Source organism: Neophocaena asiaeorientalis, unplaced genomic scaffold (genome assembly GCF_003031525.2).
Source record: "Neophocaena asiaeorientalis asiaeorientalis breed wild unplaced genomic scaffold, Neophocaena_asiaeorientalis_V1.1 scaffold115, whole genome shotgun sequence".
Classification (NCBI taxonomy): domain Eukaryota; kingdom Metazoa; phylum Chordata; class Mammalia; order Artiodactyla; family Phocoenidae; genus Neophocaena; species Neophocaena asiaeorientalis.
Window position 1 is genome coordinate 446,876 of NW_020173132.1, and position 144,179 is coordinate 591,054.

A 144,179-nucleotide genomic window follows, 5' to 3' on the forward strand; every position below is an offset into this window, starting at 1 on the left:
TACTCTTAACTTTGTTCTTTCTTTCTCTTGGAGTTGCTTTTACATTCCCCCGACCAGCCTCTTAAATTGAAACCTTAAGTCAAGACCTTTCTTCTTTATGATTTTGAACATTTAAACTTTCTTTGTAATCACTGCTTTAGCTATACATCACAAATTTGCATCTATTGGTTTTTTCTTTTCCATTGAACTGGACATACTTTGAAAATACCTTGTGATTCTTCTTTGACAATGGATTAGTTAGAAGTGTGCTATTTTAATTTATAAATACTTGTTTTTTTCTAGATATGTTATTGATATGTAATGTAATTCCATTGTGTTCAGAGAAGTCATTTCTGTATAATTTAAGTCTTTTTTAAGATGTTGGGGCTTGTTTTATGACCCAACATATGGCCTATTTGGGTGAATGTACCGTGTGTTCTAGAAGAAAATATATCTTCTGCAGTTTCTGAATATACTGTTCTGGAAATGTCATTAGGTCAAAGTGGCTGAGAGCTGAAATTCATTTTCATTTGGGTTGATGGATCTCTATTTTAAGGACAGCCAGAAACATGAGGAAGGAGAAGAAATTTCATCAGCAGACTTTTTCCTGTCTAGATGCCCATCTTTAAATTCTAGGAAGCACTTTAGACTTCAAAACTCAGCAGGAATTTTATTTACAGAACACTAGAATGGCACCTTCAACAGAGGCACTATGCTTCTCATAATTTGCTTTATATTAAATAACCCCAACAAAGTAATTTTCTGCCTTTTAAAAATTACAAATCGAATGGGTTTCAATTTTAACAAATCTCAATCCAAATACAGAATTTCTCCTATCCTACTCCCCGGAAGCAATTATTGCCTTACTCTCAAGCATTCTGCTATATATCTGTTCAAACTTTATTAACACGTTCTCTTGTTTGGATTGGTTTGTTTTAACATTACTAAAGGTGTAAGTGGTATTCTTTTTGATATGTACAGAAAAGTCGGAGTTCTGACAATCTAGACTGACAATCTAGACTACTTCACTTAAAAATGGAAATTTTGATCTGCTGATTAAAGACTTGTGTTTTTTAAGGAGGAGATACATTACCTGAAATACTACGTTTTATCTACCGATAGTGACCCACATCAGCTTCCCAATTCAGGTAAAACATATCCATCCACTTGCTACTTTCACCCCTGTTTGAACTTGGAGCATAAAAGAATTGGAAGTTGAGAAGTGAAATTGATAGGTGCTCTAAGTAGTGTATGTCTGCTTAAATATAGAAGACAAATCTATTTAATCCGCATTTTGACCTATGGCCTACACTTGTTAAATGACAGTTGGGGATTAATTATATCCTTGGCTATATTTCAGAGCAAAACAATTGGGCCCCACTGATTCTGATCCTATAAACCTTTGTTCTCAAACTAATAAAATTAACAGCCTCGAACTGAAGATTTCAAAATCGTGTACTTTTTTTCCTCACTGAAAGAAGCTGAATGTTTATATTTTGATCTCTTGAACTTCTTTCACTGAGGACTGCTTCAACTCTCTGTCTTCAATATAGTGCTAACACTGGTGTTCAAACGGGGTTTTCTGGATGCCTCTCATGAGAGCAGAGATCATTCTTGGAACAGCATTGCCCATATTTTCTGATAGTTTCAAAGGAAGCCTGGATGACCTCAAACACCCCTTTTTAACTTCTTAATCATACTCCCCTGGGGGTAATGTGTTTTCACCAGGGCAAGAAATGGATAGCCTTAGACGTTATGCATATATTATGCAGCGCACAGAAAGAAACAAAAAGTTTTTAAGAGGTAATGTACATGAACGGTTCTCATTGTTTTGTCCTGATTTTTTATTTTATTTCTCACAATGACAACTCAATACTCCTTCCATCTTTTTTTTTTTTTTTTTTTTTTTTGGGGATCCGCGGCATGTGGGATCTTCCCGGACCGGGGCATGAACCCGTGTCCCCTGCATCGGCAGGCGGACTCTCAACGACTGCGCCACCAGGGAAGCCCTCCTTCCATCTTTTTAATGAGACTTACCATAGATAGTCTCAGAAGAGGTAATAAATTCAGTAATAGTAACAATTATTTATGATAGTTCCTTTCCATGAATAATCTCTTTTAATTCTCAGAATAATCCTATGAGCTACATGATACTATCATATCTATTTACTTATTCATATCTGTTTATGGTATTATCACATCACCTGTAAAAGGGTACTTGGAGTATGGAAATAATTTTCTCAAGTTAAATACCTAATGAAAGGTGGACAATGGATTTAAAAAAATTTTTTTTAATTTATTTATTTCATTTTTGGCTGTGTCGGGTCTTCATTGCTGCATGTGGGCTTTCTCTAGTTGCAGAGAGTGGGGGCTACTCTTGACTGCATTTTGCAGGCATCTCATTGCGGTGGCTTCTCTTGTTGCAGAGCATGGGCTCTAGGCACGTGAGCTTCAGTAGTTGTGGCACGTGGGCTCAGTAGTTGTGACTTGCAGGTTCCAGAGCGCAGGCTCGGTAGTTGTGGCACATAGGCTTAGTTGCTCCATGGCATGTGGGATCTTCCTGGACCAGGGCTTGAACCCGTGTCCCCTCCATTGGCAGGTAGACTCTCAACCACTGCGTCACCAGGAAAGCTCTGGAGTTTTTTCTTTTTTAACTTTTACTTTATATTGGAGTGTAGCTGATTGACAATGTTGTGTTAGTTTCAGGTGTGCAGCCAAGGGACTCAGTCACACACACATGTGTATCTGTTCTTAACAAAGGGTTTCAGCAGAGAAGTGCGACTCCAACCTCTGTACATTTAGCCACCTGGGTACCCTGCCTCCCAGGCAGTGGAAAGCTAGAAAGTCAACTGGAGGTCCATGGGTTTAGAGGTTCATGTATTTAAGACAGGCATTAAAATGATGGTGAGCATGGAGGGCCTTTAATGAGACAGAAATGAAAAGGTTGACGAAGAAGGAAGTGATGAGATGATTTCACTTCTTGACATTGTCATCAAGTCTGCAGAATTTTCAAATTATGATTCCATGATATCTTTGTTATTTTGATATATCTTGTATAGGTTTATACAGCAATTACTGTAGAACACTTTGGAGTTAAAAATGCACTAATAGATGGCTATAGCCAAGAGAGTGGAGTCAGAAGGCTCTGAGCTCACCTCCTCCCATGAGCAAACCAAAATTATAATTATTTACAGAGCAACTACCTATAAGATTGTCCAGAAGACCAGCAGAAAATATCTGCCACAACTAAAGATAGAAAGAAGGAACCATAACGAGACAGGTAGGAGGGGTGGACACACAGTAGAGTCAAGACCCACGGGATGGTCGGTGACCCACGATGGAAGGATAATCACAGTTGTAGAGGTTCTCACCAAGGAGCAGGGAGTCTGAGCCCCACATGGGGCTCCCCAGCCCAGGAGTCCTGCACTGGGCAGATGAGCCCCCAGAAAGTTTGGCTTTGAAGACCAGTAAGGGGTTGCATATGTGAGAGCTGGAAGGCTGTAGAAAACAAAGACTTAGCTCTTAAAGGGTGCACACAAAATCTCATATGCTCTGAGTCCCAACACAGACACAGTAATTTGAAAAGAGTTTGAGTCATGGGACTTCCCTGGTGGTCCAGTGGTTAAGAATCTGCCTTCAATGCAGGGGACGTGGGTTCGATCCCTGGTTGGAGAACTAAGATCCCACTCGCCATGGGGCAACTAAGACCACGTGTCACAACTAGAGATCCCGCGTGCCACAGCTACAGAGGCCACGCACCACAACGAAAGATCCCGTATGCCGCAACTAAGACCCGACACAGCCAAAAATAAAAATCATAAATAAATAAATATTTGAAAAGAGCCTGGGTCAGGCCCACCTGCTGATCTTGGAGAGCCTCCTGGAGAGGCAGGATGGAATGGGGACTCCCACTGGGGAAACAGATGTGAACAGCAGTCATTTTTGGAAGCACCATATTAGAGTCTTCCTTCCAGCCTGTTAGCACTGGGGGCTTACCTGCTTGCCAGAAGGCAAGCACCACCCCAAGACCCCCAGGGACCAGCAGCCAGCCCTCTGGGGACCAGGTCCCACCCACCAGCAGGCCAGCACCAGCCTCAGGCCCATCCTGGGCCACACAGGAAGTCATGCCAGGACTTAGTGGCACGTTCTTTGACATTGGTCTTAGCAGTAATTTTTTGGATATGTCTCCTCAGGCGAGGGAAACAAAAGCAGAAATGAACAAATCGGACTACTTCACACTAAAAGGCTTTTGCACACTGAAGGAAGTCATAAAGAAAACAAAAAGGCAACCTACTGAATGAGAGAAGGTATTTGCAATGATGTGTCTGATTAGGGGTTATATCCAAAATGCATGAAGAACTCATACAACTCAATATCAAAAAAACAAACAATCCAATTAAAAATGGGTAGAGTAACTAAATAGACATTTTCCAAAAGAAGACACACAGATGGCAAAAAGGCACGTGGAAAGATGCTCAACATCACGAATCATCAGGAAAACGCAAATCAAAACCTCAGTGAGATATCAACTCACACCTGTCAGAATGGAGTTCATCAAAAAGACCAGAGATGACAAGTGCTGGTGAGGATGTGGTTAAAAGGAAACACTTGTGCATCATCAGTAAATCTCCATCGGCCACTGTGGAGAACAGTATGGATATTCCTCAAAAAATTAAAAGTAGAACAGCATAAGACCCAGCAATTCCACTTCTGGGTATTTGTCTGAAGAAAACAAAAACACTAATTTGAAAAGATATATGCATGCCGATTGTATGATTTACCATAGCCAAGATATGGAAGCAGCATAAGAGTTTATAAGTAAATGGATAAAGAAGATGTGGGGTGTGTGTGTGTAGGGCTGAGTATTATATATTCTATATGTTAATATAATGGAATATTAGTCATAAAAAATGAAAGCTTGCCATTTGGAACAACATGGGTGTACCTAGATGGTATTATACTAAGTGAGATAAGTCAGAGAAAGAAAAATACCTTATTATTTCACTTATATGTGTAACCTTAAAAACAAAACAAACAGACAAACAAAACAAAACAGAAACAGACTCATAGATACAGAGAACAAACTGGTGGCTGCCGGAGGAGGGAGGGGGATGGGGAATCAGTGAAATAGGTGAAGGGGATTAAGAGGTACAAACTTCCAGTTATAAAATAAATGTCACAGGGGTGTAATGTAGAGCAGAGGTAGTGTAGTCAATAATATTGTAGTAAGTTTGGTGACAGATGGTAACTAGACAGCTGGTCATCATTTTGTAATGCATAAAAATATTGAGTCACTATGTTGTATATGCAAAACTAACATAATATTGTGAGCCAACTATACTTTTTTTTTAAGGGGCTCAGCTTTTTATTTGGCCCCGCCTGTGCGTGTAGGTCGCCGGAGGGCGTCTGTTCTTTGCTCAGACAGGACGGGGTTAAAGGAGCCGCTGATTCGGAGGCTCTGGCTCACTCAAAACTAACATAGTATTGTGAGCCAACTATACTTTTTTTTGAAATATTTATTTATTTATCCATTTGGCAGTGTCGGGTGTTAGTTGCGGCTCACTGGATCTTCATGACGGCATGCAGGATCTTTCATTGTGGTGTGCAGGCTTCTCTCGAGTTGCGGCACACGGGATCTTTCATTGTGGCGTGTGGGCTCTGTAGTTGCGGTGCGCAGGCTCTCTAGTTGCCCCGCGGCATGCAGGCTCTTAGTCCTCCGACCAGGATCGAACCCGCGACCCCTGCATTGGAAGGCGAATTCTTAACCACTGGACCGCCAGGGAAGTCCCAAGCCAATTACAGTTAAAAAAAAGACTTCCCCGGGGCTTCCCTGGTGGTGCAGTGGTTGAGAGTCTGCCTGCCGATGCCGGGGACATGGGTTCGGGCCCCTGTCAGGGAAGATCCCAATAGGGAAGTCCCAAGCCAATTACAGTTAAAGAAAAGACTTCCCCGGGGCTTCCCTGGTGGTGCAGTGGATGAGAGTCTGCCTGCCGATGCCGGGGACATAGGTTCGGGCCCCTGTCAGGGAAGATCCCACATGCCGCGGAGCAGCTGGGCCCGTGAGCCGTGGCCGCTGAAAAAAAAGACTTCCCCAAAATACAAGCTGAGAAAAAAACCATGGAAAAAACTTCATTACCTTTTCTAGTTAAAGGAGAAAAAAAATCTAATATAAAATGAAAAGAAAATATGACCTACTCCCATCATATTGAGTCACTTTTATTTTTTGTTTGGCTTTTATTTCTTTTTAATCTGTCTTTCTCTTTTTAAATAGAATGCGGATTCAGAAAACTGGAAGAGTGGCAGAGACACTGAGCACACAGAACTGCTACAGGACTTCTAAGAACAGAGCTCACTGGTGAGGCTACTTCCTGTCTTTTGATAAAGTGCCAATAGGTGACTCATGGTCCTACGACAATGGTAATTAAAGGTAACTAAAAAAATGCATTCACGGTCTTATGAGTCAATCTAGTTTTCTTTAAATTTCACATTTTAAAGTAAATTTTGATATGGAGGACAGTCAATATTTCATCAAAAGTTATCTTTTAATATAATTCATATTTTTTCCTTAATTGCAGCAAATCTCTACCTTCTTGGAATTGTGACCCCATATTTTTTAAAAATTTATTTTATTGAAGTCTAATTGATTTACAATGTTGTGTCAATTTCTGCTGTACAGCAGAGTGGTTCAGTTATGTATATATATATTATTTTTCATATTCTTTTCCATTATGGTTTATCCCTGGGTATTGAATATAGTTCCCTGTGCTCTGCAGTAAGACCTCGTTGTTTATCTGTCCTATGTATACTAGTTTACATCTGCTAATCCCAAACTCCCAGTCCATCCCTCTCCCTGCTTCCCCTTGGTAACCACAAGTCTGTTCTCTGTGTCCCTGAGTCTATTTCTGTTTTGTAAATAAGTTCATTTGTATCATATTTTAGATTCCACATACAAGTGATATCATATGGTATTTGTCTTTCTCTTTCTGATTTACTTTGCATACTATGATAATCTCTAGGTCCATCAATGCTGCTGAAAATGGCACTTTTTCTTTTTTATGGCTGCATAGTACTCCACTGTATATATGTATCACATCTTCCTTATCCATTCACCTCTCAGTAGACATTGAGTTTGCTTCCATGTCTTGGCTATTGTAAATAGGGCTGCAGTGGATATTGGGGTGCGTGTGTCTTTTTGAATCATAGTTTTGTCTGGATATATACCCAGGAGTGGGATTGCTGGTAACTCTATTTTTACTTTTTTGAGGAACCTCATACTGTTTGCCATAGTGGCTGCACCAATTTACATTCCCAGCCCCACACTGTTTTTTGTTTCAGTTTGAAAGCCACCTTCTAAATGTATAATATGGTAAAAAAAAAAATCAATTAAAATTCACTGTGTTTTGTGAGACATCCTTCATGACAATTGGTGACATGCATAATGTCCTGCTTTTAGATTCGTTGTTTGCTTTAGTGTTATCTCTGTCATTAAAAAATTTCTCAGGTTTTAAAAAACTTTAGAATTTATTTTCGTGTTGGGAGAAGGTACAGCCATCAGTAAATCTTTATTTTGTCTGAGAAATACCAGACTCGGACTCTTAAAAATGCAGTATTATTACCCTGTTTGGTCTCTCTTTAAGAATGACTGTTTTTTTTAATTGAGGGTTTTATTTTCTATAAAATTATATCCAATCCATTGACTATAGCCACTTCCCTAAAAGAAGTTATTTTATTCATCACCTTTGGACTGTTAGTATATGAATGAACATTACAATTGTGTTATATGTTGATAATTGAGGCTGGATGATGGGTATATGGATGGAGGTCATGCTATTTTCTATACTTTTGAAAACTTCATAATCAAAACAACCCATTGTATTTTTAAATAAAGATTAATTTGGCAAAGAGGAAATATGCATCTTTGTCAGAGCTTAAACAGTATTGTCCCAAAGACACATGGAGGTGACTTTACTTAGTATACATTGTAACACATACAGAATTTAAATATCTCATTTTTTTGTAGTTGGAAAACTGAACTATTCAAAACCATCATTTTAGAGAACTCTACATAGCTAAGATCTCTACTGGATATTACACACTAATTAAAAATATTGCAGGGCTCTGTTTCCTCATTTAAAAAGCCTGTTGCATAATATTGATAATTCAGAATCTGGGCTCTGGAAATAGGACTGGCTGCAAATCTAGGTTTCCCTTTGTTACTGCGTAACTTCAGCTAAGACATTTGAAGAGTCAATTCTCTTCCGTGTAAACACCGGGAGAGTAACCGTGTGCTTCCTCACAGGGTTTTTGTAAAAACTAAATGTGATCATCGCTGTAATGTAGCTAGACTCTGCTCAGCGTATCGTAAGCCCTTGATAAGTGTGACCTGTTATGAGCTATTTCTTTATACTATCCCAGCTGTGTGTATTGAAAGCTGCTTGTGAGCACATGCTAGACATTCAATAATTAGCTGATTCGATGAATAAATATTCATTTTCAGTCAGCAAAACGATGAAACTGCAACTCAGTCAAATCTAAACAAAGGAAAGAATCAAGAAGGAAGAAGCACAAAGAGCTCGCTTGTGTTTCTCTTCTTCTCCACTGTCCACGGTGCCCCAGCTTTTGCGTGTGTTTGCGTCCTTGCTTGCTTCCTTGAGCGGTTAGAAGGATGCTGCTGCCCTTTCCTGGGACTGGGGAGAGCCAGGAAGCCCCAAGTTTGAGGCCTTTAGTTCCAGGCGTCTTAAATTTGAGATGCCCACTACACATCCAAGTGGAAATATTGGTAGGCAATCGGATATGTGTCTGGAGTTCTTCTACTAATTTCAGAGACACGAACACTGCCTCCTGAGGTGTGTGCTGTCAATTGGGTGGACATCGTGTCTATGTCTTCTCTGTCCCCAAACTGTGTATCATGTCACCAAGAGCGAAGGAAATGCCTCATGAAAACATGCTGATAGATTTTGAAAACTAACAACACTCAGGATTCCCTGGTGGCTCAGTGGTTGTGGCACATGGGCTCAGTAGTTGTGGCTCGTGGGCTCTAGAGCGCAGGCTCTGAATTTAAATCATCTTTCTGACTTATGTGATGAGCATTCGTTAAAGAATACTGCCTTTTACTTTGAAATTGAAGATACTCAAGGTAACAGCTTAATATGTATTAAAATGATATCATCCAATAAAAAATGAACAGAAATTATTTAAATCCTTCTGAACATTCCAATACATACCACAGCAACATTTTTGCTTCTTGCAAAACTCTGCATGTGTACATACTTATTACATTTTCTGCCTTTTCTTCACTTAGTATTATTCCAAAAATTGAGTTTGATGCCTCTATATATTCTGTAAAGTCTCCAGAAAGCTATGTTTTAATTATTTAGTAAAAGAAATTGTAAGCTTCACCTGTGGTGGTAATTCCGCCACGATATGGCAAATGGAGCTGCATCCCATCTGCCTGTATTAGTTTCCTGTGGCTGCTGAAACAGATCGCTACACGTCCAGGGGCTTAAAACCACAGACGTTTATTTTCTCACAGTTTGGAGGTCAGAAATCCAAAATCACTACCACTGGGCTGGAATCAGTGTGGCAGGCCCCTGCTCGTGTCTGATGGCTCCCGGGGGACGTTGACATTCCTTGACTTACGGCCCCATAACTCTCGTCTCGGCCCCCTCTTCTGTGTCCCAGATCTCCTCTGCCTCTCCCTCATTACAGCCGCCCTGGATATCCAAAAATAATCTCCCCACGTAAAGATCTTTAATCACATCGGCAAAGTTTAAAAATGTTAAAAAAATTTACGTTCCAGGGATTAAGGCCTGATACCTTTGGGGGCCACTGTTCAGCCTGCTACACTGCTCTCTTCCCAATGAGTTTGTCATTAAATTTGATACATGACCTACTAATTACTCCTTGATGAACAGATTGTTAATGGGATCGAAATGTTTCAGCCTCAGTATTACTTTAAAATTTAATTGGCATCATTAATATTTTCTCTGTCGATTTCTTAAGTCTAGACCTGTGCTGTCCAGTACAACTGCCACTGGAAGCCTGGCTCTGGGGCACCTGAAATGTGGCTGGTTTGAATCGAGATGTGCTTTGAGTGTAAGATACACACCAGAATTTGAAGAGTTAGTACAACAAAAGAATGTAAAAAGTATCATTAGTTACTTTATATTGATTACATGGAAATGAGAATATTTTGGACATACTTGGGTTAAATAAAATATGCTATTTAATTTTTAAAAATTGTGAGCTTATGTGTGGCATACAGTCCTTCATTGTTTTAGGGAATAATTTACTTATGGCAGGGAACTGGCTTACAAGGTCTTACGGTCTTGCTAGGCAAGTCCAAAATCCGTAGGGCAGGCCTTGAGGAAGGGTGAGCTGCAACTTTCAGGCAAGAGCTGCAATTGAAGTTCATGAAGTTAATTCTTCTTCAGGGAAACTTCAGTCCTGCTCTTAAGGACCTGGAACTGATTGGATGAGGTCCACCAGCTTATCCAGGGTAGTATTCCTTAAACTAATGGATTACTGGCTTTAATTGCAACTGCAAAATGCCTCCACAACACCCAACTTAAGTCTGATGGAATAACTGGGTCTGGGGGGCAGCCATACACAGTTTCTTAAATGGCTCTTAATCTCCAAGTAAAGGCGATAAGAAAGCCACACTTCGCCCACATGGTACAAGCATCCCGCATACAACCAAAGACATGCTAACTCTTCTCAGATGAGGACGCAGCGTTCGTAGCTGGTATTCAGCCTTCTACTTTGATATCCTGCAACTTAATGACCTTGATGCAAAGTTTACCACTGTTAACATGTCTTATGTAAACTGATAAGGGAAGAAAGTGATGAAAATATTTACTTAAAGTATACACATAGTCATAGCCAAATAAGGAGGAGATACCTGTAACTATTCCAAACCCCATTTCTGTAACAGTCACGTGTAACAGCTGGTGTTTAACTGCCTTCCCCTCTGCCTGTTCCGTACACCCTTTGCTCTCAGCAAGCACCTCAGCCGGTCACGGTTCTTTACCAGGTGGGGTGTATTCGTCTCCTACCGCCACGATAACAAAATACCACAGACTTGGTGGCTTAAAACAACGGAAGTTTATTCCCTCACAGCCCTGAAATCAAGGCACCTACGGGGTCAGTTCACAGCCACGCATGCCTCCGTATCAGCTGCTGCTGGCTGCTGGCAATCCTTGTGTTCGCTGGGCCAGTGGGTGCATCCTTCCCATCTCTGTCTCCAGTTCCCGTGCTATTCTTTCCTCTGTGTCTGTGCCCGTGTCCAAATTTCTTCTGGAGACAAGAGTCACTGGGCTAGGGTCCACTCAAATCCAGACTGACCTCATCTCACTTGATGACACCGGCAGAGACTTTACTTCAAAACGGTCATGTTCACAGGTGCTGGGGCTTAGGACTTGATCATGTCTTTTGGAGGAAGGCAGTTCAACCTACAACATGGGGTAACCCAAACCTTTTTTCCTGAAGGATCTGGACCATTAGAGCCCTGTCTGAATGGAGTTGTTGTAGCCTTCTGTTGACTTTAACCGTCCAGTTCCCCCATGGTCAGGACCAGTCACGGCATCCAGCACAGTGACTCCCTTCTTTGTTGTCGATTCAGAGGCACGAGGGGCTGTAAGTGGTGGGATGGTCGTCTCAACTTCCCGGTCAATGGAATCACTGTTGTGTTTCCTGGTGGCAACATTCCTCCCTGGGAACTAAGACCTCTAGACAAGCAGAACACAGGGTTGCCAGAACAGGAAGCAGAAATTTTCCTAGAGCATCCCTGGTGGCAACGGTGTGTGGACCATCTCCCTTCCCACCCCGTGAAGCTTGATTTGGTGAATCCTGGCTATGAGAGAAGCAGAACCATGTATCGGATGCTGATTCAGGACAAACACAGCCTCCTGGGGAAGTTTGCCCCAGCCCTGCGAGGCATGGCAACCTAGCTGATACTGAACTAAGTCTTCCAAAGGGCATTCGACCATTCTGTTTCAGGATGATGGGGCCACAGTAAGACCAGTGAGTCCCATGAGCAGGGGCCCATCTCATACTTCACTTGCTGTAAAGTGAGTTTCTTGATCGGAAGTAATGCTGTGTCTATTACCATAATGGTGGCAAAGGCATTCTACAAGCCCAAGGATGGTGTTTGGTTTTTTTTTTTTTTGGTTTTGGGGTTTTTTTTTGCGGTACGCGGGCCTCTCACCGTTGTGGCCTCTCCCGTTGCGGAGCACAGGCTCCGGAGGCGCAGGCTGAGCGGCCATGGCTCACGGGCCCAGCCGCTCCACGGCACGTGGGATCTTCCCGGGCCGGGGCATGAACCCGTGGCCCCTGCATCGACAGGCGGACTCTCAACCACTGCGCCACCAGGGCAGCCCAGGATGGTGGTTTTGGTTGAAGCATTGTGTGCAGGGAAGGTAAGTCTTTACCCAGAGTAAGTGTCTGTTCCAGTACGAACAGAGAATTCCCCTCCCATGACGGAAACACTGCAATGTAATCAGCTACCGGCCATCAGGCAGTTCGCCGGCCACCTGGGGAGTGGTACCCTATCACAGACCCGGTGTTGGCCTCCCTGTTGGCATGTAGGACACTCAGCAATGGCTGTGGCCAAGTGCCCTCGGTGACTGGAAGTCCATGTTGCCGAGTTCACGGATTAGCCTCCATCTCGGGCACCACGGCCGCTCTGTGAACAAGCCCATTGGCTAATGATGGGAGTGGCTGGGAAAGAAGTTGACTGGGATCCATAGGATGGATCATTCCGTCCCCTTGACTTTTAAATTCCCTCTTAGCTGAGATTACCCTTTGGTGAGCATTTCCACAGGGCACTAATATGTTCATGTCTTTGCCCTTTCAGTGAGGACTGTCACAGACCTCTTCACAGACCTCCAGTTTTTTCCAGTCATATTCCTTCCAAGTCCCTGACCATCCAGCCAAACCATCCGTCATAAACACGAGCCAGTAGAGATTACCTCTGGCCATTTCTCTCCCCAAGCACAGTGAATGGCCAGGTGCCCTGCTCAGAGGTCTGTCCACTGGAGAACTTCCCTTCGCCGGGTCCTCGGGAGTGTCCTCCTGAGGGGCTGTAGTGCTGAAGCTGCTCCCTTTCGGGTGGTGCCTGTATACGGTGCAGGACCTTCTCTGAGCCCAGCCTGAATTCCTTCCGCAGTTCACTGGTTGCAGGGAGCTGAGAGGCCGCGGGTGTGGCCTGGGAGGGAGACGGTAATGCGATAGGAGAAGGGGCTAGAGGCACCGCAGCCACTTCTTTACGTGTGTCGCTCACGCCTTCAGGTCCTGTCTGCCTGACTGTGGCCACATCACTTCCGTCTGATGGAGAAGTGCTGCTGTGTAGGCTCTGCTCTGTGGCTGCTGCGTCAGCGAGTTCATGATGGGAAACTCAGGTCACATGATCGTCGGTGGTAAAGCATTTAGTCTCTACTCAGACCCAGTAGCGAATAAGAAGCTACTTCTCAAAAGGAGAGTGATTTTCTGCAGAGGATGCCAGGACCTTGCTTCAAAATCCTAAGGTTCTGTGCTGTGATACATCTATAGGGACCCGCCAGAGGCTTCGGACAACACCTGTATCTTCCGCCGACACTTCGAGCTTCTGCTGGATCACGTGGTCCTCGTGGTTGAGCAGCTCGCACTGCATCCTGGACCTGCTGCAGGGCCCCAACCAACACCAGCAGCTTCTCAGGTCACTCAGTAAAGGGGCCAGAGTAGGACACATAAATAAGGAATATGTTGCCTCCAATATCCAAAGAGGCCCAGTATGCACTGTGCCTCTTTTTTTGCTGAAGGAGACACTTACTCCGGGTAGAGACTTACCTTCCCTGCACACAATGCTTCAACCAAAACCACCATCCTGGGCTGCCCTGGTGGCGCAGTGGTTGAGAGGTGCAGCAACGTGTTCTTCACCTTAGAAAGGATATCTTGCCAGGCCCCACGCCACTGGGGCCTGAGACATTTCACTGAGGTATAAGCTCCCTGAACTTTCGTTGGATCTATTTCCCACTGTCAACATACACACGCCTTATCAATATGTCGACTAATTTCTACTTCTTCCTCACAAGCTCCAGTCAGCATAACATCATCGATGTAATGGACCAGTGCGGTGTCTTAAGGAAGAGAAAGGTGATCGAGGTCCCTGGGTACTGAACTGTGACCCAGGGCTGCAGAGTTGATGTAGCCCTGAGGTAGGACGGTGTGCTGCTGACCTTGCCAGGTGAAAGCAAGCGTCTGCTGGTGGTCCTTATTAACAGGGATTGGGAACAAAGCATTTTCCAGATCAGTAGGTGCATATCAGGTGCCGGGGATGCATTAGTTTGTTCAGTCACGGCTAGAGCAGCAGCTGCAGTTGAAATCACCATCTGGATAAACTTACAATAGGCCACTATCAATCTCCAAGACCCAGCTGTCTTCCGTGCAGGCCAAAGAGTCGAGTTGAGTGGGAAGGTGATGAGAATCACCACCCCTGTATCTTTCAAGTCCTCCTGGTGGCGCTGATCTCTGCTCTCCCTGTAGGACTGTGGGGTTGCTTCTGCTGAACTACTTTTCCAAGTACAGTTACAGTGGCTTCCATGACAGCCCTCAGTCCAGGGGTCAAGGAGCCAGTGGGGTGGGGGGATGCTGTCAGTGGCTGAGGAGGGCTGTTCTAATTTTACATCCTGGAACTGGTGAGACAAGCATGAGATGGGTTCAGGGACCCCCTGTGAGGTTGACACGAGCGAAAACACCATCAGTGACCTGGCTGCCATCAGCCCCTACTCTGACTGATGGTCACAGTGACAGCCTGAATCTCCTGCAATTGACATCAGTTCAGAACCAGTGTCCAACAATGCCCTGAAAAGTCTGATTAGTTCCCTTTCTCCAGGACACAGTTACCTTGGTTAATGGCTGTGGGTTCCTTTGGGGAAAACAGAGAGAAAGATGAACGCTATACGTTTGGCAGCGTTTTTCCTCAAGAGGGTTCAGCCTCTTCTTCAATCAAGGGGTTCTGGGTCTCTAAAGTGGCTCAAGTCTGGGAACTCACGGAGGACGCGTGATTCTGTTTTGTTGATTCAAGTTAGACTTCTGTTCGCTCAACCTCAAACTTCCCCTCATACAGATCAACTTGGAATTAGTAGACTGCCTACCTGTTTCAGTTAGTTATACCCACCACGACCAAATGGCCATGCTGCAGGTCTCTGTGACTGAGATCATTCAGATTACTGCTCTGATTCCACTGTCCATCATGGTACCCATGACCGTCGTTGACCCCAGACACCCCTGGATGCAGTTGTCCCCACTGCAGTTAGGGATCCCAGCTTGAGGGTCAGCAGTTTCCACTGGAATTTCTGACCTACAGAGAAGAGTGACCACAGCTCTGCAGAGATGCTGGGGCTCCTGTCACAATTTCTCTCTCACAGTTGTTGTCAAAAGTGTGTCTCCTGCACTGTCATGGGGTGAGTGGGCAGATCTCACGCGACGAATCCATGCTAACATCCCTGTCTCTCTAAGCCTTTGGAGACTTGAGGCCAATCACGTGTCCAGTTGGAGTTTCAGAAGCAGAAGACAGAAACAAGGTTGGGTGGTGATGACTGAAAATTTTCCTGAATGGATGAAAGACACGAATCTTGGATTCAGGATGCACAGTGAATCTCACGTAGGACACCCCACCCTGCTGCCACACACACACACACACAACTAGACACACCACAGTGCCCCTCAGCACACCAAAACCAAAGTTCTCCAAAGAATCAGAGAGAAACAGTAGCCTATAAAAGAGCAGAAATTAAACTGTTAGCAGACTTCCCAACAACAACAATAGAAGCAAGAAAATAATGGAGTAACGAGACAAAGTAACAGTCACTGGAGCATCTTGTACCCAGAAAAAGCACAATTTAAGAAGAGGACACAACACAGGTGCTTTTGGATACACAATAAGTAAGTAGCCTTACACCCTCATTAAGGATATTTGTACAAGATATAATTCAGGGAGAAGGAATGACGTCAAAGGGGCAGGAGGAGTGCAGATGGGAATTTTGGATACATCAACAGAAGAATATTTTCCAGACTTTAGGGCTTGGGGAGGAGAAAGAGTATAATAATTTTTATTCATCGATCATTATGAAAAACACTGAATAAAAAAAATCCATCCGTCCATTATCATATCCAGCATGTGAGCCATATATAGAAACTGTGAAAATAAAAATCCGAGGAGGCCCTGAAGAGTATTCAGTGATAGATAAAGCAATCGCATTATTAATTTTTTTCCTATTTCTTTTGTCTTTTTATTTTCACGCAGGCCTCTGTGTAGGTGAACTCTGAGTTAATCTTCGTTCAAGTGCTGTTATTCCTGTACCGTGACATAGGAGATAATAAAAGAAAGTGCATTCAGAAATAAAAATCCTGTATGTTTATCTATCTATTGATCTATCTGCAACCATCTATACACCCATCTATGTATACGGCTACATACTATTTCTTTATATTCTACCTTGCTACAAAACATTTGGTGTGAGGCATATCACATCGGGAAGAACAAACTTGGAAAACGTTAATGAAACTCGTGCAAAATATTATGTTTGTGGAATTTTGAAAATAACACTCAAAATCCTTATAGAATAGTTGTGCATTTCTTCCCAATTTAATTTTACATTTGTTTTCGAAAATCTCCTTGGAAAAGATGCCTCACTGGGGTTTTATTCCAGTGGCGTCTGCTGTATTTGACACATTTGTCAGAGGTATGGAGAAGGATTTGCCATATTCTGAAGAGGTACAGAGTTAACAGACTGCCCGCTATAGACTCTAAATCACTGTGGAATGAGTGTCCAGGTGTCCGATCCATTGAATCCAGTAGATCAGATGTACTACTGTGACTGTAACCTAAATATATTGGCGTGAATTTAATATCTAATATATCGTCAGTGTGATTTGAGCGTTACTAGATAAAAATCTATATTGTTTTGAACTTACAGTAAGATTACTGCAGCTCTTTAAGGCTTAATAAATAGTGGTTGATGACAATGTTGCTGTTGAAGGAATGGTAGAGATCCACAGTTCTGTGTCCCTTAAAAACCACTGAGATTTCACAACTGACATCATAGGATAGAAATAGAAAAAGGGGGTGTAGGATCTCTACGTTGTCATGGGCTGACATTTATCTTCTATATTGTTATAGGCTGAATTTGTTAAGCTGCATGAGAAGGGCCTAAATTTATTTATACCTATGATAAAATATAAACGTACCTGAAATACATTTTACTGTGATGATCCAGCCCTTACGTCACTAGGTAAACAAAAGGGATGGGATGAACTTTGGCACTGGCCCGCTCAGCTCTCAGACCCTTTGGCAGTGGCCCTGACAAGACCAGGTGTCAGTTTCACTTTGTCTTTTTTTTTTTTTCACTTTCACTTTGATGGTGAGCTCTACGACTAAAATAAAATGGAGCTTATATACAAAGGCCTTTTCGGCTCCTCACTGAACAGTGAAGAAGTATTATATTAGAAAGAAAAATTATATTTTGGATGAGATTAGTACATACGTAACTGGGGAAGCACTTTAGGAGGTAAACTCTCTGGAAAAAAAGAAAAAAACATTCTGTTGCCTGGTGTGCATGTGTAGATGCAGGCAGATGTAGCTGTTATTTCAAATAGAGGCTTATTTGAAGTACACGTACACGGCATTGTCACTAAAAATATCGGATGCTGTTACAAGTGGGAAAGATCATTTATGCTCTTAGGAATCTGTCTGTGCCTAGAAGTAACAATGCTGATATCACCCTAGCCTTCCTAGAAATTTCCGCTCTCTGCACGCACACATTTTCCAGTGTTTACGTGCTGTAAATACCAGCATCACGTACCCACAGCAAGTCAGTACTGAGGAGGAGCTGAGCCTGCAGTGAAGCGAGCCCGTGAAACCATGAAAATTGGGTCCTTGGGGGATCTTTTCTTCTTGGTTCGTTCTCTACCTTTAGTGCGTCTTCCTCCTGCCCCGTGTTCCTTTCCACCTTTCTTAGGACGACAAGACTTCTTTTCAGAAGAATCCAGAAATACATAAAGTAAGCTCAGAATTGCATATATAAAGAAGACTATTTGTATAACTAGCTACCAAGTTTCTGCATGAGGTACCTCTAGAATGGTTTGATTTGTGGTCACATATAAATAGAGACACAGAAAACAAAAATCCAGCAGAACACCAGCTCATCTATGGCTTTTATGTTTGTAAAGAGTGTTCATCAGATTGAGAGAGAGTCTAACCTTGTTTGCTGGAATTTTCTGTGTCATTTGAGTTTCTCAGTGTGAAAGATAATGGGTAGGAGTTTTGCTCAGCTGTAAGCTCCTGAACCTTGGGCTGTGGCCAGACTAGTGGTTTTCCTTTTCAGGAATATTCTAGATCAGGGATCCACAAACTTTCTTCAAGGGCCAGGTAGTTGATATTTTAGGCTTTGGAAGCCAGGAGACAAAATGAGGCTCTGACGTAGGTACTTGTATAGCCATTTAAATGTAAAGAACATGCTTAGCTTGAAAACCAAAACAAACAAACAAACAAAATCCCCCCCCCCCAAACAGGTGCTGGTCAGACTTGCCCTCGTGGGTCTTACTTTGCTGACCTCTGTTCTGAATGAGCCCCTACCTGCCTCTCCTCCGCTGCCCTGTCCCGGGCAGCGTCCAAGTCCTCCTGGAGTGGGCCTTAGCAGAGCTCTTTGCTCAGATAAGGAATTATTTTTGTGTCATGTTCTAATCTGACCTCATTAGCAAAGGTTATCAGACTAAATGACTGTTTCGGAGTTAAAAAAATAACGTGTGGGTGAGAAGGTGCAGAGAAGTAGTGAGGACATCGTATCACTACGTAGCCGTGCTTTTAAATACATTTTTACATTTTAAGTCTTTTTATTTCAGAAAAATCTAGAGATCCAAGGGTTCTTGATGTCAGGAAAAAGAATCAGACTAATGAGCAAGTTTATGGGAAATGATTAGAAACAATCTCTTCAAAAGTCATTGTAACTGAGCTACCCAGTGAAAGGAGGATTGTGAAATATCACAGGTAGATTCCATATATTTTAACTCTTTTTTTTTTTTTTTTTTACATTGTTTCCTTTCCTTAAACCAATGTTTGTCTCTGGAGATTTTTTCCCCCATGCTTTTCTTTCTTACGTTTGCTTACAAATGAGTTATTAGTTTACTTATTTGCTGTTATAAATTCCAATAAGATTACATCTTATCCTCTTTCTGTTATAGAAGATAGACTTATCTGATAAAGAATCTAAGGCATGAAAGCATTCAAAGCCTGGATTTAGAATTGCCGACTTTAAGTTAAAAGAAACATTTATTTATTAGTTTATTAGAATGAAAATCTTTTTACAGGTAGTTGCTCAGAACAGGTCTAACATACTCATCTGCTTTGTTATTTTGTCTGAATTTTGAAAACTGTCTAAACGTTTATAAATTATTCATGTGGTTCATCTCTTGGGGACTTCTGTGTGGGCTGAAGGTGAGAGCAGCTTTCCTGCTGAGAGGGCGGGGCTCCTGCAAACCTATTTCTTTCCTCGGGGGAAATGATCTTCTGCCCTCTGCCCTGGGCTATACTTGGGCACATACATAGACCCCCGGAATTCAACAAACATTTGAAAGAGGTAACGTTATTTTCTACTGAAAAGGAAATGAAAGAGATTTAAACTCTGGAATAAAAAGCCTGGAAGGTTTTTAAAAATCCTAACGCAGTGAAATTTCAAATAGAAATGATCGGGTTAATTGCCGGCTTAAAAGCACGGGAAGAACATTGCCCTCGTGAAGGTATGTGACTTTCTAGTATAAGGTAGAGTAAGAAATGACTCTTTCAGGGCTTCCCTGGTGGCGCAGTGGTTGAGATTCCGCCTGCCGATGCAGGGGACACGGCTTCGTGCCCCGGTCCGCGAAGATCCCCTATGCAGCGGAACGGCTGGGCCCGTGAGCCATGGCCGCTGAGCCTACGCGTCCGGAGCCTGTGCTCCGCAACGGGAGAGGCCACGACAGTGAGAGGCCCGCGTACCGCAAAAACAAAAAAAAAAAACAAAACAGAAAAGACTTCCAGACAGGTGGACGGAATTAAGAGGCCCAGCAGGCAGGCTGAGGCCCCGCAGCGGGAAGGGCCCTCAGAGAAGGGAAGCCACCCCACGGGGGCCTGGACCTTGCCGCTGGAGGGGATTTGCCAGGGGCCTTGCTTTTTCCCCAGACTGTTTTCATGGATGTTTGCAAAGTGAGCAGCCTTGTGGGTGCTCTAAAAATGGTCCACATCAAAAAAAAATCTTCTAAGTATGGAGCGGTTTTATTTTTATTTATTTATTTTTTGGAGCTGTTTTAATTATCACTTAAACCTGGGGCTGCTTTAGTTACCAGATGGTGTCTCCTTCCAGAGAAAAGGCCAGGTTTTTTTTTTTGCTCTTCAGGGTAATAAAGAAAACGTCTCTCTCGGGGCAAAGGGGCAGGCTTGCCTGAGCCCATCAACAGAAAATTTGGCTTTTCCAAGTTCAGGATTCTTAGTGGGGACACAATGCACTGTGCGTGCTGCTCCTTCCTGGGACCAGGGGGGCGACCCCGCGATGCTACTGCCGCTGGCTGAGCCGGGTGACACAGCCCTTCGTCTGTCCCAGGAGTGTCCTGCCTTGGCCAGCGCCCCTGCAACGACGGCAGAGTAAGTGCTTAGCTCGCTAACGCGGTCCATCTCAGCCCCTCGGTCACTCTGGACGGGACAGGGGAAGAGGGATTTCTGGCCAGGAGCTGTGGCTCGGGGCCAGAGTGGACCGGGCGCTTCCAGACTGGCTGGCCGGGAGAGGCCGGGCGGCAGTGGGCGGGCCTGAGCATCCCGCGTGCTCCCGGGAGTTTCCCAGGCTCTCGTGCCTACTTTGCCTCATCTCCGGCTCCTGGTCCGCAGGCATCTTGTGGCATCGCAGAGCTTGTCTCCAGCCGGGCTGCTCGGCCTGAGGACCCTGGCAGGTGTGCGCGGGGAACCGTCTAGAAGGAGAGTGCCGGCATGTGCCCTGGTGCTGTAGGCGCGCGCTACCGTGAGCTCCCAGTGTGGCCTGTTGGATTCTGTTTGCTAGTATTTTGTTGAGGATTTTTGCATCTATATTCATGAGTGATATTGGTCTGTAATTTTCTTTTTTTGTAGTATCTTTGTATGGTTTTGGTATCAAGGTAATGGTGGCCTCGCAAAATGAGTTTGGGAGTGTTCCTTTCTCTGCAATTTTTTGGAAGAGTTTGAGAAGGATGGGTGTTAGCTCTTCTCTAAATTTTTGATGGAATTCACCTGTGAAGCCATCTGGTCCTGGACTTCTGTTTGTTCGAAGTTTTTTTTTGTTGTGTTTTTTTTTTTTTTTCGGTATGCGGGCCTCTCACTGTTGTGGCCTCTCCCATTGTGGAGCACAGTCTCCAGACACGCAGGCTCAGTGGCCATGGCTCATGGGCCCAGCTGCTCCGCGGCATGTGGGATCTTCCCGGACCGGGGCACAAACCCGTGTCCCCTGCATCAGCAGGCGGACTCTCAACCACTGCGCCACCAGAGAAGCCCTGCTGGAAGATTTTTAATCACAGTTTCTATTTCCTTACTTGTGATTGGTCTGTTCATATTTTCTATTTCTTCCTGGTTCAGTCTTGGAAAGGTATACCTTTCTAAGAATTTGTCCATTTCTTCCAGGTTGTCCATTTTATTGGCATAGAGTTGCTTGTAGTAGTCTCTCAGGATGCTTTGTATTTCTGCAGTGTCTGTTGTAACTTCTCCTTTTTCAGTTCTAATTTTAGTGATTTGAGTCCTCTCCCTCTTTTTCTTGATGAGTCTGGCTAATGGTTTAATCAATTTTGTTTATTTTCTCAAAGAAGCAGCTTTTAGTTTTATTGATCTTTGCTATTGTTTTCTTTGTTTCTATTTCATTTATTTCTGCTCTGATCGTTATGATTTCTTTCCTTCTACTAACTTTGGGTTTTGTTTGTTGTCCTTGCTCTAGTTCCTTTCAGTGTAAGGTTAGATTGTTTATTTGAGATTTTTCTTGTTTCTTGAGGTAGGATTGTATTGCTATAAAGTTCCCTCTTAGAACTGCTTTTGCTGCATCGCATAGGTTTTGGATCATAGAGTTTTCATGGTCATTTGTGTCTAGATATTTTTTGATTTCCTCTTTGATTTCTTCGGTGATCTCTTGGTTATTTAGTAATGTATTGCTCAGCCTTCTGCCCCTTTGGCCCTGTGTTCCCCATCTCTGGTGATGAGGATGCCCTCTGTCCTCTGGTCCCGGGGGATGGGGGTGAGGGGTATCCCCTGATTTCAGGGAAGAATGTAAAGGTGGTGGTTGGAGTGACCTTTCTGCTTCTTGCCGTCCAGCTGAGACGCTCCACGTGCTGAGGTGCCATATTTTGGGGAAGCTTCACTGCCTTGACATCCTCGACATCTTTGAGCCTCCTGGGGATCCCTGAGTTCCTCCAGGGGCACATATGCTCCCTGGGGGGCTTGTCAGGTGAGAGCAGATATACCCCCATGCCCGACCCCCCCCAACCCCGGCCAGTTCCTCTGTCCTCCAGATCAGCTGCATTTACCCAGGAGTTGTCACTCCCTGACCACCAGCACGATTATTTCAGCAAGCAATCACGACTTCCCAAGGGAACCAGGGTCACCCCACCCTCTGGTTATGACCAAGTCTGCCTTCTACAGTCCCACCTGGTGACTTTGCTCCTCGTTGCTGGCCTGTGTGCCCTGCCTGGGGGGCTGGCTCCTCCCGGGGCTGTGAGTACATGGAACAAGTCACCTGTCAATCACGTCTGTCCAGGACAGGGGTCCTGCGCTTGGCTGTGGCCCCTGACTCGAGGGCGGGTGGAAGGAGACCTATCAAATGGTTGGAGGCCCCCAAAGAGGAAGGACTAGTAGGCTGCTTTAATCCAGAAGCAATGAGGAAGCATTGGAGTGTGTTCAACAGGGACCGGACAGGCTCCGTTTTCCATGCTCACTGGTGACCCTGGCAGCAGGTGGAAATGGGATGGAGGGACCGACTGCAGTCCGGCAGGGAAGAGCTGTTTCAGCCATCCAGGTAAGAAGTGGTGATGCCCTCACTGGTCTGTGGAAAATGGCAGCACAGAGGTGCCAGATTCCATCCATGTTAGGAGCTCAAGTTCACTGGGATTTGAGTGAAGATTCAACAACAGTCCCCAGGCTCTGATTTGAGCAACTGTTACGTGATCACCCCATTAATCCCAAGAGATGGAAGGGAAAGAAATAGATCTAAAGAATACTGTAACTGAAACCTAGGGAGAAGAGGCTCTTAGGAAAAGAGAGATTGGCTAAAATCTTTCAAAATTTTCAGAGAGAGAAGTCAGTGAATCGTGGACCAGAGGACCATTATCCTGATTTCTCAATCAATGACTCATCGCTGGTCTCTGACAGAGCAGTTTCAAGGCAGATCTGGAATAAAGGGGTTCAAGGACTCGGCGGAGGGGAAGAGGTGTAGACAGTGCATGTAGACCACGAGAGGCCACCATGCCAAAAAGAAGGTGGCTTCCACCTCCCTCTGGTAAGGACCCTCCGAGCCCCCTGGGTAAGTACCAATCATTTCCTCAGCTCCAGAGCCTTACTTCAGTCCATCCTGCCAAGTATTGATACCTTTGCTCTGAGCTCATGGGTGTCAGGAGTCAGGACACTGACCTTTGGGCAGGAGGAGGGAGGGGCATCGCCCAGCTGGTCCCAGGCAAGCGCCTTAGAGAGCTTGGCGAAGGAGGGACACAAACGGAGTGTCACTTTAGACCAGTCAGGTGTCAAGTTCTAGGTTCTCTTGTTTTCTTTCTCACTATCATCACAAGAAACACATCACAAACTTGCAAATAAATAATCAGTAAGTAAAAGCCTGATGGCTGTGAGGAGTGTCCACCTTCTCGGCCCCTGCCCTTTTCTCCAGTCGATGGCCATCTGTCTGTTTTCCCCTGTGGAGCAGTGAGAGCCTGGACCTCTCTTCGTTTCTTGCGGACAGAGCAGCTCCTGGCTTCCCAATGTCGCTAAGATTCCCCCACCCACCACTTCCTGGAATGCCAGCGTATTTCCACCTTCTCGGCGCCTGCCCTTTTCTCCAGTCGATGGCCATCTGTCTGTTTTCCCCTGTGGAGCAGTGAGAGCCTGGACCTCTCTTCGTTTCTTGCGGACAGAGCAGCTCCTGGCTTCCCAATGTCGCTAAGATTCCCCCACCCACCACTTCCTGGAATGCCAGCGTATTTCCACCTTCTCGGCCCCTGCCCTTTTCTCCAGTCGATGGCCATCTGTCTGTTTTCCCCTGTGGAGCAGTGAGAGCCTGGACCTCTCTTCGTTTCTTGCGGACAGAGCAGCTCCTGGCTTCCCAATGTCGCTAAGATTCCCCCACCCACCACTTCCTGGAATTCCAGCGTATTTGCACGTTTATGGCGTTCATGAAGTTCATGAAATTAAGTATGTGAGCACAGTAAGCAACTGCAAACATCAGCAGGCAGAAATTACGTAAAAATAACATCAATTAAAGTGAGAAATAGGGAATTCCCTGGCCGTCCAGCCGTCAGGACTCTGCCTTTCCACTGCCTGGGTTTCAGTCCCCTGGTGGGGGAACTAAGATCCCACAGGCTACCTGGTGCGGCAAAAAAAAACCGTGAGAATGTTGCGCTTTCGATTTCACAGAAAGATGTTTCTCGGTCCATGAAAGCTCCAAATATAGTTGACACAGGACGGTAATTCTCAGCTTCTCATCACAGAAACTCCAAGTTCACGCGTTCTTAACTGGTTTTTTTCTTTTTGCATAAAGGTGGAATTTCAGATTCCACAGTACCTTACATTTGAGAAATGGAATATTTCCTGCCACATCATTAAACAAAGAACGTCACAGTCATCAGCGATTGCAGCCCTCCACAGTGAGCCGGTGAGCCCTGAGGGAACTCAGGAAGGAAAAGAATACCTGCCATCTAGCAGCCGTCAGACTGCAGCCACTCCCTGCGGTGAGCCATGCGGAAACTCAGGATGTGAAAACATTGGCCCCAGAGAGCTGAGGTGCAGATCCAAGGAATGATTTCAGTGAGCCCAGACTCTTGCATCTTCCCATACATATAAAAGCACTAATTTCCTTAACTTGGGATATCTGGTTTTCCTTAATTAACAATAATCTTCTGACGTTCAGACTCCCTGCCCTTTCTTGCAAAAACTATGTAACCTGGCTCCGCCCCCCTCACCTCCTCAGAGCAGTTTCTCAGGGTTTCTTGAGATGCTGCCTCCTGGGCTTGAAGTCCTAAAAATTCCTGCCGAGTAAAACGTAACTCTCAACTTCTAGGTTGTGAACATTTTTTAGGTGGACACATTTCACGTATTTCTAATTCCGCCTCTTCTTGATTTTATCTTGTTTAGATAGATGTCCCGGATTTCTCTGCCTCATTTCCCTCTATTTCATGCCCAAATCCCAAAGTCCTCTCCTGCCTCTTGCTGGATGTTGTGACGGAAGGATGCTCAAACCACCTACCAGCTCACACAACTGAAGCGCGGTGAAACGAAACTTGAAACTGAAGTCCTGGAAACAAGAAAGGAAACCGAAAGTCTCCCAGACCTCTGAGCTTCCGGGGCCCCGCCCCGCCCCGCCCCGTCCGACCCCTACACAGGTTCTACGCTCCGCGCCCTCCTGCTTCTCTGCGGTGCGCTCAGATGCCCTTCAGACGCTGCGGGTCCGGCTCCAGGTTCGGCCCGGGGTAAAGGGTGTGAGGGCGTCTCGCGGGTCCCGGGGCGCTGCGGTCTCGCAGGGGCTCGAGGTCTTTGACCTGATGGGCGGGGAGGTGCCCGGCGCGGGCGCTGGGCGCGGGGGATGCAGGGCGGGGGCGAGGGATGCGCGATGCTGCGGGGGGCGGCGCGTCGCAGAGCTCCGGAGTTGCAAGGGGGAAGTGGGCGCTGAGGTCTGAGGAGGGAGACGAGTGCTCAGGCACTAAGGGTCCTCTTCGGAGAAAGGGTGGGCGTGGGGCTACTGGGGAGACCAAAGCGCGTCAGAGGCGGGCAGGGCCGGTGAGCCCTGGACGGGGCAGCGCCAAGCAGCTTCCTCATCCCTGCGGAGCCTCGGACCCAAACCAAACTTGCAGAATCAGAGTCTGCATTTTCATAAGGTCTCCCAGGTGATTCCTACATTTCAGTGGCTTAGCGCTGTAAGAATTTTTTTTTTTAACGAAGTATTCACGGTCAAGGGGTACGCATTCGTTTGCTATTGCTGTGAAACAAATGATCACCCCTTCAGTGGCTGAAGTCCGTCGAAATTCACCGCGTTAAGAGTTTCAGTGGATGGGAAGTCCAGGCAGGGGGCTGAGCCCCGGACCTGCCCACGCCCAGGGGACAGGTTATGGGGGGCGGGGCACACCGGGGAGGCTGGGGTCTCAGAGGCCACCCTCAAGTCCTGCCCACTGCGGGTCAGCTCCTCTGCAGGCCTTGTTTCAGGAGCGGTCCCCTTGTGTGCTCCACCATCACCTGGACCGTGTTCTCTGGCTTTGGCTGTCACTCCTCCAACGTGTAGTCCACGATTCCTCTTTGTTTTCCCCTTCTTTCGATTTAAGATTTTAAAATCAGAAGCCAAACAACGTTCTGACACTACTGTGTTTGGAAGTTTGTTACCATCTCTTTCATCCTCTTGCAATTTATTTCTTAATAAGCTGGGGGTTTTTGTTTGAAAGTTTATATTGGTGGTGGTTTTTCTTTTGTTTTTTTTTTAATTAATTAATTTATTTTTGTCTGCGTTGCGTCTTTGTTGCTGCTCAAGGGCATTCTCTAGTTGCTGCGAGCAGGGGCTACTCTTCCTTGCGGTGCGCAGGCTTCTCATTGCAGTGGCTTCTCGTTGCGGAGCATGGGCTCTAGGCACGTGGGCTTCAGTAGTTGTGGCACGCAGGCTCAGTAGTTGTGGCGCACGGGCTTACCTGCTCCGCGGCATGTGGGATCTTCCCCGACCAGAGCTCGAACCACTGTCCCCGGCATTGGCAGACGGATTCTTAATCACTGCGCCACCAGGGAAGTCCCTGACTTCTTAAATGCCTAGTAGTACTGTCTTTTCCCCCTCCTGATGAATTGAATGACTGTTTGGATACAGAATTCTTAGTTCAAAACATTTTCCTCTCAGAACTTTGAAAGTATTCTTTTCTTTTATCAAGACATCCAGTAATGCTCTCATTTTGATGTGTTGTATCTGTGTGCCAGATACTGTTTTAATCCATTTGTATGCATCAGCTGATACTTTTAAATGGCTTGCAAACACAACCAGGGGGAGTAATATGATTGTCCGATGAGTGGATGAGTGAAGTGAGACAGAGAACGTAACTTACCTCAACTGTAGTATGTTCACAACTGGGGTAAGAAGCCCGGCGTCCCGCTGGCAGCGCCCATGTTCTCTCTGCTCACATCTGCCTTACACCTCTTTGTGGTGCTTCCGTCTTTCTCTGTATTCCTGGAGCTCTTCGGTTTTCACAAGCTGTGTGTAAGCATGGTTTTCTCATTTGCCATTATTTCTGCTCAGTGCTTGGAAAAACTTTTCAATCTAAAAAAGTGTATTTTTCTTTAACTCTGGCCTAATATTGTTATGTTATGCTAACTATTATATCTTTGATTACTTTTAATTTATCCCCACCCCACTTTGCAATCGTACTTCTCTGTGACTGGAATTACTGTGAAATGGACTTAGAACTTGTTGATCTCTCCTCCACATTTTAGTAATTTTTCTATTTTCCATCTCTTTGATTTTCTCTTCTCTCCTCTAAGAAATTTCCTGGATTTTAACCCCTAGATCCGCTAACTTGAAATTTCAGCATGCCCATTCCGTTGTTCTGTGCATAAATTATTTTTCTGAAATTGTATTTAAAATTTTTATGAGCATTTACTTTTTTTTGCTGTAGCAACCTGTTACTATTTTATTAGTTAATGTCACTGTCATTATTGAGGACTCTAACTGGAGTTTTTTTTTTTAAGGACTGTTCTGTCCTTGAATCACGTTTGTTCTTCTGGTTTCGTATTTTTTTTTTTCTTCCCCCTTAAATGTCGAGCGATTCTAATGTTTTCTACATATTCACTCGTGGTTATTATGATAGGTAGCTGGTTTTGTTTTACTTAGCATGTTTCTCCCTTACATGAGAGAGAACTGAGCGTAATGATTGTGGATTCTGTGTGATGTTTAGGTGAGAACCAGTTTGGGGTAAAGTTTAATATGGAAAGCTTCCTGTGAGGGTTGGGGAACAGGCCGGGAGTCCCTTACCTGTCAGATGAAGGAGGCTTTATTCTGCCAACATAGCTGTGGTTGAAAATCTGCCCAGTGCCCAGCATGCACTCATGTCCCATTAGTCATTGTTAGTTAATTTCAAAACCTATATTATCTCTTTCAGTTTATGTGCATTATATTTTCAAATGAAGGTGTTAGGACTTAATTTGTTTGGAGCTCACTGCTTAATACATGAACTATTAGGAATTCATTTTGTCTTAGGAGTACGATTTAAAAAAAAAAAAGTCCTGAGACGTTAAGGGCACCCGCGAACCTCTGGGATGCTGTGATTGAACCCATCTCGTCTCGTGTGTCTGATACTGTCTTTCCTGATGCTGTGTCTCTCTGTCCGAGCGACTTCATCCACACCGGTGGCCTCACTTAACCATAATACTGAAACTGCTCTCACACTGAGGTCTAGCGCAGACCTCGTGTTTGATCTCTAGACCTGTACATTTAATTACTTACAGGACATATCCCATAGTAAGTCGAACCCAGGCTGACCACAAATGAACTTAGGATCTTTCCCTGACGTTGGCCGCATCCCAAGGTTTCCAGCCCAGGGAGCAGCCTCGCCTTGCATTGCGATTGCATCAGGTGGAATCCGAAGGGGCTCCTCTTCTCTATCAGTAGCTGATCCATGACCTCGTCATGTCAAACTCACCTTCTGAGCATCTGAGATGAACATGTGCCTCAAACTACTGTCCAGCTACACTGCATGCAGCTACTCCCATTGCTCTAGAACAGTGGCTTTCTCTCCGCCTCACTAGCGGGGTCTTTGCTTCACCCCATCTATTCTCTGTACTGGAGCCAGTGTAATCTTCCAAGATGCACAGTCAATCACATTACTCCCTGCGTAAAATCCATCCGTGGATTTTAGGATGACAAACATGCCCTCAGAGGCTCTGCATGACTTTGTGTTTCTGCGCTCCAGCGCGGCTGGCTTCTTCTCAGGACCTAGAACCATCCACACACTTTGCCGCCACAAGGCTTTTTGCGCCAGGTGTTCTGGGTTCTCTCTGCCTGCAGTGCTACCCACCCCACCCCTTTGTTTAATTAATTCTCGTCTTATCCTTCAGAACTCAGCTCAAGCATTGCTTCTTTAGGGAAGTTTCCACTGACCTTTTGACTTTGTCACATTTGCAATGTTCCGTTGTTCGTATGATTATCTGATAGATATTTATCTTTCCTGGTAAATTTTAAGTTTCATGGGAACTGACAGCATTTTGACTTTTGTTCATTCTTGTATTCCCAGTGCCTAAAGTTTTGTTTAACACACAATAGTCATTCAGTACCGTTTGTTGATGGAATAATTCATTTCTAATTTTTCTTTCTTTGTAGGTCTGCCGTTTTCATTAGCATCTACCACTTAGAGGTACCACAGTAAAGGCTATTTGCTGTATTTAATATTTTCCATCAGGTTGCAGGCACGTGGCAAGAATGGGTAATTTTCAATTTAAAATATTTATAAATTGTAAAATAATGACTCTGCGAGCTACACAGATTTAATAGAATTAACTTTATGACTTTTTTCTTTCTCAAATAGTCTGTAAATGATAGCTCTTTTAAAAAGGATTGATTGAAAATAATTCATTCTCTTTCTCTCTCTCTTTTTTTAGGTTTAGAAAAGTACCTGAAGCTTTTGGAGAAAATGTCACAGTTGATTTTGGATCAGATGGCAGAAGCTGAGTGAGTGTTGTAGTAATAAATCAAGAGATATAAAGTTCTACATCTTATTCCCTGTGTATCGGATTGGCCTTAAAGCGATTATCTACCTTTCATCTATCTATCATCTACCGTCTGTTTACTATCTATCTATCCATCCATCCTTCCATCTATCCACATATCTAATCTATTTATCATTTATCTTAGTATATGTATTATAGTATTATATATATATGTATATATATATATATATATATATGAGATTGTTGAACACAGAACTTTTAGAGCTGTTTGATGGTCAGTGGAGACAGTCTTCTCTTGCTTTATTGTCCATGGCTGTCAATGAACCCATCATTTTATGAAAGGATGAGTTTTTTTTTTCCCGTATTTGAGAGCATTTATTCAGTCTTCTCAAAATCATGCTTACAATTTCCATGTATTTTTTTTTTAAACATCTTTATCGGAGTATAATTGCTTTACACTGGTGTGTTAGTTTCTGCTTTATAACAAAGTGAATCAGCTATACATACACATATGTTCGCATGTCTCCTCCCTCTACAGTAATTCTCTTTTTTTTTAAACATCTTTATTGGAGTATAATTGCTTTACAGTGATGTGTTAGTTTCTGCTTTATAACAAAGTGAATCAGCTATACATATACACATGTTCCCATGTCTCCTCCCTCTACAGTAATCTCTTTTTTTTAACATCTTTATTGGCGTATAATTGCTTTACAGTGGTGTGTGAGTTTCTGCTTTATAACAAAGTGAATCAGGTATACATATACATATGTTCCCATATCTCTTCCCTCTTGCATCTCCCTCCCTCCCACCCTCCCTATCCCACCCCTCTAGGTGGTCACAGAGCACCAAGCTGATCTCCCTGTGCTATGCAGCTGCTTCCCACTAGCTATCTGTTTTACGTTTGGTAGTCTATATATGTCCATGCCACTCTCTCACTTTGTCCCAGCTTACCCTTCCCCCTCCCCGTATCCTCAAGTCCATTCTCTAGCAGGTCTGTGTCTTTATTCTTTATTCCGTCTTGTCCCTAGGTTTTTCATGCCTTTTTGTTTTTTTATTTTAGATTCCATATATATGTGTTAGCATACGGTATTTGTTTTTCTCTGACTTACTTCACTCTGTATGACAGGCTCTAGGTCCATCCACCTCACTACAAATAACTCAATTTCATTTCTTTTTATGGCTGAGTAATATTCCATTGTATGTATGTGCCACATCTTCTTTAGAAAGGATGAGATTGATGAAGCAGGAAGGTCTATATTCAGATATAGGTGTTCAGTCCCTGAGTCCGGCCCACATTTTGGCCTTAGATAACGTGCTCTGTCTTCGAGCCTCAGTTTCCTTCCCTGTTGAGCGGAGGTGATGCCGATTCCTCCTGTGAAGAACACTCGTGCGTGCGGGTGTCTTTGGCGAGTCAGTGTAGAGACCAACGTGAAAGAATTACTCAGTAAATCAAGCTATTGATGACAGTGATGGTGAAGATGATAATGATAGTAAAGCTGCTGCCGTCGGGGCCTGATTTCATCTTCGTGTAATTTTTCCTTTTCACTGTTTGTATTTTAGTTATGACAGTCTGTTGAATGATTTTGTTGAGTCTGAGTTTTTCCTGATTGATGGAGACTCACTGCTGATGACATACATCTGTGAGAAATCCTTGCGGCCTGAACAGGGCCTGCACTTCTTTTACCTGGTTGAATGCTACCTTGTGGATCTAATTCATAAAGGAGGACATTTTGCCGTCGTTTTCTTCAAGGTAATGTGACGGTTGGGTTCTTTTCTATGATTTGAGAACTGAGACTACAGTGACATTGTCGTATAAGTAGGTTTTTTTTCTTATTTCAAAGTGAAGTAGATCTATAAAAATTCAGCAAATTTAAAGGGAAGAACAGAAAAAAAAGTGACCCAGGATCCCAGTATTCAGAAATTACTATGTTGAGGATTATTATTTTTTTTTTTATTGGGGTATAGTTGTTTTACAATGTTGTGTTAGTTTCTGGTGTGCAGTGAAGTGAAGTAGGGTTTCTCTCTGCTATATAGTAGGTTCTCATTAGTTATCTATTTTATACATACTGGTGTATATATATCAATCCCAATTACCCAGTTCTTCCCGCTCCCCCCTTTCCCCCCTTGGTGTCCATACGTTTGTTTCTATTTCTTTGTCTCTATTTCTGCCCTGCAAACCGGTTCATCTGTACCATTTTTCTAGGTTCCACATACATGCGTTAATATACGATATTTGTTTTTCTCTTTCTGACTTACTTCACTCTGTATGACAGTCTCTAGGTCCATCCACGTCTCTACAGATGACCCAGTTCAAAAAGAAACATGCACCCCAGTGTTCATTGCAGCACTGTTTACAATAGCCAGGTCAACGTAAATGTCCATCACAGACGAACGGAGAAAGAAGATGTGGTACATATACACAATGGAATATTACTCAGCCATAAAAAGGAATGAAATTGGGTCATTTGTAGAGGATTATTTTTTATTTGCCCTCATGGAGCTTTCCTGTGAGGACACACAGGACCCTGGAGGAGGGGGAGGGGTGTCCTGGAAGCGACTGAGCTGATCTCCGGGTTCTAATCTCCCAACTCCAAGTAGGTCCACCTCTGTCTTCAAAACTCAACAGTTTGTGGGGGCTTCCCTGGTGGCGCAGTGGTTGAGAGTCTGCCTGCTAATGCGGGGGACGTGGGCTCGGGCCCCGGTCTGGGAGGATCCCACGTGCCGCGGAGCAACTAGGCCTGTGAGCCACAGCTACTGAGCCTGTGTGTCTGGAGCCTGTGCTCCGCGACGGGAGAGGACGCGATAGTGAGAGGCCCCCGCGCCGCGATAGTGAGAGGCCCCTGCTTGCCACAACTAGAGAAAGCCCTCGCACAGAAACGAAGACCCCACGCAGCAAAAATAAATTAATAAACTCCTACTCCCAGCAACTAAAAAAAACAAAAAAACCAAAAAAAAAAAAACAGTTTGTTTGAGCCCAGAGGTGGATCAAACTCACCAATGTTGCTTCGTTCTTATTTGCTCTGAAGTAAATACATCCAAGGGAAGATACCTGGTCTTCCTTGATTTGAATGTGCGTATAACTCATGAAATTTTAACAGTTTCAAATACATGTATGTATCATACCACCACCACCTCCTCATTCTATCCCTAAAGGTAACCAGTGTGTTATTCTTGGAGGTTTTAGTGCATGTCTGTTCAGTTCTTTTGTGATCCGTATTATTGTTAGATATTTGAGCCTTGCTGACTGCCTGCGAGCAATGCATGAACTGTGGACTTTTGATAAAAACCGGTGCTACTTCCAGGTGACCTGGGACTGTCCCTGCAGCGCGATCCACCCCAGCTTTCCCCATGGACGCTTTATAGCTACCATTTGCTTTTACATATTTTTCTTTCCTTTTTCTTTTTGAAGTGCGATTGGAGAGGAGAAGGATTAGAATGGGAAGGGAAAGTGTGAGTTAAAGCGGACACATGTATTTAAACCCAAATTGTGATTTGTGGCGTGTATCTGCAAAATGGCAGTCAAGGATCGAGGGTCTATGTTCTGACTATAGAACAGAATAGAACTGTGTTGGAACCTATTCCTTTAATGACTTTCATGGTATGTGTTAACCAGCAAAACTAGTAGACGGCGAAATGATGATTTCAAAATTGTCTACCCCACAGGATGTTGAACACGCATACAACAGCATCCCCGAACTGCTTCCTCTGAGAACGGCGTTAATTCTCCACCTTCAGCATAATACCAGCATTGATGTCCGAACAGACTTTTCTGGGTGCTTCTCACAAGAGTGGAAAAGTTTCTTGGAAGACAGTTACCCATATTTTCTGATCGTTGCCGATGAAAGCCTGAGCCATCTACAAGTACACCTTTTCAACTTTTTAATCATTCAGTCCTGGGCGATGAATGTCAATGCCGTGCTCTTCTCGGGCCAAGCATCCGATGTCCTTCGACTTTACGCGTACTTTATGCCGAGCAAGTACGAACACCAGTTGATTTTCCAGAAGGTAGTTTGCACCTAAAAGACAAACTTTGAGAATTTCACGAAATTTTCTGCATTACTTGACTCAGTTTTATTTCTCCCTCTTTTATGGAAATTATCATAGGTTTAACAGAGAGGTGTAGAAAAATAGAAATGATAATAATAAAACAAAAATGCAGTCACTTATTGGGCAGTTGTTGTCATAACAATAGTGCTTGGTGCTTCCCATGAGTCATTTTATCTAACCTTCACAGTGACCCTGTGAGGGAGGTGTTAGTGTTGTCTGTGTTTTGCAGATGATGAAATAGATACTTGAACAAATAATCTGCCCATTGTCAATTCCAAATCCAGTAATACAGCCTGGATTTTAAAAGAGGCAGCCTGACCCCAGCACTTCGGTGCTTAAGTGTCTCATGCGGTTCCATCTCCACTTAGGAAGGCCAGACACGCGTCCACATACTAGTGAAATGATGGTGAATGTGGTAGCTTTTCGTGAGAAAACAATGGTGAAAGTTGATGAAATACAATTTAAAAAAAAATTAAAAAAATATTTTGGCTGTACTGCATGGCGCATAGGGTCTTGTTTCCCTGACCAGGGATCCAGCCTGTGCCCCCTGCATCGGAAGCATGGAGTCTTAATCACTGGACCGCCAGGGAGGTCCCTGAAATAAAATTATTTCTTAATATTAAATCATTAATAGAATTTTCAAAGTATTTAGAATTTTAATCCTGTGATCTTATTATTTTGCTGTATTGGTATAATTGGTAATGACCGTATTGAACGTTTGGGAGTTCAAAAATGCTCACCAATTTTAGAAATAAGTTTGGTTTCTGTCTAATTTTCACTACTTATAGTGAATTTAGAATGTGAAGACAATTCTATATATCATCAAAATGATCTTTGTGTCAGTTAGCATTTTCACTTTTTGAGTTTAGGGTCACACCCCTCGTGGCACTGGCCACATCTGGATGGTTATCACAAAATCCAATAAGATAGTTTACTTTGCTTTCGTTAGAACTTCAGTCATTAAACTATTTCCAACTCTGGTTGCCTGCTGTGAGTAGGAACAGCCTTGTGTGTGTATTTTTTTTTTTAATTAAAAAATTATTTTTTGTAGTGACAGGAGGTCCTGTAATCCGTTCATTTCATTTTTTATTCTGTTAGAGCAATTTCTGAATCTGTGTTTGAAGAGTCCCTACAAACTTCCTTGCCAGTCTTTTCTCAAGAAAGACATTTTCTAATGGAGGATTTTATTTCTGGTAAAATAATTTATTTCCTAGTTTATGGAACACTCACCTTAAAGAGGTGATTTCATTGACCAATTTGAGGACTGTATGAAATGTGTATAAAGATGCCATGCATGTTGATAATGGCTGTTGCTGGTTGTTCATTACCTGGGGAAGGCGGTTATGCTATTCTCTCTGTGTCTCTTTGAATTTTTTTTCTAATAAAATCTAGTGCGTTAAATGGGTAAATTGTTTCTTTCTGAGATATTGAAAATGTTCTAAAATTAGATTATGGCGATGGTTGCACAACTCTGTAAATTTACCCAAAGCCGTTGAACTGTACCCTTAAAGTGAGGGGATTTTGTGTCATGTTAGTTATACCTTGATGAAGTTGTTAAAAAATAAAATGGACCTTGACAAAAATTAATTTGGTGAAGACAGGCAGGCTTTAAAAGCATTGTTGATGATCTGTAATTACATTAGTGTATTTTTTTTAACTTAGGAATATATTGTAACAATATTGTCTTCAATATATGATTTTCTTTAGTTGGAAAGTAATGTGATATATTATTTATGACGATTTATGTGACTTGCCTTCCTTTTGCAGCATGAAAAGCACTTTGAGAATGCTTATAAAACCCTGATGAAGCAATTGAAGGAATGTAGAGTTTTAGCATTAGGACGTCTTTTTGGAAATTTAAAATGGAAAGATATGATGGAAGAGGTACTGAAACTTTTAAAAATCTTTTTATTTGAACGAATTGTTTAATTACTAAAAAAATGCAAACATAGTTCAGAGTTCTCATATACCTCTCACCCAGCTTCCGCCCCCAGTGTTAAGATCTGATGTAACCAAGGTACGTCTGTCAAACCAGGAAATTAATATCACTATAATAATATTAACAGACAAACATATTAATAACAGACTTTAATACACCACTTTTTCCGATTATCAGAAAAATTATTCACAAATTTTATTTTTACTGGTTGCCTAATATTTCTCTAATGCGGAACATTTAAATTGTTTGAAAATTGGCTTTAACAGATAACTTTGTGATGAACATCTTGGAGCATAAATCTTGGTACACATTTTGTATAACTTACCTAGCCTACATACCTAGAACTTGCATAGTCAATCAGAAAGTATCAACATACATAATGATAACCATATGTATTGCCACATAGCTTTGCAGTAACTCTGTGCCTGTGTATACTCTGATTTGCAAATATAAGAGAAATGACACATCACATGATTTCCAGTGCTATTATCCTTAGAATATACTTTGCTAATTTGAAAGTAAAAATATGCTATCTAATTGTCCTTTTTGTTACTGAAATGATTGAACACTTTTATTAATATTTGTATTTTGTGAATTATCTGCTCATCTCTTATTAAAGGCTTAGATGTTTTATTGATATATAGGAGCTCTTTACATATTTAAACTTGTAATAATTTCATTGAAATACTTATTATGTTCCCATTTTGAATTTTGTTTCTTCCTTTAAACAGAAATGTTTTTGTGTAGTCATACCTATTTTTTTCTTCGGTATGAGTTCTTCTAGTAAGATCATTTATGATTGAAAACACTTTTCTAAATACCACGGCATTTTACAATTTCCTTCTGTGACAGGCATGTGAAACTATTTCTCTGCTTAAGCAACTGTGGCCGGAAGGATCTGACATTCGGCAAGTTCTTTGTGTTACTTCGTGCTCCTTGTCTTTGAGTTTATACCATCACTTTTTAGAAAACAGATCGAAGACCACTGATGCTCAGAAAGCTAACATCCAACAGGTATGATGAGTTTACTGTGAAACACCAGTGAAATTTTATTTATTTGATTTTACTGAAACATCTGTTGTGCTGTTAGATGGGTTGATGTTCTACTCACAGATGTTTCCCTTAGTACATTTTTAGTCAAATGTGTCCAGCCCTCCAGCGGAAGATAAAAAAGTGGCCCTTGGTGAGAGTTTACCCCCTTATGATGTTCTGGGCTCTAACATGCCTTGTGCCGTTAAGTCTTCACGACAGCAGTTTAAGGGAGGTGCTGTGATTCTTACTGAGGTTCAGAGAGTCCAGGGAACATTCGTCAAACCCAAGGATGAAATACAGTGTGGATTGAAACCAGGTCTGTCTGTCTTATCCAAGCTCCACTCTGTCCACTGCCTTGTGCAAGGAGCTTCCTGCTGTCCTGGCTGGACAGATGCTAAAGCCACAACTTCTGTAGGGCTGACAGAGGCCATTGAGACGCTGTAGACTGGTGTGGGTTTGTTCGCCAACCAACTAGCCATCCCTGTGTGTCTGCACACGTGCACGCATGCACTCAGACACACACGTGTACACGTACTGTGTTGTTTACACCCTGAGTGCTGGGGAACTCCTGGTTGAAGATTCTTATGAAAGAGAAACGCAGTTTGGTCTCTTTCTTTCATAGTTTCAGAAACGAACAGGGCTCGTCATCCTTCTCCTCTGTCCTTTAGGTCTGCTTGAATAGTGTCTTTGCCAAATAACGTAGATGGCTAGGCGTGCCATTTTAAATGATCACAAAAGTGATACTAAACCACTTGTCTCTCTGGGGCTTCTCATTGTTCGACCCCCCGTCTGGCCCTGTGGAGGCACACTGAATGAGCCTCAGTCTGGTTCCAGTGACAGCCCTGCAAACATTGTCTCATCAGGTTAAATATGCCCACTGCTTTACCCTGTTTCCACTTGGGTACGTTTTCAGATGGTACCGGTTTCCTCACCCTGGTAGTTTTCAATAGAACCTTTAAAATAGGACGCCTGGGAGAAAAGGGATGGAGCGTTTCATGTGCGGCCTCGCCGTGCAGAATCCTGTGAGCTCCTGACGTCATGCGCTGCTGGGTCAGCTCATGTGAAGTTGGGCTCAACTAAGGACACAGGAAGTTGCTTCCTGTAAACTGCGACTAAGCTGGCGGTTCCCTGTCTCTCTTACCCAACGTGTGTGTTATGTGAAGAAAAGAACTTCTGCAAAAATGCAGAGTGAACAGCGTAAGAGCGTGTGGTTCCTGCCCACGTGGTGCAGGTGCACCTTCTCTGAGGTGCCCAGGCATCAGGTGGTGTCCTGGCCACGGTCCTCTGACCCACCTTCTTTATTTGATGCAGGTGGAGACGAACTGCCCCACCCTGGAGGGGGTGACAGATTGGTGTAGACTGCACTGTCTCAGCGTGGCATTTCTTCTCCACTTACCTCTTTCCCAAAGAGCACGTACCAGATTCATCACTTCCCACTGGATTAAGGACATTCAGACTTTCTTAACAATGGTAAGTATACTCTTGATTAGTTTATTTTTATTTTTGTATTATTATTATTATTTTGCGGTACACGGGCCTCTCACTGCTGTGGCCTCTCCCGTTGTGGAGCACAGGCTCCGGACGCGCAGGCCCAGCGGCCATGGCTCACGGGCCCAGCCGCTCCGCGGCATGTGGCATCTTCCCGGACCGGGGCACGAACCCGTGTCCCCTGCATCGGCAGGCGGACTCTCAACCACTGCGCCACCAGGGAAGCCCTAGTGGATCAATTGAAACGGACATTTTTTAAGGATCTTGATACTTATAGTCAGAAGGTCCAAGGAAAGTGTTTTAGAACCAATCAGTTAGGAAGCCGGTCTGCAAATATTTATTTAATGCACGCGCTTCGTGTGGATCACAGGAAAAGAAGGTGTTCACCCACCCCGCCCAGCACTTTCACAGAGCTACATTTTGCAGGGAGAGAAAGATAAGGAATTTTTAAAACTACTCCTGGACGCTTTCGAATCTGATACTAAAAGGAGTGAACTCAGTCTGAAAAGGATGACTTCTCTTAAGAAATGAAGAGAAGTTAAGTAACCCAAGGCTGTGTGTAGGAGTTAGCAGGTTGGAGGGAGGCTGCACACCAGATTCTAGGAGGTAAAGCAGCCTGTGTGATCGTGCCGAGGATGGTGTGACCGAGCGTCCCTGGATGAGAAAGGACACAGGAAAGGGACAAAGTGGAAGGGACGGGTCGGAGGCAGACCCTGTGGCCCCTTCAGGTGCTGTTAGGAGGGTGGAGACGTAACCTGATGCCAAGCGCAGCGAGAGGCAGCTGGATGGTCTCTAGGTCAGTGGCACTTTCATTCCAAAACAGGTGTCTCAGGTGCAGTGCAGAGGGTGCATCAGAGAGGTGAAACGTGGACTCGGGAAGCCAGTTAGGTGACTGTCACCTCCGTGCCTGGAAGTGGTGCTGATGTTGGGGACAAGGGCATGGGCAGAGGGCTGGACAGCAGTGGGCAGTCGATCATGATTTGAGGTGTGGAGTTGACAGGATTAGTGAGTGAGCGGCGGGGGCAGGGAAGAGTCGGGGGGACAGTCTCCTCTTGAGCCTCCAGGGGGAGGGGAGGGTGCCATGGTCCACGGGACACTGGTGGAGGCCGCCGTGTGTTCAGTTTTGGAAAGAGTGCGTTTGAGGGTCCAAGGACATACCCAGGTGGAGGTGCCAGGTGAGCTGTGTTAAAACTGGTTTGGAGCTCCGCAGAGTGGGATGCGTTGGACGTAAAGATTGGGAGTCATCAGCCCACGGATGTTCATGTAGTGGACGAAATTATGTTGGGAGAGAGATGATAAGAGGGCCCGGGGCAGAGACCCGAGAAAGTCCATCGTGCAGTGGTCCCACATAGGCTGAGGTGCTGGGAAGGAGCTGCTGAAATGGACGGAGAGGAGAGAGGGGAACGGATGGCTCTGAGAGACGGGAACCGTGTCTCCAAATGTGGGCGTGGCTAATAGGATCAGGTGTGTCGAGAGCTGTAGGGGGTTAAGGACTGAGCACAGTCCACTGGGTTTGAGGGCACAGGGCTCACTGCTGCTGGGAATCAAGAGGCAGGGGAGCAGAGTGGTGGGGAGGAAAGTCAGCGTCAGTGATTCAGAGGTGAGTGCGAGGGAAAACATAACGGTGGAGCAAACTTTCTGTGTAAGAGCCTGAGAATAAGGGAACGGCAAAGGGCAGAGCTGGCACCTGGGTCAATGGAGAGCGCTTTGCAGCCAAGACATAGAATCAACGTAAATGTCCATCAACAGAGGAATGGATAAAGAAGATGTGGCACACATGTACAATGGAATATCACTCAGCCCTAAAAGTGAATGAAATAATGTTATTTGCAGCAACGTGGATGGACCTAGAGATTGTCATACTGAGTGAAGTAAGTCAGACAGAGAGAGACAAATACCATGTGATATCACTTATATGTGGAATCTAAAAAGATGATACAAATGAACTTATTTACGAAACAGAAACAGACTCACAGACAGAGAATACAATCCTATGGTTACCAGGGTGTGTAAGGCGGGAGGGATAAATTGGGAGATTGGGATCGACATATCCACACTACTCTATATAAAATAGATAACTAATAAGGACCTCTGTGTGGCACAGAGAACTCTACCCGATATTCTGTAATGACGTATACAGGAAAAGAATCTAAAAATGAGTGGCTACTCTTTTATATGTGTACACTTATATGTATAACTGAATCACTTTGCTGTACACCTGAAACTAACACAACAGAGTAAATAACTATACTCCAGTATAAAATAAAAACTTAAAAAAGAGCGCTTTTAAAATGACAGATGGAGCATGTCTAAATGCTGATCGTGGAAACTAAGAGAGGATGGGATGAAAATACAGGGAGAGTCAGGTGAGGGGGCGGGCATGTGGAGGATGCCCTTTTATGGAGGGAGGGGTATGGCCGTTCTTACAGGAGAGAGAGAAAGAATGGTACAGATCGGCCGTGACGGAGGTTGTGGGGTCTGTTTACGGTTCCCGCTTGCTGGTGTGAATTTCCTCTGTGAAGTAGAGACAAAGTCATGTGCTCAAAGTCATGGCGAGGAAGCAGGCCCGGAAGTGTAAGAACAGTGAAATATGTGGGAGATATTTACTGGAGGTGGGGGAGAGTAAGCTCTACTGAGAGGGACATACCACCCTGTCCTGCCTGGTACTTTGGAGGCTTCCCTTGACATATTTGACAAAAGAATTATAGTGGCACCCGTGTATGTTATCATGTACTTTTCCGTGCCCCGTGGGTCCTAACCACATGGCCGCAGGCACAAGGAAGCCAGCTGATGGCATGATATGTACAGAAAGGAACAAGAGAGTTTAGGCGGGGCGGACGCCCTTGGTGGATTTGTACCATTTTATGGAAAAGAAGACAGGAAAAGAGGTTTCCGTATCTTTGCGAGGGGGTGGTGCAATTGCTGGGCTAGGAAACAAAGCACCAGAGACAAGCTACAAGGACCCTATCGTGCAGGGGGAGAGCAGAGGGGCTGCTGACCTGGGGGACCTGGTGTGATCAGTGAAGGAGTGTGATGGCCATTACACAGGGCTGGAAGGATGGGCCGGCGGTGGGCGTGACGAACCCCTCTTCGGGGCTTGGCAGGCAGACAGACTGTCGTTCCCTGGCCCGTCTCTCCCTCTCCTTTACTTCCCATCTTACTGTAAATGCCTGCCATTCTCTGCCTGAAGGTTTGATCTTCTGGGTCTGAAATGCTGGGGTGTAATGCCCCACCGACGGCAGGTGAGGGCTGGGTGCAGGAGACCCCAGCTTCCTTACACGTCGGGGCAGGTAACCCTGAAACGTGCTCTACGCTCTCAGAATTCCCCAGTGGAATTAAGCTCTGGTTGTTCACAGGGGTCATGGGTTGGACAACATGGTCCTTACTGGTTTTCTTTTCTTTCCCATCTCATTTCTGCATCCCCTCACGGGCGCCTCTTGAGAGCAGTCACAAATTAGTACTTTTCCATAAAGTTGAGGCTCGGAGTCTGCTTCATGGGGGAGCCCAAACCAAGGCAAGGACGGAGAGCAGGTCCTGGTGGTGGCAGGCATGGGTATGTTGGGGAGAATGTGACCTGGGTCAGAGGGGTGAGGGGGATCACTGGATACAAGACATTTGAGAAATGTCGATGGTATCGTCTTTTTGGAGGCTGAAGTTATCTGTGGTGCTGGTGAAGCTGCGCCAGGCAGGAAAGTCATCGTTATTTGGGTACGTGGGGGACCTAGGAGCTTCCAGATGGAGCAGACGGATGGCGGCAGGCTTTTGGGCCGGGGTAGGAGGATAGATCGGAAGTGACGAGAGCACCCCCTCTTCTCCATCCTGTGGTCAAGCCATGCATGGAGCCAGGTGGCAGGGGAGGTGCTTGTTCATCGGGAAAGGCCGCGATCTGCACTGTGGTCCCCTCTTCCTCGCTTTTCCATCCTCAGCAGACAGGTGTGTCAGAACCAGGCAAAAAGGAATTATTCAGGGCTTCTTAGCCTTTTTGTTCTGGGGCCCCTGTGGCTATCTGATGAATGCTATGGCCCCTTCCTCAGAATAATATAAATGCCTCAAATAAGGTTCTTAGGGAAATCAGTTATGGTGAAATACTGTTATAAAATGTTATAACTGTATCGTTTGTGATATAGTAACACATGTGCTTCTTTGTTACTACATTAGATAATCAGATAAATACCGTACTTTCAATGGATGGTGAGTGTCAACAATATCTCGATATGTTTGCAGTGCTTATAATGAAAACATCTGTGATCCCTACTGGTGCCCAATCCCAGCTACTGCCTGGGAGGGACGGTATTTTGTCTGGGTTTGCAACAGAAGAAAATACAAATTTTGCCACAGGTTAGCAAAAATAAAAATGTAATTTTCTGACCCAAGTTCATGGACTCCCCGAATTCTATCAGGTGAAGAACGTCTGTGAAAACCCCTTTTCTGCACTACCTCTCCCTCATAAGCCTGGCCTCCGGCTAGACTGGCAGGTGCCCTTACTTTGGGGATTGGAAAAACAAAAGCCAAATTCCTGGCTTTTAAAAGAATAATACAGTAAGTTCCCTACATACAAACCTTCACGTTTCGAACTTTCAAAGATGTGGACGTGTGTTCGCACGTCCAGTCACGTAAGTTAGTTCACGTGTCTGGCATGCATTGTCCTGTGCGTGGTTCCTCTACAAGTGGTTGTGCGCTTTTGTGCTCTTTACTATCCTGTGTTTGTTTTTTATGTATTCTTTGTGTGAAAAGTATTATAAATCTATGACAGTACATACCATATAGCCGACTGAGTTAGTTGGGTACCTAGGCTAACTTTGTTGGACTTACGAACAAATTGGACTGACGAACAAGCTCTTGGAATAGAACTCGTTCGTATGTAGGGGACTTGCTGTACACTGATGCATGTTTAACAAATATTATTGAAAAGACCACTGTCTTCTTCTGCCCACACTGCGCCTCCCTCCCCCTTCCCATAGAGTGTCCGTGAGTGAGGAGGGGACCCCGTTGGAGAATAAGTGAAGGGTCCCCTGCGTGGGGTGGGCAGCATGATGGAGTCCGCCCTGAGGTTTCGGGCTCTGTGACAGAGAGGACATGTCGGCAGCATGGAGACTGGGAGACGGTGGCCTCACCGAGAGACCTGGGGCCACGTGTGCCAGATGACTGGTCTAGAAAATGCAAGCTGCAGCCCAGGTGCAGACAAGTCCGTCGATGCGTACCTGGGTCATACTTGTGAACATTCACAACTGCTCTGACAGAAGTTTTAAACGGTTTTGTGAGGTGGTGGACACAGTGTCACGGGGGTTGCTGACACTCGAGTGAAAGCATTTTCCTGGGTCCCAGGTCCCCCTGGGGAGCTTTGCTCTAGGCGTTTTTGGCTCTGTCAGGCAGAGGTGGACTGTGGCTAATTAAAAGGTTTATGAAGACTCCATTCCTGGTTCCCATTTAATTCACTTCAGACATTTTAATATAAGTCGTGCCAGTTTAATGCGCTGAGCCTCTGGATACAGCATGTCAGATCCTGAAATAACACATTATAGCATCGACAGTATTGTGCTCTGTGGTAATTTTATTTCTGAGAAATACTTAATTTTTGGTCAACTTTATTGAGGTTGAATTACATGTGCTCAACTATTGAATAGTATGAATGTGTTAACTGTGGTGTTGATTTACAGATTTAAAGGAATGCTCTGAATGTATACTTCTCATTTATAGAGAGTTTTATAAACAATTTCTTATGTACGGTGAGCACAAGTTGAAAAGAACGTTACAAAATCTTTCTGCCTTATGGAATGTTCTAAGATGGCCCTGCAGGACATTCCTTGTGGCTTTGGCTGGTAGAAGACATCACCTTTAATTAGGATGGCGTGGACCGCTGGATGTGGTGGGAGGGTCTACCGTTTATTCTGTGTGTGTCCTTGACCTCTGTTGCCTCACTCAGACACATCACTCATCACTCCTCCTCTGTCCTCATTTTACTAACGAAAACTTGGGCTCAGAAAGGCTGCGGGGCCCATTAGCACAGCTAATAAGTGACCAAGCCGAGGTCCACCTTCATCTCTGCCCAGCTTCCCAGTCTGTGCCCTTCCTCATCTTCTCCTCTCCCGACGTGGGGAGGGCTGACTGTCACCTGGGTGAGCCCCCCCTTGATCTGTCTTCACCCCTCTCCATGCTTCACTTTGGTAGCACCTGGGAGCTAGAAGCCTAAGTTCGTAACCTAATTTCAGCCTCTGAAACGTTCACAGTGAAGGGCATATCCTCAGGCTTCTGGGGAAGGTAGCTCAGGACGTGGAAGAGAGAGTTTCATGTTGGCTCAAATCTTGACACTTGGGGATGACATGGAGGTACCTCTCAGATGAAGTGGCTCCAGCGAGGAAGCTTTGGTGCCCTGTTTTCGCATATTTCTGTTTACTCAGCGGTGTTATGGGAAAGGCTCTGTGGCCCGGGGGTGGGGACAGCCCTTACATGGCAGTGGTACCCAAAGTACAGCCCCCTGACCAATAGCATCCTAAGAACAGGTTAGAAATGCAGTTTCTTGGGCTCCGCCCAGACCTACTGGATCAGCCTCTGGGGATGCTGCCTAGCAAGCTGTCTTCTCTTTTTTTTTTTTCTTTTTTCTTCTTCTTTTTTTTTTTTTGGCTGTACGCGGGCCTCTCACTGTTGCGGCCTCTCCCGTTGCGGAGCACAGGCCCCGGACGCGTAGGCCCAGCGACCATGGCTCACGGGCCCAGCCGCTCCGCGGCATGTGGGATCTTCCCGGACCGGGGCACGAACCCGCGTCCCCCGCATCGTCAGGCGGACTCCCAACCACTGCGCCACCAGGGAAGCCCTGTCTTCTCTTTAATAATCTTTCCAGGGGAGGTTTTGCAGCAGTTTGAGGACCACAGCTTTATGGCCCTGAAGAGAGCTCGTTCGTGTTTTATTTGTAGGTAAAACTCCACCCTAGGTACCGGGTTCCTGATTCTTTGACACCTGTGACCTCATCAGGAACCCTATCCAGCCATCCTCAGTCACCTGGTTAGAGCTGGGCCGTCCAGGGTAGGAGCCAATCGCCACACTTGGGTATTAGGCACTTGAAACATGCCTAAGTCTAAAAGAGACATCAGATTTCATAACCTTTGTGTGAAAAGCATGTAAACTATTCTGTGAATATTTTTATATTGATTACACATTGAAATGACAATATTTTGGGTATGTTGGGTTGAATAAAATAAAATGAATTTCAGCTTTTTTTTTTTTTTAATGTGAGAAAAGTTTAAGAAACATATGGAAGTTTAAGGTAACGTATGCAGCTTGCCTGCGTTCCACTTCTATTGGATAACGCTGTTAAAGTTCCACATCCATATAGATAAAGAGATTATTCACGTTTGGAGAGCCTGGGTGTGTTATCGTGTGTGGAGCAGAGAAGACTCCATTTTTCCCTCTCAACCCAGCTCCCCAAACTCGAACGCTGACTAGAGGGATGACCAGGTTTGTGCGCTGCGGTTGCTTGAGTCGCGGTTGCCCTGTTCTGAGCTCAGTGCTGCCGCTGAAGACATTCTGCCCGTGACAGGCGGGAACACAGCTGCCCAGGGATGTAGGTGGATGGGGATCTTTGTGAAGGATCCCCTAAACAATCAAATGCTCTTTTTTAAAATGCTGTTTTGACCTGAAAGTAACATTGGAAGCATTAAACTCTGAGGAAAGAACAGAGGCACATTTGAAAGCAGAAGTATTTCTCTAGTCCTGTATCTGTGGGAGAAAAGTTGTAAGAGTCAAGTACGGATTTCTGTGACTGGGAATAAGGACTATGCTGAATCATTCTTGGTCAGCCTGATTTTATTTTAACTTTAAATCTTTCAAGGTGTGACGCATTCATTATGACCCAGCCTGGAAGGGCTCACGTCCGTAAGAATGGAAAAGCCCAGCCCCACTTGCCTTTCAGTTGGATTATTGAGATGTTTGAAGTCTTCTAGGGTCTTGCTAATGTAAAAATTGTCACTAACTTGGTATTTATTTCCAATTTCAGAAAAAGTGGTGTGAATACTTCATCCTAAGTAATATAGACGTTTTTGAATTTTGGAATCTGGATTTAACTCACCTTTCCGACTTAAGTGATGAGCTTTTATTGAAGAATATAGCATTTTACTATGAAAATGAAAGTGTTCAAGGTACCACCCTAGTATCTTATATTAATTATGCCTTTACCCAGAGATAAACATTATAAAGGATTTAAAGCTTCAAAATTATTTTCCTGTACTTGCAACATATAGCAGTCATTTTCTTTCAGGTATTTATTTATGCATGTATATAAGTTTTAGTTAGTTGCAATCAGAGTGAATGTTGTATTTAAAAATATTTTTAACTTAATATTACTCCACAAGTATTTTTGGAAAAAATACATCTTTGGGAACTTGGCATTTCTAGATAATTTTAACAGGTGAATTTTTCAGTTGAATATACGCAGAACATTTTTCAGAATATTTACTCTAATTAATGTAATCATGTACTACTATTAGATATTTAGGGAATTTTAAGTTTTTCCAAAGATAAAGCTGATTTATATATTTGTTGTATATAATTAATTTTTCTTTCTTTGAATAATTTTATTAGAAGAAATCTTCTGCTGTTTATTCGTAGTCAAAGAAAAATAAAAGACATTTTAAGAGAACTACAACTGATTGAGCATTATTGAAGCTTCTTTGACCTCTAAGATTTGGTTCCTACATATTGCAATTGTTAGAATGAGTTAGCTACAAATAGATTTAGCAATCCTCTACAAACTTTCTCATTTTTGAAAAATCATAGTTTTATTCTGTTTTATTGATTATAAAGTTATGTGTGACATAACATTTTTTGTTACCTTGAAGAATAGTTAGATATTCACCATCTGTTATTGTTAGTTAAGGCAGTTATAATGTTAATAGTTATCAAATAGGGAAACAGGATAAACTTTAAAGTCTCCAGGCCCACAGTCAACACTAGGGACCGTTTGGCTCTAGGTTCAGTGTGGCAGTCACAGAAAATTTCACTGTTTGACAAGTATTTCAGAGCTCTGTGAATTTAGTTAAAATGTGTGCTTCTGTGTATGTGTGAATGACTTTCAGTGTTTACTACTTTGAACTCATGTAGGGCTACATTTGAATTTGGGAAACGGCATTATGAAAGATTATGAACATCTCTGGGATACTGTATCAAAGTTGGTCACAAAGTTTGATGTTGGAAAGCCATTTCCTCTGAGAACAGAACAATTTCCTTTTCTTAAAAAGGATCCATCACCAATCAGAGGTAATAAATCTCTAAATTAATTTGAAATAAAAGCATCGTTCCTCTGAAAATGTTTTGAAAGCACCAGTAACTAAACGTTGCAAGTATAAGTAATTTTCAGGTACTATGCATTTAAAATGACCTATACTGTCATATCCTTGGGGAGATAATCCTTTGAGTATAATTTTGAACAGTGATGTGTTTTCCTTGTAACTGACGTTGTTGCCAATTTTTAAGAAAGCCGGTGACTTCCATTTCTATCAATCTGAAGTGTAGAGCAAGTGAAAAATCTCCTGTGCGTAATGATGGAAAAGTTAGATAAGAGACACCAAACACCTTTTTACAAAATCGTAAGTAAGCTCAAAACAATAGGAGGGAAATTCCAGGAGCCAAACGTGAAGGGAGAGACTGATCTCTGGGTCACTCTGAGAATTTCTAATTGTCGGTCTGCCCTCCTAAGAATCTGGGTTTCAGTGTACTCAGTCAGCAGAGTCAAGACAACTCTAAGCCGGAAAATAACCTTCAAGCGATCAAAGGAATCTGGCGTGTTCTCTGTAGAGGAACATCCTCACATACCCTGATTTTACAGGGCTTCTCTGCCACATACGAGTGCACATGCAAATTTATAAACAGCAGAGAAATAAGCCCCCGGACAAACTGTAAGCTGCAAAACGAGAACTCTTAAGTATTTCAGATTTTGTAATTATCACAAGTAGAATATACTATATGTGTGTTTAAAAATGCTTGAAGAAATAAAACGTGAAATTTGAAACGTGAAAAACAAAATGATAGAAAACATCTTCACATTTTAAAATATTCAGAGTTGTTGAAATGAAAAGACTGTCAATGGATAGGTTCAAAAGCTGATTGGATTTGGCTAAAGAGAGAACTTGTGAGCTAGAAATAGATCAAAAGAACTACAGGTACAATAGTGATGAACACATTACATACCTTAAATTTACACAGGGTTGTATGTCAGTTCTATCTCAAGCTGGAGAAATTTTAAAAGAACCGGAAAACAAACAAAAGAAATAGAGATAAAAAATGATAAAATACATGTTAAAAGACATGGAAGACAGAATGAAGCTGTCTAATCTTTCATTCATTTGGAGATTTGGAAGGAGAGGCCAAGCCAGTGTAGATTGGGCCATATTTGACGAGACCGTGGCTGGCGTTTGCCTGGACGATGAAAGACAGGGATTTGCGCACTCAGGGCATATGATGAGTCCCGAGCGGGACAAAGCAAACGTATGCACACGCACACGTACAAATACACACACTAGGCACGATGTAGGGGGATTAGAGAATGTAAAAACGAAATATCTTGAAAGGACCAGAGTTACTTACAAAGGAATAAAAATTAGTCTCTAATAATAGACTTTCCCAAATATCATTATAGAAGTCAGAACATAATGAAATCATATGTTATTCTTAAAATACAGTTTTAAGAAATGAGAAGCTTAGACATTTTTCAAAATACAAACGCTGATTTATCCATCATCCTGTCGTCACTGGAGACATTTCTATATCATGAATTTCAGGAAGAATAAAATGACCCCAGATGGAAAGTGACAAAGAAAGCTAAGGGATGTATATGTATAACTGATTCACTTTGTTATAAAGCAAACTAACACACCATTGTAAAGCAGTTATACCCCAATAAAGATGTTAAAATTTTAAAAAAAAGAAGAAGAAGAAAGCTAAGGGGGGTTGGGGATGTATTGATACAAGTGTATTTTTCAGAGTACAGGGGAAGAATATATATCCCCTTTCATTATGTCAGAATGAGTTCCACCAGACAAAGACGCTTGAGAGCAAGGAGTTGATTGTTCCCAGGAGGATCCAATAAGGGAGTGCTTAGGTAATACCAGGAAGAAAACACAGTCGGTGCAGGCTGTGTTAATGCATAGGTTTCCACGTGGGCAACTACAGGTAAGTTTTACTGGGAATCCTAAAACTGTGTGCAAACCACTTTGGAGATGTCTTACCCAAAGAGCAAGGTAGCTGGGGTATTTACCTTGTGAGTTTCGTCAAGTCTCGGGGGGCGTGAAATCCTGAGGACTCTGGCTGCGCCCAAGCCTGTAAGAAGAAAGCGCTCAGGGAGAGTTGTAGGGACTCATAGGAAGGTTTCAGGCAAACGCAGGAACGGTGGACGTCAAGGAAATACCGAGCAGAGCAATTGCAGCTCACCTAGAATTATGAACCAGACACTGGATAAAGGGGCATTTGTTAGCCAGCTGTTGTGTATACGATCAGTATGTGACGTGTGATATCCATCTATCATATGTAGGTGTACATGGGCATAACATCAAGGAGGATGTAAGAGAAGACTAATGATGTAACATAGTTTCATTGACATCTGTATTTTCCCCCTACTTCTTTTTTATTTTTATCAAAGCATATATGAGATTTCTGAGTGAGACCTCCATATTTAAATTCCTTGTTTCATAATAGGAAATAAGAAAAGGAACAAACATTTGAAATAGGAAACATAGGTGTTTTTCTGTCAGTGTATCTGTTCATCCATCCATCCATCCATCCGTCTATCTATCCTTCTATCTACCTACCTACATGCCCAATTGCTGCCTATTTCTTTATATTCTGCCGTGTTCCAGAATGTTTTAATGTGGAAAATAGCTTTATGGGAAGGGCTAGAATTGTTTAACGTAAATAAATAAGATCAATGAAACATGATGTTTTTTTAAACGTGAAATTTTAGAAAATGATATGTAACATTGCTGTATGAAAGTTTCACATTTGACCTTGTCGTACTACTTTTTTACAGATACCTCCAAGGAAAAGATGGCTAATTTGGGTTTTATTCCAGTGTCATGTCAGGTGGTTGATAAGTTTGCCGGGGACATTTTGAAAGATTTGCCTTTCCTAACGAGGTATGGGAGCCCCTGGGTGGAATGGATGAATGACTCATTAGAGCTTTTACAAAGTTGGACAGATTATTTATAAAGAGGTTATATTAGATGTAACCTGTGTTTGTAACACATAATGAGTTTAGTTTCAAGCTTACCAATGTCTTGTGATCCTAATTAGCTTAAAAATCAACATAGTTTTAACCTTAGAGTAAAATCATTCCAGCTGCGTGTTTGTAATTAATGGATGAGTGGATGAATATTTGTTGATGTCGATGGCACGAGATACGGGGTGGATTCTGGGTTCTGAAGCCCCATTAAACTGCTCTTTGGATTCTATCACCCACATTATATCTCGGAAAGAGGAAAAGTGGCTATGATTTTTTTAAAAAAAATTTTTTTAAATGAGATCTATGCTGTGCTATATTTGGAGGCACGCAGTTTAAAACGTGCCTATATTTCTTTTCATCTCATAGCGATGATCCTATTGTAACTTCACTGGTCAAGCAGAAAGAATTTGATGAGCTTGTGCACTGGCATTCCCACAGACCCCTTAGTGATGATTATGACAGGACAAAGGGTCAGTTTGATGGTGAGTTCTGCGATTCTGGTGAAATACCTTAAAATCGATTTCACTTTCTGCCTTTTATGTTACAATGAAAAATTATTCTATTTCTTGGATAACAATAATGTACAAGATATGTAGATATATGTCAGTAAAGAGGGTGAGGAAAGAGCCCCGCTTTGCTGACCGTCATGTGTACAGGGGCACACAGCTGTCTTAGGAGCAAGTGCAGAGAGATGGCATTTGTCCCACAAAAGTTAGAAGCTGGTTTAAGCTAAGACAGTTTATAGTTTAAGACATCTGTGTGCTCCTTGATGGCAGGAATATTGAGGCTATAGGCTTGCAAGCAGTTGCAGCGGCTTTCATGTCACCCATAACAAGGGCAGCAGCTTACCCACCTTCGCGCTCGGGATGGAGGCTGTGGCACCCCTGAGAGCAAGTTAGCCGAGACTGACTTAGGGACCCTTTTCCCCGGCTCATCCCTTGTCTTCTTTGGTCTACCCCATGCTCACCCCCACCCTGCTTCCCGTGGACAGAACTTACCTTCAGAAGAATCTCAGAGTGGACCTAGTAAGCATGTTCCCACGGAACACTTCCCAGCCTGCTGTTAGAAACAGCCACTAATATCCTGAAAAATACAAGGGAGTTTTTAGATCAATCATTAACATCCTTCGGAGCCGTTTGATTTACATATGTAGATACAGATATAGAAAAATCAGCCTGCTTAACAATCCCTTGAAGTGAGTGCTGTAGTTTTCTCTGGGGATGGGAGTAAGTCATACCTTGAGTGTTGGGATTTCCTGTGTCATTGGAGTTTTCCACAGTGAGTCTTTATGAGCTGCCAAGTTCTTGGCTCTGTGGCCATGGTCTGGAGTAAGGATTTTTCTGTCAAGTGATACAAGAAGCATGATACCCTAGATGGACATCTTCCTGATTTGGCCTTAACCTTCCCCCTTCTTTTTTTTAAAATTAATTAATTTATTTATATTTTTGGCTGCATTGGGTCTCAGTTGCTGCGTGCGGGCTTTCTCTCGTTGCGGCGAGCAGGGGCTAGTCTTCGTTGTGGTGCACGGGCTTAGTTGCTCCGCAGCACGTGGGATCTTCCCAGACCAGGGCTTGAACCCATGTCCCCTGCGTTGGCAGTGGACTCTCAACCACTGCGCCACCAGGGAAGCCCTACCTTCCCCCTTCTTAACTTCATTCACAGGGCACAAAACAGAAGTAATGCCCAGAATCTCTCATTCTTTGTAGCATCTTGATATTTGCTTTGAGAGGTGTACAATAAAAGAGTGTTTTGTCCCTTGCATCCTTTAAATAAAGTAAGGAATCATTCTGTGGACAAGATATGGTGTGATTTAAGATTCCTTCTTTAACGAAAGTGATCAGCCTAAGTTACTGTTCCAAACTAAAAAGAAAAGTGCGCGTGTGTGTGGGATGGTGTGAGGGATTAGTGAGAACGCTGTTGAAAATATGTAGTAGTGTTGCATTTTAAGCCTTTTCTTTTCCAGAAAAATCTAGAGATCCTCGTCATCTTAGATCTGTGCAAACGTATCATCGTTTTCAACAATTTTATGGGAAGTCATTAGAATCAGTCACTTCAAAATTTGTTGTACCTCAAGCTATCAAGCCAAGGAAGAATTTCTGTGAACCCAAGAGCAAAAAGATACAGGTAGGTTACGTTCATTCTATCAATTTTTTTTTCTACTTTTCATTGTTCTTTATTGTTATTTGTTCAATCCCTTTGATAGTTGCTTTCCATGCTACGTTTTTAGAAAAGTAAAGGGATGAGAAAGATACTCCATGCAAATGGAAACCAAAAGAAAGCAGGGGTAGCTATACTTATACCATAGAAAATAGACTTTAATACAAAGACTGTGATAAGGGAGATAGAAGGTCATTATATAATGATAAAGCTGAAAACCTGAAAACTTTTTCTCTAAGATCAGGAACAAGACAAGGATGCCCAGTCTCACCAATTGTGTTCAACATAGGACTGGAAATTTTAGCCAGAGCAGTTAGGCAAGTAAAAGAAATAAAAGGCATCTACATTGGAAAGGAAGAAGTAACACTGCCTGTTTGCAGATGACATTATATTATATAAAAACCCCACCAAAAAACTGTCAGAACTAATAAATGAATTCAGTAAAGTCACAGGATACAAAATCAATATACAAAAATCTGTTGTGTTTCTATACACTAATGATGAACTATCAGGAGCAGAAATTAAGAAAACAATCCCGATTACAATTGCATCAAAGAGAATAAAATACCTAGGAATAAATTTAACCAAGGAGGTTACAGTACATTGAAAACTACAAGACAGTGATGAAAGAAATTGAAGAGGATACAAATAAATGGAAAGATATTCTGCGCTCATGGATTGGAAGAAAGAATATTGTTAAAATGTCCTCACTGCCCAGTGCAATCTATAGATTTAATGCAATCCCTATCAAAATTCCAATGGCATTTTCCACAGAAATAGAGCAAACAATCCTAAAATTTGTATGGAGCCATAAAACACCCTGAATAGCCAAAACAATCTTACAGGCATCACACTCCCTGATTTCAAGCTATATTACAAAGTTATAGTAATCAAAACAGTATGGTATTGGCATAAAAACAGGTACATGGGTCAATGGAACTGAATAGAGAGCCCAGAAATAAACTCAAGCATGTATGGTCAATTAATTTATGACAAAGGAGGTAAGAATATACAATGGAGAAAAGACAGCCTCTTCAATAAATGGTGTTGGGAAACCTGGACAGCAACATGCAAAAGAACGAGGCTTGGAACCCTATCTTATACTATACACAAGAATTAACTCAGAATGGATCAAAGACTTCAAGACCTGAAACTGTAAAAGTCCTAGAAGAAAGCATAAGCCGTAAGCTCCTTAACATTGGTCTTGGTGATGATTTTTTGGATTTGACACCAATGGCAAAGGTAACAAAAGCAAAAATAGACAAGTGAGATTGTATCAAACTAAGAAGATTCTTCATAGCAGAGGAAACCATCAAATAAATGAATAGGCAACTAACTACAAAATGGGAGAAAATATTTGCAAATCATATATTTGATAAGGGGTTGCTATCTAAAATAGACAAAAAACTCATACAACTCAATAGCAAAAATTAGAACAATCTGATTAAAAAGTAGGCAGAGTAACTAAATGGATATTTTTCCAAAGAAGACATGCAGATGGCTAACAGGCACATGAGAAGATGCTCAACGTCACTAGTCATAGGGGAAATCAAATCAAAGCCACAATGAGATATCGACTCACACCTGTCAGAATGGCCATCATCAAAAGGGCAAAAAACAACAAGTGTTGGCCAGGATGTGGAGAAAAGGGAGCCCTTGTGCACTGTTGGTGGAAATGTAAATTGGTGCAGCCACTATGGAAAATGGTATATTTCCTCCAAATATTAAAAATAAAACTACTATATAGTCCTGCATTCCCATTTCTGGTATTTATCCCAGAAAAGGAAACAGGATGTAGAAGAGATCTCTGCACTCCCATGTTCATTACAGTATTATTCACAGCAGCCAAGATACGGAAACAATGTAAGCATCCAGCAAGGGATGAATGGATAAAGAAGATGTGGTCTATATATATATTGGAATATTATTCAGTTACAAGGAGGAAATTCTGCCATTTGTGACAGCGTGGTTGAACCTAGAGGTGCTAAGTGATGTAGGTCAGATAGACAAGGCAGGTACTGCGTGGTGTAACTTACACGTGGAATCCAAAAGAAAAAAAAGGTCGAACTCATAGAAACAGAGAGGAGAAACATGGTGACTAGAGTGGATAACCCTACATCATATCATTGAATTTGCTAAGAGAGTAGATTTTAAATATTCTCCCCTCCCCTCCTCCCCCAAAAGATAAATATGTGAGTTGATGAGTGGGTTAATTAACTCAGTGGGGAGAACCCTTCCACAATGTACATGTATATCAAGCCACTGTGATGTACACTTTCAATATCCTACAATTTTTCAATTATACCTAAAGTTAAAAAAATATTTGAGCAGACATGAGGACTTTTGCTTTAATAGTCAACAAGCAGCCACCTCAGGTCCAGCTTGGTGGTCCTTGTTTTTCTCCTCGTGGCGACAACCTCCTTTTTATTTTCACAGCCAATTTGATCTTTAGTGAGACCATCCAATTACAACTATTCCTTTTTTATTTACTGAAAAGCTTCTTTTGTATAGTTATTTTTTTTCGAGAGAGAGGTTATAAAATAGAAGGTTGGCAAAAATTCTAATTACCTAGTGTAAGGTATAAAGACTGAAAAAAGTCTCATGTTTTTTTTATCTTCTACATTATTGGAAATTAAGTAAATTATCTCGTGGAGATTAAACAACCTCAGCACAGTGTAAATGTGCTCTTCCAGCAACACTTCAAGCTAAAACAAACCCACTGTACCTGGCAAAGAGCCAGGGCTTGTTCTTGTCCTAACTGAGACAGAACCACGCCGAGTTATCGCAGGACAGGACAGGACATTTGGGAAGTTGAAACATTGGAGAAGCTCCGGTGATTCGAATTAAATACTGAGAGGGTGATGACAATGAAAATTGACTTCGTTAAAGGCAAAGTTTAGATACGAGTTTCATGACTAAGCAGAATAATGGAAGGTTTGTCAGTGTTCTCTTATGGATACAACAGTTCTCTAATTTTCTTTGCACATTAATAAGTCAAGTAGGTAAAAGGGTAGTAGGAGTGGGTCTATATTGTGTGTGAGTTGGTTGGAAATGCTTGTCTAGACAGAGCAAACCGGTTTATTTACGATGTTCCTTCCTACCTGCCCCTTCCTCATTCACCCGTAAAAGAGGATGAACTTGTGCTGTGCTTGGGACACACCAACAACTCTGGCACGTTCCTGTCTCATGACAAGGAAAATCACAACTGCATTGCATGTGATGAGCATTTGATAGAGAGACGTCCGGGCAGGGGAGGAATACGTACTCAGGCTGGGAGAGTTGAGCAAGGCTTTGTGGAAGAAATATCTAGAAGCACAAGTTGGGGTAGAGAGGTGACCATGGGGAATGAAAGAGGAAAACCAATTCCTGAGAGATCAGGAGACAGAAAAACCAGGGTCCTGGTGTTTCTGATTGTATTACATTTACTCTTCAATTTATAACCTACACCACTTAGAAATCTGGAAAAATTATCTGCACAGAGGCTTTATAGTCATTAAGTTGGATTGTCCAAAGATTTCAATTCACAGAGGCTTCAGCGTTAAGAAACAGACACTGAAATGAAGATTGTGCCTTGTCAAGAATGGGATGCCGTTCAAAATAATCAATATACACTTAAAACTATTGTCTCATTCATGCAATGGCATCTTGGACTATTTCCAACTTGTTTTATGACATGTTTCCTTCTTTTTTGGGGCAGGAGACCAAGGCTGAAAAAATTACTAGAGAGAATAAGGAGAGGCTATTTGCCAAGGAGGAAGAAAAAGAAGAGAAAAAATGGAATGTTCTGTCCTTTTCTATTGAGGAGGAAATGAAAGAGAATTTAAACTCTGGAATAAAGAACCTAGAAGAGTTTTTGAAATCATGTAAAAGTAGCTCAGTGAAATTTCGAGTTGAAATGGTGGGGATTACTGCCTGCTTGAGAGCGTGGAAAGAACATTGCCGTGGTGAAGGTATGTGGCTGTGAGTTCCTGTTGATTTGTTTGTTTGAATACATTGGAAAAGAATAAAAATCTAATGATGATAACTGTTATTTATTAACTGGAAGTCTGTTAGAAGGCTTAGGGAAGCCTTCGATGCATTATCTGATTTTGTCCTTGGAGAAGTCCTCTAAGTACTACTGCCTCTATTTTATCAATGAGCAGTGAAGTCTCAAAGGGGGCCCCAGTAGCAAAGATACAGCACATTCATAAGCAAATTCAAATCAATTCCTTATCACTTACATGTGGGATCTAAAATATGACACTAATGAACTTACCTACGAAACAGAAACAGACATGCAGACATAGAGATCAGACTTGTGGTTGCCAAGGAGAGGGGGAGGGGAGGATTGGGAGTTTGGGATTAGCAGATGCAAACTAGTACATAGAGGATGGATAAACAACAAGGTCCTACTGTAGAGCACAGGGAACTATTGGAAAAGAATATGAAAAAGAATGTGTATGTATAACTGAATCACTTTGCTGTATAGCAGAAATTAACACAACAATGTAAGTCAACTACACTCCGATAAAAATATTCAAATCAATTCCCAGTCAGAGTTTACCAACAACCACTTAGAGAGTTGTGGGCCTCGTTAAGGGGACCCACAGATGGCGAGGTCCCAGGGAGAGTCTGTCGTTCATCTCTGACATCTGAAGCGTGAGCATTTTCTTTCTGGGCAAAACTCGGATCATGTTCACCTGGCATGCTGAGTTCTTCCAGAAGTTGCTGTGGTTTCCATGTGCTCTACTTTACAACTGCTACAATAGATAGTAGAAAAGAAAAGAGGCAGGAAGAGGCAGGTAAGAGAGAAACATGGCTGGATAGAGACGTGTAAGTTGATGGCAGGTGAGATGATGAGGGGCCAGCATGCCTCCAGACAGTACTTCCGAGTACACCTCGTTGACCTGTCTGTCTTGGTCGTCTCCACACTTGAATCCGTTGAACACGGGGTCACTGGGGGTTCTTCTCCCCCTTACCCCGTCATTCTACAAACTTCAGTCTGCCCCTGCAACGACAGACTTCGCTGAGGATTTCATCCCAGTGAGAAGCATAAGACTTGGCCTCTGTGGGTCTCTCTAAGATGTTGTGTCAGGATTTGCCGTTGCCCTGAGAGAGATCAGGATTAACAGTGGCTTACGTTTCTTTTGTAGCCTTTATAGCATCACTATGTGTTTGGTAATATTTGTTAAATAGATAAAATGTAGGTTGATTGGAAGAAAGGGCGAATCAAAACTGCCCTAACGTGTGAAGTATGAAAAGACCAACCGTGAGGGGGACTAGAAAGGATGTAAGTGACTATAAAGAAATGGACAGGGGTTAGCGAGGTTTGGATCTGGTAGGTGTAACAGACTGATTGAATTTAAAGGCTCCAGTGATTACACCAGACTCTTATCTCTGGTCACCATTAGGGTTCAATAAATGTTGCCAAGTTTTTTTTTTTTTTTGCGGTACGCGGGCCTCTCACTGTTGTGGCCTCTCCCGTTGCGGAGCACAGGCTGCGGACGCGCAGGCTCCGCGGCCATGGCTCACGGGCCCAGCCGCTCCGCGGCATGTGGGATCTTCCCGGACCGGGGTGCAAACCCGTGTCCCCTGCATCGGCAGGCGGACTCTCAACCACTGCGCCACCAGGGAAGCCCAGGTTTTTAACCAGATATTTAGACTCATCTGGACATTTTTCTTTGAACATAGTAGAGAAGACATGGAAAGATTTGTATTCCTTAGAACTTAGACCAACTTGGGCTTTAGTGATCTTATTTCTATCATGAGCTACAAGATTGTCCTTTTCCCCCCGACACTTACAGAGCTACATCTCAGTTATCCACAGAGACGTCGGAATGTGTTTAGTTGCACTTTCATTTTATTGAGTTTTCTGTATTCCAAAACCTCCATTAATGCTAAGTAAGACAGTGAATTTCATTGGGTCATGTTAATAGCCTGAGTGAATAATCTTGGACAATCAAACATTTATTATTTTTGATGGCCTTTATAACAGTTTTGCTGTTTATTCTTTACCAAGGTGAAACCACAAAAGATTTAAGTATAGCTGTTCAAATGATGAAAAGGATCTACTCCGTGATGGAAAAATACCCAGAACTTTTGCAAGAGGCAGATCGGCAACTCATAGCCAGATGCCTTAGGTACTTAGGATTTGAGGAGTTGGCAAGTACTTTGCATCCAGCGCAGGTAATGTTTTCAGAATAGCTCCATTCTGGTAGAGTAATTATTAGGTGCACCTCAAGTGTCTTATAAGCACAGTTACCTGGGTTTTTTTTTCACTGAAAATATTTATTACAAGTTCATAATCATTATTAGTAATCCAGCTCCCCCAACTTGAAGTAACCTAGAATTAGAAAATTTTACAAAAGCTTCTCTGGACAAAAATGCCAGGTAGTCTCTGCAGACCCTTAAAACTAATCCTGTGTTTAATTCTAGCAAAACATTTAAAAACTATATTGCGACTGTTCAGTTGTCTTGATATCAGATTGTAGCTCAAGTGCCGTGATGGATATCTGAAGATCTTGATGTGTGCTATTTACTCTTAGTTAAGATAATGATTTGGGTGGTAAGAGATTTCTTCAATAAATATTGCAAACTTTGAAAGATGGTAAAATGCTTTTCTCGTAAAAATTAGTTTTCAGTTATTTTATTTTAAAAAATATTTTTAATCATTTAAAGGATGTTGTGATTTACAATCACTTTCAAAATGGGCTTGTAAACTCCTGTAGGTCACAGAAAATGACGTGAAGGAGAAGAAGAAGAACAAATACTCAGTTGGCATTGGGCCGGCTCGGTTTCAGCTGCAGTACATGGGCCAGTATTTGGTACGAGATGAGAGGAAAGATCCAGACCCCAGAGTCCAGGACTTTATTCCTGACACCTGGCAGGTAATGACTGGATGAAAGAAACATTTTTGTATTTCATTATTAAATCTGATCTCAGGAGCTTCTCATGATTCCACATAGCACATCTGGCATGAAGTTCTTCATGTTGAGTCATCTTATTTAAAATTGTCATGGGAAATGTCAAATGTAGACTTTTTCCCATTTAAAGAAAGTGAATTTTTCATATCATCCATTTTTCATAAATGGACCATTTTCTTGGAGGTACTCTGATGGAGTCACACATATATATTTGAAGTTCTGTCTTTGTCATCCGACTGTATCATTATGGAGGCTTCCCTGTGTCTGCAGGATATCCTATGTAAAATGTGACAGAGACATTCAAGGAGTTTAAACAGTAGAGACAGTTGTTTAGATATTTACAGCCTGTACCCGTGACCATAGTAGCTACTTTTCTATAAATAAGTGTAAAATTAATATTGATGGCTAGAAAATTAGGAATAAAAGGGTGCGTTTCTGCATTGATTCAACCTTATGAAATTGCCTCGAACCTTATCAGTTAAACATGTTTGGCTATGAAAATGCCATTTCAGAGGTTCAGTCTAACAGATGGTCTTATCAGAATCTGACTTTATCGTCCTTGTGTTGATGATGCTGGAGTGCCTCAGAAACTCCCTGCCTGCTGTTCTGGGGCAGGGGGACCAGGTCCTTCCTTCCTGAAGTGCAGAACACGAAGCAGCTAAGGGCCCTCCAGGTATCTACGCCTGCCTCCGCTGCGCTTCTTCTGATGTCGCCTTTGCTCTGAGGTGTGGCCCAGAGTGGACCAGGATTCAGAGAGTGTGCAGGATGGGGCTTTGGGGGGCTTTTCCATCTTCTGCCCATCACACAGGCTAATGATCCTTTCACTAGTCCTCATTTTAATGAATAAAAGCATAGGCTAAATGGATGAGAGTCTGTTTTTGTGTGTGTGTGTGTTACGCGGGCCTCTCACTGTTGTGGCCTCTCCCGTTGCGGAGCACAGGCTCTGGACGCGCAGGCTCAGCGGCCATGGCTCACGGGCCCAGCCGCTCCGCGGCATGTGGGATCTTCCCGGACCGGGGCACGAACCCGTGTCCCCTGCGTCGGCAGGCGGGCTCTCAACCACTGCGCCACCAGGGGAGTCCCGGGAGTCTGTTTTAATGAAGGTCCCACATGCCCTCCAAAGTAGGGGCTGGCATCCTTCTATTTAGAAAGTACAAGATAAGTAGTAAAATGATTAATCCTTGATTTTTTTGTTTTCTGTTCAGCTACTGTTTCACCCTTACAAAAATACATACTCTTAGATCTTCATTTCTCAGAGCCGTCATGCGCTTAGTCAATGACAAGTAATCAGAAAGAATATCTACCCAAAGACAAGATATTTTGTTCAGGCCCTCTCTGCATTTTTCACACACAAACCCACCTCCAGACGCTCAAAAGTGCTGCAATTCTCTCTTCTGGGAGAGGCCGTGAGTTCTTCACAAGTTCCCGTGTATCTTTTGGTGTGTTTTCAACTCGCAGCCACTCCTTTGCAGCTCAGAGAATTATGCTGGAAGTGTCTTAAGGTATTTGTTTTGCTAACGTGCTTCTCGTGGCTCTGACACAACGGTGCTCTGACCCTGCAGCGAGAGCTCTTGGATGTCGTGGACAAGAATGAGTCTGCGGTCATAGTGGCCCCCACGTCCTCAGGGAAGACCTACGCCTCCTACTACTGCATGGAGAAGGTGCTACGGGAGGGCGACGATGGGGTGGTCGTGTACGTGGCCCCCACCAAGGTAGGTCTGGGGGCTGGGGGGTTGTTCAAGTGACTTACATTTTCTCTTTCACTCCCGAACCTCCTCTTTTAGTTTAATGCCTGTAGTCATGTGGTAGATCTAGCTCTCTTTATTTTTTTTCGCAATTTATTTTTTTCCACTTTTATTGAGATAAAATGGATGTGTAACCTGTTAGTTTCGTGTGTACAGCATAATGGTCAATATTTGTATGTATTGTTAAATGATCACCCCTATAATTCTAGTGAACATGAATCGTGAATCACCTCATATAGTTAAACATTTTGTGTTTCCTTGTGATGAGAACTTTTAAGATCTGCTCTCTTAGAAACTGTCAGGTACACAATACCGTATTGTTAACAATAGTCACTGTTACATCCCCAGACTTATTTATCTTATAACTGGAACTTTGTACCTTTTGACCACCCTCACCTGTTCTCCCCGCCCTTAGCCCCACCCTAGCCAACCACCAGCCTGTTCTGTTTCCACGCATCTCACTTTATTTTCTAACCTGCATTTTCTCCTTCCAGTCTGAGAGGCCAAAGTAATACTTCCCTTAGAACACTGTGAGGCAGAGGTCTGGTCCTGTGATCTTGTCATTCAGCTTTTTGCTCGAACTGAGAGAAGCATCCCGACTATGTCGGGCAACGTTGAGTCTTTAGGAACCCCGCGTTGCGTCTGCCCTTGATGGGATGCATCCTGTCTGCTCTTGGGTGTCAGTGCCTGATGTGTTTCTCATGCCAGGTTGTTTTGCCATATTTCTTTTATGGCTGGAACCACCTAATGCCAAGCTTAAATACAGAAAGTGTAACCTGTCATTTAGGAGAAAGGCTGATTTACAGGAAGTATAAGTTTGCATATCCTCATTTACAACCCCTTGTTTTTAATGCGATTACTCTTAAGAAAGGCAGATTTACTTGGGATAACTTTGATTCTACAGATTAAAATGAGATCTCATTCCATTTTAGTTTCTAGGAAAATGTGGCGTTGAGTGACTTGGGATCGGGCTCAGAACCAGACTGACCAACATGATTAGTTGAAATTAGCACTTTAGTTTTGATTGTAACTTTTTCGTTTTTCATGGTTACGAAAGCAGTAAGTGTTCATAGCAGGAAATTAATGAAATATATCAAGAAAAATGAAGCTTACTGGAGGTGGAATTGGTAATTCAACACAATACATATTCCTCTTCTAAAAGTTTTAGAACCCAAAGGTTTTAGAAGCCAAATTACTCTTCTAAAAGTTTAAATCCATTTTTATTCCCTCTGACAGTATATGGAAGTATATATATCCTCTTATTTTTTTCCAACATTCGTATGATCTTTAAACATTTTTTGCCATACTGCTAGGTAAAAATTTCCATCTCATAATAAATCTGCATTTCTGTGATCACTGATTGGGGAGCCTTTCCATATGATTTCTGGGCAGTGATATTTCTTTAATCGTGAACTACTTGTTCATGACATCTGCCCATTTTCTTTTTCTTGTAGTGGAAGGGCATTGCCTTTTTATTGATTGGCCAGAAGTCTGTATAATAAGTATATTACTTTTTCTCTGTAAAGTATAACCGATATACTTTTGTCATTTCATCTTTTTGCTATATTACGGTTATATCAGTGGTACTTTGTTAATATCTTTGTGTAGTCAGATCTATCAGTATTTCCGTTTAGTGTTTCCGAGTGTGCTCAAATATATGAAAGTGTCCACTTTCTAGTATCTTTATGCTTATGTTTTAAAGTTTACATTTTAATCTAGGTGAGACTTTTTTGGGCATAGAGTGTGAAATACGGAGATGTGTATAGGTTTGCACACGCTCAGATTTCGCTGGCTACCACCTGCCTAGTCCGGGGTGTGGGTCCCCTGTACACTCGCAGGTAGAGGTCTGGGGATGCCCCCAAATACGAGAACCACACGTCCATCCCGGCTGCCCTCCTTGGCCGTTCTACATCGACTCACGGTTTCTTTCTAAGCCTTGGTGGCCCAGGTATCAGCTGTTTGTTTGTCACGCGTGGGCAACATTTCCTGCTTTTTCCCTCTGATGAAGCCGGGTTTTCCCATTTTACATTGGGTTGAGGTTATAAGTGTGTTCACGTGTAGTCACAGAGCTCAAAGACAGCCCGTGGGTTAGGCAGATGGTAGGAGAAAGGGGTGATGAAGCTTCCTGCCCTCCCAGCAGTACGTAATTTTAGACAGTGCCTGTCGTTCTCTCTCTGAGGTTTCCCCTGTACTTTATTATGTGATTAATGGATATTTTCCCCTGTCAATCAGGCCCTTGTCAATCAGGTGGCAGCAACTGTTGAGAATCGTTTCAGCAAAAATCTGCCAAAAGGTGGATCTCTGTGCGGTGTTTTTACACGGGAGTATCGTCATGAGGCTCTAAACTCTCAGGTAGGACATACACTAATTAATGCATTTGTTATTGAATTATATGATAGTACTCAGAAGTCTCTTTCAGTAGAAATGCAGTATCTTGACAAGGGCTTGTAGAAGTAATTTTCTTGAATTTATAAAAGATGAAGTGGCTTGGGCTTCCCTGGTGGCGCAGTGGTTGAGAGTCCGCCTGCCGATGCAGGGGACACGGGTTTGTGCCCCGGTCCGGGAAGATCCCACATGCCGTGGAGCGGCTGGGCCCGTGAGCCATGGCCGCTGGGCCTGTGTGTCCGGAGCCTGTGCTCCACGGCGGGAGAGGCCACAACAGTGAGAGGCCCGCGTACTGCAAAAAAAAAAAAAAAAGATGAAGTGGCTTTAGAGAAAATTGAACAGTGTTATATTCCAGAGAGTAAGAAATGGAGCTCATCTTTCTCAAGGACACTTAGCTTTTGATTGCAGATTTCAGTTATATTTCATGGCATCATCTTGGTTTATAAGTGGATCGAAAATGATCTGAAGAACCCCATGTTATAAAAACTGACAAACTGATTTCCATTCAGGATAACTGTTTCTTGACCTTTCTTGATGTGAAGGATATCATCATAGTTTCAGAATGTTGTATTTATGGATGGACTTCATGGTGTTAAGTAAATCAGACAGTTTCCCTCCTTATTAAGCTCACTGAAAACAGTTAGAGCTAAACAGAAAGTGAAAACGTGACTATAGCACATTGCATGGTGGATGTGAGATGTGACGCCCACATCGCCATTTGTAAGAGCACCGCTGCCCAGGGGCGGGGCGTGAGGTCCGGCAGAGGCCTGCTGTCGGGCCCTGTGCTGCCCCGCTTTCGGCACCCTGGGACTGAGCGGGGCTGGGGCAGAGACACTGGCCATTTCGGCTGCGTGTGGAGTAGCACTGATGGCCGCCATGCGCTCCAGACTCCAAGCTAGATGGGCCAGCGCGTCACCAGGTGTGTTCTGAAGTTCACCTTCTCACTCTGCCCCATCCTCTCCCAACTTCCATAGTTGTTCATTTTGAATAAATGGTGTTCAACCTAAACTGAACCTCGGGGTCAGATTTTGAAGGAATAAACCTGCGACAATGAACTCTTCCTATTATTACCGTGAATGCTTATGAGTAAGAATTTAAACTTCAAATCTGATATCTTACCATTTTGACCTATAAAAATTGCAGTGTCACAAGATTCAAACGAATATATCATATTCTACTTAATCAGCAGGTCCATTCAGGAGTTTTAACTCTCTCTTTTATATTCTTAGAACTACATCTTGGTGTAGCAAGTGCTCAAAAGTGTTTGCACAATGCTCTTGTTTTTAGGTACTTGTCACAGTGCCTGCCTGCTTTGAAATTCTGCTGCTAGCTCCGCATCGCCAGGCGTGGGTGAAAAGGATCAGATATGTTATATTTGATGAGGTAGGTTTGGTATTATTTCTCTGGGTTGAGTTCCTGGTTGCGTAAGCGCCACACTGAAGACATTTGCTGCTTCGGGGCATTCATCGTCTGCGTGGAGTTTCGGTTGCGGAGGACATTGTCTTTCCCCTGTGAATCACGCCCGTCTTTGGGCTCCGTTTTCCTGTTCTGGCTCAGGACAGGGTATCTGTGTCTGCGGACCTCTGGATGGCAGAGGAGCTGTCTTTGGTGACCACCGTTTCAGAGGAGTAGAACTCACCACTAGGGCATAAGTTTTCCTGGACAGAGATTCCGAAAATCTGATCTTTGATCTCCAGAGCAAGGAGTTTGGGGCTATAACAATGATGTCAGTTATGTACAGTATCTTGTCAGTCATGGTCCCAGCAGGAAACAGACGACACACACAAAATGGAAGAATTCAAGAAGAGCTTTTTGCAAAGGTGTGTGGGCGGGGGGGAACTGTGCCGTTAGTGCAGTAGCCCAGGGCGAGGAGGTTACCCCTCAGCCTAAAGGGACAAGGAAAGATATGGTCAATGAGACCCACAGGAAGATTGAGTGTGCTGGCCACTTTGCAAGGGGCAGCTGCCTTAGCCGAGGAGCACACCTGGCTCAGGGTAACCTGCCAGGAAGGCAGCCAGTGGCACAAAGACCTCACCCTCATTCCCTTCAGGTCTCTTGCCCAGGCTCTCCTTTGGCCAAAGCCAGTGGAACCAGAGAGCATTGGAGCTCTTTTGAAGTAGCCTCTGTGGGTCAGTTTCCCTGGGCAGAGAGAGCAGGTTGGAAAATGATGGACATTTATAGAGCAAATGAAGGATATTGAGAAAGTTTTTACAGCAGAATTAAGAATATTTATTCAAAGAGACTTAAAGCATTATAAAAGAATTCTTTTGCTCCAAGGGGCTTTCAGTTTAAAGGGGAAAATGATGTTAAGCCTGTATTTCACTTAATTTTTCCTGTTGTAAGCTTGAAGCTACCAAGAGAGCTGTGCTTTTGATTGGTTTGAACCTGACTTACTGTGTTTTATTTTTTGCTCATTCTGTATATGCTACATCCTGAAGGCCTTGAATATTCATATTGAAAAAAAAAATCCAACAGCTTTGTCTTGGCTGTCTAGAACCTTGAATTGTACTCTGGTCTCAAAGCTTTGAAATGCTGTGACATGGGGTACCTCAGTTTCCCCAATTTTATGTCAGGGTAACGCTGACGGGCTGGTGTATTATCTGACTAGGGCAAAGCCAAATGGGCAGGGGAAGTTTTTTCTTTTTTTTAATTGTCTGGCTCTGATGGTACGTTCTTTCCAGTTGATTGCCAGGTGTCATAGTTTAATCTGTTTAAAGGAGACCATATTTGAGAATCTTCCCTAAATCTAGTTCCATTTGCTTTATTTGGTCAAAGGACATTTGTTAATTCAGCAAATATATAAGGAGTATCTCCACAATTCCAGGCACTGTTGGTGCTGGGAATGCCCAGGGTAAGTCACAGAATCATTGGAAAAAAGGGGGTAGACAGCTACGCCTACCCATGACGGTGGCAGCCCGCATCAGTGTGTATGGTGAAGAGATGGATCAGTGTGACCCCACTGTGGTGATGGCAGGGAGACAGCAGGGGGACGGCTCTGCGGTGGCTGGTCAGAAAGTCTTCCCATGGGGCGACATTGAACCGAACTCTGCAAGTTCAAAAGGGGGTAAGAGCAGAAGGAACAATATATGTGGAAGCTCCGGGGTAGGAAAGATGTGGTCAGGGAACAAAGCAAAGTTCAGTGTGTCTGGAGGAAAGTGAGGGCAGGATGGGAGAGAGGCTTGAATGAAGCTGGAGAGGTAGGTGGGGGGCGGTTACTCCCAGCACAACATATACGCCCTGTTCAGGAGTTTGTATTTTGTTCCACATGCAATGGGAAGATATTGAAGAAATTTAATTGTGGACATGGCCTGATGGAATTCATCCTTGAGACGTATCTGTTGGCTGTGATGTGAAGTGTTCAGGGGATGGCCTGGGAAGCTAGGAGGGTGGCCAGGAGGGTATCGTGATTGACTTGGGGGCCGTGGACATGGAGAAAATACTTAGATCTGAAAGACATTTTGGAAAGTAAGATAAAGAGGAATTATTGATGGATCGGTTATGGGAATTAAAAGAATTTGTGTCAAGATTTTCTCTTGCCTGAATTTGCCAATATTTACGTAAACTTGGCATGGTTGATTAAAGGTAATTGGAGACCATGTATGATGATTCAGGTTTCCCTGTCTTATTTTCATTCGCTGATTTTAAATCAACTGAAAAATTATTTAATTTATTTAAACTAGACTAAAACAAACAAAAGCAGTCCACCCGTTTCTCCCATGCCCACCTGTTGCAAATGCCTATTTGTTCTCTATGTCTTTGAGCTTGTTTTTTTGTGTGTGTGGGTTTTTTTTAAGATTTCACATGTGAGATCATTATTTGTCTTTTTATGTCTGATTTGTTGATTTATTTCACTTAGCATAATGCCCTTGAGGTCCTTCCATGTTGTCACAAATGGGAAGATTTCATTCTTTTTTATGGCTGAATAATATTCCATTCTGCATATACATACCACAGTTTCTTTATCCACTCATCCTTCAGTGGACACTTAGATTGCTTCATATCTTGGCTGTTATACATAGTGCTGCAATTAACATGGGGGATGCTTATATCTTTTGGTATTCTTCGGATAAATACCCCGAAGTGGAATTGCTGGGTCATATGGTAACTCTATTTTTAGGTTTTTGAGGAACCTCCATACTGTTTCCTGCAGTGGCTGCACCAATTTACATTCCCACCAACAGTACACAAGCGTTCTCTTTTCTCCACATTCTTGCCAACACTTGTTATTTGTGTTCTTTTTGATGGTGGCCGTTCTGACAGATGCGAGTGATATCTCATGTGGTTTTGATTTTCATTTCTCGATGACTGGTGATGTTGAGCATCTTGCCATGTGCCTGTTGGCCATCTGTTTGTTTTCTTTGGAAAAGTATCTCTTCAGACCTTCTGCTCATTTTTAATGGAGAAGTTTTGTCTTTAATAGGTCCACTGTCTTGGTGGAGAAATTGGAGCAGAAGTCTGGGAGCATCTCCTTGTCATGATCCGCTGTCCCTTCCTGGCCCTTTCTGCTACCATCAGCAACCCGGAGCATCTCACCGAGTAGGCATTAGCTTCTAGTCCGGATACAATGCTTATCTATTTTGAATGTTTGAATGTCATGCTTTCTATCTGGGTTCTGGAGAGTTTCATAACTTTCTGGTGAATTTATTACCTTATCTCTGGATATTCAAGGAACAGAGTCACCCCTCCTGGCAGGTGCTGAGCAAGCCCACACTCTATAAAGGAAAATCAAGGGTTCTCCCAGCTGGATCTGCAGCTGACTAGGAAATATCCCCCGTATCTCAAAAAAGGTTCACCGGAAGTTATCAATTTATGTTTCTTTTTCTTTGTCCTTTACCAAGAAATAAAATTAAAATGGTATAATGACATGCTCTGCCATGGACCTTGAGATTTCTTACGTTGTCCCACTTTGTAGATGTTTAGAAAGATAGTGAAGCCTTATTAGTTGAAAACCCCATATTATTTATCCACAGGGCTAGATTTTTACCCACTAACAGCAACAATTATAGCAAAGACTCCTATTTGCCAGGTGCTCTTCTAAGTGCTTTGCATATGTTAATTTATTTTAAATGGCCAACAGCCCTTACGATTTATTATTTTCATTACTACTGTTAGATAGTCTTTTCCATACTGCTATTATTATTTCCATTTTAAATGTGGAAAATGAGGCCCAGAGAGATTTTGTGATGCAACCGAGAGCTTCAGCCCATGGTAAGGAGGCTGGGATTCGATCTTAGGTCATCTGGCTCCAGGGCCTATTCCCTTAAGTAATTTTTAAGGCACATAAAATTTTCTTTATTTAAAGTACTTTAAAATCCTTTCACAGGAAGTGGTTCCATGTTCTGCCTAAATAATATGTGATTTAAATTTTTAAGGTGGCTACGATCCATAAAACAGTACTGGAAACAAACAGACAGTATGATAGAAAAAAATACTGCTTCTTCAAGAAATGCCAACTGCCACGCCAGTTCTCACCGAGACTACTTACTGAGGAAGCAGTCGTATAAAGTGAGACTTGGTATGTTTGACATAGTCATAGGAATTTTATCTTTTCTTTTCAAGTTATTCCAGCCATTGTGTGTTCATTCATTTGGAAATCCTTGCTCTTCATTTCCAGTGCTCTATGCAGAGAGATACAATGATTTAGAGAAGCACGTATGTTCAGTAAACAATCATGACATCTCCTTTGACCATTTTCACCCTTGCGCTGCGCTGACCGTGGACCATGTGAGTGATGGTTCCGCCATGTTTGTTCTGAGCCACATCGATGGTTTGTATCATATTGCAAAGCTGCCTGGGCGACACTCATCAGAATTACAGAATCGATGCTCTGTAACGGATATTGAACCTGAGTTTTAAGAGTAACAAGAGTTTTCATCTGCTCCTCAGTGGTGCCTACATCTGCAAAGCTTAGGAATGACTGAACATCTTAACCTGAAGTTTCTTGGGGTCGATTTTCTTTATTCTTTGCCCATTTTCCTTCTTCTCAGCACCTGTGTCCCATCTGTCTACCTTCAAGGACACTAACTCTCCTCTTAATGCAGCTACAACTGTGTGTGGACAGTACCTTGTACGTGTGAGAATCTGATTGCTGTGAATTAGGTCAAACAAGGAAAAGACACTTTTCACTAACATAGCAATCACATGACTTTTGGGTAGTGAATCAGTAAGGTGGAGGTCTTAAGGGGACCTCATGTGGCGCACTGGGGTTTGAGTGGGGGAAGATTTCTTAATTTTTCTGGCTTTTCTCTGGAACCGGCAAAAGGCACAGCTCCTTAGCTAGGCTTCCCAGGTCTTCTAGGAACTGGCCCCAAGTCCTTTCTGTTCATCCACTTGATGGATTTTACCTGGAAGCCCTCATGATTTATATATAAACTGGAGCGTTTCAGCACAGATGCAAAGTGCCTGTTGTCCAGACTCTGTTCATCTTTGATGATTCTTCTAATGGGAAACCTCTCCAGAATCCTCTGTGACTTCCTTAGCTGGATGGAATCTTCTCTCCATAGCACCTTGTCTATATTTTTCTTGTATGATAACAGTTACGGCCAGCTTGCTGCTGAAGTTCTTTACGTGCTTGTCTTCTTACTAGACTAAGTCCTTGAAGACAGATTTTGTGTCCTTGTAGTTTGTAACTAACTGCTATGTATATAAAATTAAAATGTATATTACACAAATATAGCCAACCCAAATGGGGAACTTACTTTGGGTTCTAAGAATTTTATGTATTTTGTCTCTTTTAACCATCACAATTTTAGGATACATGCTGTACTGATATTCCCATTCGGCAAGTGAGGAAGGTGGGGCAGAGAGAACTTGGACCACTGAGGAAGGGGTGGGGCTGGGATGCAGTCTCAGGTAGACCGATTCCAGAGCCTGCTGTCATATCACTGTATTCTGGACAATCTGGTGGACAAACGCCTGGGTGAGGGAGTGAGTGAGAATCGGTTTATAGCCTTTGGGCTGTGATGCAGTAGCTTCTAAAAGCAACGGAATGAATCCTAGCGATGGTAATTTTCCAACAGGATTTTATTATGGAACTTTCTCTTTTGTGTGGCAGTGGCTCAAATGTGGACAAAATTCCTGTGACCTAACTCACATCCCCAAACTAGAATAGTGATGATAACCCAAAAATTGATAACAAGACTCCTTTCTCTGTCTTTCTCTCCTTTTCTCTTCTCTCTCCACGTTATTTCCTGGTGTTTTTAAGTAGCGTAGTATTTTCACAGTCACTTGTTGTGTTTAGATGGTTCAGGGAAGGTTGTCTTTAAACAGCAGTGAGCACGGTGGTTGGGAGAACTTGGCAAGGCGGGCATTTTGGTCCAAGTGCCTTTCCTCTATCTCAGTACCTATTAATGAATCAGCTGGGAAGCTGCTCCAGCTCCTGTAACCCCATGTGACCTCTGCAAACGTCACACTGCTGCATGAGTCTCCTTCAGGCTCCCGGACATCGGCAGTAGGAATGGGGCTTGGACAGTGTTAAATATGTATTTTGGCAGCTGTGTGTATGGGATGTTTCCTAAAGCATCAGTGATAAAAAAGCAAGTCGGCCTTTCTGAACAAGGAGATGCTTCCTGATCTTGTGTAGTAGACCTCAGATTGATGTGCGAGAGTGGGTGGCATGGAAAAGTGTAACGAACTGTGGCAACGTAAAGAGAAGTGCCGTCCCCCTTGGGCGTCCGCTCTGTAGCTCTGTCACAAGGGTGGTCCCAGAAGGGAGGGGGGCAGGATGAGTGAGGTGAGGGAGTGCCCACCTTCACATGAGGCTCGTTTCTGGCAAAGTGGAGAGTTATCCGGCCCCGCAGGGACAGCTGCAGGCTGCCGGGGGGTGGGGTGGGCTGACGGTGTCAGCCCCAGCAAGTGTGGGAGGAGCCGAGCCGCTGGTCTTTTTCGCCTGCACGTGGAGCAGTGCTTCCGTCACCTGCGAGGTTGGGGACGATGTGATTTGCCCAAACAACATCGTGAGTAATGCTGTGTGTTCATAAGTGAAGGAGGGTGTGAATCTGTGACCTTTTATGTCTCTTCCTTTTACACCTGGGCTGGCTCAGTTTTTTACCAGCTCGTAAGTTAGCGTATCGTGAAGACCAGCTGAAGGGAATGCCCAGCTTTTAGCCACCGAGTCCTGAAATTGATTAAAAACATTAAGACCTGGGGGCTTCCCTGGTGGCGCAGTGGTTGAAGGTCTGCCTGCCGATGCAGGGGACTCGGGTTCGTGCCCCGGTCCGGGAAGATCCCACATGCCGCGGAGCGGCTGGGCCCGTGAGCCATGGCCGCTGAGCATGCGCGTCCGGAGCCTGTGCTCCACAACGGGAGAGGCCACAACAGGGAGAGGCCCGCGTACCACAAAAAAAAAACAAAACAAAAATACATTAAGACCTGTAGGTTGGTCATTCATCAGTCACAGCGAGAGTTGAGGCATCGATCACGTGCCAGGCGGTTTACTAGGCCTATGCCACGTATTACGTAACTTAATTCTGACAACAAATCCGTGGCAAAGGCAGAATTGCCCTCCATGGTAGAAATAAGGACACGCAGGCTTTTTTAAAAGCTTAAAAGCCCTAAGAAATCATAAGCATTCTCGTGACCAATACAGAAGATTTGTGTCTTAAAAATTATGATAGTTCTTGGATTTATTTTATTTAGGCAAATACTTTGCCACTTTTAAGTAGTAATAATAAGAGAAGAAAATGCTAACATTCCAAAATAACATATTCACGTACCATTTGGCAAAATGTAGTTTTTTCTGTTCAGTCAGTTCAGTGCTCAGACTGAGATGCTAAACGGTGATTCCAGGAAATCACCTGCATCCTATAGATTCTTACAAGCCTCATTCAAAGCCTGGCTGATTATTTTAATTGAAATACGTTTGACATAAAACCTTGTATAAGTTTAAGGGGTGCAGCATGTTGATTTGATACATTTATTTTGCAGTGTGTCTGCCACCTGTGTCAAGTCTGAGTCCTCATCCCTTTTTTTTTTCTTTAACATCTTTTACTTTTTATTATTTTTTAAAATTTATTTATCTATTTTTGGCTGCGTCGAGTGTTTGTTGCTGCGCGCAGGCTTTCTCTAGTTGTGGCAAGCTTGGGCTACTGTTCGTTGTGGTGCGAGGGCTTTTCATTGCAGTGGCTTCTCTTGTTGCGGAACACGGGCTCTAGGCGTGCGGGCTCAGTAATTGTGGTGCACGGGCTTAATTGCTCCACGGTTTGTGTCACCTTCTCGGACCAGGGATAGAACCCATGGCCCCTGCATTGTCAGGCGTATTCTTAACCACTGAGCCACCAGGGAAGCCCCACATCCCTTTTTTGTGGTGGGACAATTAATATCTAGTCTCTTAGCATGTTTGGTGTTCATAATACAGCTTTGTTTTCTGTAATCACCATACTGGGCATTAGCTCTTCAAGACTTATTTATCTACTAGTTTAAAAAGTTTTAAAAAACCTGTACTGATGTATTTATCTTGTTTGCTTTTAGCACAGTCTGTAAGGTGGCAGGACAGATATTTTGATCCTATATTGTAGATGAGGAACTGGCATTTAGAGGTAGAATTAGAACTAGATCTTCTGATTTCAAACTTGATTGTACTTTCCATCCTACTAAACAATTTTTTTCAGCTGTATTGTTTGGGGTGGCTTCTTTTAGCCCAGAACTTCCAAACCTGAGTTTCATAACTTAGTAGCTGTTTACGAAAACAAGTTCCTTATTGTCAAATAATTTTGGAGAAATCTGGATACTGTAGTCCCCTTCGTGGAGATTTAACGTTTCCAGTGAGAACCCTTGAGGAAGCCTATTCCCCCCTGTCCTCAACTTTTCTTTTGAAGAAAACCTGCCAGCGTCTCAGGGATCATAGTTTCACAGGCAGTGGATTCGTAGCAACAGTGGTTGAATCCAGTAGCATTTACTGCAGTAAAGGGTTTTGGAGAACAGGAATTTTTAATTTATATTTTAAAATATAAATATTTTATATTTAAATATAAATATTTAAAATATTTTTTAAAATATTTTAAAATATTTGTGGAAAAATAATGAATACAATATCCAGAAGGCTTAGCAGAACCAAGTCAGTAACCTGGGGAGAAGTTTCCTTGAGTGTCGTGAAGGTGACCTTCAAGTTATCATAGGACTTTGAGAAAATCAGATTTGCCCCTTTTAGCCTGGCTTGGTGCTCCAAAGCCAGGAATCATATTCATAGTTAAATCAGTTCCACTTCCAGTTACAGGGTGGAGGCTGTGTGTTCTTGTCTAAACTGAGTCCACAGACCTTTGAGCCTCCCAGCCCTCATAAGAGAATTGGCTGAGCTGAAAGCTCTTAGGAAATATACAAACCTTCCGGTGGGCTTTTGAGTTTTCTTCTCTCTTAGTAAATCAGGGACGCTCTCGGTTAGTATTGTGTTTGCGCTGAGCCATTGCTGAGCATGTTAGATCAGTGCTGTTTTCAGTGTCTTTGGGTTCATGATAATGAGTGATGCTGAGGTAGAGGATGGAACGTCAGATGGAATCGAAGGAATATTAAATTTTTCAATTTTATTTTAAACATAGATTGAAAAGTTTGGATTCCCTTCTGATCTTACCCTTTCGCCTCGAGAAATGATCCAGCTTTATGATACCATGTTTGAATTCTGGGAAGGTTGGCCCAGGGCTCAGGTAAATAGTAATTCTGCAATTATTTTGAATTGATTGAAGTGGATGGTAACTGCCGCTCACAAAGACAAGCTCTCACCCTTTCTAATCACTTGCATCTGATCTTTGAAAGTTACCTGTGGACTCTTTCCAAAATAAGGTCGCCCCTTCTCTAGACAGCCTTCCTCCTGACGGTCTGTGTTTTCCTGTAACTGGGCGGAATGCCCCTGAACCCCTGAGCACGCTTCCTCTTTCACTTTCTGTGATAGGACAATCCTTTCATCTCCCCTCCTCTGTGCTGGGTCCTGGGTTTCTGTTCCTGCCTTTCTCTCTTCTCACGCCCCTCCCTTCTCTCTGTCCATCTTTGTTCACCTCCTGTTTGGTTTCGCTACACGGTCTGCCTGAAGAGTTCACCATCCTGTTAGGTTTACACACCAGAAATGATGGGGAGATAGAAGTTCATCCTCTACTCTCAAGACGCTTGTAATTCTGTTCATGAGACATATTGCTGAGAAACACTTTTGGATTTTCTTGCATGATTTTCTTGAATTTTGTGGTGTTCCTTTTCAAGGAGTTGTGTCCGGAGGAATTCGTTCACTTTAAGAATAAAATAGTCATTCGAAAGGTGGATGCTAGAAAGTATGAAGAGAGCCTAAAGGCAGAACTGACGGGCTGGGTGAAGAGCGGTCACGTCAACGAGGTAATGATCACACATGTTTTGGGTGAAGCACCTCTGTGTTCTTGTCCCCCTGGGTTGTGCTGTGCAGTCATTACTATTTTCTGGCTTTCTTTAATCTTCAGCTTCCATTGTAGGATTTTCAGTTGAGCACGAAGTCCGGTGATTCTGAGATAGACTAGAGAGAGAGAAAGGACCTATGTCCTTGTCTTGTCCTCTGTCCCTGCCCTGGCGTGTGCTCCACGTTCTGACGGATGAGGACAGAGGGGCCCTTTCCTGGTCATGATGCTTGGGAATCACAGTGACAGCAGCTGAGGAGAGCTTTTCATCCCTTTATCTCTTTTTCATCTGGAAAGTTTTTTTTTTCTTTTATGATTTTTATTTTAATTTGTAGGAACTACTTTTGTATTACAACCTTAGTCCGGGGTCGTATGAGTTATGCATATTTGTTTTAAGTAAGTGGCTGGTCTTTTTATTTTGGAGTTTGCTCTGTTGTCACCTATTAAGGTTTCTGATTTTGGGGGTGTGACATATATTAGCGTTTTCTCAGGTGAGTTTTTCCCATTCTATTTTAACTAACCTCCTGCTCCTATATAATTATATTTTATTCCACTTATTTTGTCAAGAAAAACCTTTAAAATGTATTTGTAAGTGATACGTGATATAGAGAGAAGCTTATGTCATGTATATATATGTTACATGATGTTGAGAGAACCTGATTTACCCCGCCTCCTGCCGTGTAGTGGAACCAGTATCATTTACCGAATAATCCTCTTCCCGACTGATTCATGTTGCCTTAAAAACTTGCATGCGTGCACGTGCGTGGGTATTACTGCTTATCTTTTTGTTCTCTCGTATATGATATATAAATGTTGACTTATATATTTCTTTGATGGTTCTTTTGCAATGTTTTATCTTATACTTTCATTATTTTTGTTTTTGTTACATAGTCTATTAAAGAACCACAGAAATATAGATTAGATAACTATGAAAATGTTTTAGCCAGAGGCAGGAATTCACGTCTTCATTACGCAGAACTGACCATAATTTTCTTGTCACCGCTACAGGCCAGAATGGTCCTGAGGAATCTTCGTCCTCCTTCGGTTGTTAGTTCAGAAAACATGGCACGTATGTTTCCACGTCTTGTTGAAAAGCTGAGACAAATGGAGAAGTTACCTGCACTGTTTTTTTTGTAAGTCATTCAATTTGGTTTTGGTTGTGATTTGTATTAGATGCATTCTTTTAAGTAGAGGGAAGTTCCGCAAACTTGACTCTTGTAAAATAGTGTTCGATACGATTTTTGGTGCCCTTTTGTTATTAGGGTGCCTATTCAAAACTACACCTTTCTAGTTTAGTTCTTACAAAAATAATTTTACTTGTGCTGTTACATATCACCTTCTTTATTTGGTTTTCCTTTTCCATTTCCTATAAACGAGTGTATTTTTTTTTTTTTTTGAGTGTATTTTTAATTAGGTCTTGTTAATTTTCAGTCAATACCTAGGTTTTTTACAAAAGAGATCAAATGTTTATGCACACAATTACCCCACATCAAATTAAAGTAGCCTTGTAATATGCTAGTTTAAATCCCAAGGGGCCAGGAAGTCTGGACCATATGTCCCTAGGTATTTCCATTTCAAAAGGTATAAAGCCCAGACTCTGGAGACATTTCTGGGTTGTAGAGGCCAGTAACCCCTGGGTTAACCTGGTCCCTAGAAAGAAATAGTCACAATCCAAGAAGTTAGGATGAAAACCCCCAATTCTCTCCATCCTGCCTAAAAGAGCAAAATTTTACTGTACGATCTCACTTGTATGTGGAATCTGAAAAAGCCTTACTCATAGAAACAGAGTAGATTAGTGGTTGCCAGGGACATGGGGGTGAGAGAAAGGGAGGAGATGCTGGTCAAAGGTACAGACTTCCAGTTATGTAATGAATGAGTCCTGAGGATCTAATTCCATCATGGTGACTACAGGTAACAATACTGTATTGCATACTTGAAAGCGGCTGAGAGTAGATTTGAAATGTTCTCACCACAAAAGGAAAAAAAGGTAACTTTGTGAGGTGGTGGTTTTGTGAACTAACCTTATTACAGTCATCATTTTGCTATGTTTACCTTTATCAGCTTGTCATGTTTTGTATAAATTAAACGTTTGCAGCGTTATACGTCAATTATGTCTCGATAAAACTGAAAACAAAAACACGCAGAGAAAAGCAAAGTAGGCACTAAAATTCACAAAAGATTTGGCCGTCAAGAAATCTGACTTATTTCACTAACCATAATATTCTCTAGTGAAATAAGTCAGACAGAGAAAGACGAATACTGTATGCTATCACTTATATGTGGAATCTAAAAAATAATACAAATGAATGTGTAAGTAAAACAGAAACGGTCACACACATAGAAAACAAACTTACGGTTACCAAAGGGAAGAGGAAAAGTGGGGAGGGACAAATGAGGGGTTTGGGATTAACAGATGCAAACTACTATATATTAGATAGGCAACAAGGACCTACTGTATAGCACAGGGAATGATAGCCCTGATCTTGTAATAACCTAAATGGAATAGAATTTTCAAAAATACTGAGTTACTATGTTGTACAACTGAAACTAACATGATATTGTAAATCAACTATACTTGGGAAAACAAAATATCTGGACTTACATATATTTATCTAACACTAACGGTCTTTGATGCTGTTACAAGACAGACCTAAAGACCAGTGGAATTAGACACAAGAACAAGTAAACAATAAAAATAAATAAAAAGGAGTAAAACAATTTTTTCTCACCTCTTAAGAGAGGAAGAAGGAACATCTCTCTTCTGTAAATAGAGAAAACCCATTGTTATCTGTTCCTTGCCTGTGGCGTGCCTGACCTCTCTTCCAGGAGAAATCTCTGGGGGCTCTGCTTGCCATTGCCCCAGGGGGGGACTTCTTGTTTCCTGTAAGGCGGTTAATGATGGGTCTGCCGACCCAGGACACGTGTGCCTGTTCAGGATGAAGCTCCTAAAAGTGGAGATTAAAAACTCAACAGCTGTGTGTCAGGATGCCAGCAGTGGATGGCTATATGACTGAATTGTATTTATCACATTACTTTCAAGGCAAGCGTTCTTTTCCTTTGTTTCCAGATTTAATTTAGGGGCTGTAGAGAGAAGCGCTACAAGTGTGAAAAGGTTCCTAGAGATAAAGCAACAGAGCAGAAGGCCCCTCAAGGCTGATAAGGAGGCCTATGACATGGAGAGCAAACTTCGAAAAGTTAGAAAATCCCTTGAGACACAGAAGACCATGTGAGTATGTGACTCAACACACTGGTGGTTGGAAGGCTCTGAAATACGTCGCAAGTCCCAACAGGAATGTACACTGAGCTATACAGACATCCTAGCTGCCCCTTATTTGCAGGCCGGTTCTGTGCTTCGGAGAACTGTGTGTGCTCCTGGCTCGTGCCTTGTTCTCGGTGTCTAATTCTGAAGACTCTGCGTCTGAGATGCGTCTTTCCTTCCTCCCACCCTCCCATCCTCAGTGGCAGCCTGGTCTGGACGGGCCTGCATCTTCCTTGGGCGATCACAGAGGTCTTCTTCTTGGACTTGGGAGCTCTGAGGCTCACCACCCTGCGGTGTAGCTGACACCACTCTGGCTGACATTCTCATTGATTAACTTACCCACACTCACTGTTCCTTCTCCTGGGCCATTGTTGGTGGACCACCACGTTTGGAGTTTTGCCCTCACTTTTTCAGATCACGTCCTACTACTCTCATCCTTCAATACTCAATATTTACTCTTCTCCCTGCGTGCCACGTCCTCCTGCACTTTCCCGTGACATGGCCCTTCTGCCTTGAGGTCCCTGCTCCCCGCTCGCCCCCAGAGCTTCTGCTCATGAGTTCGCTGTGCCTCTCTGAAGCTTGCCCTCATGACCCACTTAGATTTAGTGCCCTTTCTCCCGGGCTCTTGTTACGCTGCAGTATTTAGTAGGTCGATTACGATGTGTTGCTGTCTTATTCCTAAATCGTTAAGCTCTCTCACACAGGGACCGTGCATTTTCCTCTTTTTATTAATCTGTCCAGTTGGTACCGAATGACTCGGGTCCTGATTCTCGCTGGACCCGATTACATACTCACAGATGTCGGCAGAAAGGAAAGGTTCCTTTAATCAGGATGCCGGCAACGTGGGGAGATGGTGGACTCAGTGTTCCCCCAAAACCACCTCTGAGATTCTGTTTGGCCATGGAAGTTTTAAAGGGAAGGAGGGGAGTAATCTCAGGTAATCACTGAGATGGGGGGTCAGGGTCATCGGCGTCCCCCACTGTGTGCAGGCTCGTGGAATCCTCGTCATCTTCCTCTAGGTGTTCTCTCCATCACGCCGTTCGTTGGGGAGATTACTGAAGGGGAAGCTTGGGAAGAGATCTGGTCACCTGTTAATTACTGACTCTTCTCTCCTCCTTCTTTGATCTGCAGAAAGAACCGATACGTTAGGCAAAGTATTGTGTGATCTAAAGACTTGAAAGGTGTACTTGGGCGGGAGATGAGTAGAGCATGGGGTGCCTGGTGAAAAGTCACGATACGGCTCTGCTAAAGTGACAGGGAAAGGGGCTTCCTGCTGAGGGCGGTTTCCTGTAAAGAGCTGCTTACAGTCTTAACACATTGCTTGGCAGGTCACAGCTGGTCCATAAATATTTTGCAATGACTGGTAGTTACTTCCCTGAAAGTTGAAACAGCTTTTAGAGCTTCTCGGGCTCAGATTTTTCACATTCCGGAGCAGGTCAGAATTTCCTGCTGACACTTCTGTGACTCTTCCTTCTGCCTGTTACGCTGTTTCCCTGGAAGTGATGTCAGCCTTTTCAGTCACTAGACAGCTTAGACACTTAGCTTTTCTTCAGGACGCTGGCAGTCACGACGTCACGTTGCATTAGTGACCAACAAGCCAAGCTTTAAAAATAAGACGAATGTTTTCGTGAACTAAGAGTGCTGCTGTCATATCGGTAAACAAAGGATGTTGCAGCCAGCAAGCCGCCACGTTCCCCGGCAGCGCGCCCTGAGGGGGCTCAGGATGGGAAAGCACAGGACACTGGCCCCAGAGAGCTGAGGCGCACATCAAAGGAATGATTCCAGTGAGTCCAGACTTTGCATCTTCCCATACACAGAAAAGCGCTAAATTCCTTAAAGTGGAGGTGTCTGGTTTTCTTTCATTAGCAGTGATCCTTTGATGTTCGGACCACCTGGTCTTTGTTGCGGAAACTCTTGTGCGTCCTGGCTCCTCCCATCACCTCCTCGGAGCAGTCTCTCAGAGTTATTTGAGATGCTGTCTCCTGGGCTCGAAGTCCTAAGAATGTCCACCGAATAGAACGTAATTCTCAACTTCTAGGTTGTCCATTTTCTTTCCGTCAGCATTTTCCTACCTCGTTCAGCACCATGATTACACTGAGGGTGTTGGGACCCTTGCCCTGGGCCCTGTGCTTCAGAGAACCCCAAGCCGGCCTCCCCATTTGCAGCCATTCCCTTAAAATGAGGAGTTGGTGCAGCTCAGGAGACATCCCCCTGGCGCTCCCTCTCACCCTTCAGATTCCAGGTGGTTACGGAGCTTTATTTGTCGGGGTAGGAGGAGGATGTATTTTATCTGAAAGTTTGGTACCTCAATTTAAAACTTAGAAATCCTTAGACAACAGTATGGGGGCCTCCATTAGCCCTCTGCCTGTGCTGGTCCCGGCATTGCCCCTGGAGGTGAAGGGAATGTCCTAGGAAGTGAGTTGGTGGCGCGTCTACTGCTTGGTCTTTATTTCTCACCCCTGAAATGGAGTTAGACGGGACACTGGTTAGCACATATTCTCATATTAGGAGCTGTCTTATGTGCAAAGGCGAGAGTGTCGACTGAAAAAAAAAAGCACAACCTAAAAGTTGAGAATTAGGTTTTATTTGCTGGACGTTCTAAGGACTTAAGCCCGGGACGCAGCCTCTCAGACAGCTCTGAGGGGCTGCTCCCAAGAGGTAAGGGGGGAGCCAGGATGTAGAGGAGTTTTTGCAACGAAGGCCAGGTAGTCGGAACATCAAAAGATGACTCTTAATTAAAGGAAACCAGACATCTCAAGTTAAGGAGTTTAGCACTTTTCAGTGTATGGGAAGATGCAAGAGTCTGGGCTCACTGGAATCATTCCTTTGATCTGCACCTCAGCGCTGGGGCCAGTGTCCTGTGCTTTGCCATCCTGAGTCCCCTCGGGGTGCACCACGGAGGCGGGCTGCAGAGGCTGCGGACTTGGCAGTGGGCAGCCCATGGGTCTCCGTCCTGAGTTCTCTCAGGGTTCACCGTCGGGGTGACTGTAGTGGCTTGATGGCTGCAGCAGCCTTTGTTTACTGAGAGGGCAGCAGCTTTTCTCATTCACCAAAGACAAACCAAGAAAGGACGAGAGTTGTGGGTGTCTGTGAAAGGCGGTTCCCATGGAATGATGGATAACGCGCTTTGGTGACTGAGTCCAAGCCAGTGTTTGTGGGGCAGTGTCTTAGGCCAGATTCCCCGCAGAGATCTGAGATGGGACCTCATGGAAGTGATCTGTGGAAGAGGTGTGCTTGAGCGGGACCTGCAAGAAAGCGACGAAGCAACAGAGGGAAAGTGAGGAAGAGGCGTAAGGGTGTGGTGTTGCTGGAATATTGCTGACCCCGGCCAACGGGAGGCCTGGGTGCACTGCGGGATCGTGCCAGCGTGGGTCGAGGGGGCTGTTTCGTGTACCTCTTATCAGTCATGTACTGGCTGGGGGCCACATTCCCAGTCCCAGGAGGTGTTGTAACCTTCCAGGCATTTCTTGGGAGCTCTTGTCAGCAGAGGGCAATTCTGCAGGGGATGGTGTCGCCAAGAGCCCTTGGCAACCAGACTCAGAGCTGCTGTAGCAGGAGGAGAGAAGGAGCTGGCCTGCACTCGGCCATGTGGAGCCGGGGGCACCTACCTTCCTCCAAGCCTGTGAAAGAGAAAATGCTCATCACTTTAGCACGGGACAGGGGGGTCATATTGGGAGAACTGGATTTGGCAAGAAGGATGCTTAGAGTAGGAGGAAGGGAGGGGAATATTCAGACACAATAGGGGACTTTTCTGATGAGGGGCCACCAGTTCCAGAAGCTTCCGAGGGAGAAGGTTGGTTCAGGGTGGTCTGGGGTTATGTAGCAGTGCATGTCTGGGTGATGAGGGGATCAAGGATGTCCCGGGCTTCCTGTGGCGGCCAAATGTGGCCGTTCATTACTTAAAATTTGTTTTTATAAACAGAGATAAAAGAAGCCAGAAAAATCCCAGAAATATGGATCAAAGCCTAATCCATGAAGCTGAATGTGCTAATCTCCTCAAGCGTCTTGAGAAGAACTTGGAGATCCCTCAGGACTGCACATATGCTGATCAGAAGGCCATAGATGCTGAGGTGAGTCCTTAGGGTGGAGCAATGCTCCTGGAAATCATTTCACACGCCCGCTACTACCACGCAGCTCCAGACGCTGCTGGGTGTGATACCTCAGTGCCGTCGCTTCCAGAATAGAAATCCTTGTGCGTGGCCTTCTGTCTGTACCTAACCCTGAGGGCTCTGCGGAGCATGTTTGAAGAAGACAGGATTAGGTTTGTAGAAGATTTCTTGCTTGTTAATAGTTAACCCCTGGGGGTGGCTGCCCTTCTGTTATTTCTTCCTGCAGTACTGTTTTTCACAGCCTGAATTGCTCCGGTCTCACACGCACGCCTCAACCGAATATTTCGGTACATGTGGTCCAATACGCTTGAAATAATACATACACAGTTTCTCTAAAGCTCAGGATTTCTGTGTTACAGTCAAAACATGCCACCAAAAAGACATTGAAATATCTAAATGTGGTATGCCGTTTCTTCTTCAGAATGTTTCATAGTGTAAATAATGCATGCGTTTGGTAGACGGATTTGAAAATACGAATTAGTAACAAGAAAAGCCATGCCAACCGTCGGAAGTAATCACTGCCCTTCTGGATGAACCTTTCGTGTCTTTGTGACCACACACACACGCCTGCAGACACGTGCACACGCATACATGCACACATACACGCACACACACATACATACACACATAGGTGCATACAGGCATATGCCTGTGTGCGTATATGTGCATTCTATCGTATACATTCTTTTGTAAATTTCACGGTTTCCTCCTTTTCGAGAACCATCATCATTTCATGGGTCCTTGATATCCCATTGTGTAGTTGACTGTACATGGAGGGTATTTTGCTTTTGGATTTAGGGTTTGGGGTTTTTTTCTTTTCTCCTCTCTTTCATAAGCAGTGTTTATTTTAGCACATAAAACTCTGCATGCAAGTGGATTTCCTCCTTAGGGCAGGGATATTTTTAAGGCTGTCTGTGACCAATTTACAGTGAGAAGGAAGCCTTCCCAGACCATGTAAGGTAAGGAACCTGCGCTGCTTGGAGAAATCCCTCTCCCCAGGGAGAACTCCTAGGGCTGATCTGACCTCCCTCAGGCTGGAGCGGCTACACTCACACCTCCTCTGGGGATTATCTACTGCTTGGTCAGTACTTCTCACCCCTGAAATGGGGTGAAACAGCGCGAGACATTCTGCTCCAAGACTTTGGAACATGTCTGATAGTTACTGTTGTTCCTATAAAATGGTTTTTATATGTAGAGTTAATTTCAAATAATTAGCCTCGTTTAGCTAAATTATTATATAGTGTGCCTGTTATTTTCATTTCACCATTTTAAATTCTGATTTAAATTAAAATTAGATAAGAGGTGATCAAAATCCCTAAAACTCTTGCTTCTTTCAGACTTTGCAGAGGGTGTTTAACCGAGTGAAATTCTCAAGGAAAGGCGCCGAACTGAAGGCTTTGGCAGCAAGAGGGATTGGATATCATCACAGCTCTTTGAGTGCCAAAGAAAAGCAGTTAGTTGAGATTCTTTTTAGGAAAGGATTTATTAGGGTAAGTAAAGTTCTTCATTTTATAACTTGAAACTCTGTCTGTATGAAGCTGAGCACCCATAACGAATGGAAAATAACCATTTTTTCCAATCTAATTATGTCTTTTTTTTTTTTTAACGTCCCACAATACCACTGCATTTTCCATCTCATTTAGTTGAGGGAGGGGGTTTGAAATCTCTCACTCAGTTTATCTCCTTTTCGTGAGGTTCAAGTATCCCCTAAACAAGTACTGTTCCAACTATTTCCAACTGTGTTTGTAATACACCTGTGGCGATCTAGGAATAAACGCCCACTTTTCATTTATAATGTTCGTGGCATTTTGTCAGCTGTTCATGTGATTTTGGCTGTAGATGTCTTTTCATGGGTGTGGAGGACGTTCAGGGTAGCATTTCGATCAGATCTTTTCCCGGTGTACTAGGAGAAATAAGAACAAGGATGTACTGCTTCCCCGGGGCCAGCTGCACGGCTCGGCAGACTTTAGCGGTACCATCCTCATACTCTGTCCTGTCCCTGGTGGCGGACAGGAGGAAGGTTCCCTGAATCACTTGACACCCAGCCCTTGTTATGTATCTGGTGTGTCCCATAAAGATGTGAGGGGATCTCCTGGATACATTCACGAAGAGGGTTTATATGATTTCCTAGTTAATTTAGACGTTGAGTAATATTTTAAAATAGACCCTGACTTTTTCTAATTTGCCACATTAATTTTTTGAATTATGTACATTGTATTTGTGTGTGGTGGGGAGGGGAGAGATAGATTCTGTTACTCTAGGGAGTATCGTTTAATCTTAATAAATAAATCTTGAAGAAAAATCTGACATCCTAATTTAAGGGTAATTCTGTAATCTGGAAAAAAACCCAAAATGTATCATTAACAACTTTGTTTAGCTTTTTTCTTAACTGATAACAAGTTTTTTATTTATTTTAAAAGTCAATAACCAGAAACAAAATTTTTTGCATGATTATGAATTGAGGTAAGGAGGCACAACTATTTTGATCAGCATATCCTGGGTCTAAAATAGTATCTTATATAGTAGTTGCTCAATTACCAGTAGCTTAGTAAATGGATAACTAGATCCCGCTAGGCAGAGTGCTGTGGAAACAGAGATAGCTTTGTTATTGAGAACACATTTTTCAAAAGGTATTTATTCTAGTTATAGTATAAATTTAATATTCTTTCTTTTCCCATTCATGTTCTTATTGAAGAACTTTATAAAAGCAGTTAATAAATGGGGTGTTTCATTTTGACAGAGTATCGATATCAGGTTCAGAATAATTAAAGAAAATTATTCCATATACTTCACCATTAACCTCAACTATGACTTTATGATAATCAATAGAAATAGAAATAACAATTAGAAATACCCAGCATTATATGTAAAAAAAATGAGTAAAAATAGATTATTTAAGAAACTGTAAAATTTTCCCTACTCCTTTTCTGGTCAGTTATTATGGCAATTCAGGGAAAAAGGTGAAACTTAATTTGCTCTATTACTTAGATAATTTATTTCCATAGAAATAGTCTTCACAGATAAGTTATAGTGGGTGAGGCTGGCCACTGCCCGTAAGTGGGTCTATAACAGTATCATTCCCTGTTGTGGGAAGTTCCCTTTCTAGTCATTTATTACAGAGTATTTCCTGAGCACCTGTCATATGCCTGGTACTCTTTTTCGGGGGTGGGGTACACGATAGTGAAAGGGGCTTGGAGTCTGAGGCAGGACAGTAAACACACAGATGATACACTTGAGGTTGTCATTAATGCCATGAGTAGGAATAATGAGGACGGGGCCATCATTTTGGATGTGGTGGTCCAGAAATTTCTATTTGACATTTGAGCGGGGGACTGAACAAACCAGATAAATGGATACGTGGGAGAAGAGTATTCTGGGCAGAGAAGAGTGAGGGGCAAGGCCCTGAGCAGTGAAATATGACATAGCAAGAACTCCAACGTTCCAGATCCTGTAGTGCAAGGCTTTCAGTCACTCCATGGCATTCCACTGAAATGTTATTTTATGAAGTAACTGTTTTATTCTCCTTCTAGGTGGTGACCGCCACGGGGACACTTGCTTTAGGAATCAACATGCCTTGTAAATCTGTGGTTTTTGCTCAAAACTCAGTCTATCTGGATGCTTTAAACTACAGACAGGTATTGTGATATGCAGAAACTCCCCATTGCATTGCTAACATAGGGCAATAAAAGAGTAAGAAAGGCGAGCCTTTGGTTTGCAAACGTGCTGCGATTCACGGGGACCTTCCTGCAAACCTGACAGTCACATTTAGCTGTGGTATAGCGGGCCGGCCACGGGCTTGGTGTTACGTGACCTTGGGTGAGATCTCTAACCTGCCTGGTCCTCCTTTGCTATCTCCCCGAATAAGAACGGTCCCATGGCATTTGCAAGAATTCAATGAAGTGATTTGTAGGGAAGACACAGGTGCAAGGTGCTTGAGGACTCCCTCCTCGTCCGGCCCCTTTGTCCCTGAGTTTACGCCCTGGGGTTCTCGTTCATGCTTCTCTTGTCTTTGCCCCTGCTGTGCATCGTGCTACCAAGCCGACTTTGTTATTCTCCAGTGGTTTTGATCTTGGCCTTGCAATTTCCATTTCCGCCGTCTTTCGTCATACGTTTCGAGCTTGTAGTCATTAAACAGTTTTCCTAATTTTCAGGCCTCCTGACTCCACTGTGTCCTGAATGCAGACGGTTTACCTGCTCAGGATCACTTGGTGAATATTTCTGCTACATCTGTCAGCCAACATTACAGGTTTTATCCAAATGCCGCCCCCCCCACCCCACTTCCTCACAGAACACTTCCTTTCTATTCCCTGATGGGCCTTGTTCCTACCCAATACAACATCCTTAGTTTTTCCTCCATTTTACCAACCCCTGTCCTTTGGGTTTCTCCTTCTGCTGCTGTGCTGGGCATGAACCCTCCCCCCCATATCATCTTTGGGAATCTCTCATTTAGGTGTCTGGGGCCGGCATCACGGATGGTGAACTTGGCAGTGGGAATGCCAGGGTTGGAGTCCTGGGTCTTTCGCTTCTTGGTGTTTGCCTACAGTGAGTTTCTTATTTCCCAAGCCCCAGTTACTCTACTGTAAAATGCAGACAATGATAACACTCTCCTCATAGGGTAGTGGTTGTAGGGTCTTTATAAAAAAGGTGTAAAGGACTTAGCACATTCTGAGCACTTACTAAAGGAGCACTAATATAACTTCTGTAAAGAGTTTGTTCTTAACTTCCTTTGTACAAGTGGCGTTTCTGAATGTTATCTCACTCTTGCATCTCCTCAGTTTGTGCAGTTTTTATGGTGATTTGTCACTCAGCCCACATGTGTGTAGGGGAGAGAGAGAAAAGGGACAAAGGAGGGGGGTGGGAAGGAAGAGAGGAAGACTCGTAAGTTCAGCTGTAAGTGAACTGGAAGCCAGGGTCTCGTCTTTTTTTCTTCTTGCTGTATATCATTATACAAATACCTAGCACAGTTTTGGGACTGAAATAAGCACATCAGGATGACGAATGTCTCATTTTCAGCTCTGTCTCAGCCACGGTGAATTTCCTGCCTGGTACCCAGTTGGATTTTAGTCTCAGTTCTGTAACGGTTGGACGTCTTCACAGTGTACTTGCTCTAATGCAGTATAAAAGGCTCAGTTCTTATACTGTGATGGAGAAACTGTTCAGGAAAGGTTTACTTTGTGCTTCTATTCTGTTTGCAGATGTCTGGACGGGCCGGACGACGAGGTCAAGACCTGGGGGGAGATGTGTATTTCTTTGGTATTCCACTCCCTAAAGTCGAAAAGCTCATCAAATCCAACGTCCCTGAACTGAGAGGGCAGTTCCCTCTCAGCATCTCCCTGATCCTGAGACTCATGCTTCTGGCTTCCAAGGCAGATGACCCCGAGGACGCTAAGGCAAAGGTACTGTGGGGATGGTTTCTGGGGCTGAGTCTCCATTACTGGCCGGGCTCTTTTTTACATGCGTAGTGATAGCTTCTTGGAGTCAGCAGTCCTTAATGCTTGCTAGTGTCTTGGCTGGTAGAGAACTGGGGGTGGGTGGGGAGAGTAATAATTAGCTTTGTTGTCTCTGTCAGTCATAGAATTTATGGCCAATGGGCATTTGGAGTTGCCCCCAGATTACTATTTTCACGTATGATAAACATTGCCCCATAGGAGTGAAGGGTGCTAGCTATGGATTTTAAAAGATCGGGGTTACAAAAAGATTTGTGTTCATGATTTTGTAATAAAAGAGTTTATTTTTCGTAAAGAAAGTAACCCAGGTTCATCAAAGAATATTTGGATAATGCAGAAAGTTGAAGGAAGAAAAAAAGCACCTACACCTAGTTTGGCTCTCGTGTTGAGCAGCCTCTTGTCATGTTGTTGACGCCCCTACAGACCAGGTGCATATCATTGTAGACCAAAACTTCCCCATGTTGGAGTTCTTATCTTTTACCTCTATACAGGAGAGAAGCATACGTCTTCTTGCAAACTTTTAAATTTTTTTCGAAAAGGTTTTGAGTCGCTGGTCTTCTTTGCCTTGGCCTGTGTGAGGAGCTCTCTCGGTAACCTTCACACATAAAAGACTCAAGCGTGGGCATAAATTTCTTGGGCTATTCTTTTTACTTACCACATCAAGCTAGAATCACTTCCCTGCCCTCTGGCATTTACTGTCATAGAGGAACAGACTCTTGAAATCTCCTCTAGAAGAACTGTGCTAATTCCTGTTTCCTTATAGTTTATTTCTTTCTGCCTATGTGATTATATGAGTATTTTTAAAAGTCTGTATATTTAAATTCTTTTCCCCAGAATTTTCTATCTTGTGTGTCTTTCCTTTTATGTTTTATTGACGTTCTAGTTATTACATGATGAAAACTTTCAGTCTTCATGCTCAGAAGTTTTTATCGCGGTAAAATACATGTAACACTAAATTTGCCATCTTAACCGGTTTTAAGTGTACAATTCAGTAGTGTTAAGAACCTCGGCATCGTGCAGGGCTCAGGTCGTTCTGGAGCTAAGAAAAGATTTCTTAAGTTAGATCTTTGCTTCCGTTTTGATCAGTTTCCAGAAAAAGTTATAACTTTTAAAATCGAAAGTCGTTTTCCTGTTCTCCGCTGTTGTTTTTCTTCATTATGAGAGAACACTTGAGTTCATCTCCTGCGTCTCTCATGCACTCTCAAGGTTCAGATCTACTCCTTAGGGACACCGTGTCGATGTTCATTCTGCTGCTGGACTTGTTTCCCTGACATTGTGCACTGCTTCCGATGTCACCCTTTCACATCATAATCATGTATTATTTTTTAAATGTCAGTTTATATTGTCCATTTACCTTACGCGGCCGTGCCTTGTTTCATAGGAGGTCGTATCTTTTGGCTTCCGTTGAGAATGCCAAAGAATTTTTCCAAAAGGCGTTTTTCTGAAAAAAACCATTTTCATAGGTCAGATTACTTTTGGGTAGAAGCCAATGTTCTCGTGATGGTCTGTAAGTTTCTCCAGAGCCTGGTCCCAGGCTCCCTTGTTGGGCTCACCACGTCCTGCTCTCCTACACGAACCCACCACCTGCTCCACCGACAGCAGGCACGTAACGCTCCCAGGGGCACGGCTTTGCTGTTTCTGCTGCTTCCAGAACCTTCCCCCAGATGTGTGCGCGGTCTCACTCTTCCATCTTGTTCAGTTTCTTGCTCTGCTGTTAGCCTGTTGCCACGACTCCTCCTGCGCTGTCGATGGACCCCCGTCTGCCGTGCCGACTGGGACCCCCGCTCATTTGTACATGGCACACGCCACGCCTTACACAGCTGCAAGTCTCCGTCTCTGTCTCTATCTACCATCTCTATCATGTTTATTTTCTCTGTATTTCCCACTGGAACGTAAGCACCCGAGGCCAGAGTTGTTCGTTTGTCTTAATTCTTGGTGCAGACGCCCAATAGTTGTAGCATGACTGAGTAATTTTAGGAAGTTGGTCTGTTTTCTTAAAAGAACTGATCTCTTGTGGGTTTTTCTGTTCTCTCACTTCTGAAGGAAAGTACATCCCTTCAAAGCTGGTGGTTTGCCAAGAAAGCGGGTGCATGCTTTTTCTTTTGGTTTCACTCTCCGCTCGCTTCAGTGCGGTTTAAATACCCTTTTAAACGTGAAGCTAGATGAATAGCTTTTGGCCCAAACCTCGGCATTTAGCATATTTTCAAATTATGTAGCTTTCTGGACTGAAAGTTCATCTTCTGCCAGTGTCACTGACAGACTGGTCCGCAGGCTGGTCCTGTGGAGGCCATTCGTCATCAGGAACTGCAGCAGGCACTGCAGTCAGAGCTCTTCCTGTCGTGATAAGACTTTAGTGACGTGGTCTGCATCTCCGGAGTTACAGTGAACCACCAGAGGTCGCTCACCCTCTAGTACTCTGCTGTTTCCTGCCTGTTGCTCTACATGTAGAGCCAGAGAGAGGAGAAGTTGTAGGAAAGGGCATTTTTGGCTCCCTGAAAACGTATCACCCCAAAGTAGAGGTGATGGATGGTATACCCCATCCCCTCCTTCCTTCTGCCTCCTTCCCTCCCTGCCCCTCTCCCTTCCTTCCTTCTCCCCCCTCCCCCCTGCCCCTCTCCCTTCCTTCCTTTCTCCCTCCTTTCCTCCCCTCCCTCCCTCCTTCCCTCCCTGCCCCTCTCCCTTCCTCCCTCCCTCCCTGCCTCCCTCCCTGCCCCTCTCCCTTCCTTCCTTCTCCCTCCTTCCCCCACTGCCCCTCTCCCTTCCTTCCTTCTCCCTCCTAGTCCCCTGGCCTTACATTGACTAGAGATTCTTCCCAGGTACTATGAACTCTCAGGCCTAAAGGCAGCCACGTTTAATTTCGGTGATGTTGGGAAATTCTCCTTTTACTTGAACCTCATAAACGTTGTAGTGGGCAGTTGGAAGATATCTGAACTGTTAACCTCGATGCTGTCTTACTATCTCAATATTTTTATTACTTTGACCTTAATCAACGTAATTCCATCGTTTTTGCAACGATACTGCAGGACATGGGATAATGTATCAATAATATCGTATTTTCTTCCAGAACAACCCAAGATTGTAAGCTCTTAAACTGGATCCACATATATTACCAGATTATTTGGCAACATGTTTCATTTCCAGTGATTCTGTTTTATATGTTCCGTTTTGTTAGGGGAAGGGTGTGCCATGTAAGAATATGGTAAAATGTGAAATCCCAGTGAATCTTAGGTGGGTCTGGTATCTGTGGGGTAAAATGGATATTAGTAATATATATTTGATTGTTTTATATTCTTTTATGAGCTGGTCAGTCGGATGTGGCCAAGGAGGAGACAGACGAGAGGCTCAGGGAAACAAAGTAGAAACTCAAGAGGTCCTAGAAATGCAGGCAGGGTGCACCATGCAGGGCTTCATGAGACCCCAGGATGGTCGGGAGGCAAGAGACACGAGTGGAGGGAGAGGGTCCATGGGAAGGGCAAGGCATCTCAGAGTAAATAGTTTGGGACTGGGTAGTTGGAATCATTCGGGTGGACTTTGGGAGCTGTGGTGGTCTCTATTTGCCTAGCACCTGGGGTGCTTTAGGACAGGGGAATATTGGCTTGGTGTGTGAGCTTCAGGTAAGGCAGCAGGTGGGGCGTAAAGTCGGCATTGGTTGGTTTGTAGAGGAAAAGCAGGCTTTGTCAAGTTGTTACCTTTAGGAAGTAGCCCTGGGAGGATCAGTCTCTCCCCAGCCAGCAAGGTTTTTAAGATGTCAAAGCATCGTGATGTGCAGGAAAGAATGTTAAATTCCAATGCACCTCTCTTGTCATCCAGGAGTGTGTTTCTCAGCAGGAGCATGGTGTGAATTAACATCCTCCTGTCCTCAGGTTCTGTCGGTGCTCAAGCACTCACTGATCTCCTTCAAGCAGCCCCGGGCACTGGAGATGCTGCAACTGTACTTTCTGTTCTCCCTGCAATTCCTGGTCAAGGAGGTAGGACCGTGTTTGCCTTTTTGTGAGGTGGGATCGGTGCCATCTCTGTTTCTCATCATCTTGAACTAATTCCAGTCTCTCCAAGGTTATAGCCAAGGATTCCTGCTACTTACAGTTGATTTAATTGTCAAAGTGGGCCAGGTAATGAGTACTCATCTCTCTTATGTTGGTATTGTGGACTGAAAAAAAAAGCACAACCTGAAAGTTGAGAGTTCTGTTTTATTCGGTGGACATTCTTAGGACTTCAAGCCCAGGACATAGCATCTCAAATAACACTTGAGGGACTGCTCCCAAGAGGCAAGGGAGGAGCTAGGATATATAGGGGATTTTGCAATAAAGACCAGGTAGTCAGAACTTCAGAAGATGACTGTTCATTAAAGAAAGCCAGACATCTCAAGTTAAGTAATTTAGCGCTTTTCTGTGTATGGGAAGACGCAAGAGTCTGGGCTCACTGCAGTCATTCCTTTGATCTGCACCTCAGCTCTCTGGGGCCAGCGTCCTGAGTGTCCTCAGGTGCACCGTTGCGGGGGCTGCAGTGGCTGAGGGCTTGACGGTGGAGCAGCTTGTCTCCATCCTGAGTTCCCTCAGGGCTCACCGTCCAGGCTGCTGGAATGTGACGGCTTGATGGCTGCAACATCTTTTGGTTACTGTTATGGCAGCCGTGTTTTAGTTCTCAGTATTAAGTACTGTTTTAAACTGGCATTTAATAAGCTGTCTGTTCATTAAGGTACGTGGTTGAGTTGAGTCAAACTAATACATTATGTCTGTTCTTTAGGGCTATTTAGATCAAGAAGGTAATCCTACAGGCTTTGCTGGACTTGTGTCACATCTGCATTATCACGAGCCTTCCAATTTTGTTTTCGTCAGTTTTCTTGTAAGAGGCATTTTCCATAATCTCTGTCAGCCAACCAGGAAAGGTAAGCTTGACGTTTCATACGTATGGTCTAAAAACAGCACAGATGCTATAGTGAAGCTAACACTTCAGGAAATTTTTTTTTTCTACAAAGGGAATGCAAGTTAATATTTAGATAATTTGGAGATACCAAATCAGATAAAATAAAGTTTTATATACCTACTAATATAGATTACATAGGAGAAAGCCATATTTGGTGGCAACTATTTAAAAATAACAACTTCTTATTAACTTGAGAAGATGCCTTGATTCCAGGATTCAGAAATATTAATATATGATTTTTTGGTAAATATTTTTCTAATTAAATGTAATATATGCTCATCATAGAAAAAGGGTATAGGAAACCATCATGTTAAAAAAATATTCACTGTTGATATTTGTGAATATTTTCCTCCAATCATATTTTCTTTGAATATAATCCTATAGTGTATTTAAATAGCTGATATCATATTAGTTGCATGATCTAGAAACTTGTTTTCCCCCAGAGTTGCTTTTGTCAAATTGTGTACATTTTTTGTGAATTCCATTTGTAAAGCCCATCTAATGTTTCATTTAATGCAGTTTTTATAAAAGCCTTTGATTTTTATAACTAAACCATAGATCTTTAAACTATGTCCCTAAAAGAAATATTTCTGTCTCTGTGCTTAAGTTCGTTGTAGTTCCTGATGCCTGGTGATTTTCTTGCCTTTCACAGCATAACTTTGCTTTATCTTCCATTGTTAACTGGCAGGGACACTCTGTTTTACACAATGTCGCTAGGCTCTGAATGTGCATTGTTCTGTGAAACAAGGATCCTCAGGAAGTTCTGTCTCCCAGGAGCTCTGTAAGAGGAGAAATAATTTCAGGCAACAAGAAGTGCAGTTGTGTTTATTGCTCTGTGTGTGTGTGTGTGTAGGGAGGTGTGTGCGGTTATAAACATGGAGACAGAAGCTTTATGAGGTAGATAATATGGACGTTGCTATTTTGTACATGAGGAAACAGAGAAGTTAGACAAATTGCCATGGTCACAAAACCTAAATATTGTTAAGTCTTGAGCCAAGATTCGAATATGAGCACGTTATTAAAGGTGGCACTTTTTAACACGACCATGTACCAGTGCTGTGGAGGATGGGAGTGAGTTAGGTTGATGGGATATATATATATATATATATATATATATGTATATAGTTGGAGTATAGTTGCTTTACCATGTTGTGTTGGGGTTGACAGTATATTAACATGAGTGGCAGGGAGGGGAGGGGAGGGGGCTGGGGGGTTATTTGTGGGTTAGTTTTGGAAACCCTTACGTGCTTGGCTGAGGAGATTGGATTTTGTTTATGAGGCATTGAGATGCAATCAGAGGCTTTTGAGGAGGTGAGGTCATGATCATTAAATGCTTAAGAAAACCAATCATAGACAAAAGAGGAAGGTCCCAGGTAAGGGGACAAGGGTCTTTGGTTGGAGTTACAAGAGTCTGAAGTAGAGGGGGAGCGGCAAGAAGGAAAAAGGAGGCACAGGTGTAAAACTGTCAGCAGAGAGAGTCATTCCCTAGTCGCTACACTTGTTACAAGTTTCTAGTCTCCGTGAAATAACATGCGATATAACATTCAATTTGTATCGTTCAATTGAAACATTAAAAATGGGATTAATGCACTTTTTATGTTTATGACAAGATATTTTATTTGTATAGGCTCGAAACATTTTTCTCAAGATGTTATGGAAAAGCTAGTGTTAGTATTGGCAAATCTGTTTGGCAGAAAATATCTTCCAGCAAAGTTCCAAGATGCTACGCTCAAGTTTTATCAATCCAAGGTAAAATTTATGATTCTGATAACATTAAATGATTAAGATAATTTAACAGATCCTACCGTAAATGATTCCACAGCAGTAGAATTTTATTAATATAGAGTTCGTTTTATAGAAATAATTTCTTCTTCTGTAATCAGTGTTATATTTAATCTGTAATTCACATGTCTCCTCTATAAATCTATCAGAAGATTAAATGCCTTGAGGAAAAATGGGATAAAAAGTTCTGCTCATGTTTTCTGTTGGATTGTATAAACGTGTAGCAATCAGTGGCTAAAGAAAAAAATGTACGTAATTATACATTAAATGAACTAATAGTTCCCATCATTGAATCTCTAGTTCTTTTAGCGTCTTTTTACCTTGCAGTAGGTCTATGGACAGGAAGCGTATGCTGGGAACTATAACGTTCTCACTGAAAAAATATTAGAATAGTCATCTAAGAAATCATCCCTTGACACACAGACTGTTGTCCGATTTTATTTGCAATGACTTCTTTGATCATGATTTCCTGTCATTAAATCAGCATCAAATATTATCACTAATGTATTTCACTAGAATCTGAGAAAGTGGGAAGGGCTGGTTATTATACCAGATAACCTTGGTAAAAGGTGACAAAGAGGAACAAAAAGAGAAGAGTTCATCTATATTGTCTAACATCACAATGTTAAGTTACCATTCTTAGCCCTCACAGAGTGTTCTCTAGACCAGTGAACACAATTTTAGTCACTGACTTTTCATCTTCATATCTTTTTCATCACATGTACATTCTTGGACTGTTATTTGTTTTGGTTAAATAAACTTATTTTTCTTACAAAAGACAAGTCAGTATCTCTGTTCTTACACAGATGGTTATGATAGAAAAATGTACAATAAAAGAAGATTTTGAGTGGAGGCCTCCTATTTCTCTCTCTTTTTTCCTTTAAAGATTATTAGAAATTTGAGCAGTTCCAGGTGGGACATGCTAGGTGGCCATCACTCCTGTTGCAACAGAGAGCTGTGGAAGGGATGAGGATTATATTGGCTAAAATGATAAAATGGCGAGAACTTATCCAAGGTGTCATTGGACTCTCCAACCATGATTTTTCTCTCAAAGAACTTGTTGATTCTGGACGAGGTTGAAAGTTGTACTTAGCATATCCAGAGAGCCTCTCCTGTGAGATAAAAAACACAACACAACAATAAAGCTTTTAGTGATTCCATGGGGCTGGAGTGACAGACTAGACACTTGAGAGAGTGTTAACTCAGGACATTCACTGGGTCATATCTGCATGAAATGTCAGGGTGTTACACCAAATTTCTTGCAGTCTTGTAGCATTTACTAAATAAAAACCCACTAGAGGGAAGAGTTTGAATGTATTCATAGGCTTATATTACCCTCAAGGCATATTTAAAGCCATCTAGGGCTGGAAGATATAAATGTAGGTTATGAAGCTCTACAGGAACGAAGTGGATCTTTGGGAATCTTTTAAGGGCTGAGAAGTCTGAGACCCACCAGCCTCATACTCAAAATCCAAGAGGGCTTAAGAGCAGAGATGCACCAGATGTAGACTGAGACTTATTAAAACTGGAAAACAGTATCAATCCACTTCAATCTCTACTTAGACCGAGGTGATCACATCTTCACTCACTTGGCCAAACACAAAATTGGGGAGCTCACTCCAGTGGAAGATAACATTGTTTGAAGTCTATCAGGTCCTTTTACAAACACTTCTGGTGAAAGGAAAAAAAAAAAAAACCTAAAGAAGTGAGTAAGCGAGAACATATGACCAATTAGCAGGAATGAAAGCAGGCGATAATAATCAACACGAAGATGACTCAGATATTGAAGTTAGAATATAAGGACTGCTCAAGAAAATGGGGGAAGAGATAGAGTTGATGAAAGGATGGAGACTTTCACTAGATAATTACAAAATTGATGAGAGAATAGAGAATTTCACCAGCTAATTAATTGGACCATCCAGAATTGAAAAATGTACTGTCTGATCAGAATATACATATCAGAAGTCAAAATCAGTGAGTTGACTGATAGCTCAATAAAAGGTATCTGAATTGTAGCACAGGGAGAAAAAAATGAAAATAAAAACAATAGCATATGAGAATGTGGATCACATTCAAAAGGGTTAATGTAATATAATGGCAATCCCAGAAGAAGAGGAGGGAGAAGAATGGCCGGAGGGTATTCAAAAATAATAGCTGGGAATTTTCCCAAGCTGATGAAAGACAGCACTCCATAGTTTCAAAAGATTAGTGAACTTCAAGAAGGATAAAGAAACATGAAACTAAAACTACTGAAAATCAGAAACAAAGAGAAAAACACAAATCAGTGAGAGCCGAAATAGACATTTCCTTGGAAAAAGCAATAATAAGATTGATAGCTGACTTTCTGACCAAAATAATGGAAGGTAGAAGAAAATGGGAATATAATTTTCACTCCACTCTTGTTTATTTTTATGCATGAATGTGTACAGATACTGAGCGTATGTTTTAAACATAAGTTAAAACAGGGTAAATATATTGTGATTGGTTTCATGACATATCAAGAGGATATGCATACCTTATTTTAAAAGTTTTTTGAGGTATAAGTGATATATAAAAATTGCATACGTTTAATATATACACGTTAATGCGTTTGGACGTATGCATACACCTGTGATATCATTGCCTCAACAAAGGCGCTAAGCATATCCACCATGTCCAAAATTTTTCTTCTGGTTTTATTTAGTTAGGAATACTTACCATGAGATTTATCCTCTTAATGTAGTTTAAACTACACAGTACTGTATCGTTAACATAGGTACTATGTTGTAGAGAAGATCTACAGAAATTATTTAGCCTGCATAACAATAATTTATATTCAACGAGAAACAATTCCCCATTTCCATCTCCACCCAGCCCCTGACAATATTCTCTGCTTCTATGAGTATGACTGTTTTAGGTCCCCCATGTAAGTGGAATCATGCAGTATTTGTCCTTCTGTGAGGCTTATTTTACTTAACATAATGTCCTCTAGGTACATCCATGTTGATCTCCTTTTTTAAGAATGAATAATATCCCACTGTATGTATCCAGCATGCTTTCTTATCAATTCATCTTGCTGATACACACTTGAGTTGTTTGTATGTCTTGCCTGTTGTGAATAATGTTTCGGTGAACATGGATGTACAGGTATCTCTTCAACATCCTGATTGCAACCCTTTTGGATATATACCCAGATGTGGAATTGCTGGATCATATGATAGTTCCATTTTTAATGTTTTTAAAGAAAACTTTGTATGTTTTTCATAGTGGCTGCACCAGTTTACATTCCCACCAACAGTGTATAAGGTTCAAATTTTTCTACATTTAAAATTTTTCTTCAACCCTTATAATCTTGGTTTTTTTGATGATAGCTGTTCTAACAGGCATGAGGTGCTATCTCATTGTGGTTTTGATCTGCATTTCCCTGATTAGTGATGCTGAGCAACTTTTAATGTACATGATGGCAGATTGTATGCCTTCTTTGAAGAAATGTCTTTTCAAGTCCTTTGCCCGTTTTCCTTTTGTTTTTGTGTTTTTGTTTGTTTGTTTTGCTATTGAGTTGTACTAGATTCTTAGGTATTTTGGATATTATCCCTTATCAGATGGTTGGTTCAGAAATATTTTCTCCCATTCCAGAAATGCCTTTTCACTCTGTTGATTATTTCTTTTGCTGTGCAGAAGGTTTTTAGTTTGATGTAGTCCCACTTGTTTATTTTCACTTGTGTTGCCTATACTTTTGATGTTACATTAAAAAATCATGGCCCAAACCAATGTCGCTATATTTTCTTTTATTAATTTTACAGTTTTAGGTCTTACATTTAAGTCTTTAATCCGTTTTGAGTTTATTTTTATGTACAGCATATGGTAGGGGTCCAATTTCAATCTTTTACATGTATATATCATTTTGCCAGTACCGTTTTTGAAAAGACTATCCTTTCTCTATTGTGTGTTATTGGTACCTTTGTCAAACATATGCTGGTAATATATATATGTGAAATTTGTTTCTGGACCAGAAACACCTTAATTGCCTTAAAATTGAACAAACTCGTTTCATTTCTAAATACACATAAGACAAAAAATAAATAAAATGGAAATTATCAAATATTTTAGTTAAATGATAATGAAGAATACATACAAATATAAGATGTGATTTATGCAATGATTAGAGGGACATTTATAGCCTTTATAACCACATCTTAGAAAAGAAAACAGGCTGAAAAAAAATCAGTGATTTGACTTTTCAGCTTAAGGAGTTAGGAGAAAACAAAACAAAGCAAAATAAATAGAACAGAATATCTAACCTAAGGGAAATACAAGAAAAAGAATAATAAAATAAGAACAGAAATAAAGTAAATTGAGAACAATTGTAAAAAAAGGGAAATCAGCAAGGCCTAAGTTGCTTCTTCGTTAAGATTTATAATAAAGGTGATGAATACACAGCAAGACTCATTGACAAAGAAGGGAGAGAAAGCACAGATTACAATTATCAGGAAAGAAAATGAGACATTATTACAGATCTTATGTAGTACATCAAATGGAAAAAACATTTGACTATTTGGACAAAATGGGCAAATTCCTAGGAAATGCAACTTTCTAAAACTAACCAAGGACTATATGAATAATTTCATATCTGATAGCCATTAAAGAAATGTAACCAATTATTTTTTTTTAATTTCCCATTTAAAAAAACCCAGGTTCAGATGGCTTCAGTGGTGAACTTTTTTAAACATTTAAAGAATAACAGCAAATTTTCACAAACTCTTCTAGAGAATATAAAAAGAGGGAGCAAAACTTAAACTTAATATCAAAACTTGACAAGGACATTATAAAAAATTAGAGATGTATCTCTTATGAAAATATAGATAGAAGAATAATTAACAAAATATTAGAAGAATGAATCCAGTGGGGCTTTAAAGACCCTCACAATTGAGTGAGGTTTATTCCAGGCACAAAGGGGACTTTATATTGTTGCTTGCTTTCCAAACATGTCACTAGACTCTTTGAAATATTCACAAGTCTAATGTCATTTGAGGGCATACTTCTATTTAAAAGAGTTTTGATTAAATAGCATGAAAACAAATTTTTAAGAGCAAAGGTATTGGTTTTTATAACACAAATAGGAATAAAAAATGAATTTCACCTGAATTTCATAGATGAAAGGATGGAACAGTTACATTACTGAATAGATAGATAACTATAGAATTATATTACATTGTTCTTTGCAGTTCTTCTAAACTTTCAGTTTTCAAGGATGGTACGTAGATCTCTCTGAAAAATATCTGGCCTCCAGTTTTTTGTTTTTGTTTGTTTTTTGATGACCTCTTTGATGATTTAGGTGTTTCTGGAGGATCTCCCTGAGGACTTCAAGGCCGCTCTAGATGAGTATAACACAAACGTGACAAAGGACTTTGCCTCTTTCCTACTGATTGTTTCCAAACTGGCTGATATGAAACAAGAACATCAGCTCCCATTGTCAAAAATAGGTAAGTGTATCTTAGCTCCATTGTGGGACAGTTTAAAAAATAAATAATCTTGCCAGAAGAATATTTTATCCCATAAGAAGAGTAGAGCCCTGGAAAGATCAGTCTGCCTTAGAATAAGGGGATCCTTTCTGCTCTCTCAAGGAAGACGGTATGATTATTAGAATTAAGTAAAGGACAGTGGAGAATGACATTGAATAGAGTCATTTATAAACCATCTTGATTAAAGGTTGGGTTTGGGACAAGCCTGGAAAATGGAGTAAGGACACCTATGAGATGAGGAGAAACAAGAAGCGATTCTGTCACTTTTTCCTTGAGAGGAGCTGTGCATGGTGGTCATGAGCATAAACTCTCTGCATTATGACCTCAGTCCAAGCTCTGGCTCTGCTACTTGTTAGCAGTGGGACTTTGAGCAGGGGACTCCATATTCCTGCCTCGATTTTTCTCAACAGATAAATAAGGAGGATAACATTATCCACCTAGTTTGGGTGAGCTTTAAATAGTTAAGCCAATGTCTGTAACTTATCTCCAAACAGCACGTAGCACGTAGTCAACACTCCTGATCTTTGCTCTTACTTTTCATGAGCTATTGGATGGAAATCTTCTGGGAGAAACTAAACTGGAAACGGTGACAGGGATACAGGGAAAGGGGTGAGCTCTGGGTAGCCATTTCCTGGTTTGGTAACATCCTCAGCTGGAAGAAGTCAGGGAGGAGGACCGTGTAGCTTCCTGGACAGCGTGAAAGCAGGAAGTAGACAGTGGCAGAGGGTGTGGCGAGCATCCAGAGGAGGAAGAAAAGGAACGGGAAGGTTCGGCCTCAGTCACTAACGAGAGCCGACTCTGAACGCGCCCTCCGGTGCTTTACAAAGGGAGGAATGGAAAACATACTTCTTCTCATACGCCATTTCCAAACCTGCTGATGGTGGCTGCTAGAATCAGCCTGTCTAGAAGGATTCTGCAGCCAAGTCTGAGTTCGGTGGGAAAAAGGACCAAGGTAAAAACAACAATTCTGGGCTAAAAGAGGATACAATTTAAATTTAGTCTTTTATGACCTGTTGGTCAAAGCCACTAAACTATAATACAAAATTTTATACCGTGGATAATAGTATTAATAACTAACATTTATTGAAGGTATTCTATGCCAGGATGTGCTGCTTACTGTATGTGATCTGTCTTATCCAGTCTTCATTACAGTGTTGGTCCTTGAAAGTTGAATGGCTCCCCTTTGCCTCCTGGTCTAGAGCAGGTGTGTAAGGCTTGGCCGTCTGGCTTAATCTTCAAAGCTGACTTGTGCCAATCTCTTATGGCCAGATTTCTCAGGTCAAGAGTGTGAAGACTCACAACTTGTGTCTCACTTGATGAGCTGCAAGGAAGGAAGAATAGCCATTTCTCCGTTTGCCTGTCTCTCTGGGAACTCTGATGGCAGTTTGCTTCATCTAGAAACTTCAGACCATGTAAGTGGAAAACGAGGCTTATAAATAAAATGTCATTAAGAAAGAATTGGATTTATACTTCTGGGCAGCTTAGCAAGGACTTCAGATTCCCCAAATTGAAAAGAATTTCAGGTGTATCAACAGAAATATCCAGGAAAAGGTGCTCTTGAGGCCAGTTTCTCACCCTGGCCTGAGGAACCCTGTTCCATTACACAGAAATCCAGGATCACCACTTTTCTGGAGATTCGCAGAGGTTTGCTGTGAAAAGAGCACATAAAACTATCTTCAGGCTTTCCCAGTGTTGCTGTAGACGCTGTAAATCCCATATATTCTGGATCGGTGATGTCAAAAATGAAGTATAGAGAACTAGATACATTTCAGATATGCTGGATAACCCATTTGAATGTTGGAATAAACTTGTGGAAATTTAAGTGTAGTTGATTTACAATGTTGTGTTAATTTCTTGTGTACAGCACAGTGATTCAGGTACACACACACATACACACACACACACACACACACACACACACACACACACATATGCTTTTTCATATTCTTTTCTATTATGGTTCCTCACAGAATACTGAATATAGTTCCCGGTGCCATACAGTAGGACCTTGCTGTTTATCCATTCTCTGTATAATAGTTTGCATCTGCTAATCCCAAACTCCCAAACCATCCCTCCTCTACCCCCTCCTCCCCTTTGGCAACAAGTCTGCTCTCTATGACTGTGTGTCTGTTTCTGTTTCATAGAGAGGTTCATTTGTGTCATATTTTAGATTCCACATATAAGTGATATCATCTGGTATTTGTCTTTCTCTTTCTGACTTTGCTTAATATGATAATCTCTAGGTCCGTCTGTGTAGCTGCAAATTACATTATTTTATTCTTTTTTATGGCTGAGCAGTATTCCATTGTATATATGTACCACATTTGCTTTATCCAGTCATCTGTTGATGGACATTGCTTCCATGCCTTCGCTATTGTAAATAGTGCTGCTGTGAACGCTGGGGTGCATGTATCTTTTCGAATCATGGTTTTTGTCTTTTCTGGATATATGCCCAGGAGTGGGATCACTGGATCATATGGTACCTCTATTTTTAGTTTTTTGAGAAACCTCCACCCTGTTTTCAAAGAATTTTGAAAAACTGTATAGACCCTTGTGCATTTTAAATGGACGCATATATTTTTATCATATATTTAAATAGTTTCTAATGATATGGATTGCATTTTCAGATAAATGTTGATATGTTAAAATAGAACCATTGCATCATCCTTTTAAATGTATAAAATGGAATATAAATACTAAAGTGTTTTAACACCCATAACTGTCAAGTTAAAAACAGTCAAGAATAACATTTTTAATGATTTAAATTTTGATGTAGTTCTTTTCCTCTTGTGTTCAGATTCTGCATCCCCCCACATCATTTTACCTTACTTATCCACCAATTCCCCTTGATTGCAAATCTTCCAGATTTTCGAGGTCAAAACGATTTTCTGGATCATAACGGAATAAGAATATTATAAGGACTTTGAATAATAATAACTTTCTGAGCTACTCCCCAGTCATTTTAGAAGGTTGCTGTACCAGTGTGTGCTCTGACTGGCCCTGCCCTAGAGTTCCTGTTGACCCCATAGAGTTTTCAGAAAATCAGCAGACATGAAAGACTACTGATGTGCGTTCTTCCTTTTCTTATTTTCCTTTTTCTTTCCCCTCCATCTTCCTCCCCTTCCCTTTTGTTCCAGTAATTGGGATCCAAAGATTGTCAGAGTTACTCAGTTTAAGCCTTCTTTCCAGACATGCAAGGCACCAGCTCCCTGACACTGTGTACAAAGGTATTTCCTGCACCAATTAAGATACTGATAAAATTTCAAGTTAGCTTTTCTTTCCTAGTGAGCCTTGCTAGATTCTAGTGGCCGGGTAGTTAAAATTTTTATTGTACGTTGTGAGGCAGTGATGTTCATCGGTGGAGCCAGGCCATCCTACTGTCCTACTTGGGACAGCACTACCTCAGTGTGGATGAGAGACACCCTCTTCCTTCACTGTGAAGAGTGTGCTTTCAACATGTTGATTCTAGGAAGGAACTATGAAACACAATGTAAGAAATCATAAACTTTCTTTACACATAAATAGTAAATTAAGGAGAGCTCTATGTCTTCAGGTCACTCTGCGCACCATCGGCATTGATAGCACTCGGGCTCCTGTGCTGTGGCAACAGGAATTTGATCACCAAGGAAGAAGAATGCAGCTCAATGCTTACGCACTCGATTTCTATAAACACGGTTCCTTGACAGGATTGGTCCAGGACAACAGGTGTGTTTTATCTGTCTCCGTCTCCATCTCCCTCCCCAGCCATCCCCAGCATCCCCGTCATCCCCAGCATCCCCATCCCCATCTCTACCTCTACCTCGCTCTATCCTTTTCACCTCTACCTCTCTCTCTCTGTCATTTCCACCTCTGCCTCTCCCTCTAGTTCTATTTCTATATCCGTCTTCACCTGCATCTTTACATCTAATAAATGAATGTAATGAATATTAGGCAAACACCTTCTTATAATTTCAAGTATAGGTTAATCGTGCGAAACATACTGAAATTTTTTCTTACAGACTAAGGGCAAGAGAAAATACATTTGGTGGTATTGTTGTTTGTGTTTGACCAGCAAAATCTTGAGACTTAGGCTGACTCACTTGACATAAAGATTTACACTACAGTTACCAATATTTGCACATGTTCACAGATGTTTTTTATTTAGTACTACTTATTATTATATATTTAAAAATGGATAACAATAACAAATAATGCCATGCTCTGCATCGTCTGACAGAAGTATATGAAAAGAATATAATTCACACATCTGAGGACTGAGACTATGACAGTTGTTTTAACTCCTTGGCAGGGAAACCATTTTCAAAAACAGGGTGCAGAGATTGACTGGGAATGGAGAAATTGGCCCAGTCACTGAGCACATGGACGTGTGTGTGGGTGTGTTGGGGGAGGAGAATTCTGCCACACCATCGGGAATTCAGTGTGCATTTTAAATACATTTTGAACAATCTTTAGTGAATTCAAGTATTTAAAACTTCTGACCCTCTTGAGAAACACCGATCATTTTTGACAGTAGGACTCATTATTGTAAATAAGGTAGTTGTGATACCCGTGAGTAATTCACTTGGTTCTTCTCTTTGACTCTCTGGTCCCATCCACGCTCCTGATCTTGACTTTGTGACTTGGGTTTCTCCTAGAAGGTCAGCCGCCCGTGTTCATTGATTATCTCTGGTTGTGAACTTGTGACTGGGGTTCATAATTGTCATTCTCACAGATTAAATCATCTGGGAGTCTTTGGTAGAAATGATTTTAGTAAATACATCTTGACAGACAAAAGTAATCCATTAATGACCAATCCAACATTTCAATATGAAATGAATTCTTTAATGTTTTTATACCATTAATTTTCAAAACGTTGTTTTGTTTAGGATAAATGAAGGAGCTGCTTATCAGTTGTTGAAAGATTTTTCCCTCACCATTCAATCTATCAGGTATGTTATACATTTTACATAGTGATTTCAGATTTTCTGATAATTTAATGGTAATTTGAAAACTGTTGAGCTCATACTTAAAGGTGCCCCTGAGCCTCTTAGGTGCAAAGCATTTCAACTCCCCAGAGACTTTGCAGACCTTCTCCTCAACTGTTGCATTGTTTATATAATAGAACTAGTTCCAAAATCCACCTAGACCAGAGCCTCAGCCCAGGCACTTTAGACCAGCAGGCAGCAGTATCCCAAAGCTTCAAGAATCCCTAGACCCTCATGTTCTCAGTTTCCACAACCAAGGTTTCCATTTTAGTTAATGATACGTAAAAACATAGGCGGGAGGATGAGATCTGGGGACTGAGAACAAAAACCAGTGAGTTAGATGGTACGCGTCACATTGTATCTCTTGAATATTGTTCAGGAGAAATGTCCAGGAGTCACAATTGTGAGTCTGTAACTAGGAGGAAATTCAGTATTGTGGGTACAGAGCTGGTCGTTCTTTGCGGTAGGTCAATGAAAACACCAGGGGAAAACTGGACCTCTAGTGGAAGGCAGGTACAGATTACAAAAGGCTGATGAAAGGTCAGGTCTTGACTGTTCCCATTCCTTGATGAGCCCAGCTGCACTGTCCATTCTTGGATTTCCTCTCTCCATTCTCGTCACCTGTGTATCAGTTGCTTATTGCTGCTGTAACAAATGACCACAAACATAGTGTTTAAACCAACACATCTTTAGTGTCTTAACAGTTCTGGAGGTCAGAGGTCCAAAATGGGTCTCACTGGGCTGAAATCCAGGTGTTGTCACGGCTGCATTCCTTTCTGGAGCCTCTGGAACAATCTATTTGATTGTCCTTTCCAGCTTCTAGATGCTTTGATTTTGGCCCCTTCTGTCTTCAAAGCCAGCATTGGGAGGCAGATTCTTATATCAGGTCACTCTGACATTCACTCTCTCCTGCCCCCTGTCTTCCACTTAGAATGACCTTTGTGACAACAGTGGGCCGCCCAGATAATCCAGGTTAATTTCCCCACCTCAAGGTCAGCCAATTAGCAACTTCAATTCCATTTACAGCCTTAATTCTCCTTTGCCATGTAACCTAAGGATTTATAAATTTCTAGGGATTAGGACATGGATATCTTTGTGGGCCATTGTTTTGTTTATCACACCCTGTTTTCTTAATTTTCTCATACATCTAGGTAAAGGGAGGATTGTTTTGCTTTTTGTAGAGGTAGTTGCCTGTGGGTTTAAGTATATACTGAAAAAAAAAAAAAAAACCCCACAAAATGACTCCGTAAAAAAAAAATGTGGGGAAAAAGAAGGGCATTTGTGTTGCTATTATTGAAGGGAGGAGGGATCTGGTTACATGGGACTTGGTGGCCATTAAAATCCTCTTGGGGGCTTCCCTGGTGGCGCAGTGGTTGAGAGTCCGCCTGCTGATGCAGGGGACGCGGGTTCGTGCCCCGGTCCGGGAGGATCCCACATGCCGCGGAGCGGCTGGGCCCGTGGGCCATGGCCGCTGAGCCTGCGCGTCCGGAGCCTGTGCTCCGCAACGGGAGAGGCCACAGCGGTGAGAGGCCCGCGTACTGCAAAAAAAAAAAAAACAACAAAAATCCTCTTGGTAAAATACAGGGAGGGGAGCTGCATGGTGATTTTCTTGATTGATTGATTCGTTGACAAGATGTTTTTGAGATAAATATGTTCCTTATGATTCTTTTCCTCATTTCATCATCTAGTGGGATTTACTTAGTTCTACCTCCCTGGGGAAAGCCCTTCCTATGATACCGACTCTCAGTAGAATGGGTGAGTTTTACGTGTATCTATATTTGCATTTACAGTGTTTCTTTGCGTGAACTATGTGAAAATGAAGAGGACAACGTGGTCTTAGCATTTGAACAACTGAGTGAAACCTTTAAAGAAAAATTTGAGAACATTTGAAAATGAAGTCTATCCAAACTAATTAAAAGATTGCCTTGGGCATTTTAAAAGTCATATTTTATGATTCTCATGCTTTTTGTTGGGAATACATATATGATGAGGTAGAAAGGGAAGCAGTTTGGAGTCAGGGTTCTGATCAAACTTGCCCTGCTCTCCTGTGAGCATCCTTGGATGAATCACTTAGTATCTCTGAACCTTGGCTTCTTTGTATCGTTTAGTAACAATGGTTATGTCTCAGCTAGTTTGTACATTGATTGAGAAATGCAAGGATTTTATATGAGATTGAAGAACAATGTTTGCTGTGAGGCCTAAACAAATATTACATTCTCAACAATTTTCTCCTCAATGTTATAATTTGTAAAAAGTCTATTAAGGCTAGAATAAATGATTACAGTATCCTGACATTGAAATATATTCTATTTAATTTAAATGTGATTCCATGACTTAGATATGGCTGTTGGAAGAGTACCTTTTAGTGAACTTAAACTACTTTTTATAAAACGTGATGGGAGTTTGGTATAAATTCCATGGTGCTTTAAATAAAACATACCTGATGATTTGGCTTGATTTTAATTCTACATAAGTAACTGAAAAACCACAAACAAATAAAATGGGTTTAATCTATTTGCCATTGGTCTCTTTGTGTTAAATTCACACGTCTTTCCATTCTCTGGCATACACATTTGCATTTTATAGAACATAGTTCATTTTATAGAACATTGTCAGTGACCTATACACTGACAATGGTCACTTTCCTGCCCCAGCCTGACCTCAGATTATCATTCTAGGACCTATTTTAGACCCTAAACGTGAACAGAGCATTTTTTCCTCAGCGCAAGGTCTGCTGTCTCCTACTATCATGATGTCTTACTGAAAGATGATCCATCGTATGGCATTATTTATACACAGGTTACATCGGCTTAGAAAACCCCTGTGGTTCATTTTGTCTGGAGATAGAAGAATACTCTTTTGCCTGGAACTGACCCATCCTTGCATGTGCCGTGTTAAGGGTCCCTCCTTTCTTTGGTGAAACCAATTTTCAGTGTTTTAAAACATGCAGTACAACAACTTCTGAACACCCAGACATTTAGAAACCAAAGCAGTGTTTTTACTGCCCCTTAATCTCTACCAAACAGAATCCAACAACACAGTGAAAGGATCACACACCATGACTGAGTGGGATTTATCCCAGGAATACAAGGGTTCTTCAATATATGCACATCAATCAGTGTGATACACCATATAAACAAATGAAGGAATAAAAACCATATGATCATCTCAATAGATGCAAAAAAAAACTTTTGACAAAATACAACACCCATTTATTATGAAAACTCTCCAGAAAATGGGCATCGAGGGAACCTACCTCAACATAATAAAGACCAGATATGACAAACCCACGGCAAACATCATTCTCAATGGAGAAAAACTGAAAGCATTTCCACTAAGATCAGGAACAAGACACGGATGTCCACTCTCGCCACTCTTAATTCAATAGTTTTGCAAGTTCTAACCACGGCAATCAGAGAAGAAAAAGGAATACAAATTGGGAAAGAAGAAGTAAAACTACCACTGTTTGCAGGTGACATGATACTGTACATAGAAAATCGTAAAGATGCCACCAGAAAACTACTAGAACTAATCAATGAATTTGATAAGCTTGTAGGATACAAAATTAATGCACAGAAATCTCCGGCATTCCTATACACTGACAATGAAAATTCAGAATGAGAAATTAAGGAAACAATCCCATTTACCACCACAATAAAGAGAATAAAATACCTAGGAATAAACCTACCTAAGGAAACTATAAAACACTGATGAAAGAAATCAAAGATGACATAAACAGATGGAGAAATATACCATGTTCTTGGTTTGGAAGAATCAATATTGTGAAAATGACTGTACTACCCAAAGCAAATCTACAGATTCAGTGCAATCCCTGTCAAACTACCAATGGCATTCTTCACAGAATGAGAGCAAAAAAGTTTACAATTTTTATGGAAACATGAAAGACCCTGAATACTCAAAGCAATCTTGAGAAAGAAAAATGGAGCTGGAGGAATCAGACTCCCCACCTTGAAACTGTACTACAAAGCTACAGTAATGAAGACAGTATGGTACCGATGCAAAAGCAAATATAGATCAGTGGTGCAAGGTAGAGAGCCCAGAGATAAACCCACACACCTGTGGTCACCTTATTTATGACAACAAAGGCAAAAACATACAATGGAGAAAAGACAGCCTCTTCAATAAGTGGTGCTGGGAAAATTGGACAGCTACATGGAAAAGAATGAAATTACAACACTACCTAATACCATACACCAAACTAAACTCAAAATGGATTAAAGACCTAAGACTGGACACTCTGAAACTCTCAGAGGAAAACACACTTTGACATAAACCACAGCAAGATCTTTTTTGACCCACCTCCTAGAATAATGAAAATAAAAACAAAAATAAACAAATGGGACCAAGTTAAACTGAAAAGCTTTCACACAGCAAAGGAAACCATAAACAAGACAAAAAGACTATCCTCAGAATGGGAGAAAATATTCGCAAATGAAGCATCGGACAAAGGGTTAATCTGCAAAATATACAAACATCTCACGGAGCTCAGTATCAAAAATACAACCCAATTAAAAAATAGCCAAGGGACCTAAGTAGACATTTCTCCAGAGAAGACATACAGATGGCCAAGAGGCACGTGAAAAGATGCTCAACAGCACTAATTAGACAAATGCAAATCAAAACTACAAGGAGGTATCACTTCACATTCGTCAGAATGGCCATCATCAAAAAAATCTACAAACAATAAATGCTGCTACAGAAGGTCTGGCGAAAAGGGAACCCTTTTATACTGTTGGTGGGAATGTAAATTGATGCAGCCACTATGGAGAACAGTGTGGAGGTTCCTTAAAAAAGTAAAAATAGAACCACCATATGACCCAGCAATCCCATACTGGGCATATACCCTGAGAAAACCATAATTCGAAAAGAGTCATGTACCAAAATGTTCATTGCAGCACTATTTACAATAGCCAGCATATGGAAACAACCTAAATGTCCAACAATAGATGAATGGGTAAAGAAGATGTAGTACATATATACAATGGAATATTACTCAGCCATAAAAAGGAATGAAATAGGGTTATTTGTAGAGATGTGGATGGACCCTACAGTCTGTCATGCAGAGTGAAGTAAGCCAGAAAGAGAAAAACAAATATTGTATATTAATGCATATATGTGGAACCTAGAAAAATGGTACAGATGAACCTATTTGTAGGGCAGGAATAGAGACGTATATGTAGAGAATGGACACGGAGGTAAGGGGAGGATGGGATGAATTGGGAGATTAGGTTTGACGTAAATACACTACCATGTGTAAAATAGGTAGCCAGTAGGAACCTGCAGTATAGCACAGGGAGCTCAGCTCGTTTCTCTGATGACATAGATGGGTGGGATAGGTGAGGATGGGAGGGAAGTCCAGGAGGGAGGGGATATAGGTATACATATAGCTGATTCACTTCATTGTACAGCAGAAAGTAACACAACATTGTAGAGCAATTATAGTCCAATAAAAAAGCAAAACAAAACTAAAACAATGGTACACAGTATTAATATATTGTTACATGGGTTTCCACCCTTTATTTGTGGTTTTGAAAGTCTGATGGAGACAAGAAGATTTTTACCATATGACTGAGCCAATCTGACTTCCTAATTTTTAGGAGGAGAATAAAATTATTTCTTGTAACGTGGTATTCTCTTGCAAGAAGGAGTTACACCTAACCTCTTCCAGGTGGGTCTAATGGGCAGCTTCCTTTTTGATTTTTAGCAACAACCTTAAAGAGTAACTTGGAACAACTTATGAAGAATGAATTTACATAGGAACTCCGAAAACAAAATGCTTTATGTTCCATTTGTTGTATCGATGTGAAATTTTTCTGAGAAACATGTATAAAGACCTTGATGAGATTACTGGAAAATCATCATTCCCACCATAATTGATTCCCATCTTTTTCCCAAGAGAGGGAAAATCATTTGCAATGGGCCTATAAAGGGTTTTCTGGAAGAGCCATTTATCAAAAATTTTTATTTTGGGAAAATTGTAGATGTTTATGGTATTATAAGAAATAATAAACCTATGCATGTATGGTCAACTACTTTACAACAGAGGAGGTAAGAATATGCAACATGGAAGGACAGTCTCTTCAATAAACAGTGCTTGGAAAACTGGACCACTATCCTGCACTGCACATAAAAATGAAAGTGGATTAAAGAGTTGAACATAAATCCTGAAACCATAAAACTCCTTGAGGAAAACATTGGGGTAAGCTCCTTGACGTAGGTTTTGCTAATGATATGTTGAATCTGACATTAAAAGCAAAAGCAACAAAAGGAAAATCAACAAGTGGGATTATGTCAAACTGAAAAGCTTCTGCACAGCAAAGGCAGCCATCAACAAAATTAAAAGGCAACTTACTGAATGGGAGTAAGTATTTGCAGATCATATATCTGATAAGAGGTTAATATCAAAAATATGTAAAGAACTCACACAAAAACCCCCAAGTACTTGATTGAAAAACGGGCAGAAGGTCTGAATAGACATTTTCACAAAGAAGACAGGCAAACAGCCAAAAAACACGTGAAAGCATGCTTAACATCCCTAATCATTAGGGAAATCTAAATCAAAACCTCATTGAGATATCATCTCACACCTGTCAGAATGGCCATCATCAAAAAGACAAGAGATAAGAAGTATTGGCAAGAATGTGGAGAAAAGGGAACCCTTGTGCACTGTTGTTAGTGGGATTGGAAATTGGTGCTGCCACTGTGGAAAGCAGTACGAAGATTCCTCAAAAAATTAAAATTACAGCTACCATATGATCCAGCAATCCCACTTGTGAGTGTTTATCTGAAAGACATGAAAACGCTAACTCAAAGATGTATGCACCCCCCGTCTCCAATGAAGCATTATGGACGATAGCCAAGACATAAAAACAACTAGTGTACATTGATGGCCGAATAGATTAAAAATTATATATATATACATTATATATATGTATAAATATGTATATATATAAAATCAGCCAAAAAAAAAAGTGAAACCTTGCCATTTATGACAACATAGATGGACCTTGAGGGCATTATGCTAAGTGACCTAAATCAGACAGAGAAAGACGAAGACTGTATGATCTCTTATGTGGAATCTAATAAAACAAAAAAACTGAACTCATAGATGTAGAGAAGAGATTGGTAGTTGTCAGAGGTGGGAGGTGAGTGAGCAAAACAGATGAAGGGGGTCCAAGGAACAAACTTGCAGTTATAAAATCAGTCGTGTGGTGTAATGGATGGCATGGTGAATCTAGGTAATAATACTGTGTTGTCTACAGTTGTCCCATGGCATCTGTGGAGGACTGGTTCCAGGATCCTCTGCAGATACCGAAATCCTCGATGCTCAAGTCCCATAGTGGGTCCTTTGTATCCACAGACTCTGCGTCTGCAGATTCAGCCACGTGTGGATAGTAATCATGGCACACGATCCATGGCTGGTTGAACCTGTGGACACAGCGATGAGAATTCAGAGGGCCGACTCTGTATTTATTGAAAAAAAATCTAAGTGTAAGTGGACCTGTGCAGTTCAAACCTGTGTTGTTCAAGGATCAACTGTATTTGAAAGTCGCTGAGAGTTAATCTGAGAAGTTTCTGTCACCAAAACAATGTGTAATGATGTTTGGTGATGGATGTTACCTAGACAATGCGGTGATCATTTCACAATATATACAAGTATTGAATCATGTTGTGTACCTGAAGCTAATATAATGTTATATGTAAATTATGTATCAAATACAAATGATAATGAAACAGAATAATACAGGGTGATCCCATATAGACTTGACCCAGTTTCCTAAATGGTAGATGCTTGCATCGGTATAGTATCAGAACCAGGTACAGTTCTGATTGGTACAGTATCAGAACCAGGAAATTGATACAAATATAATCCATTATAACTTATTTCATCAGTTGTACGTGCATGCATTTGTGTGTGAGCGTCTGGTTCTGTGCAGTGTTACTGCATGTGTAGGTTTGTGCATCCACTACCACAGGCAGGATACAGAACAGTCCATCCCCACAAAGAACCCTCCTCCTGCCCCTTTATAACTACAGCCAGCTCCCCACTGTAACCCCCCTCCCCCTCTCCCGTTCCCACCCGACATCACATCCCTCCCACTGCTACCCACCTTCCCGTCCCTAACCTCTGCCAACCACTCATTACTCTCTATTTCTGCCCTGTTGTCATTTCAAGCCCCACATAAATAGAATCGTACAGTATGGAACCTTTGAGACTGGCGTTTTTTCATGCAGCGTAATTCGCCTGAGACGGATCCAAGTTGCTCCACGTTATCCGTACTGTGCTATTTCTTATTGCCGAGTACGGCTCCACAGTCTGGATGTACCACCGTTGGTTAACCCCATTCAACCCGTTCAAGGACACTGGCTTGGTTCCAGTTCTGGGCTCTTGGAAATAAAGCTGCTATTAATGTTCATGCTTCCTCTGTTTCTTGTTCTTCTGTTTCTCTTTTCTTACCTTCCTGTGAATTCCCTGAAAATTTTTGGATTGCCTGTTGATTTATTTACAGTGTTTTTGAGTATGTCACTTTGTACAGTTTTCTTAGTGGTGGCGACGTGCATCTGTAACTGGTCACAGTCTGCTGGTACGGAGGCCTTACCACGTTACTGCTACGTAGGTCCCTCTACCCTTCCCGCTTTTAAAATATAATTGTATATAAGTATTCTTTCGACGTACATTGAGCATCACATCAGATGACATTAACATTTTTACTTCAACCATCAAATATGAGTTAAGCAGCCCATGAGAAGAATATTCTATGATATTTTTCTCTCTTTTACCCATTTTGATTTTTCTTTTCTGAAGGCTCAAGCTTCCTTTCCTTTCTGTTAGAGAACTTCCTTTACCCATTCTTGGAGGGTAGGTTTGCTAGTGATGAATTCTGGTAATTTTCCTTGAATGGACAGTTTTCCTCTTCAATCCTAAAGAATATTTTCACTGGTTATAAAATTCACTGGTTATAAAATTTATTTGACAGGTTTTAAAAATTTTCAGTTCTTGAAAAACAGTGGGCCACTTGTGGCCAGCACGGCTTCAGATGAGAAATCCACGGGCACTTGAGTTGGTGTGCGCTGTGGGTTATGTGGTGTTTCTCTCTGTCTGCTTTCAGGATTTTTTCTTTGTCTTCACAAGTTTAGTTAAGATGTTTTCGTTGTATGGTCTTTATTTGGGGTTTATTTAGCTTTTTTACTCTGTAGGTTCATGTCTTTTCCTAAATTTGGGAAGTTTTCAGCCATTATTTCTTTAAAAAATTTTTTAATTGAAGTATAGTTGATTTACAATGTGGTGTTAATTTCTGCTGTACAGCAAAGTGATTCAGTTACACATGTACATACATTCTTTTTCATATTCTTTTCTATTATGCTTTATCACAGGATGTTGAATATCGTTCCCTATGCTGTACAGTAGGACCTTGTTGCTTATCCATCCTATGTGTAATAATTTGCATCTGCTAATCCCACCCTCCCACTCCATCCCTCCCCCCCCCTCTCCCCCTTGGCAACCACAAGTCTGTTCTCTATGTCTGTGAGTCCGTTTCTGTTTCATAGAGAAGTTCATTTGTGTTGTATTTTAGATTCCACATATGTGATATCATTCGTCTTTCTCTTTCTGACTTATTTCACTTAGTACGATAATCTCTAGGTCCACCCCTGTTGCTGCAAATGGCGTTATTTCATTCTTTTTTATGGCTGAGTAATATTCCATTGTATATATGTACCACATCTTTATGCATTTATCTGTTGATGGACATTTAGGTTTTTTCCATGTCTTGGCTATTGTGAATGGTGCTGCTGTAAACATAAGGGTGTATGTATCTTTTTGAATTAGAATTTTGTCTGGATATAGGCCCAGGAGTGGGATTGCTGGATCATATGTCACCATTATTTCTTTAAATATCTTTTCAGCCCCACTCTTTTTCCCTCTCCTTCTGAGACTCCAGTGGTGTGAGTGTTAGCTTTTCTGTGTAGTCTCACAGGTCCCTGACACTCTTCATTTTCTTTTCAGTCCACTTTCTCTTATTCAGATTGGTGAAGGCTATTGACCTGTCCTCAGGTTCACACACACACACACACACACACACACACACACACACACACATTCCCTTGCAGTGTACCTTGCAGCTCCCACAAGTCTTCTATTTTCCTTAAGCTTTATATTCTCCGTTTCATTCCACAACAAGCCCTAAAGGTAGTGTGGCAGTTTCTTTGATGGAAAAATATTGGAAGCGGTGAAGACTAAGGAGAGAAGCCAGACTTGATGACTGTGGCAACTTGTGACTCAGAAGCTACGAGGAGAAACCATATGAAGTATTTATTATAGGAATCTAGCAAAATACAGAACGATGCCAGCTAAATATATCGTTTGTTAAACTCACTTTTATTTCAACGTCAGTGTTCACTAAATGCACATCCGACTTGCACAAAACCAGCCAGGGCCAGGGAGTGAGCGTGCATTCCTTCCTAGGGTACGAAGCAGCTATGTAGAGCTGTATCAATAGGGCAGGTCTGCATTCTTTGGTTTCCAGGTTTCTAAGCTACGGTAAAGGCTTGTTATCAACTCAGCCTCACAGGGACGTGTGGTGCAAGCACGATCTATCAAGTACGAAGTTAGAGTAGGGTTCATCTTGGCATACCCATGTAAGTAACAAGAGCTAATTTGGTTTTACATCAACTGTTTATTAGACAACACTTTTCCTAATAAGCACTCAACCTCCTAGGGACTTTTACCATGTGTGAGATCCATAAAGATGATAGAGTGAGCCTTCATTCGATAGGAAGACATAAAACAGGATCAAGAAAGGCTATTGAGAGAAGCAAAAGCTGGCTTTCAGAAAACTCTCGGGCTATGGAAGCCTTGCCCACCTGCCAGGAGACTTCCTGAACAGGGCAGAAATTATGAAATCATAACAGTCAGTTGAAGAAGTGAAGCTTTCTCTTGTCCCAGTTATGGATTCACGTGAAAAATACAAAATCTAACTTTTCCCAGCACGTCCAAACATTTCATTCTTTTAATAAAAATTCAAGACAGAGCAGCCCCGTGTCTCCTAGGTCTTTCTTCTTGGCAACAACAAGCCCTGGCCGTATCTCAAAAACAAGAATAGGGACGTTGAGACGTGAGGGATGACACGGCAGTGGATTCTCTGGGTTTCCTCATGCCTCCCATACGTCCAAGCAGCGTGAGGGGGGCCTCATCGCCGCTGTGCTTCCCCACTGTGTCATCAGGGCATCCAGCCTCCCCCAACCTGGCATCAGTGGGCATGAACAAGGCAGTCTGAGGTGGAGCTAATCAGAGCTCTGCTTTTATCTCCTTCCTCTACAATCTGGCGTCAAACTGTCTTTGGAGCCATATTGTCTACGCTTTGTCAACATGTTATATCTTTCATGATCTGGCCGAACTAAACGAGTTCACAGAAGGTCCTCCAGTATACGGTTTGTATTTTCCTCTTTTTAAGACCAATTATTTAGCTCTGAGTTTCCCTCCTCTTTATCTGTATCTTAGCCATGCTTTAAAGCCCGCGTCAAATAGCACTTCTCTGTGTAGCATCCCACCAGATGATCTTTTCCCTTTATGGACCCATTAGGAAGGGGAAAACACAAAAGTACGTCTTGCAATACTGTTTTCCATAGTGTCTGCACTGATTTACTTTCCCACAGACAGTGTGTAACGCCTCCCTCTTCTCCACATCTTTGCCAAGTTATTTCTTGCCTTTTTATGATAGCCATTCTGACAGGTGTGAGGTGATATCTCATTGTGGTTTTGATTTGCAGTTCCCTGATGATTAGTGATGTTGAGCATCTTTTCATGTGTCTATTGGCCATCTGTATGTCTTCTTTGGAAAAATGTCTATTCAGATCCTCTGTCCGCTTTTTAAATCAGATTGTTTGTTCTTTTAATTTTGTGTTGTGTGAGGTTTTTTTTTAATGTATTTTGGGATGTACGTATTTTACGTATCCCTTATGGGATATATCATTTGCAGATACAGGCATACCTCTGAGCTATTGAAGGTTCAGTTCCAGACCAATGCAATAAAGTGAATATCAAAGTAAAGCAAGTCACATATTTTTTTGATTTCATAATGAGTAAAAAGTTATGTTTACACTATGCTGTAGTCTCTTATGTTTGAAATAACATTATGTCCAAAATAACAATGTAAATACCTCAGTTAAAAATACTTTATTGCTAAAAAAATTCTAGCCATGATCTGAGCCTTCAGTGAGTCATACTCTTTCTGCTGGTAGAAGAGTTAAAATATTTTGAGAATTAAGAAAATGTGACACAGAGTCATAAAATGAGCAAATGTAGGAAAAATGGCTATAGACTTGCTGGTTGCCACAAATTTGTAAAAAATGCAAGATCTTCAAAGTGCAACAAATCAAAGTGCAATAAAACAGGGTCTACCTGTATCTTCTCCTATTCAGTAGGCTGGGTTTTCTGTCTTGTTGATGGTTTCCTTCACTGTGCAAAAGCCTGTAGTTTGATGAAGTCCCATTTGTTTACTTTTGCTTTTGTTTCCCTTGCCTGAGGAGAGAGACCCAAAGAAAATATTGCTAAGACTGATGTCAGAGAGTGTACTGCCTGTATTTTCTTCTAGGAGTTTTCTGGTTTCAAGTCTTACATTTAAGTCTTTAATCCATTTTGAATGTATTTTTGTATTTGGTGTGAGAAAGTAGTCCATTTTCATTCTTTTGCATGTAGCTGTCCAGTTTTCCCAACACCATTTATTGAAGAGATCGACTTTTCCCCATTGCATATTCTTGGTTCGTTTGTCAAAGATTGACCATATGAGTACGGGTTTATTTCTGGGCTCTCCATTCTGTGCCATTGATCTATGGTATACTTTTGCACCTGTAGCATACAGTTTTGGTTACTATAACTTTGTAGTATAGTTTGAAATCAGGGAGCATGACCAAGCGAAGCTTAATTTTCCTTTATTTAGATTGTTTTGGCTATTTGGGGTCTTCTGTGGTTCCATACAAATTTTAGAATTGTCTTTTGTAGTTCTGTGAAAAATGCCTTTGACATTTTTTTGTTTTGTTTTGTAGATTGAATCTCTAGATTACTTTCAATAGCATGGACATTTTAACAATATTAATTCTTCCAATCTTTGAGCATGGTATATCCTTCTATTTATTTGTGTAGTCTTCAGTTTCTTTCATTAGTGTCATAGTTTTCAGGATACAAGTCATTCACCCCCTTGGTTCAGTTTACTCCTAGGTATTTTATTCTTTTTGCAATTATAAATGGGATTGTTTTCTTCATTTAGCTTTCTGAAAATTCATTATTGGTATAGAAAAATCACCAGATTTCTGTATATTAACTTTGTACCGTGCAACTTCAGGGAATTCATTTACTAGTTCTAATGACTTTGGTTTGGTTCTGTATATTAATTTTGTACCCTGCAGCTTTACTGAATTCATTTACTAGTTGTAATGGTTTTTGGTGGGGTCTTTAGGGTTTTCTATATAGTATTATGTCATCTGCAATTAGTGAGTTGTACTTGTTACTTTCCAATTTGAATGACTTTTATCTCCTAGACTGTGTTAAATAAAAGTGACAAGCGTGAGCCTCTTTGTCTTGTTCCTGATCTTAGAGGAAAAGCTTTTAGCTTGTCACTCTTATGATGTTAGCTGTAGGTTTGTCATATATGGCCTCTATTATGTTGTGGTATATCCCCTCTTTACCCACTTTGTGGGAGTTCATGTCACAATGGATTTTGAATTTTGCCAGATGCTTTTTCTGCATCTATTGAGCTGATCATATGATTTTTTCCCCGGTGGCTCCAAATTGATGTGTTCCTTTATTTAATCATTGCAGCTTCAAACATTTTTTAACATTTGTATGATTTCTCCACCTCCCCCAACCCAATCTAGAGTGATATTTAATCCTTTGCATTCTTTAAGCTCTCACAACTGCTGTTACAATTCACTAATATAAAGCATTGACCGCAGCTGACAGCTTGGCTAAAAATGGGCATCTTTCATCATATTGGTGCTATTCTGAAGACTGAGCTAGCCAGGAACTCTTTACCTTTAATTTGAAAGTAAAACGCACTTTGAAAATAGGCAGTGTGATTTGTTCAGCCAGAGCATTATGTAGTTACTTTCGCTTGAGATGATCATATGGTTTATCCTTGTTTTGTTAATGTGGTTTATCACATGGATTGATGTGTGGATATTGAACCGTCCTTGCATCCGTGGGATAAATTCCACTTGATCTTGGTGTGCAGTCCTTTTATTGAATTGTATTTAGTTTGCCAGCATTTTGTTGAGGATTTTTTATCTCTGTTCATCAAGGGTATTGGTCTGAAATGTTCTTGTGGTTTCTTTGTCTGGTTTTGGTAACTGGATGGTGGTGGCTTTGTGGAATGTGTTCAGGTGTTCCTTCCTCTTCAGTTGTTTTGGAAAAGTTTGAGAATGATAGGTGTCAATACATTTTGGGGTGTTTGGTAGCATTTACCTGTGAAGCTATCTGGCCCTGAACTTTTGTTTGTTGGGAGTATTTTTATTACCAATTCAATTTCATAGCTGATAGTCAGTCTGTTCATGTTTTCTACTTCTTCCTGATTCAGTCTTGGGAGATTGTATGTTTCTAGGAATTTATTCTTTTCTTCTAGGTTATCCATTTTATTGGCATGTAATTGTTCATAGTAATCGCTTGTGATCCTTTGTATTTCTGTGGTATTGCTAACTTCTCTTTTGTTTCTGATTTTTATCAGCTGAAAAATCTGTTGATAATCTTATGGGGGTCCCTTGTAACAAGTTGTCTCTCTCTTTCTGCTTTTAATATTCTCTCCTTTGCTTTAACTTTTGATATTTTAATTACAGTATGTCTTGGTGTAGATCTCTTTGGGTTCTTTTTGTTTGGGACTCTGTGCTTCCTGGACTTGGATGTCTGCTACCGTACCTTCCAGATTGCTGGTATATTCTTCTGCATCCTCTGATCTGCCGTTGATTCCTTCTAGTGTATTTTTCATTTCAGTAACTGTATTCTTCAGTTCCTTGTTTTCTCTTTTATATTTTCTATCTCTCTGTTTACTTTCTTACTGATTTTATTTATTTTTCTCCCAAGTTCAGTGAGCATTTTTTGTGACTATTACTCTGAACCCTTCATCTGGTAAATTGCTTATACCATTTCTTTTAGTGATTTTCCTGGGGTTTTGTCTTGTTCTCTCATTTGGAAGGTATTCCTTGTCTCCTCCTTTTGCGTTACCTCTGTGTTAATTTCCGTGATTAGGCATATCAGCTACATCTCTCACCCCTGAGAGAGTTGCCTTGTATAGGTGTCCTATGGGGTCCTTTGGCTCAATGCCCCCGGTCCCCAAAGCCAGGTGCTCCTGAGGTACCTTCTTTGTGGGCTGTGTGTGCCCTCCCATTGTGGTTGTGGATGCACCAGTGGGCAGGGCTGGCCCCTAGCTCATCTGGCTGGTTGTCCCGACCATGACTGCTGTGGGTGTGCTGGTGTGCGGGGCCAGCCCTCTCTGGTGGGATCTGCTTTGGGGGGCATTGGTGCTGGCCAGGGCTGCCTGTCAGTTGAGTGGGGTAGGAGCTGCTTTGGAGAGGTGGGTTGGGTGGGGCGGGTCCTCAGGGGAACACCAGGGCAGGGCGCATGGTGTTAGGTAGGTTGATTGAGAGTGATAGAAACGGCCCCACCAGCACCGGGCCTGCTGGTTGGAAGGAGAGTAAAAAAAAGCTCTCCAGCCAGTACTTATGTCCTTGGAGAAAGTTTCCCCGGGTCCTTCCCTGCCTCGCATCCACCCTAATATTAGTCAGTGAATCTACTTCAAGAGTGGAGTCTCAGTTCCCCACAGCCCCCCAGCCTTCCCGGATAGAAGCCCCACTGATTTTCCGAGCCAGACGCGATGGGGGCTTGTCCTCCTGGAGCTGGTCAGACCCGTTGCTTCTCAGGGGAACGTTGCGGTTGTGATACCCTCCTGCTTGTGGGTCACTTACTTGGGGCTGTGGGTTCTGACTGGACTGCATCTCTGCCCCTCCATCCCATCTCCGTGTGGCCCTTCTTCATATCCTTAGTCATAGAAAACCTGTCCTGCTGGTTTTCAGGTTGTCCTCAGAGAGTTGTTCTACGGGTACTTGTGGTTTTGGTGTGCCCGTTGGGGGAGTGGGGCTCAGGGTCTTCGAACTCTGCTCTCCTGATCTGGACTCTAGTCTCTAATAAGTTATTTTTTAATTCTATAAACAACTTTGAAAAGTAGTTATTCTTTTTTTTTTTTTTTTTTAATTTATTTATTTATTTTTGGCTGCTTTGGGTCTTTGCTGCTGTGCGCGGGCTTTCTCTAGTTGCGGCGAGCGGGGGCTACTCTTCGTTGCGGTGCGTGGGCTTCTCATTGTGGTGGCTTCTCTTGTTGCAGAGCACGGGCTCTAGGCGCACAGGCTCAGTAGTTGTGGCTTGAGGACTGTAGAGCACAGGCTCAGTAGTTGTGGTGCACAGGCATAGTTGCTCCGCGGCATGTGGGATCTTCCCGGAGCAGGGATGGAACCTGTGACCCCTGCATTGGCAGGCGGATTCTCAACCACTGCGCCACCAGGGAAGCCCTGAAAAGTAGTTATTCTTACCAGCTTTGTTTTAAGATGAGAAAACTGAGGCTCAGAAGAACTCACAAGCCGTGGTGTGAACCTAGATCTGTCTGGCTCCAAATCTCCTTTTCCTTTGATTACAAAACACTGACTCACATACAGGGTATTATTTTGTTATTGAATTCCTGCAAAGAGAAAGACATTATTCCAATTTCGGGGCTGAAGAAGCAAGTTAGAGACATTTGAGGTCTTCACAGAGTTAGGAAATTGCCAAGAAAAGACGTGAACTTATTTTGGAAGGGTTTTATAAACTATGTTTTATTTCTTTATACCTTGCTGGATAAGGTTTGCTATTATTTTATTTAGGATTTTGTTTAGGATTTTTCTTTGAGATATTTTGTTTAGGATTTTTATTTCTATATAAATTAATGACACAGACCTGAAAATTTCCTTTCCTATGTTTGATTTTTTTTTTTTGGTTGAAAAGTTTATTTTAGACTCAAAATAAATTGGGGAGCATTCTTTCTTTTTTATTTATCTTCTATTTATGAACTGTTTGATGGGATTGGAATAATATGTTCCTTGAATGATGCTTTTTATTTTTTTAATTGGAGAAGAGGATTGGGGTAAATTTTAAATGTTCGTTTATCAGTCTATTAAAGTTTTCTTAATAAATTTATTTATTTTATTTATTTTTGGCTGCATTGGGTCTTTGTTGCTGTGCGTGGGCTTTCTCTAGTTGTGGCGAGTCGGGGCTACTCTTCATTGCAGTACGTGGGCTTCTCATTGCAGTGGCTTCTCTTGTTGTGTAGCATGGGCTGTACGTGCGCGGGCTTCAGTAGTTGTGGCACGCGGGCTCAGTAGTTGTGGCGCACAGGCTCTAGAGTGCAGGCTCAGTAGTTGTGGCTCACGGGCTTTGTTGCTCCATGGCGTGTGGGATCTTCCTGGACCAGGGCTCAAACCCGTGTCCCCTGCATTGGCAGGTGGATTCTTAACCACTGCACCACCAGGGAAGCCCTAATGTTTTCTATTTCTTATTTAGCTTGGCATATCATACGAACATTTCCACTTTATCTAAATATTCAAATTTCTTATGATATACCTGTTGATAGTACTTTTTCTAATCTGTAAAATTACCCTAAAGTTTTCTATTTCTTATTTAGCTTGGCATATCATACGAAAATTTCCACTTTATCTAAATATTCAAATTTCTTATGATATACCTGTTGATAGTACTTTTTCTAATCTGTAAAATTACCCTAAAGTTTTCTATTTCTTATTTAGCTTGGCATATCATACGAAAATTTCCACTTTATCTAAATATTCAAATTTCTTATGATATACCTGTTGATAGTACTTTTTCTAATCTGTAAAATTGCTGCCATTTTTGTAGTTCTGATCCCCCTTTTATTCCTAAAATTATTTATTTTTGTTATCTCTTTTTTTTTCCTGAGAAATGATGACAAACTGTGTTGATTTTATTATTTTCAAATAATTAGTTTTGGCTTTATCAATCCTTCTTTTTTACATGTCACTAAAATGTTAATCTTGATAATTTCTTCCTGTCGCTTTCTTTTTTTTTTTTTTTTTTGCGGTACGCGGGCCTCTCACTGTTGTGGCCTCTCCCATTGCGGAGCACAGGCTCCGGACGCGCAGGCCCAGCGGCCATGGCTCACGGGCCCAGCCGCTCCGCGGCATGTGGGATCCTCCCAGACCGGGGCACGAACCCGTGTCCCCTGCATCGGCAGGCGGACTCTCAACCACCGTGCCACCAGGGAAGCCCTATCACTTTCTTTAAAAATGTTCTCCTTTTAACTTCTTTAGCTAAGTTTCATGCTTAGCTCACTAACTTTTATTCTAACTTCTTTTCTAATATAAGCACTTAATGATATAAATTTCTGTCTATTCACAATTTTAGAGGCATTCAGTACATTTTTATGAATATTTTTGGTGTTATTTAAATTCAAGTATTTAAAAATTTTCCCATTAATTCTTTTTGCCCTGCAAAATTAATTAGAAGTGCTCTTATTAATTTGCACATGTAAGACATTTTGTTTTATTTTTCTTATTTATCTTCCATTATTGATTATGTGGTTAGGGAACATAGTGTCTAAGACACTATGAATTTTGTAGACTTACTTTGTTATTTACGATATTTCAAACATGTTCCTTATTTACTTGAGCAGAATGTATTCTATATTAGGAGTCATAGCAATCAGAGAAAGGTTTTTTTAAAAATTTTTATTGGAATATAGTTGATTTACAATGTCGTGTTAGTGTCAGGTGTACAGCAAAGTGAATGAGTTATACATATACATATATCCACTCTTTTTTAGATTCTTTTCCCGTATCGGTCATTACAGAGTATTGAGTAGAGTTCCCTGTGCTGTACAGCAGGTCCATATTAGTTATCTATTTTATATAGAGTAAGAGAAAGGTTTTTAATTAATATCCTCATTGTTCAAAAATTCCCTGACCTCCTTGATACCTGTAGCATGAAAAATATGAAGAAATATGCTTAGGTCAGTGGTGTAGTATTTCTCTGTTCCATTAAAACCTTGAGGGAGGTTCGTTGGCCTTGTTCTCTGCATTTTGTTACCGAACAGAAACTCTCCACTGTGAGGTTTTATGCTCCGTCGGACCGGCAGGTTATTTTTGAGCACATACGATGTTTTCAGTTCTAGTCCACACTGATCAGGACTTTTGAGTTGATGAAGAAGAATTCTCAGTGGATCTCAAGGCTCCAATTAATTGTCCCAAGATGTCCGGTGTCCTTGCTGTAATTCTTGTAGACTTTACAAGGTGGACAGCAGGAGGAGGTGGAGGAAGGTACGTGTAGTGTGCGGGGTGGCTGGGAGAGTCCTGGGAGAGGCTGGTAGGGGCGTGTGCAGACTGCAGCTGGCCCGAGGCAGGTGTGTGTACACACTTGACCTTTGCCTTCAGTGTCCTGTAAATGCACTTTCACAGAGGGTGTGGCCGAGGAAATGGGATGAAGCAGAGAAGTTGTGATAGCCTGCTTGCTCTTCCTCTTCTCTCAGCCTCTCCAGGAAGCGAAACCTAAGGCAGGAGACTTGGCTGGTGTAGAGAGGGCACTGCCAGGGCCTTGGTCTGAGCAGCAGTGCGCTCTGTTCCAGGTCTCCCCAGGGCCTCCCAGGACACCTGACCCCATCCTGCAGCAGCTGCCGGCCGTTGGGTGTGAGGAGGGAACCACAGATCACAGGGAGGAGGGGGTTTGGTGCCTTGTTTACAGATGAGGCAGTGAAAAAAGTGAGCGCATGTGTTTGGGGATTGTTTAAGGAAAGAAGTGACTGCTAATAGCTGAGATAAACTTGAAAGTTAGACTCGGGGTGGCAGAATGGCGCTGCTTTCAGTCCCAAGACTAAGTCACTTATTTGAAAATAAATTAAGTCCAAATGTCCCCTTTGGATTGAATTCATATTTTTTTTTTTTTTTAAATTTTTATTTATTTATTTTTGGCTGCGTTGGGTCCTCGCCGCTGAGTGCGGGCTTTCTCTAGTTGCGGCGAGCGGGGGCACTCCCCACCGTGGTGCACAGGCTTCTCACTGCAGTGGCCTCTCTTGTTGCGGAGCACGGGCTCTAGAGCGCAGGCTCAGCAGCCGCGGCGCACGGGCTTAGTTGCTCCGCGGCATGTGGGATCTTCCCCGACCAGGGCTCGAACCCGTGTCCCCTGCGCTGGCAGGCAGATTCCTAGCCACTGTGCCACCAGGGAAGTCCCTGAATTCATATTTTTTAAGCATAGTAAGACTTGGTACCAGCTTGATTATTTTAAAAAACGTGATGCACAATTTTGCATTAAGTTTATAGCTGAATGTAACTGACAGACATGCGAAGGACACAAGCGTTTGTGTGAGTGTGTGTGTACGTGTGTGTATATGTGTGTGTATCTGCGTGTGTGTGTTTATATCAATGAGGAGCTTGGCAGCATTGATAGAGAAATAATGGCATTAACAAGTGAGAAATCTACCTTAAATGGTGGTTTGTAAACTTGGATTTAAAAATACTGTCAGCATAGTTTTCTTGACTGTATTTCTATGTTTAATAGCTAAGAATTGCCTTTTACTTTAGGGTAGGGGGTGATTTGTGACTCGGCTAAATTGGGGTTCTCTGAACAGCGAAGTGTGCTTGCAACGTTTCGGTGAAACTGGAAATCAAGGGCAAAGTCAGTTCTTGTCTGTAGTTGTTCTCCAAGTCCGACTGTGCGGCTCCCTGGAGCAGCTGTGTACCTGCCTGTGACCTCAGCAGCGCTGTTAGCCTCCTGGGAAAGATGGGGCGTGGCATCAGACAGACTCACCGCTTCAGCTTACTCGCAAGCTTTTACACAACCTCTCCGATCCTCTGATGACTCGCCTCTAAAATGAGAGATAATAACTCCAACAATATGACGTTATTCAGAGGGCTATGGGAGAATGTCTGGAAAAGACTTTTCAAAGAAACTCCTTTTATGTTAAAAATACTGATCTATTATGTGGTAGAATGCAACATTTATATGCATTTTTACTAAAAAAGGTAAAGTTAGAGGTTTCCCCAGATCCTGTGCCGTTGGGTATTTCAGGGGAAGCATGTGAGAAAAAAAATGTCATTTGTGCTCATCATTAAGACAAGCAGGATTGTCTAGGAGGATGTGCTTACAGCTGTTTCTTGGTACAATTGGCCGGTGGGCTTAATCGAATAATGTTTACACGTATTCTGTCCGGGGACCAGGGAAGACCCTGACGCTCTGTGAGCAGCACACCTGGGGCGAGTCCAGGGTGGGGCTACATTCCTCAGAACTGCTGCCGCCCTGTTTCTCCAGAATACTCCTACCTGGTCTTTATCTGACAAACCCCTTCGAACTCAAGCTGAAGCATCCTCTCCCCTGAGAAGCCTACCCCCTGGTGTTCTGCTCTAAATACTTGTTTACCAGCTGCAGTGCAGCCCTCATCACGTCATTTCTTAGCCTGCGAACTTGTCTCTCGCTTTCTCTAGACTGGGTTCTTCTAGACGCTAGCGGCCTTGAGAATATTGCCCAGAATAATATCTAATATTATATTAAATGCCCAGTAAAAGATGATTGAGTGGATTACTGAATGAACGAATGAACATTCATCAAAGTGAAATTATATTTATGGGCAATTGCATTTGCTGAAAAAAGCCAGAAACAGGAAGGGTTGGAAATGCGGCAGAGTGGTCAACGCTTTTACTTCTTCTCACATTATATTTATGCTTTCATGCTTTGTGAGGGAAATATATTTTTACTGCTATTTTAAAGAAAAGGAAACTGCAGCCCGGAGAGATCAAGTGATTGCCCACTTACTGCATTGGCAGTATCACAGTGATGCATTTTGATGACGTTAAAAAACAAAATTCAACTGAGTAGATTTGAAGGTCTAATTGGCTGTATTCAAAGACTCATGAATCAGGTACCATCCCATCCAGCAAGTAGAAAGGAGCTCCAAGGAGCTGTGCAAAATGGAAGGTTTTTAGAGACGTAAAGGGGCGAGATAAGAGAAGAGCAGATGACCTTATCTTTCTTTGGGCGATGGAAGGGGTCTGTCAGATGGATTGCCTCACCACTGCTGACCAGGAAATTCCAGGCTGACTGGTTTTAGACCACGATTGAGGTACAATAAGTCCCCTATGTATGAATGAGTTCCGTTCCGAGAGCGCGTTCGTAAGTCCAGTTTATTGCTAAGTCCAACAAAGTTAGCCTAGGTACCCGACTAACACAGTCGGCTGTATAGTACCGTCCCGTAATAGGTTTATAGTACTTTTCACACAAATAATACATAAAAAACAATTTTTAAATCTTAGAGTACAGTACCTTGAAAAGTACAGTAGTCCAGTACAACAGCTGGCATTGAGGGAACAGGCAAGAAGAGTTACTGACTGGAGGGGGGGAGAGGAGGTGGGGGCAGATGGCAGAGCTGAAGAATCGTCAACAATAGGAGACGGAGGGCAAGCTGCAGTTTCACTCACGCCTGATCTTGATGGCACAGGTTCCGGTTCCTTGCTGGATTCAATTCTATCCACCCTCTTAAAAAAATGATCCAGTGATGTCTGGGTAGTACTGTACCAGCTACATCACTGCTGCTTTTACGCTTGCTTCCGGACATCCTGGGCTTGAAACAAAGATGCTGTACTACTGTGCTCTATATAGTTCTGTACAGTAAAGGACACGAAAGCACAACCACTTGTACGGGATGCATGCACGTGACAGTGTATGCCAGACACGTGTACTAACTTACGTGATTGGACATGCAAGCGCACGTTCGCATCTTTGAAAGTTTGCAACTTGAAGGTTCGTATGTAAGGGACTTACTGTGTATTTGAAACGAGAAGACATGAATGTTCAGTTTAACGGTAATTTGAAAATTTCGTTCTGGGAATTTTACTCATTGCAAGAGATAAAAATATGATAGTAGCATTGGATAAGTGAGCAGGGCGAGCAGGGAGCAGGGTAGAGTGGTGTAAACCCGGATTCCATCCCAGCCCTGCTACTTAGCACGTAGGTGGCCGTAATCAAATTTCTTCATCTGTCAACTGGGCATCATACCAGTACCTACTTCAGAGGATTGCTGTGAGGATTGAATTAGTGAGTATATGCAGTGGGCTCAGAGCAGTGCTTGGCATATAGGAAACAACACGTGTTAGATCTTATTTTCATAATTGTCATTATTTACGGACAAAATGACTGGCCCCTGAAAAAGACAAAAGAATCAGCAGAAAAATAAGTATTCAGATGCAGAATAGATTTAATGAAATGTATAGCTTTCCCATACACTAAAGTGATGAAGAAAATAAAGTATGATGTAATCTCCCCAATAGTAGAAAATGGGAATTAACAAGATACTGCAGTCCACTCGTTAATCTGGCAAAGATTACAACGAACGGTTATGTTGATAGGATTGTACTTAGATGGATCCTTTACCAATATTCTTTACTATAGTATTTATACTATAAATTTATACTTAGAACTATATGTCCATCCAGGCTTTTAAAAATATTGTGACCCTGTGTCTCCCAGACTTGGTATCCTGTACTTGGGCTTTAACTAGTTACACATTCCCCTGGTAATTCTGAAGGACCTTCCCAAGGACTTTGCCGCTGTGGTAGAGGAACGCAAGGACAGAATTCAAAAGAATTCTGCTTCCTTCCTCCCAACAGTTTCTAAGCTGGCTGACATGAGAAAAGAATACCAACTGCCTCTCTCAGAAATTGGTAAGGTTGAGAACGTCCACAAACAGACTGTGTAGTCAATAGCGGAAAATAAATGTCAATATTTTGAGATATTCGATAAAATTAAACTTTAGAATATAAGGAGAAAACTCTTGCAAAAAGAACGCTTAGGAAACGAACATAATCCTTCAGATCTATGCTGTGCAAAAGTTATACTGAAATATATTATTTGGATTTAGCTAAGCCACCATGGATTTGATTTGACACTAAATGCTTAAAATATTTTTACATTTTCTAGTGTCATTATAAACTAACAGACCATGCAATTGTCTAAATTTAGTCCAGACTCTCCCCTTTCCTCTTGATGCTATTTGTCTTTTGGTCAATATTGATGCTCTTCGCTAGTTAAGCTTTCAAATCTGAATAACTTTGGAAATATAAGGAAAGGACTATTGGCATATTTATGGGGTTCATCAGTATGTTAGTACTTTCTTGAGTACTCCGGGGCGGGGGGCAACAAGGAAGTTGAGGCATTGCCCGTGCCTTTGAGGAAAGGACAGAGTAAAGGAAAAGAACATGACAAAAAATATAAGGAAAATGCACTAATGTGTGCCAGAGGAAGTAAAGGCTTTGGAAGCAGAGAATACACTCACCCGCCCCAGGATGAAAAAAGAAGAGGAGAGACGCCTAAGAGGAAAGGGAGAAGGGGGTGGAATTCTCTCCCTCACCTCCAGAAGCAAGGAGGAAAAAATGGAGCAGTAAGGGCTGCTTGGGTTTATTCATATTTCTGGATAGATTATTGCACTGGAATGTGGAAGGCTTATGAGGAACAGAGAGAAAAGGGTCAGTTCATTGGATCATGGAATACGAAATTAGCTAACAATGTGTCAACTTCATAGGAAAGAATTTATGTGCTTCCAGGAAATTGCCTACATTTGGGACTTAGAGGGGTGAATACATTTATCTTTTTTTGTTTTTCTCTGGGCCAATGTGTGTAGGCATAATAATGCCTCCTCCCCACGAAGGGGTCTGGGTCCTGATCCTGGGACCCTGTGAGCATGTGATGTAGCCGAAAGATAGTCTCTGTGATGCTGTTAGAGGACGAGTTGAGAGGAAGGAGGGGATGCAGGGGGGGTACAGACACAGGGAGACCACGCGAGCCGTGGCAGTAGCTTCTCCTCCCAAGTTCACCTCTCAGGCCTGGGGGGCTCAATCAGAGCCCGTGGAGAGGGAGGTAGGAGTTTCCTCCCTTCTGCTGGGATATGAAGGGGAGAGATAGCCTAAGTGGGCAGCGATGCCAATTTTAACTCTGTTATGGGAAATCTTGCAGTTTTTGTAGCTCCATAGCATTTTTTTTAAATTATTGAAATACAGTGATTTACAATATTGTGTTAGCATCTTAAAAGCAATTAACTGATAATGAAATACGTTTTAAAGGACAGGCGGATGGTGCCTGAGATCCTCAGATCACTAGGGTCCAATGAAGTGTGTTTTCTGTTTTGTAAATGGTGTTCATCCCTTTTCTGGGTGATAGACACAGCGTTACCCCACTGGACCAGTCGATGAGGACAAATAACAGCACCTCTAACAGATGCCAGAATGAGTTTAGTTTAAGAAGAATGCCTTCCCAGTGATGGTCCGGCAGTATAATTCTTAAATTTTCATCTTAAATATTTTCCTTTCTAAACATCTTTAATCATTTGCTTAGTAATAATGGTATAAACAAGTCTGATTTGTTTTAAATAATTCGTGTTGAACAGGAGAACAATTTTCAACTCACTTCTTCTTTGATTTTCCACTTCGTTTCTTACTAGACTTTTCAGGTCAAGAATGTGTGGACTCGGAGCTGGTCTGTCGTCTGATGCCCGGGGCAGACGGCAGGACGGCAGTCTCCCCATTTGTCTGGCTGTCCAATGTAACCAATCAAGATTTGTTTGACATCATTGTGGTAAAAGATGTACGTGAGTGTGTGGGTGCAGCTTTCTTTTATCTTGTTTATTCATTTAAGAGAAATAATTTTTACACGATGATAGTAGTAGCAAAGTGTCCACTCTACCAAAGCCATATTACTCGTATTCCAGAATAAGAATTCCAGCTTTTCACTGCAGTGGAAGAACAAATCTTTTTTTAAAAATACCTGAGTGGTTTTAAAATAGAAAATTAAATTAGGTAAGGAAGAGAATGTTACATTCTCAGTTAATCATCACGTACGGATTATGACTTACTGTGGGGATCATTACACTGGGGGCCCTGGCTGCTCACCTGTGGACCAGAGACCAGCACCAGTAGCGTTATTAGCATTACCTGCTGGAGATGCCGTCCTATAACCACTGAGTTCCGACGCACATCAACATCGGGCACCCCTGTGATAGGCAGTTTGTGTTTGTCCTTATTTTTGTGATCCTTGCACCTACAGAAGAAGGTGTGTGATATACAGAGTAGAAACAACAAATATATAACGCACACTTTAATTTTTAAGATGAACACATGAGCCTCTGTTTCCTGTCACATGTGATTGGGGGTAATGAGTCTGCCGGCCAGTCCTGCCTGGGGCCCTGGTGACTTATCCACAGCATGTGGAGGGGCAATACATTCCTATTTTAATTTTGGATGGAAGGTTCTAGGAAATATTTCCTCGCTCTTTTTCTTTTAATTGAAGTATAGTTGATTTACAATGTTGTGTTAATTACTGCTGTACAGCAAAGTGATTCAGTTATACATATATATGCATTCTTTTTTTATATATTCTTTTCCGTTGTGGTTTATCATAGGCTACTGAATAGAGTTCTCTGGGCTATATAGTAGGACCTTGTTGTTTATCCATTCTATATATAAAAACTTATATCTACAACCCCAAACTCCCAATCTATCCCTCCTCCACCCCCCTCCCCCTTGGCAACCATAAGTCTCTTCTCTATGTCCGTGCTTCTGTTTCTGTTTCATAGATAGGTTGATTTTTGTCGTACTTTAGATTCCACACATAAGTGATATCATATGGTATTTGTCTTTCTCTGTCTGACTGACTTAGTGCGATAATCTCCAAGTCCATCCATGTTGCTGCAAATGGCATTATTTCATTCTTTTTATGGCTGAGTAAGATTCCACCGTCTGTATGCACCACATCTTCTTTATCCATTCATCGGTCATGGACACTTAGGTTGCTTCCATGTCTTGGCTATTGTGAGTAGTGCTGCTGTGAACATAAGGGTACACGTACCTTTTCAAAGTAGAGTTTTGTCTAGAATGGGATTGCGGGATCATATGGTAGCTCTATTTTTAGTTTTCTGAGGAACCTCCATACTCCTCTCCATAGTGGCTGCACCGTCTTCCCACCAACAGTGTAGGAGGGTTTGATGGGCAGTACGTTCTAAATGACTGTGAGGACATCACTGGCCAAAGTCAGTTAATTATATTCGAAAGGCAGTTTAAGAAAAAATAGATGTATATGGAAAGGGGAATGCTATTCTTGTTATATGTAGCTGATACAAGATAAGTTTGTAAAGCCATGAATACTTTTTCAGGAAAAATGGGTTCAAAAAATTTTTGTAGTATAATTCCGGGATGATAAAAGTGACTGTGACTTCACATTTCTAGTAAATGAGAGACATTATGTCTATGATTTCAGAGTCAATATTTTGAGTATTGATTTTTTTAAACTGATTTTATTTGGTCATTTATATTAAAGTGGAGAAAACCTTAATAAACTGTTTGCATGTCTGACAATACTTCATTAAAATATAATGAGTTATTTTTTTAGTGAGCTAGATGTAAAGAACCAGAATGATCACATTTTATAACAGACTAAGGCATATCTCAAAAGAAAGATACTAACAATCTAAAATCTCCGCATATCCTCAGGCTACGTTACAAACGATTCATGTGGATGCAAAAAATATTCCTCTCCTTTGCTTGAATACATATGATAAGAGTGGAAGGGGATGATGCCCTTTGAACAGTTACGTATTGAACTTCAACAAACACAGCTCCCTGTCGGCGCTGACCAAGGATAACTGGTATGCCCTTTTCTGTTTTAACATTCTTTATAGACAGGCGTGTGTGTTTGTGTAATGAATGCTGTTGCATTATGACTTACGAGAATAATTTCAAGATGCAATAATTTGGGTCATTAAGGTGTAATTTATTTCAAACAGTTTAAAAAACACCTTTTCAAATTATGATTGTGGTGAAGCTCACGTATCATAAAATTGACCCTTTGAAAGTGAAGAGTTCAGGGACATTTGATGCGTTCATAATGAACAACGACCGCCTCTATCCAGGTATTAAACATTGTCATTGACCCAAGGGGAAAGTCTGGACCCCTGAAGCAGTGACTCCCCTCCCCTCCCTCGACTCTGGCACCTACTGTTCTGTGTCTGTCTGTTCTCCATCTTGTGGATTTAACTAGTCTGGGTGAGTGATGAATGGAATCATACAATTATGTGACTTTCTGTGTCTGACTTCTTTCACGAGGATATTTCGAGGTTCGCCCATGTTGGAGTGATAGCAGTACTTGACTCCTTTTCATGGCTGGATATTATTCCATTGTTTGTATATATACAATTTGTTTATCCAATAAATGAACATTTGGGTTGCTTCAGCTTTTGGCTTCTGTGACTAGTGCTGCAGTGAACAAGCGTGCGCATGTATTTGTTTCAGTGCCTGTTTTCATTTCTTTTGTGTATAAACCTAGGAGTAGAACTGTTGGGTTATGCAGTAACTCCTTGTTCAACTTCTGTAGAACCGCTGAAATGTTTTCCACAGCAACAGTTTTACACAGCCAACTGCACTGTACAAGGGTTCTACTTTCTCCACAACCTCACCACACTTGTTGTTTTCCTTTTTTATAAAAAATTATAGCCATGCTAGTGTGTGTGAAGTGATCCATATCTCACTGTGGTTTTACTTTACGTTTCCCTAAACACTAAACATTTTGAGCTTAATTTTATGTTATGAAAGAGTTGTATATAGTCTTTGGAAAAATGTCTATTCAAGTCCTTTGCCCGTAACTCTACAAGTCCTTGCCCTCCATAACTCTACAATTATGTTGTTTATCTTTTGTTGGTGAGTTGTAGAAGTTCTTTAGATATTCTAATACTAGACTCTTGTCAGATATATGATTTGCAAATATTTTCTCCGACTCTGTAAGTTATCTTTTATTTTCTTGATAATGCCCTTTGATGCACAAAAATTTTTAATTTTGAGGAAATCCAACCTACCTAACTCTTCTTTTGTTACTCATCCTTTTGGTGTCATGTCCAAGAATTCATTCCCAAATCCAAGGTCATGAAGATTTCTCCCCATGTTTTCTTCTAAGAGCTCTTATATTTAGATTTTTGATCCATTTTGAATAGATTTAGTGTATGGTATGAGATAAGTTTACAACTTCATTCATCTGCATGTGGATTTACAGTTGCCCCAGAACCATTTGTTGAATTCTTTCTCCACCGAATGGGGTTAGCAACTCGTCAAACCTCAGCTGACAGATATGTGGGTTTATTTTTGAATTCTCAGTTCTATTCCATTAGTCTGTCTGTCTATTTTCATGCCAGTACCAGCCTGTTTTGATAACTATAGCTTGTGAAATGTGTGGGTCTTCCACCTCTCTTTGTGTTCAGTACTGTTTTGGCTATTCAAGGTCCTTTGTAATTCCATATGAATTTGAGGATTGTCTTTTCCACTTCTGCAAAAAAGGCTGTAGGAGTTTGGATAAGGATTGCAATGATCTGTAGATCACTCTGAGTACTATTGGCATCTTAACAATATTGTCTTTCAATCCATAAACACAGGATCTCTTTCCATTTTTAGGCCGTCCTTAATTTCTTTCTGCAATGTTGTAGCTTCCAGTGTACAAGTCGTTGACCTCCTTTGTTAAATTTATTCCTAGGTATTTTATTCTTATGCATGCTATTGCAGTTGGAACTTTTTCCTTAATATTATTTTCAGGAAGTACCTCGCTTTCATGTAGAAACACAAATGGTTTTTGAGTATCGATCTTGTACTCTATGACTTTGTCAAATTTGTTTATTAGCTCTGATAGTTATTTTGTGGATTCTTCAGCATTTTCTACATAGGGGATCATGCCATCTGTGAAAAAAGGAGTTTTACTTGTTCCTTTCCAATTTGAACGCCTTCTTTTTCTTCCTCTTACCTAAGGGCTCTGCCTAGTACTTCCAGTAAAGTGTTGATTAGCAATGGTGAAAGCAGACATCCTTGTTTTGTTCCTGATCTTCAGTCTTCTGTCATTGAATCTGACCTTAGCTGTGAGCTTTTCATAAATGTTCTTTATCATGATGAGAGAGTTCCCTTATATTCTTAGTTTGCTGAGTATTTTTATGAAAGGACTTCTTTTTCAAATACTTATTCTGCACTAACTGAGGTGATCTGGTGGCTTTTTTCTTTTATTCTATTAATGTGGTGTGTTACATTGATTAGTTTTCTCATGTTGAATCATCCATGCATTCCCGGGGTAAATCTCACTGAGTCATAGTGAGATAGTGTGTAATCTTTTAAATATACTTTTGGACTCAGTTTGTTGGTACTTTGCTGAGGATTTTTGCATCTATGTTCATAAGAGAAGTTGGTCTTTTCCTGTGATGTCTTAGTCTGGTTTTGGTGTTAGGGTAAAATGGGCCTCATAGAATGAGTTAGGAAGCATTCCTTCCTCTTCCGTTTTTTTTGCAACAGTTTGAAAAAAATTGGTGTTAATTCTTCTTTAAGTGTTTGGTAGAATTCACTACCAGCTGATCTGGACTTTTGTTTCTTAGGAGGGTTTTGGTAACTGACTCAGTTTACTTAATTACTATAGGCTTTATTAGATTTTCTATTTTTTTGAATCAGTATTGGTAATATGTATATTTCTAGAAATTCATCCATTTAACGTAGATTATCTAATTTTTTGTTGTAATGTTATTTGTTGATAATAACCTCACATAATCCTTTTTATTTCTGTAGCATCTTTCCCTATGTTTATTTCTGATTTTATTTGCATCTTCTTTCTTTGTCAATCTAGCTAAAGATTTGGTCAATTTTGTTGATCTTTTCTGAGATCCAACTTTTGTTTCACTGATTCTATTTTTCTATTATTTATTTCATTTTCCACCACACTAATCTTTATTATTTCCTTCCTTCTGCTAGCTTAGGTTTTAGATCACACTTGTTTCTCTAGTTCCTTAAGTGGAAAATTAGGTTACTGATGTGAGATCTTCCATCTTTTTTAATTTGGGCATTAACTGGTATGAATTTCCTTCTGAGCAGCTTCATGTATCCCATAAGTTTTGGTATGCTTTGCTTTTGCTGTCATTTGTCTTTGTTTTCTAATTCACCTGTGATTTCTTCTTTGACTCATTGTCTGTGTGCTGTTGAATTTCCATAGAGTTGTCAGTTTTCCTATTTTCCTTCTGTTAATGATTTCTAGCTTCATTCCACTGTGCTCTGAAATGTGTCTGAAAAGACTTTGTGTGACTTCTGTAATTTTAAATGTGTTGAAACTTGTTTTGTAGCCTAACTTATGGTCTCTTCTGGAGAACGTTTGATACGCTTATGAAGGGTGTAATTTGCTGCTGCTGTTGGGTGTGGGCTTTGAAATACGTCTGTTTTTTTTTTTTCCCCGTAATTCATTTTAATCTCATAGTGCTGTGGTCAAAAAAGATGCTTGATATGATTTCAGTTTTCCTAAATTTACTGAGGCTTGATTTGTGACCCAAGATGTGATCTATCCTGGAGAATGTTCCGTGCGCACTTGAGAAGAAAGTGTAATCTGCTGTTTTTGGATGGAATGTCCTATAAATATCAAGTAAATCTATCTGGTCTATTGTGTCATTGAAAGCTTCTGTTTCCTTATTTATTTTCATTTAGGATCATTTGTCCAGTGGTGTAAGTGAGGTGTTAAAGTCCCCCACTATCATTGTGTTACTGTCGATTTCCTCTTTTATAGCTGTTAGCAGTTGCCTTATGTATTGAGGTGCTTTTGTATTGGGTGCATATATATTTGTAATTCTCATATCTTCTTCTTGGATTGATCCCTTGATCATTATTATGTAGTGCCCTTCCTTGTCTCTTGCAACATTCTTTATTTTAAAGTCTATTTTGTCTGATATGAGAATTGCTACTCCAGCTTTCTTTTGATTTCCATTTGCATGGAATATCTTTTTCCATCCCCTCACTTTCAGTCTGTATGTGTCCCTAGGTCTGAAGTTGGTCTCTTGTAGACAGCATATAGACGGGTCTTTTTTTTGTATCCATTCAGCGAGCCTGTGTCTTTTGATTGGAGCATTTAATCCATTCACATTTAAGGTAATTATCGATATGTAGGTTCCTATGACCATTTTCTTCACTGTTTTAGGTTTCTTTTCGTAGGTCCTTTTCTTCTCTTGTGTTTCCCAGTGGATGAGGCTATCTAAGAGGCTTGAGCAAGTTTCCTGATATCTTAGATTAATTTTTAAGTGTATTTTCTGCCAAACTGTAGATGGCTACTGATGACCCAGTTTCACTATTGAATAGCTGCCCTTTAGACTCTAGTTATTTTTGGAAAATCTCTCTCTTCGGAATGCAGCAATTCAGTGAGCACTGAGTTTTCCATGTGCCAAGCATACCTCCTATATACCAGCCACTCCTCTAAGGACTAGTCTAGAGGCACAGAGATGAAAAGAGCCTTTGCTGTCAGGGAGCTGGCATTCCAGTGAGGGAGACAATACATGAGGTGAAATTTTCTCAGACAAGTGAATGGTGAGCAGGCATCTTCTATGTGACTGCTGGAGCCACTGGACTTGTCTAGTAGGATTCCCTGCTAGTGTTGGAGGGTCTCCTGCAGAGGCAGGGGTGGCTGTGGCTCACCGTGGGGATTAGGACAGTGACAGCAGAGGTTCTGGGAAGTACTCCTTGGCGTGAGCCCTCCCAGAGTCCCCTTTAACTACTGTTTTAGAGCTGTCACTTTCTCTCTTAAATTCTGTCAGTGTTTTGCCTCATATCTTTGGGGGAGTCTGTTATTTGGGGTCTATATGTTTATTGCATCTTCTCGATAAGTGTTATATCTTCTACATGAATCAATCCTTTTATCCACATATAATGTCTTTTTTGTCTCTTGTAACAGTTTGTACTTAAAGTCTATTTTTTTCTGATATTAGTACAGCCACCCCAGCTCTCTTCTATTTACTGTTTGCATGGAGTATCTTTCTCTGTTCTTTCACTTTTCAACACCTTTGTATGTTTGTATCCAAAATTAGTCTCTTATAGACAGTAAATTGTTGGATCATGTATTTTTTTTTTGTTTTTGTGGTACGCGGGCCTCTCACTGTTGCGGCCCCTCCTGTTGCGGAGCACAGGCTCCGGACGTGCAGGCTCAGCGGCCATGGCTCACGAGCCCAGCCGCTCTGCGGCATGTGGGATCTTCCCGGACCGGGGCACAAACCCGTGTCCCCCGCATCGGCAGGCGGACTCTCAACCACTGCGCCACCAGGGAAGCCCTGATTATGTATTTTTTAATTCATTCTGCCAATCTTTTGATTGGAGAATTTAGTCCACTTACATTTAACGTAATTACTGATAAGGAAGGACTTACTTTTACCATTTTGATTTTTTTAAATAAGTCTTATGCTCTTTTTTGTTTCTCAGGGATAGTTTCTGGCAATTTTATCTGTCAATGGGTATACTTTCTAGTTTCTCTTTACGCTGCATACATTTTTTCTGAGCCCTGTACATTTTGAATACAATAATGTGGTAATTCTGGAATTGTCCCCCTTCTCATGGTTTATGTTTCGAGGGGTCCGCTGTGGCGTTGTTTGGTTTAGTGACTTTTCTAAACTATTTTTATAAAAATCTGTGTATATTTTTCACCATGTATGGCCTCTGAAGTCCTTGTTTCTTTACTTTTTTAATTAAAAAAATATTTGTTTATTTATTTTGGCTGTGCTGGGTCTTAGTTGCGGCATGCAGACTTCTTAGTTGTGGCATGCGGACTTCTTAGTTGTGGCATGCATGCGGGATCTAGTTCCCCGACCAGGGATCGAACCCTGGCCCCCTTCACTGGGAGCGAGGAGTCTTACCCAGTGGACCACCAGGGAAGTCCCTGAAGTCCTTGTTTCCTTAGATTGTATTCAGCTAGTGTTTGGACAGAGATTTTTTTGAACGCAAGGGGGAGTGGGAGAGAGAGAGGAAGAAGAGAAACAAGAAGGAGGAAGAGCAGGAGAAGGAGAAACGGGAAGAAAATGAGAAGTAGGAGAAGGAGGAGAAGAAGAAAAGGAAAGAAAAATCTTCCTTCCGTTCTTTGCAGATTGGCTCTGTGCTGGAATCTCCTTCAACAGTGAAGCCGTTTATGACTCACCCTTCCCCCACATCCTGCTTGCACTCATCCTGGAGACCAGCATTAATGAAGGCTTGGGGTCTTCTCAGGTCTTTTCTAAGCATGTGTCCTGCCCTAGGCATCTGCATGGCTGTCTGAATTCCCCGACGTATGTGGGTTCACCTAGATTTTCCTCAGAGGTTTTCGTTACTCAGTTGTTTTGTCTTGTCACCTACAAATTGGCACTTGCCATCTACCTCTGCAAGGATCAGCTGCTGACCTTCAGCACCCCCTGAAGGGAGTTCAGGGTGGAGAGCAGAAATGAGGTGCTCTGGGCTCTGGGGAAAACAGGCAGAACAGGTCTTCAGATAGGTATTTTGAGGAGAAGATTTTATGAGCCCAATTCTTGCATGTCCTCGTATCTAGCAAAGCACTAAAATCCTTCACGGTGAACTCTGCTCCTCGTGACCAGCGGTAACCTTCGTGAGACGAGCGGAAACCTTCTGCAAAAAATATGTGCTCGATTACATGTACTCCCCCTTCACCAAAATCACATCTATGCTGACTTCTCCGCCGCCTCTTCAGAGCTGTTTCTCAGAGCTCTCTGAAACGCTGTCTCCCGGGCTCTAGTCCTCATTTTGCCCCAGATAAAACTTAACTCACAACTCTCACGCTGTGCATTTTTTTCAGTCGACGGTCTCGACTGTCGTCTTTCACCCTCGGCAGCTGCCTCGCTATCTCCCTCCCTGACTGAGCTCTGAGCTCGGCCAAACAAAGACAAGCCCCTCACCTCAGTCCTTCCTGCAGCTCCCAGACAGGTTAGGACAGACAGATGAACAAGGCCGGCCCTGCTCCCTGGGGAATCGGGGAGTGGGAAACAAGGCTGATGCTAAGCTGGAAGGAGGGTGGGGAAAGGGTAAATAAAAATGTCTCAGCGCTTTCCTACTTTTCTAACCTGTTCTTGACTCTGAGTTAAACCTGGGCTTATTTTCCACCCTTCTGGCAGCTTTTGCTTGAGTTTTTGATGTTTCTGTGCAGGGATGGGCCCTCCTTCTGCCTGCTCTGCCGTCTTTGGTGACATCACTCACATTTGGCACTGTTTTAACATGTAAAATAACAACTTTGGTCATAATAATGGGCTACTCTATAAGAGCACTAAAAGTCATGCTTCTTTAGCCAAACGATTAGCCTCTTTACTAGTTTGGTCACTTTAGGGCTACACGGAACAGAGTAAGGCTCTGGATGCAAAGCACAGGGGTATGTCCTGAGGTATCTCCACGTCTGGCTTTATTTTGTCTCTGGAAGGGCCAGCAATTCAGTGGTAATTTATCTTTTCCTTGGCTGTAGATTGAGAACCCATCAAAACAAAATGTATTCCTGTAATGTTACTCTCTTTTTTTCTATAGGTTAAACATGGGCAGTGCGTTTAAGTTAATCACAGATTTTGTGCCTGTCACTCAGACCATCAGGTAGAGTAAACGCCCCTGCATGTGAATTTCCTATAAGCAGCTGAACATCTTTAAGTACGAAAGACCATGATAATAATTGAAACGCTTCATCTCGTACAGGATCTCACTAAGTGAATTATGCGATGACAAAGATGACAACGTTGTGTTGGCATTTAAACAGCTAAGTGAAGCATTCGACAGAAAACTTGGGGGAAAAGAACGACCCTGACCGTGTCCAATTTTCCTGAGTCCTGTGCGCCTAGGAGACAGGGATAGCCAGAATGCCACCCTTTGTGTTTCAGGACATGGGTCACTTGCCCCTTCCTGCATGACTAAGAGGAGGCTTGCAAACAACCCCTTGTTCCCTGTGACCATCCTCAACACACCCTCCAAATTCTCATGCTTTGTCTCATAAAGGATTAGCTGAACTGCTTTCTCCTGCTGACCAACTGGGCAAAATACCTGCTGACTTGACCACATATTAGTCAGGCTTCTCCCGTCTGCCCCACAAGTCCCTGAACTTTAATCCACCCTTAGGCTCCTCCTGAAAGCTGCCCGGAGGGGTCCCCAGATCACCTGTCCCTGCCCCAACCCCAGGTCACTGTGAGGTCAGCTGTACAATCACACCACACACACCCCCATTCCCCCCTCACCTGATCATTTCCAGCCTTGTTTACTAATCCCTATAAATTGAAGATCTTTTTCTGCTGACCTTTGAGACCCCTGCACGTCCCACAGTCACAGGGTTTTCCCTTTGCAGTAGGCGGTTCCACTTACTGCAATGGTCTTTTCCAATAATTCTCTTCTTACCTAAGTCCAGATTTGTTTTTGATTCAATTTTCTCGCTGCGCTAAAGACGTAAAAGATATTGCTTAACTAAAGTATAGATTTCGCAATTTATTCAACAGCGTATATAAAGATATCTTAGGGTGGAAAGGTTTTTGTTAGATTTCTAAGTTCTCATCAGGAATTCTAACATTTTTCTTCTTAGAGTTTTAGCTTGTGTAATAGCTATGCTAAATGTCTCAAACAATTACTACTTTGGCTTGAAATGCTAATGATTTTTTTAAAGGCAGAAATAAAACCCCAGTTAAAATTATACAGCATCATACACTGTACTACTTTCAAGAGTACAGCAGTGAGCTGAACTCTTGAAAGTAGTTTCAGATATCTAATTATTACATGTTTCTAAATGTCCTGCACTCTTCCCCCAGGCAGACCCCAGGTTCTGAGCACATTTTCCATGTCCCTGGGACCAGTGGGGACACATCTACAGAGACTAGGCTGTGAGCCATTGAGAGCTCTCCACGTGGAATAAAGCACATCCGCCAGCGTCACCAGTACGTCTAGATTTATTGCCTGCGTGTCCACATTAGCCTTGCTCGCCTTCCTTAACCGCTGCTTTCTGTGACCTCATTTGTGTGTCCCCCCTGCGTATCCTGGGAGCTTATCCCTTGGGCTCACCCATCTCTGTCCCTGCTTTGGCTCTTGGCTAGACTGTAGCGTCAAACTAGGTTCTCCTCCAAATCTGACTCAGTGAGTACTTTTTCTTTGCTGCTCCTAATTTAGCACATCTTCAGACACAGAAGGGAACAGCCTTGACTAATGGCACAAATCGTAGAGTTACTTCCCAGATAGGCTTTGATGCTGATGTTAAGGAGTGAAGACAGACAAGCAGCAAGGACTCTGCTGACGTTGCCTGGGCAAGTGGCTGGCTAGGCACTAACGCCAAGAACAGCAATAGCTAGAGATGTTGCCTTTACCTGAGTGGCTGTCAAATACACAGCACTCACGCACACGCGTGTGCACACACATGCCTGTTTTTCCATCTAAGTCTCTTACACAGCTAAGCTTGACAAGTATATATCTGGCGGTATTCTGCTGTTTTATACCTTTATTTTCGTTTAAAGGGGACTGAGATGTTCACTTTGGCTTTACTGCGTTTGTCCAGAGTCTCGAGTGGGGAAGGGGATGGCCATGCACCCCGTCTCCCTCATCTCTCACAGCATGCTGGGACAGCTGTAAGCAGACCCACTCCTTGTAGGGAATTGACGGTTCACATTAAATAACATATGTCAATGCAATAATGTCTTTTATTATTCTGTTACACGCAGTCTAACGAATCCCTGATTTAGATATGTGCAAATCCAATCTCATACACTTTTGTCAATAGGTTTTTCTTGAATAACCTGTTGATAATCATTATTCTTGGAATAATTTTAAAGAGGGAAAAGAAAATATGATTCTATCGTTTTGTAATAATGCTACTAACAATGCATATTAATCACAGAATCTAGATTTTGACGTGTCTCTGAAGATGAGTGCCTCCACCAAATCCTTCTTTTCATTTAGTAATCGTCAGCATCACCGGCACAGATGGCAAGCAGAGCCTTCTCGTAATGCCCTGAAGCGAAATGCTGAAAGGAAGAAAATGTAATGTATTTGAAATACAATGTCATAGTATTTCTAAAAAGAAGCATAATTCCTCTGAACTATAGAATGAAAGACCATGGGCCGTTAGCGTCACAAGAATTATTTATTTTTTTCATCTAAGTATTTAATATGCCCTGAGAACTGTTCCCTGGGAGTTACTGAAAAATAATACCGTGGGTGTAGTCAATAGAACGAAGTTGATATAAAGTTGATGGAACCCTAATGTGTTTTTATAAGAAGAATAACTTCCAGTAGAATCAAATCTTCTCCTCCGCTTGAAAGAGGTGTCCTCATTTATTGTTGTAAATCAGTGTAGAGTCTGGAGGGCAGATTGGGCAGTATGCCTCAGATGGCTTAAAAATGTTTATACTCATTAATGCAGAAATTCTACTTCAAGAAATCTGTCCTAAGGAAATAATGATCAATTATTGGTGAGCCCAAGATTTATGCTCCAAAATATACACCGTAATATTATGTATAATAGTGAAAAAGTAAAAAGCAATAAATAATAATGTGGGGCAGTTTATGTACTTTAGAACTTCTACAGTGGGATCCATGATTTAATAAAAATATTACTTTAAGTAGTAAAACAGTTTTTAAAAGAAAACATGTACAAAAAAATTTTGTTATTGGTTATCTGTGGTGGAGAATTAGGGCCATTTTAATCCTTTTATCATGCTTCCGTAGTTTCTAAGTTTTCAAAAAAAAGATAGTAATAAATAAAAGGAATTATAAAACTTATCTTTGTTAAAAGTCAACTCTCACATCCATGTTCTCTTACACAAAGTTGTGTAATTATAATTCACTGCCTTAAATGCACATGGTAAAGTTGCATTAATCATATGTGAATATTAGTAGATTTTGAGGTGGCTGTCGTTAATTGCTGTCTAGGTATTAGAACTAGTTTATTCATTTAGAAAATGAGTTATGACACGCATTTCTCAATGAGAAATGTTTAGCACCACTAAAAGTTTAAGGTTTTGAAGGTGGCTGTAAGGAGAGTTCTATCAAAGACGAAGGAGGAAGATGTCTCCTAAATGCTCCCTTAACCCTTCCTCTTGGAAACCACTTCAGCTCCCTGAGGGCCTACGAGGTCTTCTGGGTTGTGTGATCTCTTGCTCCTTGGGTTGTCAAGTTTCTTCCGTATCTTTCAATAAACTAAAAAGCTATTTTAT

General features: G+C 42.0%; 2 protein-coding genes across 2 annotated transcripts in view; one reads left to right on the forward strand and one right to left on the reverse strand.

Moving 5' to 3' along the window:
* The first annotated feature begins 25,553 nt into the window (after positions 1 to 25,553).
* DDX60 (DExD/H-box helicase 60) lies at positions 25,554 to 107,631 on the forward strand. Its single transcript, XM_024744114.1, has 38 exons — positions 25,554 to 25,653; positions 29,538 to 29,640; positions 29,816 to 29,885; positions 31,445 to 31,634; positions 33,548 to 33,889; positions 35,699 to 35,815; positions 36,723 to 36,884; positions 38,214 to 38,372; positions 46,381 to 46,522; positions 47,484 to 47,639; positions 50,404 to 50,509; positions 50,962 to 51,077; positions 52,559 to 52,719; positions 56,450 to 56,702; positions 58,751 to 58,917; positions 59,460 to 59,618; positions 61,217 to 61,366; positions 63,632 to 63,751; positions 65,072 to 65,167; positions 68,205 to 68,320; positions 69,157 to 69,299; positions 69,399 to 69,508; positions 74,317 to 74,421; positions 74,969 to 75,097; positions 76,141 to 76,265; positions 78,200 to 78,358; positions 82,314 to 82,461; positions 83,838 to 83,990; positions 86,031 to 86,135; positions 87,696 to 87,896; positions 91,811 to 91,915; positions 92,691 to 92,832; positions 94,498 to 94,619; positions 99,967 to 100,114; positions 101,423 to 101,565; positions 103,707 to 103,858; positions 105,019 to 105,081; positions 106,908 to 107,631. The coding sequence occupies exons 2-38, from the start codon at positions 29,637 to 29,639 to the stop codon at positions 107,005 to 107,007; spliced, it is 5,139 nt and encodes a 1,712-aa protein (XP_024599882.1). The 5' UTR covers positions 25,554 to 25,653; positions 29,538 to 29,636; the 3' UTR covers positions 107,008 to 107,631.
* A 34,972-nt stretch (positions 107,632 to 142,603) lies between these two features.
* The window catches only part of ANXA10 (annexin A10), a 66,570-nt gene continuing 64,994 nt past the window's right edge, over positions 142,604 to 144,179 (reverse strand). The window contains exon 12 of the mRNA XM_024744115.1: positions 142,604 to 142,988. Within this exon, the coding sequence (XP_024599883.1) occupies positions 142,920 to 142,988 (69 nt within the window). The 3' untranslated portion in view covers positions 142,604 to 142,919. The remainder of the gene's footprint in view (positions 142,989 to 144,179) is intronic.

Coding starts and splice junctions, on each gene's coding strand:
- DDX60 (XM_024744114.1), top strand. Junction 46,523..47,483: donor TGAAAATGAAAGTGTTCAAG/GTACCACCCTAG, acceptor GAACTCATGTAG/GGCTACATTTGAATTTGGGA. Junction 100,115..101,422: donor GCTCCCATTGTCAAAAATAG/GTAAGTGTATCT, acceptor TCTTATGGCCAG/ATTTCTCAGGTCAAGAGTGT.